Below are 144,179 nucleotides of genomic sequence, written 5' to 3' on the forward strand. Positions count from 1 at the left end.
TATTCTATTGTTAAAAAACATGACACCACTCTACAAACCAAAGTTTTTTAAGAGAAATGGAATTGCTTAGACACTGCTAAATTATGTCTCATGCAATCTCAGCAGGTATTCTACTTGCTTCCAAAGGATATACTATACACCATCCCCAGGATACTCACCAAAAAACAAGGCAAAAACCGTCTGAATTAGATAGAACAATAAAATAACAACATTAGGAAATCTACTAAAACAAAAAAATTAAATGTATTAATATAACAACAGACATCGGCAGTCCATAAAAGAAGATAATTATGGCCAAGCTAATCCTGATACCGTAACAGCATGAGCGTTTGTGCTATGTATATGCTGGGATCCACAAGTGTCAATCTAAAAATTGCATTCTCAGTTTAAAAGACTGTATCAAAACTTTGGGAGGAATTTCAATTATGTTGTTCATTTCTGTCTAGGCAGCTGAGTGCATAAGACAGCACAGGACAGACGTCTCCTCCTATCATTATATACAGCATCTTATAGAAATAGGTCGACTATAAGTAGATCTGCTGAAGAACTTCCATTCTTTTAGACACATTTAGATACAGCCATCCTTGCTATCACTTTCACAGCGAGACAATGATAGACAAAGAGGAATAGCTGAGGAAAATTTCAAGTTTGAGAGGAAGTCATATTCAACAACAAAATAAAAGAAATAAAATTATATATATTGTGCATAAATAAGTTCAAATTAATTTCCCCCATCCCCCCTTCAAATTTTGTTAATAACAACCAAATTGGAAATGTTCTAGGCTAAATTTTCCTGAAATGTAGAAAAAAAAGAATAATCTTAAAATAGGCTTCACTTTTATTATACAATATTTATTTTTGTTCCCCTCGGTCCATAAAATTTAAGATGGCTTTGTCTGCTGGATGAGTTCTTGACAAGTTTTGTTAGGCTCACCCAACTAGACTAGATAAGCTTATTAACTAGATTAGAGGTAGGAATGCACCGGTCATGATTTTTCATCGCAGATTCCAATTGATAGATTTTTTTTTTACAATCAAATGGGACGATTCTGATATCGGTTAGTGATTTTTTTTTTCTTTACGCAAATGTATTTGTTGTTTATTTGCTCTATTACAAAGCTAAACCATTTGAAATTAGAGGCAACCAAGCATTTTAATCACAAAGTGGATTGCATAATTTGAAGATTTAAAGCAAAAACAGAATGGTTTGACTTTAGCTTTGTGGAATTATGCTACATAAAACATACCTGCAGGCTGCACGTAACAAAAACAGAAAACGGGCTGAATGAAAATGTAAATTCATTCTCTGCCAGTAGGTGGCACTTATGGAACAGCAGTGACATAGCTTATCCTTAGTTAACGTTGTAAACAAAGCAGTGCTGTGCTTATAAACACTAAATTAATGGGCATTATATGGAGGTAACTTTTGTCAAAACTTTTCTGACAGTCAGTTCCCTTCAGAGACACATTCCTCTAAGCCTTCACCCTCAATTCAATATTCATATTTCCAATACTTCCAATATTTTGAACATCGCGAACAGTGAGCTTGCTGTGCCTGGTACAGTATTTTCTCTGCTTGCACGTCTGTGCTCTCTTCTCCTCTTTGTTCAGCGTGTCCCGTCTCTGGCCTGTGTTAATGCCATGTTTACAGACTTTGTAATATTTACACACAAATGACATAATGGGAAATTATTACAATGCAGTTTGTGTTCAAGTCTGGTACAAAGATCGGCCAAAATAACACATAATAAAACAAAATAAAATGATAAATACAGTAACTGATAAAAAAAAAATCAGAAACATCTGATATTTCTCCAACATCACAGACAACAAATTAAAAGTAATAAAGTAAATTAAAGCTTGTTGAATAATTTCTCAAAAGGTCCTTAAGGGTGAATGTGTCTGTCATATTAAAGTGTGGTGAATCTGATTTTTTTTGGCACTTGATGATCTTCAGACAGCCATGTATTAAAATTCCTCGGTAAACGGCCCTGACGAGTTTGGTACATCCTGCAAAGCTAGCATTCCAGACATGATCGGCATAACCTTTGTGTGTGACCGAGTGCACCTGGCATGCTTAAAAATCAGAAAGACGCTGAGGTCTGGGTCTAACAGTTTCTGATTTTAAGCTTTTAATAGGACAGTCCTTCCTCTGTAAGACATGCTTACCCGCTGAAATATGGCATGGTCGATATCACTGATATCACACTGATTTCATGCTTTCACACATCTCTGTTAATTTTCTGGACTGTTCTGAAAATAAAATTCACAACTCTTCAGGGTTGAAATTAAGTCTAAGATGTACTTGTATTGTGTTATACTTTTCTGAAATGGATCTGATACTAGTGACAGAACAAACTGTCCAAAAAATATGCCATAAACAACAGGACGTGCGGCCTTGACCAAAAGCTACACCACTGACACATGAGTGAGCAGTCTGATAACAGGAATCAGATGATACTCTCACTCACAAGCTCAGCCCCTTGAATCAGTAAATGCAATGGAAAAATCATTTTACTTTTACTAACTTTTAACCAACAGTGTTTGGTGTTTTTGGTTTACTGGAAACAAGTCAACATCAAATTAAATATGGTGTCCACATTTACTAAAGTTAATTAATAATGATAAACTGTTAATAAATGTAAAAAATTATAATAATAATGATAAATAAAAACATGCAGATGACTGTACAGGAGAAAATATCAACATCCAAACTTGAAAATGTTAAAAAAAATCCTGTGACCCCAAACTTTTGAATAATAGTGAATGTAAAATTTCTCTTGCACCTAAAATATTATATGAAATGAAAGCAACATTTCTGTTAAATCACTGACAGAGCTCAAAAACGACTGATACAGTCCACTTGCACTTATTAGGCACTAGTCTGCATTAAGACTACACAGATTAAAATCGGCGATTAATTGGCACCAATAACCGATGATACAATCAGTTACCAGGAAAAATCCATACCGATAGTTTTTCCGGGATGCGTCCGAAAAGCAAAAAAAAAAAAGGTCCATCGTCAATACAGTACCAAAATTACTGACGCCTTATGGAGTTTGTTTTGACTTGTGAGACTGTAAGCTGCACAGAGCGGGACACTTCAGATGCGGATTTAAAACATAGACAGCAAAACTGTATGTATAAAGTACACTACCATAAAGTACATGTTTTCACATCATTATAAATTAATTAATTTGTTGACTAGATGCTGCATTAGTAGAGTAAAAACAGCAGAGTTTTTTTGCCGTCGAGGCTGAGGATGCTAACATTAGTACCTCAAATGGTTAAAACAATGTGACAAAAATACACACAAGTCCAACCCAAATGTTTAATGTCACGATTGTTACAATGTATTTTGCATTTAGCTTATATCCACCTGGTCACTTTTATGCAGTCGTTAGGCAGCGAAGTTGCATATTTAAAGCTAGTGACGTGAGAAAGCAAACTGATATGTTCATGGAGCTGACAGACACATATAAACAAATCAGAAACACATTCGATTTTAGTTCTTTAAAATTCGAACACATTTTGTTGTGTACACACACACCGACGGCACCCAGCTACGACTCGCAGCTACGAGGCTGTTCAAAATCCTGTGCGCCACTCACATAGTTTTCTATTAAAGTGCTCCATTATGGTTTTTCAAATATCCCCTTTCATGCAGTGTGTAATATAGCCTAGCTTTTTGTGAATGTAAACGTTTTGCAAAGTTGTTAATTCAGTTGTTAAAGTGCACAATAAATAAAGTTATTGTCTCCCAAAAGAAAGAAGAAACTCAGAACCGCTTAAATGAGTCGTCTGTAATTCGAATACCACTGCACAATCACTAGATATGACATTTGCATAATGCCCACCTATGTTGTACGTTGTCCGCCCATGAACAACTTGACGCCTACAAACACATCATTTTTCTGACGACTGCTTCTCCAATCTCGGAGTTCAAACCGGGATTCGCAAAACACCTGCTCTAAAGTTGGGTCAGTAGGCCTACTCAGTTTATTTGGACCAGCTTGCACCTCAGAATCACAACCTATAAAAATGAATCATTATTGATGTATATATTTTCTACCAAGTAATTGAAATTACGTAGTTTTGTGTTTTATATTGTGTAAGTTTCTGGCTAACCCACTAACTCACGTTATTACGGTCTTACTGAAATAGTTTGGCAAATCAGCTGTGGGCCACTATTACTTAAAACTGTGTCTATTAATGTAGATTGTCTGTCATTCTTACTACTTTGAGTAAAGATAAAGGATGGAGCAAGATTTGTTTTGCAAACTATGATACATCAGTCATTCACATTAGTGCTTATGTATCCAGCTTAAATAACTAGTTCTTCCATTAATGTTCCACCATCGGACTCGCGCTCGGATTGATATGGTAAAATCAACGTCATCGTAACTGTCTTTACAGTGTGTACAATCGCTGAGCTTTAGGAAGCCTCCAGACGGAGCTTAAATTCAGTTATGGGAATGGGGGTTTAGCTTCCGGCGCACGCTGTAAGCAGTACACCAATCGAAAAACAGACTAGGCCGTCTGGCCAATCAGAGCAGAGAGGGCTCACGGATAACAGGGATTTAGAGAGACTGATTTATCCATTGAGTCGTTTGAGAATCATTGAGAAATGTGGTGATGTGCAATGTATATTCTGAGAAAATCAAAGTGTTTTTTGACCTTTGCATGTAATTCTGTAGTAAGAGACCTCCAAAACAAAATTAGGAACCTTTAAAATAGCATAATAGGGGCACTTTAAGTGACATAATTACATATTTCTCCCAAATCGTTGTTTAAGTGCATAATGACTTTGAGCATTTTTCAGTAAATCGTTTGTCTTTGTGTGGCTTTAATTAATATATGCTTCAAATAGAGATTAATATTTATATGGTTTAGTGCTGTTTTTTGTTGTTGTAACGATGTTCAGCACTATTTTATTTGGAGAGTAATGTTTGTTTTCATTCAGTATCCAATTTAAAAACTATCGGTTGATTAATTGGTTATTGGCCAGTGTGGTCCAACCTAGTTATCGTTATCAGTAAAATCCAGTCTCGGTCGACCTCTAATAAAGTTCAAAACATCAAGACAGGGTGCAATGGAATCTTGCTTCTTTTTTTTTAAACCAAAGTCAGCATCTTAAAAACATGTCTGTCATTGGCACAATTCACTGAAAAATACATGATTAAACATTATAAACAAAAAATAATGAAATCCACTAAATAGCCAAATTTACTGTGTTTTTAAGAACGTAATGTGAGTTCCTAAATGTATTGCTTAATTGGGGTGGTCTGGTTTAGTCACAAAGATTTTTGGAACCTAAGAAATAGATTGTGGTCCAAAAAAAAGAAGCTTGAACCCTATGCCTTTACAAGGGTGTGTTTGTAATCTCTCATCATATAGAGCCCATGACAATAATTGGAGTACATAGTATCTACACAAACTGTTGTCAAACCTTCCAAACAAACACACTCCGCATGAAACAAAAGCCATGTTCACCAACCCCCTTTTTACAAAAAAATACTTGCCCTCCCTTAACCGACATAATGAAAACACCAAGGGAAGCAAAATAGCACTGAGGGGCTTGCGCTCATGTGAATAACCTTTTGGCGCTGGCAACACGGCTTCCACTTTCCAGAATAATTGAATTTGGTGTGCTTTGTGACCACGTATAAAAGCTTCCCTTTGCCAAGCGGCAGGCCTGGCTGTGGCCATTGCATAACAGAGCCTGTAAAGAATAAAGGGAGAGCCGCTGGGGCCTGGGCATGGAGGGAGGGAAGACACGTGGGAACTGCTGCCTCCATTGGGCAGCTTTGTCTAGGGCCGATCACGGGCAGAGTCCCTCAGGCATTAGTGTAAGCATGCCTGACATTGCACTCATTCCACAGTCACAAGAGCCTCCCCACAGAAACTACGCTGGAGCAAGTGGACGAAAGAGAGCGGACTCTTAGGGAGTCACCTTAGGAAACCATGCAGCGGACAGTCTTTACGGCAAACGGACGCAGGCGATATACGCTGTTTACCCGACTATTGTCTTGCCGAGGTGAAGCGCCCTTCCTTCCGCAAAGCCCCTCTTGTAAACTAAAGCACTGAAGACAATACTGAAAATATTGTATAAAAAGACCTCTTTTATGTTATTGAGATTAAAGATATTAACATTCTCACTAAATTTCAGAGATGAATTCTAAAATGTACACAGCCAGCACTGCGAGGTTTGCTGCTCAAATTGCAGTCATGTGACAATTTCAAGCCATGACAGAAATGCAATACCACAGAATCATTTTTCACCTTTTTTCGATGGAAGTCATACCCAGCTAACAATGATTAAAACTTTACAGATACATCCTAAAGGACGCTTACAAGCAAACACCACAACACAGAGGCAAAAACGGGTTTGGGTATTGGGTATGCTTTTAGGATATCAATGAAAGTTTTCAATTTGTCCAAAAGAACTGGTAGCATGCAGTTAGGGAGTGAGGGGCAGGTGCTGGAAGATGGCCCTGTTTCACAGAGGAGCTCCAGTGGTTTCCCAGGTGACTGTGCAGTAAATTCACACGCTGATTCCAATTTTCACTACAAGCCGTCACTGGGCCTGAAAACCCGAAAACTCATGTTCACTGGTGCACAGTTGATGCTCAAACAAGGTGGTGGTGTAAAACATCATGCCCATGATCAACTTCATTTCCTCTGAATATATTTTTTTCAAATAATAATAATTAACAATTATTATATATTAACTACAATTATTTTATTTTTGAGGTAGGGTGAACTAGTGATTAGTGCTCTGAAGCAGTACCTCAGATCATCTCTGAAAATAATGGTAAAGAACTACAGTAAATGTCCATAAATGCAAGTTCAAAATAAAATCAAGGACAGGAAAGCTGGAATTTCAAAGATTATGGATCAGGCTTTTAGTTTTCAAAGTGAATTCTATTCTACTCTAATGCTCTATGGTCTTGTTTGTCCTTAGAGGTTCCCAGAAATGACTATATTTCATTAAAGGGAAACCAAAAAATATATTATTATTTTTTCATAATTTACTCACCCTAAAATTGTTCCAAACCTGTATGAATCTCTTGTATGACCACAAAAGGGTAACTGAATATAATATGGGTAATCAAACAGTTGATTGGTCCATTGACTTCCATAATATATATATTTTCCATTCTATGGAAGTCAGTAAGGCCCATCAACTGTTTGATTACCCATATTCTTCAAAATATCTTCTTTTGTGTTCAGCAGAAGAAATTCATTCAGGTTTGGCCTAAATGATGAGAGAAATTAAAAATATAATGAACTAGATGTCAATTAACTTTCCACAAATCTCATGCATTTGCATGTCAACTCAAAATCAATGCTTTACTGCCAAGTGTGCATGGGGCAATACTAAATATGACCAGCACTTGCACTTTTTGGTGAAATAAGATGATTGACCCCCAGACTAGACTAACCTGTTCTGAGAGAACATCAGTCAGTCTTAATAGATATGCAATCAATAAAGTCCACAATGGACAAGACTGTAATCAGATTGTAATGTAATGTAAAATACAGTTGTAAACCTACACATTTAGTTTAGGTACAGACAGGACAAATAAAAGCAGAATTATCAGAGGCTATCCAGTGCATTAGTAACTCTGATGCTTGATTCACAAGTTCCATTGTGGATGTTCTTCTTGTATTATTTTCAGCTATTTTGCATTGATACTGACTCAATGACAGAAAACACTGAGAAGAAGGGAGAGAGGAAAAGGGAGAGAATGTCATGAGACCAGCTTTAACTCATGTCGCCCACATGAGCGCCCCAGTTCAATGTGCTGTCCTCACATGTCCACCTCAACATCTGCTGGATAACTCCTTACCGCTCTCCTGACATGAAAATATGAGATTTCTCAGACTCTAATCAGCTTCACATTACAAAAGCATGTCACCTGACTTTGTCGAGGGGAGCCTTCAAGCAGATCAGGTTTTTCTTATCTTGATTAATTTCAAGCTACTCCATTCCTTCTCTTGAAAAGGAGAGGAAAAGTGGAAGAAGGCGTTAAAGATGCTTTAGAGTGAAAATGAAATATACACCACATAACACAAGAGCAATGAATGCAAAAGTGAAAGACTTTCAATTTGTGTGGGATGTTGCAGAGTCCATGCCTATGACAGCGGTGTGATGTTAATGACAACATCAAAAGTAGATTCACTCATTTGTGAGGCTATAATGATGTTTGCTTTTTGAACATTGTACTTAAAATACAGCAAAACGTATTTATTGTTATTATTATTACATTACGTAAACATTAGTGGTGAAAATGTAATCCAAATGATCTGTTCTCAGCCCAATGTGACCATCCAATTAAAGTCAAACAATGACAGAACTGCCTTTGAGGTGGTGGTCTGCTTGCTCATTGTTTTGACACGAGTGACCCTACAAATTAAGATGAAACCATGTTAACTACCCTCAAGGCAAAATCCTCTCTATTTAATTTACACAAGGCTTCAAGTGAACTTGTGTTTAAATGAGTTGGGCTGAAAGGCTGGTTTCTCTGCTGGTGAAAATACAGACCTCACAAAGCACATCCACACTGCTTTCCCAGCGGCCCAACTAGCATTCCATACATATTTGCACATGGAACTCTTGGAACTACAGTTCAATTCTCTCTTTCATTTGCACACTGTTTACATTATGTGACCATTTAAAAAAAAATAACGGAGGAAAAATATATGCTTTTAACAGATGAATTAAAATAGCAATAAAATACAGCATGTGATTTGCCTTTCTACTATTTCTTAGGAAAACTGAAGCAATGGTGCAAACTGTTTTCTGTTGATATTCTAAATTCAGAAATGTTCAAACTTACTGCAAAGAGACCACCACACATTCTATAACGATTTTTCAAAGACAAAAGTAAAAGAGAGAGCATTCTTTCCTGAGCCTATAGATCCATGTTACATGCCGTTACATCTAGATGTAGCCAAGATGACAAATGAGGGAAATGATGCGGGTGACAAGGGGCAAATGCCAATGTGTAGCCTATCTTTTATATTGACTGACAATTAGGAATAGCTAAATTGTTGACACTGATAATGGGGGATCTAAGTATAATCAAACCTAGGCCTATATCACACTTTTATTAAATTCTATTCTGAATTAAATTTATCGTAAATAGTCTTTGAAATGGTATTCACTGACTGATTATTTTGTGACAAGGGAACATTTTAGGATGCTAAAATGTCATCAGCTGGTTATAATTAGTGTTAATCATTTTATAAACATATATACAGTTAATATGCTATATGCTTTTTACATTATATTATATATTTCCTATATTTTAATAATCACAATATACACACACAATAGAAATATTATAACTCATATAAATCATTTATAGCTCTACACATATCTTCTTTAATCCTAATTTAGCAATAATCTTGGAGTTCTACTGTAAATTTAAGCACCAAATGCACTGTCAAGTATTACACTTGGGACTTGTTTAATACCATCAGACATTAGATGTAGGGACAACATCATCAAAAAGGTTGCCTCTTTCCTGATGCTGTTTCATACAAATCCAACCAAATAATAATAAGACAAGGAAGTTCATACAAACACCACTATATACAAGATTAAATAGCCATTTTACTGGACTTTTTCAGGTGAACAGACATTGAAAGACAACTCAGAAGCGTGTATTATTTGGACATAATGTGCCAGTAAATTGGCATGACAAGCACAAAGAAACAACCAGCCATATTACACTGTGTCAGCTCTGGCCTGTGGAATGAAAACACTTCCATTCCTAACTGTGCAACTTCCCTCGCTTCTTAATCATCACTTCAATCTGAGCCCCCGCCCTCTACAACCAAACAATCATCAAACTTCAGCCAATAAAGCATGCAGCACCTCTCACGGTCACTTTTACCTGTCTCTGGGGTCGATCCATGAAGTTTGTCGAGTGTTGTGGTCAATGTAAAAGACTCTGCCATCAAAATCCCTGGCTTCCTCCCAGCCCGGGGGCAGCGGCAGCTCCGAGCTCTCTCTCCGCTTACAGCTGCTCACCCACGGCATAGCGCTGCTGGGACCCCCTTCCTTTACTCCAACAACAAATATATCACAACTTTTTACTGCATTACAAAAGTTTAACTCCCATCAACTCTCGGAAACAGAAAACTTCACGACGAAGAAACAACCGCGGGTCAAATCGACACAGGCAGTCCTGCATCCACCTTTTCCAAAAAGTTTTGCAGCGCTCTCATGACTCTGTGTGTCGGTCCTCCATGTTTGACTCTATCTACCATCTTTCATTCCTCACTATCCATATTCGGGCAGGCGTATTTGCATAAGCACCGCCTCCGAATGCATACGTATATGAAAGTAAGCCAATAGTGGCGCTCGTATGATTTTGGGATTGTTGTTGATGGAAGTGGATGCGTTTTTTTTATACTGACCATGTGATGGGTGTGATTTTTGTGATTTGTTTTTTTTTTAAGAATTTTTAATAAATAGACCTAGATACTTTTTTTCAACGTTCCTCTTCAACGTTTATCTCATTGGGTCAATTTTATTTACATTTTATTAAATAAAGATTTAAGATAAAGTTAGAGCACTAGACGCGTAATTTGTCTATAAAAAAAAAGTTAAAAAAGTGGCCTATTCATAATTTCATACGTATTTCCTTTCGTGATTGCGTGGTAAACTGTTGTAATAGAATTTTGAACATTTTCCAGAAATACCGTTTACACCTTATCACAGAAACTCAAACGCTTCATAGTCACTTGATTTGGTTTCCATTAGTATAAGAGCGCCATCTAGTGATGACAGCCTATAGCTCTTTTTTCCTACATGAAGCAACAGTTGTAGATGTGTTGTTTTAGTAGCCTACATTTAACACATTTTTTACTCCAGTGAGTATCTATAATAAATTATAAACAAAGTATTTTATTTGTTCTGTTTTGTTGGTTATTGTTTGTCGCATGAACATATAACCTTCCCCATTTAATTTTTTCTCTCTTTCTGAGGCATATATTCAATCATGAGATAATGTACTGGCTTACCTTATACACATTTTAAACCTCTGCATATTTCTTAATATAAATAATTAAATTTGAGTATTGTAGTCCCCAGATTGTAATATCTTTTCAATCATCTAACATCTAGCCTTTAACCCATTTGTGCCCAAAATTTTTTTAATGGTTTCATGCATGTAGTCGTGTTGAATGTGCGGCAACTATGAGTAGGGTCTGCCTGCAGAGCCGGAGGCTGCATTTTCAGGACCCCACTTTTAGGACCGCATTTCTAGGACCCTAGGTTTTTAGTGACAGCGCCACCTACCGAATTAGAGGACCAGCGAAGATGGATGACAATCAGAGTGTGAGTATCAAATGCGAATAATTTTTTACAATTGCGATGCATTTAATTGGAAAGTTAACGTAGCAAACGTGATGGTGATTTGCTAAATAAATAGTCTTGAATGCATAGCCATAGTATTTAGCCTCTAATGCTTGAAAATGAATTGTTAGCACGTTCATTTAACGGAACTGTTGCGTGATAAGCCTGTGTTGACTTATTGACAGCACAATAAAACTGTAGCATGTTCGTTCTGAAAGCTTGTTAATTACTCATTGTTCTTCCATTTTAATTCAGTTAAAATAATCTTAATGTTTTCACTGTCACGTGCTCACAGTCAGCCTGTTTAACGTTACCCACAATACATGTTATGTGTAATATGCGTCTACATGCGTCTCTTCATTTTGACATGGTTTTATAATGTGTGCTTTAAATATTATATACATATGTAAATGTGTGTGTGTGTGTGTATATATATGTATATATGTATATATGTATATATGTATATATAATATAATATAATATAATATAATATAATATAATATAATATAATATATATATATATATATATATATATATATATATATATATATATATATATATATATGGTCAGAAAAAAAGTCGTGTCAATGTTATTTCTATTCAGATTTCTCAATTGAGATGGGCTTTATTGACATGAGTGTTTCTAGAACCTTTGTTCCCACAACATCAAAACCTTTTTTTTTTTTTTCAAATCTTTGAACAGTATGCAATAATAGTATTATGAACATTAATTGATATGTGTGCACTGTTTGGTAACTAAGAAAAAAAAATTAAAGAGTAGAACATGTTCAACTAAATGTTCCTTATTTAATTCACTTCTCTTTCTCTCTCTCTCTCTCTTAGGAGTCAGTGATGTTGTCCATGAAGTTCTGTTTGTGGTCCACATCATGAACAAATTTGTTTTTGTGTGTGTTCAAGTTCAGTTATTATATATTATTTTGTAAAATATTTTGTGTGTGCAAGTTCAGTTATTATATATTATTTTGTAAAATATTTTGTGTGCAAGTTCAGTTGTTATATATTATTTTGTACAATATTTGTGTGCAAGTTCAGTTGTTATATATTATTTTGTACAATATTTTGTGTGCAAGTTCAGTTGTTATATATTATTTTGTACAATATTTAGTGTGTTCAAGTTGAGGTGTGATATATTATTTTGTAAAATATACACAATCTACCCCCAGAGTCATCCTTGTCTTCCCTCTATACTTGAAAATGTGGTCAATCTAGTGACTGAAAAGACTATAACATGATTCCTTGTTTATTTTACTTGAGTTATTATATTATGCTAGACCCAATAATTTCTCAACATTCCTAGGAACCAGGTTTAATTGCAATAAATAAAGTAGTATTTGGGTGTAATAAAACTGTAAAACTCTAATGTAGTTAAAACTGGGTGGGTGGAAATACTGCCTGGCACAACTAGGGTCCTGGAAATGCGTTCCTGAGACTGCGGTTCTCCGAGTCGGTAGGTGGCGCTGTCACAAAAAACTAGGGTCCTAGAAGTGGGGTCCTGAAAATGCAGCCTCCGGCTCTGCAGGCAGATAATATTGGCAACTATAGTTGCCGAAGGGCAAATATGTTGCATGCACCCCCTTAATGTCAAATATGATTAGGAGGAGAACATTTGGCATCTATCTCAAAATAACTGCTTTCAACAGATCAATCTTTATTCATAAACAAATTTATTATGTATAAAAGTCGAAGAATATTTGATGTGAACCCAAAAAAGCTGCATATAACTTATAATCTCTTGAATATGAAAACACAACAAACATCAAATCCATTTGTCTTAACCCTTGTGCGCTGTTCGTGGTCTTTTTGATCCACATTTCTTTCATTCATGTGGATAACATGGATAATTTGACATGGTTTTTTAGTGTAAGATTTTTGCCCATCTTTTGGAAAATGCAGTTTTAAAAGTAATAAATTATCACTTTAACCAGTAGATGGCTGTAGAGCTCCACTATTTGCTATTTGACTAACTGAAAGACATCTTTTCACTAGTTTTTCCAGTTGTATTCATATCTACATATTATGAAATCACAATTATAACAATAAAAGTTACTTTTTGTCAAAGTTTAGGCATTTTTTGTCTTGAAAAAAAATCTGTTTTTCAACAATGTTATATTATGATTAGAATCAAATGAATTTTGTCAACGGATAAAATTCATCCTCAAAATCAGAAACAACACAGAACACACATAGACAGAAATTAAGTGGCACACTTTAAATTTGTAGAATTATATTAAAAACAGATGTTTTAAATAAATGATAAACTCTAAAGACTCCAGCTTTTCTCTTTGTAACATCCTGATCAGGATTGATTCTAATCATAATGTAACATTATTGAAAAACTGATTTATTTATTTTTTCAGTACAAAAACTGCTAAACTTTGACAAAAAGTAACTTTTATTGTTATAATTGTGATTTCATAATATGTAGATATGAATCTAACAAGAAAGACTTGTGAAAAGATGTCTTTTAGTTTTAAACTTTTAGTACTTTTAGAGCTCTGCAGCCATCTAATGGTTAAAGTGATATAGATATATTTCTTTTTGACTTTTAAAACTGCATTTTCCAAAATATGGGCAAAAAATCTTACACTAAACCATGTCAAATTATCCATGTTATCCCCATGAATGAAATTTAGAAATGTGGGTCTTTTATAAGGTGAATTTTACATAAACAACTTTTTTATTTATTTATTAAAACCTAATTAAAAAAACAACAACAATTTATTCATATACATTTCGAGAAGTAAAAATGTCTAAATGTGGAGTAAAAACATTAATAACCTGAATAAAATTACATTTGTTAAAAAAAAGAAAAGATTTTGTTATAAAATTACATTTTGTTGCCTGGCGTCTCTGAGATATGTACTTACAAGGCATTTGCCCACCGGCAACTATAGTTGCCATTTGGACTTTTGACTAAGTATACAAAAAACTCTTGTAAGATTTGTTTTGTTTGGATGATTCTAGAGAACCTTCATGATTATGTAGATATATATATATGCCAACAAAAAATACTTATTAGTAACATGAAAATGACCTTTCTTTGGGAGGGTTTGCCTTCACCATGCTTCCTGGAAGTAGGGGTAGAAAGTTGACAGCCTCATGTGACAGGAAGGAAGTCCTTCCTGTCAAAAAAACAGAAAATTCTTGAAAACCTTTATTTGGTTGTTTGCTTGCATGTCATTGAGACATAAAACATGGATAACATCTAGAAGAATACTTACAGAAGGAAAATTACAACTATACACTTGCTGGCATCATAGATGTAACGGTCACCAGCTGGAGTGCCCTTGAGAGCCACCAGAGGACTCTCACGTTCACTCACAGACTACATCTCCCATCATTCTCTGCCTGGACTCATCAGCACTCATTATCACATTCACCTGTATCTCATTATCTTGTTTAGTTCACCCCATATAAGCCTGGTTCACCCCTTCACTCATGGCAAAGTTTTGTTTAGTGTCACACTGCAACTCTGAGCGTTTTCCTGATTTTCTTGTTTCTTGGATTTTTTGCCTCTGACCCCTGCCTGTTTTGTTTTGTTTTTTGTTTTGTTTTGTTTTGTTTTGTTTGGACTGTCTACCTGTGTTTTGACCCATTGCCTGTTTATTGGATTATGTGTCTGGATTGCCCTTAATAAAGCTGCAATTGGATCTCACCTTCGAGTCTTGGAGCAGTTTTGTGACAATAGATCAAACCTCTGTGTATTTATTAGAAACGCCTTGCTCACTCCTTATCACACTATTTCCTGTAGGATAAAATAAATCTAAATTTTGTTTTTCCACTCCTCCTCATCTGTTTCCATTCCTCATCGCATTATTTCCATTTGAATACTTTAAAAAGGTAAGTAACAAACTGGTGCACTTGTATACTGTAGTTCAAACTAATTTAATGTCATTAAAAATATAAATTCATATTATGTGGAACAATATACAAAATATCAGGAAGAGAGAGAGAGAGAAAAGACACGAGGCCAATGAAATACATTTATTTCCAGAAGTGGCTTTAGAGCTCAATTTCTTTATTATAATAATTATATAGGCCCATAATAACCTCAACATCCCTTATCAACTTCTACAGGGATTTAAATGAATAGATCATATAAAAACAGCAATTTTGTCATAATTAATGTCCCTTGAATCATTCCACAAATGAAGTTTAGAAGAATGCTACTCTTTTCCATAAGTGAATAGTGACCATGTTCGATTCCAAAAATCATATTGGTTTGGAATGACATTAATGTGAGTAAATGATTTTTTGGCATTTGAGCAAAAGTTTTAATTTTTCATGCTGAACTTCTTAATGAAAGTATTTTTTGCACAACTAACTGTAATCAAAATCTTTTTCAGACAAGGTCTGAAATGTGTGTGTGTTAATTATGTGTTTGTTGAGAGCCAATTATGTGTTTGTGGAGAGCCACCGTTTCACGTCACAGATTTGTTCTTCAGCCACTGCCATACGTGGCATTCTGTAAGTGCAATGAACACTTCTATCTCAACTCTATTCCACATGCTGAAGAAGCCAGATCAAATGAGACAGCCTCACACCTCAGGTCACATTCTCATGTCCTTTTTTCTTTTTATGCACAGCAAAAAAAATACTTTGATGCACATGAGTATCAATGACAACGCTTTAAAACTAAATTGCACTTAAAAAAAATATTTTTGTTAGTAACCATGATGATCAATCTAATCAAAAACACGAAGGCTATATGTTTAATAGCTTAATATTTAACACAAACGGATGTTGCATTTGATATAGGAAGGCCATTGAAACTCAAAATATTTTCTTGCACCACAAAAATAAAATGTTTCATGTTTGTGTAACTCAACTGGTGAAGCATGACTCTAACAATGCCAAGGGGTTTCGATTCCGTTTCCCAGGCAATGGAAGTGGATTTGGATAAAAGTGTCTGCCAAATGCATAAATGTGAATGAATTATAAAAATGGAAAGATTCTGCACTATTTCTATTGGACATCAAATAGGTCAAGTGACACTGGTCTGTAAAAATGGTCAGACTAAATCACATGATGCTCTCATTCTCCAATCATGGGTAAATTAAACGAATCATCATGAGGAACATATATTACTTACAGTAAATACATTCTCACTCCAATTGTTCTGCATAGAATATGATTAGTCATGAAAAAATAAGGTAATACTTTATTTTGATGGTCCCCTTTAGACATTTTGTTGACGTATTGGACCTACATGTCAAATAACTCTCATTAGTGTATTAGTAGACTTTCTGCTTAATATCTGCTAACTCTTTATTATGATGGTCCTCCAACAGACATTCTACTGACTTTTCAGTATATGTCAACTTATTGTAACCTAACTCTAATTCTACCCGTAACAGTCTTATACTCTAATGAGAGTTAGTAGACATGTAGGTGTAACGTTAATTATAGGCTAGTCAAGAGAATGTCTAAAGTGTGACCAAAAATATATTTTAAAAAAACTAATTCTTTCAGACCCCACTGTATAAATCCAAAATTTGTATTTTTCCAATAAAAATTAAATAAATAAATAACCATGCAGAAGTTAAAGTCGGCAGGGATCAAAGATCCCTTGTTAGGTATACACTGCATATTTGCTGTGCAATTGCAGTGGGTCAAAGAATGGAGTGCCAGGCACTTAGCGGAGCTTATCTCTCACCCATTCGTTTCTTAAAAAACTCTATAAACAGTGAAAACTTTCCTCCCTCCATAAACCTTTCTCTTTTCCTCATGGCAACCCCCTACGGCAAAGTGCTGTTGCCGATAGCAGGGAAATCAAATGAAAAGATACAAACAAAATCTAATGGGGTAGTAAAATCAAAACAGTTTGTCCCTTAAAAATGACAACAATCCAGATTTTAATGGCATCCTGTCTAGAGTTTAATGGCATCCCGTGTGGCCTTTGGTCTCCTACTGCCAGATTGGGGTCTGAATAAAGAGATCTCTCCTTCCCTCCCTCTCTCTCTCTCTCTCCTCTCTCTCCTCTCTCTCTCTCTCTCTCTCTCTCTCTCGCTGAAAAGGATCCAAGAGGGCAGGGCCTAAAGTTTGAGTGCCCTCTCTCCCCATGTGTACACCTCCTCTACCTCCTGTGCTCAGATGATGAGTGCCTCTTACTGAAGACTGACGGACTGTGAAGAACCTGCCAGCAGAACTGTACAATATCAGGATCCAAGGTGCTTTTGTTCTTCTCACACTCTTCATCCCTCTCTCATTTCTCTCACCGAGAAGAGGTTCTTGAGGTTCCGAAGGCCGTTGGACCCCGAGAGGGACACGGTAGTCAGAGGTAACCATGACAAACCCTTGCAATGTGGCTATGGAAATTCTAGGGATGCTGATCGGGATGGGGGGCTGGTTTTGTTCCCTGGCGGCCACCATTATGCCTCAGTGGATGTCACTTTCTACTGAGCTTTTTTCCTTGGAGAGCCACGAACAAGGGCTTTGGGAGTCGTGCGTGTTCCACGAGGTGATTGGCACGGAGTGCCGCCCCTATGACACTCTCCTAGGCCTCGATCACATGTGGATGGTGGCCCGTGTTCTGATATGCCTGTCGGATGCCACATGTCTTCTCGGACTTCTCCTCGCCATCCCTGCCATGAGTCAGATCAATTGCTGCAAGAGCGAGGAGGGGCGACGGACCAAGCGAGGTTTGAAGATCACGGCTGCTGTGTTTTTATGCATGGCCGGAATGTTGGTGCTAGCTCCCGTTTCCTACGTCGCTCATGAAGTTGTCATGAAGTTCTTCGATGAGAGCACACCTCACGTGTTGCCCCGTTCAGAGTTTGGGGACGCGCTGTTCATCGGCTGGGCCGCAGCACTTCTCGACATTGTGGCAGGGATCCTGTTATTTACGTCTTGCACCGACTCAAGACACAGTGAAGCAAATCTGGTGTATCACCATCAAAGGCAGGAGATCAGAACTGTCAATGGTTCGAGAAAACGGACTGAGTATGTTTGAGATGATCCTCACTGTCCTGAAATGACTGTTAATGTTGATGGGACAGGAAAAAAACTTTTATACAGAAAAAAAAAAACGTTTGAATTGATCTTTAAATGTTGTTTTTTTTCCCTCTGGAAAATGTTTAAGTTTAATGTATAGATCAATCAAACCAATGAAACAGGTAAATATTACGTTGCGTATCTAAGTATACTGTTTAATTATGTCTTATCAGTGAAGTATTAATATTAAAAGGTTGCCAATATGTTTTCAGTTTAATAGAGATAGTGATTGGAAAAAAAAGTGCCAATAATAAAAAAATTCTTCCCATTTTTTGGAAATTTATTCACAAATATTGTCTTAGATTATTTTAAAAGTATGTCCTCAACCTATTTGTTTAGTTTCAACATTATGCATCTAGTAACGATAACACTTTGGTTCTTATTTCTGCTTGCATATGTACACGGTACATGTAGTACTTAATGTCACTTGCAAGTGATTTGTTTGGAGATCAAGTGAACATACCCTGGACACCAGCTGGTGCTAATCTCAAATATTGTCTGCTTTAGTAAGAAATACATAAGATTCTGATTGAACTCATATGTATATATATATGTGTATATATGTATATATGTATATGTGTGTATATATGTATATATATGTATATATATGTATAATATTGCTAGTTTAGAGTAGGCTTTGAGTTATGAATGAAAATATTTAAAAAAAAAAAACTTAAAATTGCCCCTTTTTCTCCCCTAGATTACATTTCTAAATAAATAAATAAGAATAAACAGCAATTGTTTTGGTCTTGAGCATTAGTTTCTAAGCAAGAGTATACAAAAAATATAAATGGAACAAAATTAGATTGGGTGTTCTGGTGTGTTCAGTCAGGTGAGCTAATGGCAGTAAATGCCTGCTTGAGTGTAATTGTCTGTGATGGTCTCTCTATCAGAATGGAGACTAAGCTGTGTTTAATGAAGGCTCTAATGAGCAGCATGTCCTCTTGAGGAATGCATGCAAACAGTGCCACCTCCTCCTCCTCTCCATCATTACTCTGATTTGAGCAGGTTAGGAGGAGACAGGGAGCTCCTTTCCACTGAATACTGCAACAGGTACGGCTCCACCCCGGAGAGAGCTTCAACCAAATAATCACATTTTTTAATGGAAATGTCCCCATCTGATGATACTTCATACTACAAGGGGTCAGTGATTTGAGAAATCATTGATTTATTACAAGGTACATAAATCCAAGCACAAACACAGGAAAAATGTTTCATTAAATATGTGACTTATTGCTTTAGACATAATAGAAATAATATGGTATATGGACAAAAAGTTCTCAGACGTGAAGGCGCCACATAGATTGTGCCCTCAACTTCCTCTGATGGATATTGATAGTGAAAATTAAAATGGGCGGTATGTTTACACTTAGACGTTTAGCTATTAACGCTCATTTCCAGCTTCTGGTCGGGAGGGGACCTACCCTGGGCTCCCAGAAAGGGGAAATGGTGCGTCTTCGACTCATTAGGAACAATGTCCTATGCAGTTCACTGCAAACAATTGAGAGCGAAAGACGCTGATAAACACATGAAACTAAATTGTAAACATCTGAATATTGTGGGATAAACACCATTCACAAACAAAGTATTTGTTTATATATTTGTATATTATGTGATTTCATCATTTTCCTTTTAACATCTCTTTCTTTAGAGAACAATAAGCTAAACGAAAACAAATGTGCTTGCAGGAAATGCCATCCAAGCAATGTCCGATTCTTTCAGTGATAAGTAACCACGTCACTCATTAAATAAATAAACATTTTTAAAAATACATCAGCATCATAAATCTTCTGTTAGTTATTTTTCCATTTATTTCTACAAGAGGATTTTTTTTTTGTGAAGTTGTCGAAACTGTTAAAATCATATTTTTATCTTTTTCAGTTAAAACCAATCAATCAATCAATCAATCAACAAATTAATCAAAAAATTCTAAACACCTTGTAATGTCATTCTAGGCTTGGAATTTTCTTTAAAATACTACATAAAAGTAGCCTGGCTCATTGAGACGTGGTCTGGGAACCACATGTTCATTTTCTCATATTTGAGGCGTGGTTTACGAATGCCCAGAGCCGTTTATTGGGCCCTACGAATGTCTATCAAATGCGCCTGTACGTAGCTCATAGCCAGTCGTTTCAATTATACCAGATGACGTATGTAGAGTGACAGAAATTCGACGAGGAAGAAGACGAAATAAACTTGCGTTCTAAACTACTTAGAACACTATCTAAGGCTGCATCGAAAGGTAACTTCGCGTCTGCTGCCATGTTGGATCCATAGATATAAACAAACTGCTTCGGTGTGTCGCATAGACGTCGTCATCGTCTTGCTGCTCCCTCCCCGTTCTGTGATTGGTTCCCTTTTTGAGGGGAAAATCTGGTCCGTGGTATCCAGGCTGCCTAGCAGCGTGAATAAAATCGCGCTGCGCGCAAGGCAGCATAAGGAAACCCAGGCTAACATAAAAGTGCAAAAAACAAAAACAAATCACCCTATCAAACTGGAAAAAGAACCAATTTCAAACAACACTTGTGTCAATCACCTGCACTGGTCAGTAAACATATTGCTATCAATATACATTCATGAACATCTTAACTTAGAGCACCAGCTCAGATAACCTGCTTTTTGTGCAAGCATACTGCATGAAAAGAAAATGTGAAGCAGGTTTAGTATACAGACTTGTAATGAATGTCCTCAAGTAAAATTATACCATCAAGTCCTTAATTATTGGTGTTACTCAACTGAGTTTATACCCTTTACTTAGTTGCTTAGCTATGCAAAACTGCAGATCAGAGCAGCAGAGGGTGAGATGACCTCTGTAGATGAGATACAAGCTGCAGCTCAAGGCCAGATACGACAAAGAAATTACAAGATGAAAGTCTGAAAACGCCAATGGTTTCTCACAGGTGGAAAAAAGAAAAAACACTCTGCACCAGCAGTGCTGATCCCGCAACACACCCAGTGTGATCACATGCACACCCACAATCACATAACACCCTGCAGTACACACCCACAATACAACAAAAACCGCATATTAATTTACCCTCCCCACCACAGCAACACAGAAATCATACTAATTATGTTTATTATGATAAACTGGTTAAGAGGCCTTTAGAAAGGTTTAAGACAGACAGACAGACACAATTGATGCCCACAAGCTAAATGGTGTTTCATCCGAAGCAAGGCCAGTGCCTACTCAAAAACTTGGTTTAGAAAATAATTCATATTACAAAATTACAGGTAAAGTTACAGCGGGAATCCGTGTCTCTCTTGCCTCCCCTGAGCCCATTGATTTTTGAGTCAGGTGAGAGGAGGCCACGCCTCCATCGCGCTATGATTGGATATAATTGGTTTATGCAATAAATCCCGCCTCTTGTTTTCGTGAGCACTTGCGACTTGGTCTGAATGAACAAAATGATGCTGTTAATGGGAAGACTAATTAAAAAGTAAGTAAACATCTGTAACATTTCCCATACAAAAATGTAATATATGGCCATATATGTACTTATATTTTAAATAGCATGACATATATCTATACATATATTTGACTTATCTGAGAACACAATATATGCCTGCAACATATATGAACATTTATGTGTCCAAACATGTGAAGAAAATATTTGAGTTCATCCATATATGATACCATATATCTTACAGTATAGTATTGGTTTCTCGCATATTGGACAACATTAAGTATAAATATGTGACATACATTGTTTTCCACATGTTTAATAAATGTATGTAAACATGCATGTGGTACTGATGCATTTTTAAAGCTGTGGCATATGGTTATGCTACTTTGTGGATGTATTTGTCAAATATGACAAAGAAAACACTACATTATTGTATTGAAAATACTATATTTGGTATTCACACTGTTAGGGGTTAACAGTTTAGGACCCAAGGACCAGATGTTTGAAAGAAGACCCGGAGTCAGAATTATAAAAAATTGAAGAAAAGTTTTACTGAAAATAGTTTGCAGTTTCATCAGCAGAAGTCAGCTTCAAGACTCACACAGGAGTTCGTAGGCCGCCCCACTTACAGTTACAAAGATCACAGCAGTTATACCATTTACAAGGTCTAAGCTACGTCATTGCTTACAGGCTGAATGATTCTGATTTGCTAAGAAATTGATAAACATAGTAATTTTCCACACATATACAGATAGACAGAAGCATATCTCCATAGATTATGCCGCTGACACTCGGACCCTGAAGTTAGGCACGTCATGACCTTCCAGGTCGCAGATTTGGGTTGCTGGGTGCCAGCATGTCTCGAACAACAACTCAGTCAATCTCCAACAATGCCAGTGGTTCCTTAACCTGGAAGCAAGAAGACTAACACACACACCGACACACATCTTTTCCAAGGTTGGATTTGGCCAGGCTCTAACTATAAACAGGAGTCTCGTCTCAAAACATCAAGATAAGTTCTTTCTCTCAGGATAGGACACTTTATTCTAAATGGAAAGTATATGCTTTAAATGACAAATGGTCCCTTAAACTATAGACTTTAATGACCCCTATGTGTTTTAACACATTTAAGACCTTTCTCAAACACAAAACAATTCCCTATTTAATTCCTGGAAGCAATGGGCAAGCAATGTAAATAGTAAATAGGCAAGCAATGTTACTACATTCAAATATCAAATACAGACATTAAAGAATACATGAAAAGAACATTTCAGTAATCACACTGGTAACTTCTATAACAAAGTAAAATCTCCAGAGAAGTCATTCAACTCATGTGATATTTAGATTGAAAAATATTGATTAATACCTTGATTATAATCACTCATCACATACATTGAAGCAGCAGTGGATTCCAATCCACTCCCTTCAGTCCCCCGTTTTAGACCAATGTGGGGTCCTAAACACCACATCTGGTCTTTCCATAAAGGCTGCTTCAAAATGTTTGGTTTCTGACCCATGCTCCTCTATTAGGGTCAATTTGTTTTTGTTTTTTTTAAAACAGACAATATATTTTTACTTCAAGGACTTAACATGAATATAATATCCCACATAGCACATATATATAATTGATCTCCAGAACCTTTGGACATAGCTGTCTTTACATGTCTTACATAGCTGTTATTCATCTTGCCGAATTTGGTATTATCATCCACTAACTGATACAAAACAAGTACATATTTATTCTCTGGAAGCCGGGCTAAATAAGCAAGCACTGTTGCTGTATTCCTAGCATGGGCTAGACACGCAGTCACTACTCAGATCCTAAATACAGACATGGTCTATAATCATAAATACCAGGATATGTTCATAAAACTATAATTTCCAATTCCTTTTATAATAAACTAAGAAAGATAGTTAATCCATTATTTTCACTACCCCCATTATAGACCCTTTAGGTTCAAAACACAATGGTTGTCAAACTGAAAATAAACGACAAAATAAAAACCTAATAATAATAAATAATAATTAAGACCCATAATAATCCATCTAAGTACTTTAAGTTTCTACTGAATTCATCCTTCAGTTTACAGTCACAGCATGTAACATCTTGTACTTTTTTTTTCAAAAATAGAAATAAAATAAAACAAACTCACATCATAATTTCAATCATTATTTTACCACTAAAATATAGAATTGTTCCCCATTCTGCTTAATAAAACTTTTGTTCATCTCTTATTGTTTTATCATGTTAATACCTGTTAATCATACTCAATGCCTTATTACTTTTTATCTGAAACTCACTTTTCATACCATTTCAACTTAATTTGACTGAACAGGCGTTCATAAATAGTTCCATAAATTCTATCAGAAATTTTAATTTCATAACATACATTTTTCTACTATATTTCTTCTCATCTTTCTCTATTTCCATACATGCCTCATCTAGCCAGTACATTATTGTTTTCATTATAACTACTTCTCACAATATTCCTCTATCAAATGGTTAGTCTGAAAATCCAAAAAATATTATCAGTATTGTCTCAGTCTCGCTTATATTTACTGTTTTTCACAAACCAAAATATTATGTTATTCGAATCTCAACCCTTAAGTCGAACAGACAGCCATATAGCTGCTTTCTCCTTCAACCTTTTATTACATACATTGTAGTTCACGCAGACATTTAATGTTATACATCCATTTAATGGATTAAGAAATAAAACTTTTTTTTTTTAGAAGTTATATCCACTCCTCCTCTGTTCGCCCACCGGCCTTTCATAAAAATGAGGGATCCCTCTCTGGATAATTTGGATAGTGACTTTGCCAATGTGTCACTTCGTCTCTCTGCCATCAAGTCTTAATTTTACGTTTACCATTATGATCCCACATAGGTGTCTCATTTAAATTTAGACCCTCTGTTGAATTTAGACAAGAGTTTTTACCCCATAATGGATGACAATCTTCAACTTCACAATTCCAATTTACATAAATAATAATCCAGAGAGTAATTCAGATCAACATCAGAAATGACAAAAGTAGTCATAATTACCAATAGCAGACAGAGCTGGAAAACCAATCCAATTAAAGCTCGTCCAATGTTCTGTATCGTCTTTTCATCAGACTGACTCAGAATTATCAGCTTCTTTAAAGTTTGTCGTTTCACTTAACCCATCTGTAATGATAAAACACTCATTGCAGAGGTTAATGACAAAATATTCACAAAATCAGGAAATAATAGTACCACAAACTAACACATACAAGACATGAAGTGCAGTCACCATCACACGCACTCATTCTAGACACACACATATGTTAAATGCTAATTTTCAATGTTCACTTTTTATATTAACTCTAAAAATATTTACTTCACATTTTTCTTTCGATTTTACCTAATTTTACATAGTCTCTTTGCCAGTTTCAAAGCAACTCTGTTCATTACTCACTTGATTTTAGAAAAGTCAGCTGGGTTGTTTTGGTTCATTATCATTATTTTGCTTCAGCTTGCTTTAGCAGGCCGATAACAGAAAGACAGACAGAGTACCGTCCCTGCCTCCATTCAGAGTCTCTTTCACTATACACAAATAATCTTTTCAGCAGCCCCCTAAGACTGTAACTTAGACAAAATGTAATAATAAATTAATTTTAATAACCTTTGACCATTCACCTTTGTTATCCAGGCTTTTTCTTGAATCTACAAAAGCTGTCTTCATCTTTAGCCACCACCATGTCTAATGACCTTCAGGAGTTACAACTATCTTATTGACATATTAGTTCAAAATCAACACTATCTCTGCATTTTCCTTGCCAACCAACAATACAACCAGCATCACGTTCCTGATATAAATTAAGTTTTGTTACTGTCTCCACAACAAATAATGACAATCACCTCACGGTCTCAGCTGACTCTTGAAGGCCCATTCCCATCAGCTCTTTATCTATAATCTTCATCAGGGTGTTGTCCCCTGGCATGGTTGCAAACACTTGTCATAATGAAAAACAAGCCATACAATGAATGCGGTTTCTTGCAAGTGGTATATAGAGGAACTCACATTTTCTGGGTCAGACTGCTGTAACTCCTTACAGCTCATCTCCCCTCTCAATGTTCTGCTGATGCTGCTGGCCTCACAGTCACCGCTCAACTCTAATACCTTTCTCACATAAAACACCTCCCTTCAGGAGATGGCCAGTGTCGGCGTGACCCCCTGCCTTAGGTTGACCTCTGGCCAAAGGTTCTTACCCGTCTTTGAGTAGTCACTTCGTGCACACTGGTAACCGCTCTTTCCCATCACAAAATCAGTTTTCTTCAATAGACTCAGTTGTTTTCTGGAGCTTAGGGAAGGCACTTCAAGAGTCACCAGAGCACTCTGGGCTGCCTAATAATGTTAACACAGGGAGACAGGTTACTAACAGCAGTATTTTATCACTAAAATCTTTTAAACATCTTCAAATCAGCAAAATCGCAATACTGAGCTTATACTCTGTGAATTTAGATCAACCGTCCATTCAGTGTACATCCACGTCTGTAGCCGGAGCCATCAGCCCATTTCATGGTGGAGACTAAAATGAGACAAAGAAGTTACTGGCCCTGAATTAAACTACTCAAAAACATCACTTCTATAATATTGTTTAAGACTTCTTGAAAGTCATTTAGTTTTACTTTTAAAACCTTTACAAATTTCCCTTTAAATGTATGAAATCTGAACTGCCTGTGGCATGATTTCTTTTAACATCTCCATGTCTATGGTTTTCCAACTGAAACACTGTGCTTCACTATAAATAGCTTATTATCACTTAAGACACAGGCTCAGATAACAGCTTCTAGCTGACATTGAATGAGAGAGAGACTCTAAGGCATTCAGGACTGGTACACTGCACTCTAATAAACTTCTAAAATCAAACTTTATCTACCATCTTTTAACTCTAGCCCAGCGTAAGGCATCTTTGCCAGAATTCACATGCATTTTCAAACAACCATATTTTATATTTGTCTTTTGCCTACATCAGGGAATTTAGACATTACATTACAAATGTCCACTCAGATTGTGTCTCTGTCGCGCTGGCCGTTTCAGACACAGCACACACCAGATTCAGATAAGCAAACTGTTTCAGCCAATCACACGCTTAACGTTTTAAAGCAAAACATCAGCTCTTAGTTCTTTCATGGTCAACCTCCACGTCTTTCTACACATTTTACATTTAGCAACTGTTAATCCAGTAATACTGCTTATTTGATGACATTTCATCTCAATTTTAGTTGTCAAGTTCTAATTACTTAAATGTTTTTTTTTCTAGGAGTTTATCAATCTGCAATTAGGATTCACACTAACTTTGCGGAGTAAAGCACTCTCCGCTTGTGATGCATTTTTTTTTAAGTTATCATTGTAAATCATTTATGAGACTAGTCTCTCAATGTAATCTAAACTTTTTCTAAAAGTGTTTCATTAACACACAATCATCCCTTTAGTTACTTTTATATATTTTGCAACTCATATTTTTAGTCATTATCTGTAATTTTACATCAACCTGTATTCATCAATTCACTTAAAAAAAAATATTATTATAGATCTTTGCTTCAAAAGGATTTCAAAGACTTCAATCTTTTGACCTTGTTTGACCTTATCTCTTATTCTTTCTTAGACGAAAACTTTGATATCGTCATTTAAACACTGATCTACTTTCAAACCCACATTAATACCAGAAATTTCTGTTACTTTTACATTTTATCACCTTCTGAGTGGCCATTTACAATTACGGGCTAACTGGCCCTGCTGACCATAATTAAAACCCTCTCTGTCATCTGGTGGGTTTGTGTATCAACCTCAGCTACAGCAACAGACACCTTGCCTATAGTTTGATCATTGAGCTTGCAAAGTGCTCCAACTTACTGCACACCCTTGAAGCAGTGTGTCCCAATCAGGAATGTAAACAGAGCCACTGATAAGCAGTTCTCTGTATTCTTCTACACCAGTGGCGGATTCAATCGCAATAGCCAAATCAAAATCTTCATCATTATCATTGGCAGCACATTAATTTTCATAAGCTGCACAGAAAATCACTCTTTTCTAAGAGGTTTTCACAATGTTTCTGTTTAACTTGAATCACATTTGTCCAAGGAAATTATCCCCAACCCATAATTACATTTACTTGCTTTTTGTAATCATCGGAAGCAATACAAACATTTTCAGTTTCTTTCTTTGTTTAGCCAGTCAAGTTGTTGTTTAAATTTCCAAACAGAATCAAAACCCTGACTACACATTTTCTTATTAATTTCACATTTCTTTGAATTCAGAGCTTCAGAGCACATCTGGTTACAGCGTTTGCTCTCTTCTGTCTCACTATTTGTTTCAGGACTGTTCAGGTTATTGATCAAGTTACTCAATTTGTCTGCCATATCTTAGTCACAGTTCAAACTCACCTGAAGTTATTGCAGAAATGGAGGCGGCGATCTTTGAACAACACAGCTTGGCTTCTGCATGATGAAACTGCAAAGTATACTCCAACATGACAGTTACATATACTGGTCCACACCAATTTGGGTCACAACTTTTTTATTTCTCTCGGGATCATTCCTGATGCATCCCTGGCAAACAAACCTATTTTTGTTAGTATCCCTAACTGTCTGATTCACTAAATTCGGGGATCCCCTATCTGAGATGGAAGAGATGGAGTAGGTTTGCGGTGCCCTGGACCTTCAATCCAGGGACGTACTCTGCTGGGGTGTTGCTACACCAACAATGCCCATCGGGGCCCCCCCAGAGCATGCGCTGTCTGCTCTTGTTAACTTTTAACCTTGAACAATGCTATCAGCGACTTCTTATACTTTTAACTTAGTATAATTAATCTTCACTCTCCTCATCGGAGTGAAGCTCTCCACTCGCCTCGTCGGAGTGAAGCTCTTCCGTTCCCCTTCACAATCTCTTCCATTCAGACAGCACTACCACATAATAAAATCTTTCTACCTTGTTTGCTGATTTGCCAGGGGTGTCACCAAGAATAATTGCCCGCCACATCCTCCACCATTACTGTTAGGGGTTAACAGTTTAGGACCCAAGGACCAGATGTTTGAAAGAAGACCCGGAGTCAGAATTATAAAAAATTGAAGAAAAGTTTTACTGAAAATAGTTTGCAGTTTCATCAGCAGAAGTCAGCTTCAAGACTCACACAGGAGTTCGTAGGCCGCCCCACTTACAGTTACAAAGATCACAGCAGTTATACCATTTACAAGGTCTAAGCTACGTCATTGCTTACAGGCTGAATGATTCTGATTGGCTAAGAAATTGATAAACATAGTAATTTTCCACACATATACAGATAGACAGAAGCATATCTCCATAGATTATGCCGCTGACACTCGGACCCTGAAGTTAGGCACGTCATGACCTTCCAGGTCGCAGATTTGGGTTGCTGGGTGCCAGCATGTCTCGAACAACAACTCAGTCAATCTCCAACAATGCCAGTGGTTCCTTAACCTGGAAGCAAGAAGACTAACACACACACCGACACACATCTTTTCCAAGGTTGGATTTGGCCAGGCTCTAACTATAAACAGGAGTCTCGTCTCAAAACATCAAGATAAGTTCTTTCTCTCAGGATAGGACACTTTATTCTAAATGGAAAGTATATGCTTTAAATGACAAATGGTCCCTTAAACTATAGACTTTAATGACCCCTATGTGTTTTAACACATTTAAGACCTTTCTCAAACACAAAACAATTCCCTATTTAATTCCTGGAAGCAATGGGCAAGCAATGTAAATAGTAAATAGGCAAGCAATGTTACTACATTCAAATATCAAATACAGACATTAAAGAATACATGAAAAGAACATTTCAGTAATCACACTGGTAACTTCTATAACAAAGTAAAATCTCCAGAGAAGTCATTCAACTCATGTGATATTTAGATTGAAAAATATTGATTAATACCTTGATTATAATCACTCATCACATACATTGAAGCAGCAGTGGATTCCAATCCACTCCCTTCAACACAATACAGACACAAAATCTCCAACTATAGGCATTTAATTACAAGGCTTTCAGATATAAGATTTGTATCCCTAATATAAGTGAAAGTATGTACTATGGAAATAAGTATATATATGCATGTATACGCGTCTTACATATATTTCACATTTATGTGTGCATATACAGGAAAATATATGGCACTTACATGAAAACGGCCATTTTTGCGAGATAGGTCTGACTGCAGAACCATACGTCATAGCAGTATGAGGACGACAGAGCCAGCCTAAAAGTGTGGTGCCGGAAGTGGATACCATACATATCCACCTTACATATACCATACCTAAACCTACCCATCTCCAGCCCCTGACCCCTAAACCCACCCCTAAACCTACCCATATCCACCCCCTGATCCCTAAAGCTACCCATCTCCACCCCTTAGATGCTTTTACCCCGCCCACTTCCGGCATCAGACTGTTAGGCTGGAGCTGTCATCCTCACACTGCTATGACCTATGATTCTGCGGCTCTGCAGTTGGTTAATATTGATTTTTGCTATATTTTGAAATATATGTTTCATATGTCAATGTGTTTACATATATGAAGTTTGCATATATTCTCATATAGGCAGCAGACATACATGGGCACTATATGTAATTTACATATATTGACTTATATATTAGTCCACTGGAGGCAAGCTTGGAGAACCCATGTGCAGTTTATTGCTAATCCAAAATAAGCAAATACAACTTGACATGACACTATAAACTTTAAACATGAACTGAAAAATCATCAACAGTGAGTTGCAACATCAATACTAAACAAAGACGCATGGCAAACAGGAGGGCTTAAATACACAGACTAGACAAGACACACCTGTGAACATAATCACAATTACCCAATGACAACATAGGACATGTCACAAGGGGAGCACATGGCAGGATCACATGACAAAGCCAGGAACAGGACAATGGGAAACCTTCAAGATAAAGGACATGAAACATGACCATGAAACAAAACTCAAAACTAGACGTGACAACAACTCACACACTTACATATCACCGCTTTATCTCATGTCAAAATCAAATGTGAAATGGCCCGAAAAACATGATGACTGTCTTTTTTAGTGAGCAATCAGTTTGGTGAAATTAAAGGTAAATCTTTGTGTCTGTGACCACTTTGGATGACTGATTATCTAAAATACGTTGACTATTTAAAAGAACAGCTGAACATCAGTTCACAAGTAAAATATATTGTTAAAGTTTTTACTGCCTTTAGTTATTGTTTTGTAATAAATATAAAAATGCTTAAAAACACTAACTTGATGAGATTTATACTTAAAGGGTTGGTTCACCCAAAAATGAAAATTCTGTCAGTAATTACTCACCATCATGTTGTTCTAGCACTTGTATCTTCAGAACACAAATTAAGATATTTTTGATGAAATCTGAGAGCTGGCTCACATGGCTAAGACATCGTTAAAATAGTCTAAGTCACAGTGACTCAACCTTAAGTATATCAAGCGACTAGAATGCTTTTTGTGTGCAAAAACAAACAAAAATAACGACTTTATTCAACTATTCAGAAGGTGCTTATCAATATCCCTCCTCGTCTCCTCTCTCCTCCGTCCTCCATCCTATGACCCGGAAACCGATTGAGCTCAGCCATATTGAAGGACATCTCTAATTGCACCGTGAGGAGGCGAGGAACGAGGAGCGAGGAGGCTTCCTGAGGAGTTATGAGTGAGGATGCACAGGTGTATCCTTTGCGGAAGTGTTTTATCGACTAAACGTGACGCACGTATAAATTCTCCTGCCCCTTCACATCGATCACAATCATTTTACCTTTGCAGTTTATATAAACCACACATCTCACATATTTCAACAGGGTATCTTGCTTTATTATTATTTATTATGAATTTCTTAAATAACCAAACTAATACAACATAAGGGCAGATCCTTTGAGCGCAGCTGATGACGCTGTGGAGTGACGCCCGAGTGATCAAGAATTCCAATGTGTAAAAAAGCTTTCATTCGATTCCTCCGTCCTCATTTTCTTTTCTTTCCATTTTCTTATGTGTGGGCCTCTGAATGAGTTCACAAGAGCGCCACGACTCACGCGTGAGAACTGAGAAGATGACGCAGATGGGTCTCGATGTAGTGTTTAAAATGGTTCTCAAGTGTGCATTTCCTGGATATCCGAATCGTGAGAAACCAACGAGAAAACGTAAAAGTGCCTTACCAATGCCGCAAAATGAATGGCTTACCTTTCCCACTTTCCCATTAAATGATTGTGAGCTTCATCTTCTCAGTTCTCGCGCATGAGTCGTGGCGCTCTTGTGAACTCACTCAGACGCCCACACAGAAGAAAATGAATAGTTGAATAAAGTCGTTATCTTTGTTTGTTTTTGCGCACAAAAAGTATTCTAGTCGCTTGATAAACTTAAGGTTAAGCCACTGTGACTTGGACTATTTTAAAGCTACACTGTGTAGGATTTTCTCCTATCTAGCGGTGAAATTGTTTATGACAACCAACTGAATATTACTTTCTAGCCCCTCCCATTCCGAGGGCGTTGCGGCGAACAATCGAGTCCGGTTGAAGAGATGAGTCCGAGCAATCCGATTGGTTCAAAGAACGTTTTATGGGTAATCGCTTTAGTGCCTGGTTACAAATAATACAAAACCACTTTATTGTAGAAGAAGTTTGTACTACGTTATAACGAGTCATTAATGTATTTTAACTTATATGTTTCATATACTAGTATTTAACCGAAGCTATAGATTGTGAAATTAAACATTTCTCATTGTTAGTGTGTTTTTTATAATAAATAAACAACATATTTGAGCTTCAAACAACTACATTCTAAACTGAGAAACTCTTAAAACTACATTTCGTGACACAATAACAGTCGTATTTTTAAATATCGCGTTTTTTCTCCTCTGCTATTGACACAGCTCAGACTCATCTCTTCAACCAGACTCGATTGTTCACCGCACCGGCAGTCTCGAGTAATCTCCCCCTCGCATTTGTGACTGTGCCACTGAGTGTAAAAACGTGAAAGGTGAAGCTTGAATTTCCAGGTATGTCCCTCTTTGGCTAATGTATTTTCAAGATGGAGGCACAACATGACTGCCGCCATTCGAGCGACTTGCTCGTATGTATTCTAAATGGCAGATTCTACGCTTACGAGAATACTTGACTAGGAGAAATTACACATTAATGAGCACATATCATTTTGAAAGAACAAAGTGTTTTTTGCTAAGAATCAACTTAAAAATTACACAGTGTAGCTTTAAAGATGTCTTTACTAACTTTTCTGGGCTGGCAGATTAAATTACCTTGCAGCTTATGAAGGAGCGAGTCAGCTCTTGGATTTAGTCAAAAATATCTTAATTTGTGTTCCAAAGATGAACGAAAGTCTTACAAGGTTGGAACAACATGAGGGGGAGTAATTACTGACAGAATATACATTTTTGGGTGAACAAACCCTTTAAAACTATACACTAGCTATACTAATTACACTGTCAATGTAAAAATACAAAATATAATTGTTTTAAGTGTACAATACATTAAGTGTAACTGGGACATAAACATGGAAAAAACTGCGAGGACTTTCTTCATTTCAGAACACACTGCTGTGCAGAGAAAAATCTAATCTTTATCTTTGGGTTTGAACATATTCATATATATTTTAAATCTTCAATCAGTAATTTATTTATAAATACATTTATGAAGCATGTTTCCAAACAAATCAATGCAGTTCAAAGTGCTTTACACGAAAGAACAAATGACTGACACTAGGTTTAAAATGAATAATAAATACTTCTCCCATATACTGTTTCATCTTTCATGATTATGCTGAACTCTGATATGAGAATGTCGACATATTCATTGGCCTTCACTTTTGGCTTTACTTTCTTATCACAGTGTGTGTGATAAATGCTAAGTGTTAATGTCACACGTCTCATATGCTGCACAATCAAAACAGGGTTTCCTTTCTTCCATCCTTTTGGGGCACAGGCCAAAATACTAACAAACTGTTTTTAAGGAGGTTTTATAGTAAGGTCCAAGAAAGTTTGTTTAACTCCACCAATATTATGCCCCCCTCTTGGTCACATGAGAGCAGAAATGTGTTTGTGTTATTAACCCTCTTTAAGACAATGAGTTCGTCTCTGTATGGGGTCTTGGCTCTTCTCTGTCAGGATGTTTCTCTCACTTCTTCCTCAGAACAATGCACGTCAAATTGCCAATGGCGCTGGGAGTTCATCCTGGAAGACAAATTCTCCGCTGTTTCTAAACCACAATTCTTAACACATATTTTTGTGTATACATCATGAGATAAATCATCAAAACACCTAAAGATACCTCGACAGACTACTGAACCAAGGTTATTTTAGGTTTGCATTTTTAAAATAGTTTTTATTTTAATATAATTTTCAAATTTCCTATAAATTTCAGTTTAGTTTTAGTTAGTTTCATTAATGGTTTTGCTAGTTGTAGTTTAGTTTTTTATATATTTAGTTTCAGTGTTAGTTTTAGTAATTATAGTTAAGCAGAGTTAACAGAACACTTCAAGTTAAAGACATTTAATTTCAGCAAAGTTTAATGTTTGCAACATATTTAATATAATTGAAATATTAATGTTTATTATGGTAATAAAATGTTATATAAAAAATAAGTAGCTCAGTGGAATGGAAAAACTTGATTTTCCGATACAGAATGAGAGAAAATTAATTACGAAAACAATTATTATTTTATTTCAGTTAGTTTTTTAGTAACTGTTGTTAGTTTCGGTTAGTTTTAGTTTTTCATTTATGTTAACATTTTTTTTTTATTTCAGTTTACGACAATGTTTTTTTTTTTTACCAATAGTTTTAGTCTTAGTTTCAGTTTTCGTTTACGAAAATAACCTTAGAACCAACACACACAAAAACAAAACAAAAGCAACTTTAATTGGCAATAATTAAATAATTAATTTCCCTTTGTAAAGTTATTAGGGGGATTATGTTGTTTTATAACAGAATAAAATCATGTGGGATTTGTCAAAATTAATGTTCAATTTTAACAAGATTAAATGTTGGCAAGTAACAAACTCAAAGCCCATGGGGGGTGTAGAAAAACACAGTAATAAGGGCAAGTATCAAGCTGGGAAATAACAGTAAAGTTCATTCCACTCATGGCAGGGGTTATTTCCTCTGAAATCACCTTGTCCCCTCTCAAAGATCCACTCTAGTCAGCTGAATCATATCTAAAATCTAATTCAATATATTATGCGTTAACAGCTTTAATAGTGGCAGCCTGGTGATTATAGGTAAGCACTGTCTGAAAAACAATGGAAAATATTTTGTGCATGCACTGTTAAAAATTAAATGATCAATAAGTTACAGTATGACACCGAATGTTTTTACATTCTTTTAACGCATCAAAATAAGTTAAGCAATTTTCAACTTTTTTATGTTATATAAGATTCAGCTCATTTTAAAAGTCAGTTGAATGTAATTTAAGTTGAAAGGACTCAAACATCCAAGTTGATTGTACTTAAAATTTTTTAAATGATCGTATTGGGGCCAGTGCTCATTACTTTCACTCTAAAACACTGAGAGGAATAAATAAGCATTTTACATACATTATCTTCATACACTATAGGCCCTACACACACAATTCAAAAGTTTATACTCAATAATTAAAGATACATTTCAAACACTGTTCATCAAAGAACCCTGAAAAAATGTGCTTACAAAAAGCAGTATACCACTATAATAATAAGAAATGTTTATTTAACATCAAATCAGCATATTAGAATGATTTGACACTGAAGACTGGAGTAATGATGCTGAGAATTCAGCTTTGTTATCACATGAATAAATTACATTTTAAAATATATTCAAACAGAAAACATTTTTAAATAACATTTCACAATATTACTGTTTTTTACCAATTTTTCATCAAATGTGCAGTTTTGTTGTGCATAAGATACTTCTTTTAAAAACGTTAAGAAATCTTTCTGACCCCAAATTGGTAAATATATACATACATATACATTTAACATAAAGTATATAGTTTACATTACAGACATTTAGGTGATAATTTTGTTGCACAGACAGATCTCAGATATAGCATTGTGTGTCCTGCATATTATGTAACAAGATTATACGAAAAACTTTAAAATTCCAGTGTTATAGGATCTCTCAAATTAACAATTTGTGTTGCCTTTATTTCTGTTCACTTTAGTAATTATGATATTTGATATACTCAGATATACAAATTTACCTCGAATAGTCAAAATTCTTGAGAAATTGTATGTAGAGCCTTCAATGTCCTTCCATAGAAGAATGCATTTTATTATTAATGATTATCCGATTCATATGCTGGGTTGATATTCCCTTCATCCACACTCTCTTTAATTACACCAAGAAAGCCTTCATCCCTTAGACTTTTGTCAAAATGTCCAGTTTCTCCACTCGTAGGCATCTTGGTTTTGGGATACCTGTAGCACAATAGTAGTAGTCCACTTACAATGAGTAGGCAAGCTGAGCCGATCCCAAACCCAATCCCTGGACCCACTTCCTGTTTTACTGGAGCAGAAGGCATGTAGAAGTCAGCTGGGAAGTCTATAGTGAGATTCGCCAGCACAGAACTCATATTCCAAATGACAGGGACCAGAGTACACACTGCAGTTATCCAGTACAAGGAACCCGCCATCAAAAAGGCCAACCTGACACGCCCGCCATCAACCCCAAGAGTTGCGTTTCTCACCGCATATCCTGCCACCAGGTTTGCGACTACCCCCACACCAATAGCGGTCATGCAAAGTACCTGAGCGGCTGCAATCTCTGGAGGAGTGAAGGAGTCTGTAAGGCCGATGCTGTTGCAGATCTCAGCCGAGTCCAAAATGTGGCTGTTGAAACAGGCCCTCCACACGCCCACCCAGGCCAGTCCTCCAGTGATGACCGTCCGATTGTCCACGTACCATATCCTCCAGTCGTTCACCCCAGAAATAGAGGCCATCATTATCCATCCTACAAACCCAAACACCAGACCCACAAACTGCCGATGGACTGACTGGGCTAGGTAAGCCATTGCTAAAACTGCTGAGACCCGACACCAGGTGGTTATGTATATTTCCTCCTCAGGTTTGCCAAGTGTTCTTCAGGGCCATGGCTATATTGCAATCACACAACTTCTGTCAGATAAAAGAAAGAAAGAAGTGATGGGGAGAACTGAAAGACATTCTTATTTGTCCAATGATGCCAGGGACCCAAAATATGAGGATTCCATTTTTGAAGGACCCCTTCCTAAAATATGAAATCAGCTATAGCCTACACTACCATTCCAAATTTTGGGGTCAGTTTTTGTTAATTTTTTTTTTTTTTTTTACATTAATGATTAGACTGCATGGTCAAAAGTAACAGTAAAGACATTTATACTGTTACAAAAAAAATTCTATCAGAAAAAGAATTATCATGGTGTCCACAAAAACATTAAGCAAAAACCGTTTTCAGCCAGTTGATGATAAGAAATGTTTCTTAAGCACCAAATCAACATATTAGAATAATTTCTGAAGGATCATGAGACACTGAAGACTGGAGTAATTGAGTGAGTATAAGAGACATCTTTCAAAACATTAAATTACCAACCCCAAACTTCTGAACAGTAGTGCATTCTTTTATGTATTGATACTGCACGTGTGAGTAAGCATGATATTATTTAGAAAGTACAACTAAAAGGCTAAAAGATCAAATATTATCTGGAAAATATTTAATGTGTTTCAAGAAAAGTAATGTAATAATAATAATAATATCATAAGACATTAGAACGCCGACATAAATGGTAATCATTTTTAAAATAAATGTCTTATTGTTTGCTGAAATTTTCCGTGGACCCCAAACACTCCATTGGGACCTTTTAATTCTTTTGGCTTTTGTTCTTTTAATGATATGGCAGTAGAGAGAAGACAGGAAAACACATGGAGATTGCAGGGGCAAAGAGGTTGGGACATGACGCAGGCTTTAGATTAAAGTGTTTGGAATATACAAAGTGCTTCCTTTGGAAACAAACAACCATTTTAGACTGAGGAAAATGTTTTTCACATTTAGTGTTTAAAAAAATTGTGGTGAAGAGTGATGTTTCCAGAGGGAGGAAAAGGACACTGCATTGAGGGTCAAGCAAAAGATTACGCATTTGAGACCAAGCAGAGGAAAAGGAGGAAGAGAGAGAGAGAGAGAGAGAGAGAGAGAGAGAGAGAGAGAGAGAGAGAGAGAGAGAGAGAGAGAGAGAGAGAGAGAGAGAGAGAGAGAGAGAGAGAGAGAGAGAGAGAGAGAGAGAGAGAGAGAGAGAGAGAGAGAGAGAGAGAGAGAGAGAGAGAGAGACTAATATTTCCTGCCTGGCTCCCTGCACACCTGGGGTTGCGGAATGTTCCGGGATAAGCTGAAAGGTCATTTACAATAATCTGTTTCTTCACGCACAGGAATCAGAGATGGGGACAATTATTAGAGCTTTGGTGAAGTGATTTCCTTAACACTTTGCCAACAACCCCCCAATAACTCCATGTTATCCATGTTAATAATATTATGTTGCTAAGTCTATTGAACCTATACAGGCCTATTTCTATTTATGTGTATTTTTGTTTATACTCTTAAAATGAAGGTCTTAGTTACAATGTTGTTATTCATTTTAGTACTGAGTATCAATGAACAACATTAATTTAGGGTTAGGGTTTAGTTTATGGTTAGCTGAATTTCTATGCATAATTTAGCTACTGTTATTACTATGGTAAGTTAAGTACATGTAAAATGTAACAAAGACAATTGTAACTTTTCAGTCAAGGTTGTGTAAAATTGACTGAGCATGTTCATACATCATTCGTAATGACAACATGTAGCCTACTCACTATCGCACAGAGCACAACAAACTCATCCTTACCTGTGAAACGTTTTGAGCTCCTTCGAAGCTGTCAATCAGTCCATCCAAAATACAGGATGTCTCATACGAAACTAGCGGAAAAGACAACTTTCCAAACTGACGCGTAGCCTACAAGTCAAACACAACTGTGGTTAATGATTAATAGCATATCCAATAAATGGATTAGTGGGAGGGGAGGATCAGTGCAAAACAATAAAGTTACTGCGTGAACTGGATCGCTGCGGCTGATCACATTACTGATAACAACTTGTTCCTTAGGGCCTATACAGAATGGTCAGTTCAACTTGACCTAGGCTAATTGTTTTAAGGAGTAATTGTTGATAACGTCTCTGCTGGTGCCAGTGTGTGCATGCACATGATAATGTAACGTGTTATTTGCATATTTTTATCTGTAAACACAAGCGACTGTCACATTCTCTTTTATTCATAAAACATCTTGGTATGCAATATACCTCGCTTATACTTGAACAAGCTCAAATTCTTCCATAGAGTTTTGTCAGGATTATGTTTCAATATATTTTAAATTATCGAAATAAAAAATCGAATTTTAAAAAAGATATTCTATTCTTTAGCTCAAATCATGCTGAAGACCTGTTTTTTTTCTGCTCCAGCTAATGCGCATGCGTATTCCAGAGTAAACAATCAAAACGTCGATTGTTTCTTTTTTCATTACTGTTTTTAGATTTTAAAATAGGTTTATGATTTCGAGTAGAAATAAACTTGAATAAATATTTCAGCAGAAATATACACATATGCCACAGTATTATTTACACAGCTGTGAGTATACCATTATTTTGTTCTACCCACTATCGCTTTTTACAGACGTCAAAGTCTCTTTCCTGACTGGCCAAGACACTGAGACTATATCTGAAGTTAAATATTACTGAAAACGAAGATGATCAGAGCTATTCAGATAAAAAAAAAGAATGACTGCTTCAGGAAACAAAAAAACATTGAATTACGTAATATTAAACTGCATAATTACTGATACACATAAAATGTTGTAGGAACATAGGCCTACCTCTAAAATTTAACTAAAATGTCATTCCTTTGATCTCATTATGGAAAAAGAAATTAATGTTTAGTATCTAAAAGAATAATAGGATACTTTTGGCAAATACGTTTAAAACGGTACACATTTACATGAGATGCGGATTCATAGTGGCCAACATGATGACATATTACCAGTCGACTTCTACTTTATCTCTAAACCTTCCCATTTATCAGACACTTTTGTTTGTAAAAAAAAATAAATAAGAAAAAAGAAATAAATCTTGGGTGACATATACGGATGATATTTCTACAGTGTATCGGAAAACTAAGAACATTGTATCATACTGCATTCATGCCAATATTGTCAGTATAAAGCAATAGTGGCCATCCAGGCATGACAGACAACGTTCAATGAATGCCTCAATTTCACTGTTAAAGCATGCTGTTATATGTAAACGAAATATTTGTGATTTATATGCAGCTTGCAAAAAAAAAAAAAAAAAAAAATGCTGCTTTTGATGCTTTTCGCTACAGAATGCTGTGGTTTCAACATCTACCAGCAGGTGAAAACTGATTGATCACAACCAAATCACATATTTGTGGAATGTGAACCAATTATATTTTGGCAATACGTTCAACTCAATGATCTTGTAATACGTGTCTTTTATGAAAAATGATTTGTGCATGTAATAATTAAGAGGAGCAATGTTAAATGCAATACACTCATGACACTGCTTTTCATTAGCTATCTGTGGAAATAAGGCCACAATGAAAAGCGGAATTGTAACTACTAAATTTCTGTGTAAATGTACACAGACTAGAACATGATGCTTTTTTTCATTTTGCTCCTTTCAAAGCCATTCTGACCTCATAAAATATCAAACACAAAAATCTTACAGATGAAGTTATAAATGACTCAGACACATGACTTGGAGCAAAAGGCAGCTGGTATTTTATAGACAAGCACTGAATCCTTTGTGAAATGATATTATATGGTTTAGGCAAGTCTCTTAGATTCTTTAAACAACAGAATACTTACAGTCAATCCTAATTCTGGTGTTACAATGCATTTTATGGTGATATACAGCTAAAAAAGCATGCAGACTAAAGTGGTAGTTTGCTTGGCTAAAATAAAGTGAAAGAGTACAATACTAGCCTATTCTAGTTATATACAAAGATTCAAAAGGCTAAAATAAATTACTACAAATATCACTGAATTATTTTTTAACATAATCAGGATAGTGACACGTCATTTGAAATAATGCACCCGCAAAAAGTCAGTTTTGGGAGTTAATTACAGCCTCCTGATGAAAATAGCAAACCAGCTTACATGTGCAACGCGTGGGTGAAGAATTTATGCCAGGATTTGAGTGCATGTCTGAATCACAAGTGTTTGTATTGGGCTTCAGGCACATTCACTTTAAGGTGTCTTTCATCGCCCTCTAGTGGTTAAAAAGATACAGCACACTGAGTGACCATGGCATGTTTTCACTGAGTGTCAAGTGTTGAGAACACATAGGAGCAAAAAGGGGCAAGGTCTATTTAAACAGTTGTGGGGGGAAAATTAAAGTGTCTTTAAAAAATATTATTATTTCACCATATTATTCTATGGGTCGTATAACATTGAAAGATCATGAAAGCATAAGATCAGCTGACACTAAAAATGGTAACAACCACAGTGTGCTCTGTAAAATCAGGTTGGGTCAAATCATGATCTGAAAGTGCCCAGCACTTCCAGGGTCTTCATGAGTCTTGCCAAAATGCTCTCTGCTGGGTCAGACAAAGAGCACTCAATATATGACCAGAACGCAATTCTATTGGCAGTAAATGGACATTAAGTACTAGCACCCTGTTATTTAGGGTGACGTCAAGCGAGTTGCTCTGGATTACTGCATGAATCACTCCAAGTCCTCAGTTGGTTGTCCTGTGGTCCATTGGGAGACTGTCCATCAGACCCTTGAGCTGCTCCTCCCCCAGTTTAATCTTGTCCTCGAGCTTGCGTTGCTCAATAATAAGGGCAGATTTCATTTTCACAAAGTGCTCATAATCAGCCATACTCTCCTCCGGCAGGTAGCTGGCCAAGATGTCATAGACCACACGCTCTCTCCTGTCAAGGTTCTCCTTCAGCTCCTTGGCATCCTCATGTTGACGGATCAGCAGTTTGCGTTTCTCTGTCAGAGTACGCTGTAGAAGAAAGATGAACATTTCACATTTTAACATTTTCACGTTATACACGTTTACTTAGCTAATCTAAATGGGGGCATTCCATAGACGTAATGGTTTTTATACTGTACAGACTGTATATTCTATGCCCCTACTACACTAACACTACCCCTAAACCTACCCATCACAGAAAACTTTCTGCATTTTTAAAAAAAACTTTAATTGCTTTATTTTTATACCAGTTTTACAAATGAGGACATCCCTAACGGGAGGTTTTTGGAGATTTTGGTCGCTTCTGGGTACATATTTGTCCCCAAAATATAGTTAAGTAGACACACACACACACACAAACACACATATACCATTAACAACAATTGAGCACCAAATCCGCATAATAGAATTAGAATGATCTCTGAAGGATCATGTGACACTGAAGACTGGAGTAATGGCTGATGAATATTCATTCAGCTTTACTTTCACAGGAATAGATTACATTTTAAAATAGAAAACAGTTTTTTTAAATTGTAAAATATACTACACTGGCAAAAAGTGTCCCAATCAACCAGGCTGAAGATAATAACTGTAATCATTTGTTTCTCTAAAGGCGAATAAAACAAAGCTATATGAAAGTAAGTGAAATGTAATTATCTGGATTAGTCCAATTAAACCTGTATAAATGGTATAGTACTAGAATAGAACTGTAATGTATACCATGGCACTCAGTTATAACCATTTTCCAAAGTATCAATATAAGGATAAAGATAGGAAACAGAAAAGGTTAGGGGGGAAAAAACAGGATCTGGAAGTGAGCTGGACACAAAGCTGTGTCGCCTGTATCAGCCTAACGTGGTACTTTTATGTTAGCATAGTTTTACATCCTTAATTCTGTTCTCTTAAACAAACTATTTTCTTGTGCTTTTTGAAATGTACAAATCTGGAAGTCATTCCTCCACAACATTAATCCTGCTTTCCCAAATCCCTCAGTTTCATTCTCACCCTCTCGTCCTGTGAAGCATCTTCCTCCAGGCTGTTCAGGGCATTCTCTACTCTGGCCAATCGTCCAGACAGAGACAGCAGAAGGTTGACCACTTTATCGAGATCACCGACGAACATGCGGAACTTGTCGAGTTCATTGGGCTTGCAGACACCTTGTACGATGGCCTCCACATCTTCCCCAAGAGCGTTGTTGTCCTGCACGTCCTCCTGTAGACTCTCCTGAGCTTCCCTCAGCACCTGCAACTTCTTGCTGAGGCTGTCAATCAGCTCATGCTGCAAAGAGAGGAACGTCATTTGATCAAATAAATTGGTAAGTAGCGCGTTACTGTATTTGGTTGCGTTGTGAGTATTTGCAGCTCGTGTGTTATCAAACTGATGAAGATTTTAATTTGTTGGTGTTTTTTCAATATGCATGTGTTTTCTTCCGTTGCAGTGCATTGAGCTCTCTTGGCCACTGTATAAAAACTAAAAAAGTACGTTTAACAGAGGACTAAAGGCCCGTGCACACCGGGACGATTATGGCGTGCACTTTTCGCTGACGTTTAACGCCTTGTGACTAAACAAAGGTCGCCAATGAGAGTATACAAACCGACGTGCAAAACGGCAGATGTAAAAGCGTAATTTTTTTTAAAAAGCACCTCTGGTTAGTTTTTTGTTTTGACGTGCCGCTTTAAAAAACTGGCTGACCAATGAGATTGGTGCTTTTGTTCACGTGCCTGGAGCCGCTGAAGTTGCACTAGATGGCGCTCAAGCACAAAATGGTCTTGCCGAACACACATTGACAGAAGACAAAGAGGAAGTAATTAGATGAAGAAGCAGATGCAACGAGGCAAGATGAATGTAGAGCTGCTGGTCTCTGGTGTCTGAACACAAACTTTATGACAAATGCCACAGCGACTACAAAAATCTTTTAGCAAAAAGTGTGTGAATTGTTTTGGCAAGCACATAAATACTGGCTCTCTTTTTCTGTGTGACAAGCAAATGTCAGAAGCGTAAAGTTGCGCAGCGCCACCTTGTGTACCGGGGTTTTCTGGTTTTCAATAAGCGGCATCTACTTTCAGGGAGTGAATTTGCATGTTCACTCGGCGCATCGCCAGTGAAAATCGATTGGGTATGAACACAAAGACACGTCAAGAAACACTGGCGATAAGCGCGCGATAATCGCCCCGGTGTGCACAGGGCTTAAGACTAAATTTTAAAAAAGCTAACAAAATTAACATTAATGGTAAGAAAACATATTTTTGTACAATACAATTTGTTTGTACCTTCTTGTTGGCAAGATCACTTTCATTGTCTTCCTCCAACTCCTCTTCTGAATCGTGTTCCTCACTCTGTTCCTGCATGTCCTTCATCTTAATCAGCAGCTCTGCTTTGGGTGCAGATGTACTGTAGTAGGTTGAATTAGTCACTAAAGCAGTAGCCACTACCAGGCTGTCTTCTTCTTTCCTGAGAACCCAGAGAGAAACACAAGCCAACTGATTCAAACACTACAGAATTACTTGTGACAGGATAAAACAATTGCGTGGCATGAGTTTGGGGCGGAAGATGCTGAGCTATCCGTTTGAGCAAGATGAGTCCTAGATTTCTAACAAGAAACATAAACCATGCTTATGAATCATAACTTGAATGAGCAAAGAGAACTGGGCCAGCTACAATTTTCATGAAATTCCATTCTTAGAAATCTTTTTTTTATGAGAACCACATGGGTAGGGCTCAAAACAACCCTGACTTCCTGATTTAAAAAAATCATAAACAGAACATCAGAAACACGTTCAATCCGTCTTCCTTCTTAAGGGTATTAAGGGTAAATTCCTGGAATAAATAATGAAATACAAACTTGGCAAAATGAGTTGGGGCCTTAATGAGGTAAGAAATTGGAAAATAGTAGGTTCACAAGTAAGAAATACTAACTTCTCCACAGAGTTACGAGGGGAGAGTTGTTTAGGTGCAGCTTTCCTGCGCTGTTGGGCCTCCTCCAGTAGCAACTCTCCCTGAGGGAAAATACCCTCCATCAGATCCATAGTGGTCTTCATCTTACTCTGGTCTAAAATGTCCACTAGGGACTTGTCCTTGACCATTATGTCTCTAGCCAGCTCCTTTCTTTTTTCATCGTCCTCTGACTGCAAGGGATGTGAAGACAATCCGTTGTTGCTTTGATCTAATGAAGGGCTTGTCTGCTCATAGAATAGCGGGTTCACATTGGTTTGTGGCCCCTGGTCTTTCAGAAGGCCCATATCTGCGTCTCTTGTTTCTGGCCCCTGGTCCTTTTGCCTGGTGTAGGTACAGAACAGAGAGTATGACTGATCCGGGTTCCCCAAGCTCTGAAGAGGAGTTACTCCAGGTTCTTGCGAGCTGACGGGGGTCTCGCTGGGCAGGTCGAGATATTGTCGACTTTCTTTTTCGGTGTTACTTTCTGAGTGGACAATCTTAATGGGCACTTTCTTCACCGATGTGATCTCATCTTTAACTCTATCCATCCTGGTAAACAACAATGGTGAAAATAGAAATGTGTTATTCTGGTGAACACAAGAAATGCAACATAAGGTAACTAGGCAAAAGCATAAGCACAACAAGGGCAGTACAATCTATTTTCATGAGTCTAATCTTTGTGAAAACACATGAAATTCTTTTACTTCAGGCTAGAAGGCTTTGCAGACAGGAAAACAAGGAGGAAACTATCTTTGTCAGTTCATGTGACCAAATCCATATATATATATATATATATATATATATATATATATATATCATACTGTACGTCACTGAAACCCTTTTGCCCCGCTCAAAACCTTTGCCTTCTCCAGACTTTTAAAGAGGCGTCTACCGTAAGACTACTACAGATCCCATTCGTTTCCAAAAACAGCAAAAATAAAGCCTCTGAAATTATATTTTTCAACAATCTTCAGTTGAGGCTATGTGGTATTCCTCTTATGACTGATCTGAAGAACTGCAGTACACATGGACAATCTGCAGTACGGGCACATATGAATAAGCCCCTTGTATGTGCATGAATACAATAAAGAGACAGTCAGAGAAGCACTGTCATTAAATTACTGGGCTGTAGGGAGAGTTTCCAGTGATGGTTTTAAGATTGCAGCTGAGAGGAGCCCAGCTGTGGTTTGCCAGTGGAAATCTCCCCGAATTCCAACACAGACCTGAAAGATTTCCTGAACGGCAGAATTTAACTCTAAATATAGAAAGTCTTACCTTCCAGCAGCTTCATCCTGTATGGAGACAGGGACGGGAGGCTTGTCAGTCAGCCTCTGGGGAGCAAACTGGGGCGAGGGCGAACGCTGCCCCTCCATGGTGGGCTGGGTAGGGCCAGCGGTTTGTTGGGTGGGCAGGACAGCGGGAGGGGGAGGAGGTGGAAAGGGAGGAGGCACAAGCTCTTGTTGTAGCTCCTCCTCCCCAATTGGCCCTTTGCTATGCTCCAACCCTTTCCAGGGAACGGGGGCTGAAACTGAGGCGGAGCTTTGATTGTTGACAGGAGAGAGTGAGGCCAAGACTCCTCCTTGTGATCCAGGCTGGACCTCCTGAAAATTGCTAAGAGGAGGAGGTATACCCTCAGGGCATTTGTACTTCTCCAGATGGGGCAAGAGAACAGAGCTCTTGTTTTTGGAGAGGGCTGACGGTTCACTCTGAGTGCTATGGTCAGAGAAATGCAGTGCAAGTTTGTGATGACTGAATGGAGGATCTAAAGTCTTTTTCTCCAGGTCTTCAGTCAAAGCTGAAGGAGGTGCTTCTGGTTTCTCTTTGCATAAGAGTTCACTGTATCCTTTTTCATTAAACCTAAGAAAACAAAAGAGAAATACTTTGAAGTAAAATTCTCAATACACCAATACAAACTAAAGATGATTTATCAAAGGCCCAGACTCTAAATGTATTTGTCCTTTTCGGTCCACAAAGCCTCACTGTGTTCAGAGTAAATCGATAGGCAGGCAGACATTTCTCCCACATTTCACCATCTCTCCATGGTAACTCCCAGGCTGGCTGTCATACCCAGCATATTTCTGTTCCCACAAGCCTGTCATGCTGTGGAGAAAGAATGATCTTTCCCCTGCAGCAATTGGCAAAGAGAACGCTTTTCCCTTCTTAATCCTGATTGTTTTCGTTTATGTTTTTACTCTCTTCCTTGTCTACTCAGATTTATAGAGGGCAAGGAGAGATAAAAGGGCTCTTGTTTGAATATCTTAAATACAATTGCTTGGGAAAGAGAAAACTCACTAATATAACAACACTAGGAAAGTAACTTAAAAATATTAAATTATTTACAGGGTTAGCAAGACACCTATTCTCTATTAGGAATGTCTGATCTGATGCTATATATTTATCCCATGCAACATTAGAAAGGTGTCAAGTGATTGAGATTCTACTATATGATTTATAACGATTTCAGTGATACCACCCACTCCTACAGTTGATGTTTGCAAATGAATTATACCAATTTAAAAATCTAACTGCACAGAAAGACACCCACAATTTCTACTCACACATACTTTATAGTATATTGAATTACCTGATGGGTGTATAGAACCAGTGGCTGTGCTCCAATGAAAAAGAAAGAAAGACATTTTGACTGAAAAAGTAAGGAAAAGCAAAGAAGTATCGAGTAGTAGTAGAGTGGTTAGAGACATACACTACTGTTCAAAAGTTTGGGGACGTAATATTTTTTTTAACGTTTTTGAAGGTCTCTTATGCTGCCCTAGGCTTAATTTATTTGATCAAAAATAAAGCAAAAACAGTAAAATTGTTTTTTGAAAATATTAAAATTAGTTAATTAGTTTGATACATTTAAAATGTAATTTATTCCTCTGATGCCAAAGGTGATTTTTCAGCAGCTATAAATGCTGATTTGGTGCATATTATGCATTTCTTATTATCAATGTCGAAAACTGTTTAACAGCTGCTTATGTTTTTTCTGGATTCTTTGATGAATAGAAATATTAAAAACAGCATTTATTTGAAATATATTTGTGTAACAATGTAGTCACTATTAAACAACTAAATGCAACCTTACTGAACAAAAAGTATCAATTTTAAAAGTAAACAATCTTACTGACCTCAACCTTTTGAACATTAGTATAAAAACAAAGTAAAGCAAAGTGCAGAAAAAAGGATTAAGAAAATGTAAGATGCAGAAATATAGAGTATGTGCTTTAAGAGTCATTCATTTTATCTAATACATACTTTCTTTGCAGATGTCATTAGTACAGCATGCATGCATTGGTAACATTCAAGTGGGATGCAGTCTTTCTGATACTATACAGTGTCTAACACGTGCATTTGATCTCAGCATGAACTGGCATGCAGAAAGTCTCAGCTGTAATACCATGTAAGCTTTTGTCCACAGCACCCCACCTTTAATCAAATACAGTCTCTTGCTAACTTCCCTTGTTTGATAAAGTGTGTAAGACAAACATGTTCTACCAGTACCAGAAACGTTTTCCTTGTTTACTGTGCATTTTACTTAAAAAATTTGACCTGGATTTACTTATCGAGTGAAAACGCAATGAAGCAATCATTTAACTGAGGACTCAAAACTGAGAAAACATCAACACCACTTAAAATTAATCTTACAGACCCAGAAGGACTCAAACTTCAGAAAATCTTTAAGCAGAACAGTCCATAATCTAAGTACTACTGCTGCTGGCCATATACAACTTTAAAGTTGCTATAAAATGGCTAAATACAAATCCTTGCATTAAATATGAAACTTGACTGTATGAGAAGCAACGCTCACCTCTGATGACTGAGTTCTCATCTCAGCGACAGGTGCTTCCTGTAGCCCTGAACATATGTAATCTCATCTGGGTGGGGCTAAAATGCTTGTAGCTCAATTGAATTGTTTCCAAATGAATTTATTCCACTCTAGATATACTCATAAATAGACAGTAGTACTAACAGTAGCAAAAGGTTTCTAACATTAGAAGTCTGTCAATATCACTTACTAAAGTGAAGAATCCTTCTAGATAGGACTTTTCAGCTAGAACTTTAGCTTTTTATAACTGAGTCATGCGTGTCTGCACATAAATGAAATCATTGGGTGGGAGACAGGAAGTTTGACATTTAAACAATGATTTCTAAGAAAACTCATAGGGCTATGAAGTGAAGATGCAGGTCTATGGTATAATTCATAGTTTGCTCTCCACAGCACCTTAATTAAAAGCAAGAATCGCGACAAAACCTTTCATAGGGGGCAATTTACAAGGCTTTGGATGATGGATGTTTGTCGGTAACTAGCTTATTCAAGTTTGCCACTCCTTATGTCTACACAGAAGTCTAAGATAATGACCTGGAGAAACCAGTGGTTGAGATGTGGAAATATATATATATATATATATATATATATATATATATATATATATATATATATATATATATATATATATATATATATATATATATATATATATATATATATATAAAAATAAAAATAAATAAATAAATAAATATATAAATAAATATATAAATAAATATATATATATATATATATATATAAAGAGGAGAAGGATAGTTTGTAAGATAGGTAAAAATAAATAATAGGTAGATCATCTCTTTCACACCTCACTGGAAGCTGTTTGTGACATTAGAAATGTATATTTGTTGCTTTGGTAGAAAGAGTCAAACTAAAACTTCAGAATGCATCTAATTTACATCTGAAACATTGAGAGTAAATATCTAATTTGACCTCACACTACTAGAGCCCCACCTAAAAAGTTTGCATGCAAACGGGATAACATCCCAGCCAGCTATCAATTATACTTAAGCTGGATCTTCAAAGGACACATTTGCTTTCATATTGTGTTTTATAAACTATAAAGTAAGTGAGAGATTGCAGGATCAACTTAACATGTTTCAGAGGCTAGACAAGAAAATATATGATTTCAAAACTGGCTAAGGTAACTGGAGGTCATTTTATGCGCAGCAATCCATACTATCGCAGCTGGTGATGCTACTTCCTTTCTGTGCCAATTTAATACATTATTCAAAAGCAAAATATACATACAAGCCCTCTATTCTTCATCCAGATGGTTTCAAAATTCTGAACTTTCAGCATTATGAATTGGATCAAGTTTCTTCTTAGCAGAGTACAGAGCTACCATTCATGATCCTTTCAGGGTAAAGTGCAATACCTACTATAATGTACATGCAGAGTAAATTTTATTTTTAAATAGTCTTATCTTTGCACAGTATAAAAAAGACTGAAATAGGGCAAAATATCTGTAAAAAAACACTTTGAAGAAATAGGAAGAGCAAAAATGACATTTAAGATGCTATTTTACTCTTTGGCCTTATTATGAATGGACTGATTGGACACTTCCTATGTCATACTCACATGCCTACACCTCAAAACCATCTCCTTGTAACACAAAGCCCAGTCAGAGAGGATAGCAGTGCTGTCACATCTGGGCTAAATCCCAAGACTGTGAGGATCATAAAGAGTCTACTGTTTATCTTTGACCCAGCGAGGGTTGACTGATGGCCCAACTGTGGATTTCTGTTCGCAACAAGGCCAAGATCAGAGCCATTAGCACTGGAATAGTTTCACTGACACACTGACACAATCTCAGCCAAGACTGTTGGAATCTGTATAATTTCCATTACAAAGAGATAACTTGTCTGGTTTAGTTTCAAACGTGCCCAGGAGAATCATGAACATTATGCCAAACAAAAGTACTTTGATAATCAGCATCTTTTTACCCTTTAAACTACTAACAAAGCAATGGACAAATAACATTACAGCACCCACCTTGTACTATTCTTATCCTGTTCGGAGAGAATTTTCTCAGGTTTGGAATAGTCAGCTGACTTTTCTTGAACTGCAAGTTTCTGGGAGGAATAGAACACACATAAAACTCAATCTCCTTGTTCAGGTATTAATATATCTCTACTGTAAACTTTTTAAGACTTGTCTATCCTAATTATTGGCTTGGTCGGTTGACATATGCGATCTTACTTGCAACTGTCTTGCAACTGGTCTGAGGGTGTGACTTTTTGTACTTAGTTTAATGTTTGACTAAGTTCCAACCTTTATATTGCTATCATTCATTGGAGCTATATGTTAGACACAAGTAACTTTTGCTTTATGATAGTTTCTAAATAAAAACAAACCCTGACAGTACGTTTTAACAAATAGATTACACCAATTGGATATAACCACAGAATTAAACTGAAAAATGGAGGGCTTCATTAAATATGAAATAACTAACCTGTCCATAGAAGTCAGCAGAAGGGGAGGATCTAGATCTTTCATGCACACGGGTGGGCTTACTTTGTCCCTCATTTCCTGTATCAAGGATGTTATCAGCAGAGTGGTATCGTCCAGAGACCCTGGGTTCGGTCGCCTTCCTCTGGGTGTTCCATTTGGCTTCATACTCTGCAAAGGTACCAAGTCGCTGTTGTTCTAGCATGGTTTGGTGTTTCACTGAGAGAGGGCCATCCTGACCTTCAATAAGGTGGTGTTCAATGGGGGTTGAGCTTTCACTATTACTCCGCCCTGCCGTGTCACTCTTTGCAGAATAGTGCATGCCTCCAGGTTTAGACAGTCTGTTGTCTTCGGATATCTGCAGGTTTTGCTTTGGCATAGGTTTAGAGAAAGCTGCTTTTAATGTTGCTTCAAATAATCTGTGCCGATTTTCTAAGGGTATAGCATTGTCAGGCATAGGGGAGTGCTCATCAGCACCTACTTCATGAATTTTATCTGGCTCAGAAAAAGACCGAACTTTCTTTTCAGCAGAAAACCGCTTGCGGCTACCAATGCGAAGCACCTGATTACTCCCTGAGGTGGGTTTGCTAGGTGGGATCTCAGAGACACTTGGAAGTGGAGGTGTGTCCTTCCAAGTAGAACCCTCAGTGCCTGGATGCTCAAACAATACTGGCTCTAGGTCTTTTCGCCTAAAAGATGTAGCCTGGAGGACTCTGGCCTGGGCTTCTTTCAGATGGTCTTTATAAGAGCTAGAAAAGCCACCATCTGAGGAAGGAGTAGTAGTCTTCCAGACAGCAGCCTCTTCTACAGCTTCAACCGGACTTCCTAAAGTGGCTGCGCTTCGACTCTTTTGAAGCTGGGACCTTCTCATCTGGATCTCGTTGCGCAAGGTGGTGGCAAAACGGTCACTCCGCCTTGCCTGTTTGCCGCTCTGACTATCAAGGGCTTCCTGTTGTGCACTTTCACTGATCTCATCTTGACAGTCATCCATTTCATTGCGCTCATGGGCCAGAGAATACAGCATAGGTGTTTTCTGGGGACATATCTTTGACTCGCTTTTAGTAGGAAGAGGTTGTTGTGAGTATTCTTTAAGATGGAGATGGCCAGCATTTCTCCTGTGCTCAGGTTGCTTACTATGGGGGTAACTACCAGAATGCTCATCTGAGCTAGACATATAGTGTTGCTTTTGGCTCCCCCTCAGCTCAGGAGGTTTTGTTGAATCAGGCATATTCAAGGGATTACATGGTGCAGAGAAAATGCGATTGTGGTTGTCACTTTGTTTGAAGGAGGCATTATTGTCCTTATGATCTATATCATGGTGCTGTGACTGAGGAGGGAAATAGCGGTCTTTAGTTCCTCCTTGAGAACCTATGGACATCCGGTCCCGTCCACTGTGTGACATTTCTGAGACTACAGAAGCTTTAGAGTCATCAACTCTCACTAAAGAAACCTGTGTCATACCCTGAGTGACATGGTGGGAGGGAACTCCAAAAAGACCGCAAAGTGGTGCAGCTGGCCTTCTAGCTTGATTCTGGCCGTTGAGTTGCATGTGGTTGTTTGTGGGCAGCTCCTGCATACTGCTAAAGTAGCCACTGAATGGAGGATTCAGTGCTGGCACTGTCCTAGTTTGAGCGTGGAAAGTGCCCTCGTCGCTGTACTGACGTGGATGGTGTACATGGGCATAAGATGGATGTCTATCTCTGACATCTGTGGTTGATAGGGAGTATGTCTTGTCTGACGACATACGGTTGGGATACTGATGATAGACATTGGATGAAATGCAAGGATTTGAAGAATCATTTTTGGATGGCAAGTTAAAATTGTGTTGACCCTCAAGAACGGTCTCGATGACTTGGTGAGACCTTTGTGCGCTTTCATAGGTTTCTCCAGCCTTTTGTAATGCTTTCACCTGAGGCTTTAACTGGGCATGAACACCAAGGCCCTCAGAGGTGCCTGTGATCAGACCCTTCTCATGAACCTTGGTGGCTGCAAAACTATCACTGCGTGTCGGTGGAGTGGGAGGTGGTGTAGAGGATACCATGTTTTTCTTCATATCTGGGACATGCCAGACAGGTCCAATACTAACTCTTCCAGAGCTTGAATGCCGAGTGCCTGGCTGTTCTTCGGGTCTTGGGATCTCATGGCAACCTGTACTTGAGAGATGCTGCAAGTATCCGAGCCTCTCATCTTGTCGTACTCCTTCGTTTATGTTTTGGCTATGCCTGCCATTGCTGTGTCTGCCACTTGAGTCCCACTGATTAATTTTGTACAGCATGTTTTCAGTGGATGCAGCGTTACTTTTAGACAGTGTGTAATCTGGGGTTCCTGAGCTTGTAGAAAAGGAGCTGTATGCAGAGTCTCGTTTACCACCACCCAAATGTTCAATGCTGTTATTGTTGGATTTGCTTGGAGAAAGACCGCCAGGTGGATAAGGATGAGAGCTATGTTCTAGGCTGTCCATACTCCCCAAAGAGCTGAACTGATCAGATACTCTCTGTAGATTTGTTTGCTCCCAGTCGGTTGAGAGTTCAGAGGAGAATGAGCTAAGAAAAACAAACATGTGTAAAGAGTGCTTAGGCTGTATAAACTAGCAAATGCAACTACAGTAAACAATTTGAAGAATTTGTGCAATTCAATGTATATTTAAAAAGGAAAATAGAGGCTTAACTAATTATTTACTAAAAGAAGCAATATGGACAGAAACAAATTCTTTTCTGTCTCTTCAATTACCTTGCATCATATCTTGTTTGCCAGCCTGGTGAGGGTGTGGACTGGGTTTTGGCTTCTGAGTGGCTCTCGTTGAACTTGGTGGCATGCCAGGAGTGAGGTCTGCTCAAGGGTTCATTTCTCCTGTGGGCAGCAAATGGGAAATAAAGAAGGACAGAGAAATGGGTAGAGCAGAAAAGGAAAATTAGAAAACAAGGCAATAAAATGTTTCTTGTGAACAGCTGTAAAACGAATGGCAAACACAGATCACCAAGCACCACTACAACTATTTTGAAGGACAGAAGAGTGTCAAAACATGGTAGATGATTATGGGAGTAGTATAATGATCATGGCAAGAGACAGAAAAGTTGCCTGGCTGGTAGCATGCCGATGTTACAGTCATTCACCATCAACACAAAGTTTTTCGATAGTCAACCACAAATAAAAGAGTAACAAACAACTGCAAACACCAAATTAAATTGCTGTAAACCACAAGTCCACTCTCTCAACACTCATACCACATTAACATACCCTTTAAATCGGTTCTTTCTGAGATGCATGAAGTAAAATAGACAAATATATAATTGTTATTGAACTGTTATTTACCCACCACAACAATTAAACAGAGGATCTTTTAACAAAGTCAAATACATTGTCCTTATGACACTAACTGTTTAGTGCATACATTTTTAGGCCCCGTCCACACTACTGCGTTTTCGTTTAAAAACGGAGACCTTTTGCTACGTTTGCACCTCCCGTCCACACTAAAACGGCAAAAAAGGAGACCCAAAACGGAGAAGTTTAGAAACGCGGCCGACCCGTTTTTCGTTTTGAATCTCCGGAGGGCGTTTTAGTGTGGACGGGTCAAAACGGAGGACTTTAGAAACGATGACGTAGTAGAGGCTCACGCTGGGCTCTATGATTGGGCGTCATCAGTCGTATCAGGCGTATATCTTTGCTAGCAGCTGTTGTGCAAGTAAATTCCGCATTTTACAGTGCTATAACTGCCTACATGCGCCGGAGGCAAGCTATTATTCGAGCGATCTGTGACAATTCCCGTGTGCAGCGGCGGTATCGACCGTACATGGAGCGTCGGTTTTGGGTTAACCCGGGAAGAACCAGCGCATGGTGGGATAATTTTATCAATGAAGTTGTGTTTACACCGGCCCGCGCATGCCTAGTGTTGGTGAATGGTCACGTGATCCGCGCTTTCAGTCGTTTTAATGTGCATATCAATTCTAATACGCAGCTAAAACGCTGGTGTGGACGGAGATCGTATTCGTTTTAATTCTCTGTTTCTAAATGAAAACGCAGTAGTGTGGACGGGGCCTTAAACTGATGCAGATGAAACTCAAAAAAATAGCAAGAACTAATGAACAGGATTCCCACACCTTTGACCAATAATACCAACTGGATAAGGATTTAAAAAAAAATACTTTATTTAGATTACACTCATAAAGAGCAGATTCTAACAAATAAATATTTTTTTATTATTTTCAGTTCATTTAGGAGAGTTCACCAATTCTTATGAATTTCCGGGCCTGGAAATCACAATTTTAAAATCCAATGATATTTCCAAGCTTCATGATCGTGGGAACCCTGAATGAAGAATGAAGAGCGTATACATGGTTGAAAACTAATGGATGGAAATTTGAACTTTTGATGGATGATATCACAAGGCCATGGAAGGAATATGATTGTAGATCATCATTACTAGACTGGGTGGTACAGGAAAGGAAGTGGGTTTTCTTGTGGAGAACATTGATACGATACCTCATGGAACTTCGTAAAATCTTCGTGAGAAAGTTCCGGGCCATATGCACGTCGCTCTCTGATGGCATTTTCTGTGCTACAATATCCACCATTTTCATTTTCCTGAAGGGAGTTAAAAGGGGGAGGGACACATATAGTCTGAATCTCCGAGTTCAGAAAAGTTTGACAGGGACTCTAGAGTGCTGAATTCCAAATGGAGACATAAAAAAAACGCCATCTCTGTGATGGGAAAAATATAGACATACTAGCATGGGCCACAACACTGTCTGTAATTAGTCAATCATTTTATGCAAGAACACAAACACAAATATAGCCCTGCATAAAAAACATAACCAATTCAGACAAAACAACCACAAAATGTTATAATTAAGTTGTTATACTGCAAGAAAATACACTGGCAAAACAGACAATCCACATAAATGAAGACATAAGGTCATTCAGAAAAACACCAGTGCCAGCACTGAGAGAGTTTAAAAGACAAAATCTTAGGGAAAAACAAAACAGATTAGTTTCCCTCTCATCATGCCCATACTGTAACATACTGACCATAGGCCGGTTGCATGAAGATAGCAGAAAAAACTGAGTTTTAGAGTAGGTTTAGAGTAGACAAATCCATCTAAATCCAACCTGGTTTAGATCAGGTTCAACGGGCTCACAACGCTCGGTATAAACGTTATCTGTTAACTCAGGTTTAATCCAGAGTTTGCGATTAATTCTGAGGCATGTGTGCACCTGAAAGTTTGACACTTGTGGCAAACAGCCAATCACACGGAACATGGAGAGCGTCTGTTTGATTCACTTTTTGCAAGTGAGCCACGCAATTTACTTCGCTTCTAAAGATTAAGAGATCATATTTATGAAAAAATATCATGAAATTAAATGCATTTACATGGCAGGAATAAACACTGTTGGCGCTGCAGCGAAAGTTTGAGAAGGCAGCTGAAAGAAAAAATCTGACTATATCAATGCAAGTGAATCAAACAAATAGGCCTTATAATTTATATAGTTTCACAAAGAGCTCAAGAATACACGTAAACTTAATGTTTAAAAGGTCTCATAAATATTAAAGCTTGAATTTATATATAAATATTTATATTCATTTTAAAGCAAAGTTTATTATTAATTGTAAATTAATATAATAATTATATGAATATATTGTATGAATTATACATAATTACAATTCATATATATATATAATAATGAGCAGCAAAAGATGGGCAAGAGTTTGTCTCAAATTCTTTCACTCTAAACGGCTTTAATTTGGAGCAGTTACAGAGATACAGGGGGAGTGGCTTTATTGCATCAGACACGTCACTTAACTCGCAGCTGATTGGTCCAGTTTAGGTCTCCGATCTCTGACAATAAAACCTGCTCCAGAGAAAGTTAGCCATGTAGAGGAAGTTCCTATACGATGAAACCCACTAAAAACCAATCCACCTTCTTGAGCCCGAAAAAAACCCAGAGTTTGCTCAAACTAATCTCAAACGTACCCGAGTAGCTACTGAAACTGGATTCATGCAACAGGCCACATAGATCTGCAACTTGCATACAAACAAACATTCACTTGGTGTGAATAGTGGACATAGGGAGACATCTTGTGGTTAATGTTTAACACTACCATTCCAAGTGACAAGGTATTCCATAAAATAAACGGGTAAAAGTGAGAAAAAGATTTAAGAAAAAGGATTAAGTAAAAGATTAATTAATAAAATATCGCAACCTCTTTCCAGGATCTGTGAATGAGATGTTCAAAACCTTCATCCCACATGCTTTGCATCACTGAGTTTAGCATGAAACATTCCTCAGTATCTCCCCAAACTAAAGAGTCCACCCACACCTGACCTGTAACCTTTAAGTTTTGAAAGTCAAAACATTCCTGTCGTTTCTGAAATTCAGTTGTTCAGTTTAGTGATAGGATTGTAAAAACAGAAATCCATCTTCGAGATTTTCCAACAGTCTAAAACCCAAGCCTGTGAGACTCCATTAGACCGGAGGGGTTAGAAAAACAGTCAATCAAAGACATGCATTGCTACTCCATTAGACCATGAGGTCAAGTGCCAGTCACCTTCTAGCCAGTAAACATTAAGAGACATTCTTTGAATATAAAAACTACTATGCTATTGCTAACCCAAATATCCTTGACCCCAAAACATATGTTTAAACCACATTTGGCTAACCAAGCTGATATTGTCTAAAACAAAGATGTCCATGTACGTCCATGTCACAGGTTTAAAAGATAACAGAACAGATTAGGCCTAAACAGCAAATTATGAGCAGAGTGGCCAAAAGACACCCTCTGCTCTCTCTCAATGATGCTGTCTGTTCCCGTGTAAAAGTTTCAAGTGTGTATGTGCTCGCCACACATGGTGCTGGCTATTCAGATGCTAATGACACTCTCTTTATTAGATGTATTGTCAGGGCTACAGCTGGTCTAGCACAGATATGCCAGTGCTCTGAATCAGCGGCGCCCAGGCGGAATGGAGGCCAAGGAGGGGGTTCGGAGGGGAAAGTCCCCCACCAATGTTTTCAGAACAAGGCATGTTCAAAAACAAACAAATCACTTCTGAAAAGACAACAACCAATCAAAAGCTCCGATGCAAATCAGCTTGGGTAAAGAGTTAACATTCAAATCTTATTCACAGGCCAAACCAACATGAAAAAAATCTTAAAAAGCCACATACATGAAAGATTAGCAAGCTTTTGAAAGTGAAAAAAGCTATTGTTTACTAATATATATAGGGTCTGATAGTGTTTGAAAACCATCAAAGGTTGATTTTGGTTTGGAAAGATAAATGCAACAGGTTTCACGAGGTCGAGTTTTAACATACCATCTAATCGTTTACACATGGCCCAAGTCATCTGAGGTGCACAAGCTGCACCAAAGCTTAGATTTTACAAACAGTAAAATAAGACAAGACTAAACAGATGCTAAGATAAACAGAAGAAAAGGAACAACAACAGGTGTGAGACACAGACAGCAGACGAAAACAGACAGCAAGATGTAAACTTCTAAACTCACCAAACAATCCCTCAAGCAAGCAAGTTTGCCAAACAGACTTGAGACGCTTTGATGGATGAAATGGTACTGAGAGTCCGGGTTTGCTCCAGTGGACTCCCCAGGCAGTGCATTCCACATTCACATCAAAGACAGGCCAGGACAAAGGGCCCTCCATAGACGGCCGGACCCAGACCGCAGTGTGAGTCTTTTCAACCATCCACGTCTTCCATATGAAAGAGTACAGAAAAAGGTATCCTTGAGGAACCCCATGTAGAGATCTGATCATACGAGCCTTAGCACATACACTCTCATATCTACTTCCAATGCCTGTGTGACTGTTGCAGTCAGGGCAGATCTCAACAGGGATTATGGTGATTTTACCCCGGGAAGTAAGGGGGGAGGGAATGAGGAGGGGGCTGTTGTCATAGCCAGTCTCCTTGAAGCAATCTAACAGCTTCTGTCTCCTTATTGGCTCAGGGATAGTATGCTAATGAGCAACCGAGAGGGCCAAATGCTCTCGTTGAAGCCCTCTTGTGCAGCGGTCCTCTGTTTCTTCTATTACTATGGCAACAGGTTGATTTTTGTAAAGTCTTAAGTGCACTGGTTTGTCAAGTGGAGTGAAACCAAAGAAAGACAAAGAACAACAGAATTACACTTTAAAAGAAAAAGGGTTTTATTGAATTATGAAAAGATCAGAAAAGTATTTATTCCTATAATCCGATTGGTCCAGCACTGAATATTAAGTAGTGGCTCTGGACTACACAACACCAGAGTTTTCCGATTCCCACTCACTGAAGGCACTAGACGTCACCATGACCGTTGAACTCAAGCCATAAACCCTCCCAACCCCCGAAACTGATCATGTGACTGGTAGATCACTCCAGTTCTGACAAAGGACAACTGATTAAAGCAAGGTTAGAGATCTCAAATAATCAACCTGTTAGTTTTGCAAATCGCACACTCTCAAGAGTGAAGCTCGACTGTGATTAGAGCTTGACCTACAAAGTTTTGAGCTTGATTAAAACTTTTCTTGGCATCAAAACAAGTGGTCTGGTGACAGGCAAGAAGATTACAGAAGAATTGTTTTGGCTTATGCCTGATGGGCGGGCTTTTACGAAATCTTTCACAATGATCTATTGTAAGGCGTCTTCTCATCCCTGCATTCCAGACAGGAGTCCATTCCTAGGCATTAACGTTCCCATAAAGGTTGCATTTTTCTCGCTGCCTCAGAAAGGTAAGGCAGGCAAAAAGATTTGTACATTTTAAAAGATCTTATTCCAGAGTGAGAAACCATTCTAAAACCATCTAGCCATTTGTTTGTTTTTCAAGGAGACAAGAATAAGTGTTTAAGGAGAGATGTTAAGCGCTAAGTTCAACAAGATCTTATCTGATACATCTGTTTTTGTTCCCTCTAATGGAAACTGCACTTCGTTCAATGTAATATTGGACACAAAGAGAAAGTTTTGGCTGCTTGGGAGTCAGTTATTCGGTTGGCTGTTGAGTGTCTACACAAAGGTCTTCTTTACAACGCATCTCAATCAGCCGCTAATACAGGGCTAGGAGAGGCCAACCGTGAGGTGCCTGTAATGACAGGCACATTCCTGGGCTGCATGTCATACCAGCCAAAGAACCAATAGCCGTCTAGCCCCCCGCTGGGTTCACAGCCATCCATGTCTCTTTTGTTTGGGTGAACAGTACTAAGATATATCAGCATAAAGCATTCCTTAAACTTACACATACTATATGTTACTATTAGGGCTGAACAAGAAATGAATGGCTTGCTTACACCAGGTTTCCTGCATGTTGATGTGATTAAGGATGCCCTTGATCTAACCTCAGCTAACAGTGTAAGTAGTAAGAAAGGTGCACAGTAATCAGACTTAGAGGGTGAGCAAAGGACTCTCAATTCGGTGCTCCATGCCAACATTTCTTGGAAACAATCAGCACAGGAGACTGAATCCTTCTGTCACAAGTTCTGTGCACAAAGTTTTACATTCCAAGAGACTTAATATGACCTGTAGATCGACATCTGATCACAGACCTAGACTAAATGTCTAATAAACAACTATCATTACATTCATAGAAGAAAAAACCCAGTATTTACATAATTTTGGAAAAAAAGATATATTCATTTAAAAAGAAAAACATACAAAGCACATTACAACCTCTCTTAGTTTAAAGCAGGGCTATGCAGTTTCGGGAATTTCTTCGCTGTATTCTCGCAGGTTTCTCTATAGAGCTCCCCCTACAGCTTCGGAATAGATATTTGACAACACTGTCAAAAAACTCGTTGGCGACTCTCAGATACCAGAGGCTATAGATCAACGACATCAAAGCAGATGGAACCTTCTTTAAAACGACTTCTTCATTCAGGTTCGAACAGCGTGAGGGAGCGCAATAATGACAGAATTTTAGCAGATTTTTTTTGCCGTAAAGCAATTCGTTACATCGAGAGACCCGATATCACGCGATACTTCCTGGCGCTGCGGCCGGCGGCCCGCCGGCTCAAAGTTGCAAGGGAGGTTTTTCTGCTCACAGGCGATAGGGGGGTGAGAGGCGACCACCATTCAACCCGAAAAAAGTCAAATAACTATTCCAATGACTCCGAAGCTGTTCGGTTAAGGTAAAAAACCTGCATAGTTCACCTTTAACTACTTGCTTTATTTACTTTACTTTCTCTTTTTATTACTCTTTTGTAATTCCTTCCTATTGAACTTTGGTTTGATAGTTGGATGTAGAAGTGTTCGTATGTTCCTATTTCTTGTGTTGAATTTACAATAAAAAAGTCCTCCTCTTGTCTTGAGTATAAAAAAGCACATCAAATATCACATCTAGTGCCTAAACCTGTTGCATATAGGGAATATCTACAAGAACTAATAATTCTTATTTGCAATTATTAAGCAACACTGAAGACTTTACATAAACTATTTTGATTAGCCCTGATATTCTTACATTTTAAATCACCAGACTTGAAAAATTCAGAAAAAGTTGCACTCAATGTCAATTTTGATTTCATTATGCATCAGAAAATGTATCATGAATTTGATGAATGGATCAACCAAGAATTGTTTATGAAAAAAAAAAAATCACAATGCATAAATGAATCACATTTTTCATCAGCAATTTTACACTGGCACATATTTGTAGTAGAAAGATGTAGCTACTTTGTGTTGAGACTGGGACCAAAACGAACTTCTTGTTACACTAAAAGTGTTAAAACCATACCCAGTTCCCCTACCGACTGAGCCAGGATCAGGCAGATAAATCCCTCAGCACCACCTTTCCCATGTACCTTTCACTTTCACAGGCTGGTGATGTAACAGGTGTCATAGCAACCAAAATAAAGGAACAGAGATTCAGAGGGATCTCATCACCATAGCACTGTAGGAGCTTGTCCAAACAACTGTTTGATGCTGCTTCCTGTAAAGCCAAGCCACCTGCAGTTAAAATATGACTTCATGTCCACAAAAAGCTTTTATTTTTTCTTTAAAATAAATAAATAAATAAAATCACTGAAAAAAAAATCTGTAAGGTTTCTCAAGTATTTGTTTCAATCTTAGCTTGTGCATTAAAATAGGAAAATATTGTACTTCGTCATTCACTAAATCATGAAATCTAGACATTGATAACTGCAAAACTGGAAAAGTAAGATAACATTTCAACACTTTACATACCTCAATAACACCTGTATATCAAAAGGTCTGAGCCCACTATGGCATCTGGTTCGATTCAGTCATGATATCATATGCTTCGCTTTAAAGACCAGTTCCCATCACTGTGGTTATCCGTGTTAGATTATATTTCCTTAAAGTACTTGTGAAAACAGCAGCTCTTCCTCTAATGCTAATGAAATGTGTCTAACCCACGGGTGTCAACTCACCTTGCCAATGGACCGTTCCACAAAACATTTTAGAAAAGGGTGAATCAACAATTAGCACCACATGAAATTGCAAATTAAAAACCACTTTGGTATTTAGGTGCCGCTAATCCAAATGTTGCGTTGTGAAATTAAGAAAGCAAGAAAGCAGTTATACTGGATCACTGAGCACCTCTATAAATCATATGCAGATGTCTTGGCTACACCCCTGCTGTGGTGATCAAGTTCAAGTCATCCTCTTTTAGTTAATGCCATAGGAGAGATTTACCAGTTATAATTGGATTCTGAAGCCAGAGTGACACAGCTCGTCACTATAGCCACACAGCTACTTTACTCTATTGGGCAGAGGCATAGACACATAATTTTTGGCATGGCAATACACTGGAATACACATCCTAGGTGGGCCTATTACATAATGCATCACTTTAACATTTAAACTACATTCTGTATCTGAAATACTTAGTCCTTTAGATGTAATTCAATAGCTGTATACCTACTAAAAGAGGGACAGGTTAATGTCCTATTTTCGGCAGCCTTGCAACCAAAGTCTGTATTAAAGCCCAATGGAAGAATGGAACCCATTCCAGCTGCATCCTGGGAAATCATTAATATCATCAATTAATACTGACAGTTGGCCTATTTCAAGAGGGATAAGGATTCTTACAGAAACATATCTTCCTTCAACAGAAGGCTTAAAGGAAGTGTGACATATAAAACATTGGGGGGAAAAATTCAAGGAATGGGGGAACCCCAGTTTTGATCACCTCAGGATTATTCCGTCTACAATTCCAATGTATAACACTGACACTTTTGTTCACCAGCCAAATATATAAAATATAATATATAGAATGCCTCGCTACACATATACACTACTGTTCAAACATTTGAGGTCGGTAAGATTTTTTAAATGTTTTTTAAAGTCTCATCACGGCTGCATTTATTTGATAAAAATTAAAGTACAACAGTAATATAGTGAAATATTATTATAATGTGAAACAACAGTGTTCTACTTTAATATATTTTAAAATGCAATTTATTTCTGTGGTGGCAAAACTGAATTTTCAGCAGTTATTACTCCAGTCCTCAGTAACATGATGTTCCTTCAGAAATTATTCTAACATGCTGATTTGTTACACGGCTTCTGTGAAACTCTCTCTCACACACGCATGCGCATACACTTCAATTTAGAAGTTTATGCATTTAAAGGGATATGTCCACTAAAAACAAAACTTTGATTTATCTTTGCATTGTCCTTTTTTACTCGCCCCAGTGCCACTGAAGGTTGATTTTTTTTCATCATAGAACACAAAAGGGATTATCTAGCAAAATATCCAGAGTCCAGACTTTTCTACACAATGAAAGTGGACTGGGACAAGAGGTTGTCGAAAAGCTCCAAAAAGAGTACTATAAAGTCCAAATGATTCTACAGCCTGAACGTTTTTTTAGACAACCCATTTGTGCTATCATATCCAATCCATTATTGTGTTATGGCTCTCGGCCACTAGGTGGCTGTAGTCGTACTGTGTGAGGAGTTGTCTGTAGAAGAAGGACTGGCTTCTGGATTTGATCTGTTTATTATAAAAGGTCCCTTGGGTCAATAATGTCAATGGGGCATTCAAACTAATGACAGTCAAAAAACAACAGCCAAAAACACATAGTTTTTGTCAATAAACTATAATGAATTAAACTTGCACTCCTGAGGTCTTTTTCCAACAAAATTTCTGAGAATAGTAAATGTACAATCAAATCTTTACAGAATAAACATGTAGAGATCATTCATAAGAATGACTGAATCTGAATCACAGCAATACACATTCTCTTTGATAGTTTCACAAGAGAATTCAAGGTTATGATGACAAGCCAGTTGGCAGACGTTCCAAAAACAAAAATATTTCTCTGAATCAGTCACAAGTGAGTAACTCTAAACATCACTCCAGACACACCTCTGTCACATGACTGTACACTGTAAAAAAATTCTAATCTCCCCAACTCAAAATTTTCTAGTGACTGGTCACATCTAAATTTCTCAATTGGCCCAAGTGAAATTCTGTAAATTATAGAATTAAATTTACAGAATTTCACTTGGGCCAATTGAAAAATGTAGATGTGACCAGTCACTAGAAAAGTTTTAGTTGGGGAGGTTAGAATTTTTTACAGTGTATGTCACTGTTAAAATTGTAAAGGATTCTATGTAAAGTCACTGTTGGAATTCCAAATCATAACCACACTATTCATGCGTACCATGGGAAAATAATCTCCACAGCAGCAAATCACAACATGTACACTATTGTTCAAAAGTTTGGAATCACTATGAGATTGTGCTTTCAGTAAAGGTTGTATTAAATTGATCAATTACTACAGTAAAACCATTGAATATTAAGTGCTATATTATTTCAGGTATTATACATTCAAGAAGCCAGATTATTATATCATACCTAAAGTTCATCTCAAACTTTCTGCAGCACTTCTGTATTATTGGATTGTAGGGCTCTTCTAACAGACAATCCATGCTCTTTTTTGAATTTATAGTTAAAAAGGTCCTCTTGCCCATTTGTATCTCCTCTTCTATTTCACCAGTTCCAGGTGTGTCTACTTCTTTGAAACTCAGCACAAATGCTTGGCATCCCACAATTTTCTCTTCACTGTTGCAGATGAAACTGCTGCTTGGCATGTACTTTTCAATAAAGCTGCCATCTGAGAACATTTGATGCATCATTTTTTATCAAAAAACACACTTAAATGTATTTGTTCTCAATTGTGCACCTGGACCATCTCTGTCTGGGTTAAATCCAGTTTGCTTCTTTTGTTCAAAACATCAGTACACGCTCACTCATACTGTAGAATAGCCTTCAAATAACAGATTGTGTGTTTATAGAGAAATGTGTTTATTTCTGAAACCAAAATCAAACTTTAGAAAAAAACTAATTAATTTAGAAACTGGTTGTTGACTTAAGACAGATCTTGCATTACAATTTCCACACTTCACAAGTAACAGTATAGAATCATTTAGCTCCTATTGTCGCACCAGACAAGACAGTCTGTAAAAGTGTGGATGAATTATCTAATCCTGAAGCAGCAGACTCCAAATCCCATTTTAATCACACTGACCATAATCCCAATATCACTGCAGTTAGATTACCTACTCCGTGGGGAATCTGGACACACTGGCATCCACAGAAACACTCAATGCTGTGTGATGCATGGGCGATAATATTTAGTGTGTCATGGGATGAATTTCAATCACCTAAAGTTTGATAATCATGTTCATCGAATGAATCACTGTGACATTTATCATATTTATTACTATGACTAATTACTATCGCAAAAACAGAATGTGTAAAAAAAACTTTTAATGTAGTTCATCTGTATTACTCAATACAAAAGTATGTTTAATTAAAAGTGAACTCACCAGTAAATTGGTGTGAAAACTATCACGCAAAAGCAATTAAAAAGGTTTTCAGTTACCAATGGCTTTGTAGAAATTCATAGTCAATCATGATTCATTTATTACACAAGCAAACGTGTCCATTAACACGTGGCAACAAAGACAAAGTCAGTAGGACTGGGCTGGTTATGTGATCTCAAATAAGCTCTTTCACACAGAGATTCGGGAAAATACATGGATAAAGTGACCCGGGTTCGTTTGATTTTGGTTCATTCACACTGCCAGTGAGTGCGTTCACACACAAGCCGTAAAAATCCCGTAAAGACACGTGACATCGGCGTGACGTAATGTCTCAGCAGCGTCTTAAGTTTGCTTATGAGCTGCGATTTCTCTCTCGAGGAACCACGCTTGTACATTTTTTTTCTCTGATTCGATCATAAACTAGCGTATTACATACCGCTGACGAACGATCCCGGCTTCAGCGTCATCATTACGACACGGCATTGATGACGGCTTTTGTTCACACAGCATGCGTTCCAGGACTGAACACGGCAATGTTACTAGGTCCCCAACCCGGCATTGATGCCGGCACAGAAGGCGTTTCGGCAATTTCCTGGCAATTCCTGGTGTGAAAGGGCTAATAAAGGCCCCATGAGGGCACTGCTTATTCTAAAATAAAACCACTTTCATTAGGATACTGATACGACACTTAACTATTAAAATGTATTTGCATTATTGAACTAAACCTGAGTTCCCTGGGAACTATTTGAAAATAAGTTTAAGTACAAGTTTAAGTGCATATTAAAAATATCCTGGCTAGCTTTATAATGGGAGTGAATAGAGCCTGAGTTTTTGAAGCTCCAAAAAGCACATCCATCCATCATAAAAGTAATCCATACGGCTCCAGAGGATTAATAAAGCCCTTCTGAAGCAAATAGATGCGTTTTTGTAAGAAAAATATCCACATCTAGAACTTTGTAAACTATAATCACTGGCTTCCGGTAACGACCGTATGCAAGTCTAGTTCGGGCAGAAGAGTACGGTATATTGTTGGTGCTCCTAACTTTTTGTGCTACCAAGTGCTACCAAGTAAAAAGGCTAATTTCGAGCCCTGATGAATGATTATGTTTCGATTTAAGTCACTACTGGGAAATAAACAGATTTATCAATAAAGTCTTGTAAACATGGTTTACTTGCATTGCTAGGTTATTAGTTTGCCACAAACTGGGACAACGGGTTATTTCAATAAGCTGATTTTTGTGGGTTATCAGCGTATTGGTGTGCATGGAAACGTGCTCACTGAATAACAAGAGTCTTCATCTCATGAGTGTGTACATCATTTTAAAGGGTTAGTTCACCCAAAAATGAAAATTCTGTCATTGATTACTCACCCTCATGTAGTTCCAAACCCTTAAGACCTTCATTCATCTTCGGAACACAGATTAAGATATTTTTGATGAAATCCCACACAGCAATGCCATTACCACTTTTAAGGGCCAGAAAGGTAGTGACTGTGACTACAGTGTTCAATTTTATGAAGCAACGAGAATACTTTTTTTGCGCCAAAAAACTAAACAAAATAACAACTTTAATCAACTATTTATTTTTAGAAAGCTCTCAGATTTCATCAAAAATACCTTAATTTGTTTGTCTTAATCTTTCATTTGTGTTCTGAAGATGAACGAAGATCCTACGGGTTTGGAACGACATGAGAGTGAGTAATTAATGACAGAATTTTCATTTTTGGGTGAACTATACCTTTAAGCATTTTTCAAAAGTACTGTTCATTTCTTTGGGAAAAGTATTAATAAAAACTACTGTGGGCTACTTAAGTATTAAAGTATACAGATGGCCTTGTTCCACTGTAAATCCAACTTTCTATGTTTGTCCAGTGCCTTGGTCATGCCAAACTAAACATTCTATTCCAGCTCATACCATGATCTCATAGTTTCAAATGAAGTCAGCATATGCAAAACAGGCACCACCCACAAACTCAACAACTTCCTATTTCCTCATTTCACAGTCAAACTCCTATTTTGCTTTGGTCTTACACAGGCATGCAATCCCTTTCAAAAAGTACACCGTTAAAAGCCACGTCACCCTCTGCTCAGTCGTAATGGTACAGATCGAGGTACATGATTCGCCAGGGTCAGGGTCGTTTTGTTCACACAACCCAGTCATCTGCCTTAGGCTGACAAAACATGTCAAATTTGTCACACAAATTTGAAGGATTATGACAATTACACCCACCTCAACAGGTTTTTAAAACAACATTAGGGTGAGGGTGGAGTGATGTAACGGCATGCTATTTGTTGGCTATAAATATGTTGGGTTTTTGGGGACAAAACCGAACCAATCCAACCAGGCTTTGTTGGTACCATGATGCTGATCATCAACTTTCTCTGTCAACTCAGGCTTTGATCCTGAGTTTAGTTTAGTTTAGTTTAGATGTGACATCAGTGGCGAACAGCCAATCACATGCTGAGAAAGAATGAAAACTGCAATTCATTTCTCGCGAGAGAAGCAGCGCGATTCACTTCTCTTTTCTGCAGAATATTACGAGATTGAAAAATATTAAGAATTTAAACAAATTTACACAGCAAGAAGAAAATAGCTGTCTATGAGAGAGGACAACTAAAAGAAAAAGTTTTGCTATATCAGTGCAAGTAAAAATTGTGAAGTTATTTTATACAGTTGACAAAGGTATTGAGAGAATTGAACTTTTAAGCTCATATGTAGTCATTTTATAGCTTAATCTGTTGATTCTCAAGCGTATTTATATTACCTTTATATGTTTATTCCTTTAAACTGTGCATAAAAATAATTGATAAACTAAAATTGTATGTGTGATCGATTGATAATTACATAAATAATATCTAAATCATACAAAATTATTATTCTAAATAAGTGTTACTAAAAGCCAGGCGATTTTGTCTTTAAAAATCATTTGCTATGTAGTGACCAGGGCTGAGCATCTCCGCAAACTAATAGAAAATAACCAAAACAATCCTAGGTTCTTATTTAACACCGTGGCTAGACTAACAAATAAACAAGCGTCACCTGAACAAAATATTCCGTTACAGTTTAGTAGTAATGATTTCATGAATTTTTTCACTGAGAAAATAGAAAACATCAGATCCACAATTGTAAACGTTCAATCTTCAATCGCGCCTTATAATTCAGCCTCGATTATCACCCCGCAAGAACAATTACAGTGCTTTACAACTATAGAACAAAAAGAGTTAAATAAATTTATCATTTCCTCTAAAACAACAACATGTTTATTAGATCCCATACCAACTAAACTATTGAAAGAAGTGTTACCTATAGTGGAAGAGCCTCTCCTCAATATTATTAACTTGTCTTTATCTTTAGGTCATGTTCCAAGAACATTTAAATTGGCAGTTATAAAACCACTAATTAAGAAACCACAATTAGACCCAAATAACCTAGCAAATTATAGACCCATTTCAAATCTTCCTTTTATGTCCAAAATATTAGAAAAAGTTGTGTCTGCCCAACTGGGCTCTTTCTTGCAAGAAAATGACACCTATGAAAAGTTTCAGTCTGGGTTCAGGCCGCATCATAGCACTGAAACTGCGCTCGTTAAAATCACAAATGATTTACTCTTAGCTTCTGACCAAGGCTGTATCTCAATACTAGTTTTACTTGATCTTAGTGCTGCGTTCGATACTATAGATCACACAATACTCTTAGATCGGCTACAAAACTATACCGGTGTTCAAGGACAAGCATTAAGCTGGTTCAGATCATACCTATCTGACCGCTACCATTTTGTCTATTTAAACGGAGAAAAATCGATCATAACTCCAGTAAACTATGGAGTGCCGCAAGGATCTGTGTTAGGCCCTCTATTATTCTCAATATATATGCTGCCACTTGGAAATATTATAAGGAAACATGGAATTAGTTTCCATTGTTATGCTGATGACACTCAACTATATATTTCATCACGGCCGGATGAAAACGCTAAATTATCCAAATTGACAGAGTGTGTTAAAGATATAAAAGATTGGATGACGCACAATTTTCTTTTATTAAATCCAGATAAGACAGAGGTAATACTTATCGGTTCAAAAAACCGCCCACAAAACCTCCTTCAATACAACTTTAACATAGTAGGGTGTCCTGTTACTTTATCCTCTACAGTAAAAGACCTGGGTGTTATATTAGATTGTAACTTGTCTTTTGAAAATCATATTTCATATGTTACAAAAACAGCCTTTTTTCACCTTAGAAATATTGCTAAATTACGTAACATGCTATCTGTCTCTGATGCAGAAAAGCTAGTTCATGCATTCATGACCTCGAGACTAGATTACTGTAATGCTTTATTAGCTGGTTGTCCTGCATCCTCAATAAACAAGCTACAGTTAGTCCAAAATGCCGCCGCTAGAGTTCTTACTAGATCAAGAAAGTTTGACCATATAACACCAATTTTATCATCACTACATTGGTTACCTATAAAGTTCCGTATTAATTACAAGGTATTGCTACTGACTTATAAAGCCCTAAACGGCTTAGCTCCAGTTTATTTAACGGATCTTCTATCGCCCTATAATCCATCGCGCTCTTTAAGATCACTAAATTCGAGGCTTCTGGTCATACCTAGGATATCCAGATCCACCAAAGGAGGGAGAGCATTTTCACATTTAGCACCAAAACTCTGGAATAGCCTTCCTGATACTGTTCGTTGCTCAGATTCGCTCTCCCAGTTTAAAACTAGATTAAAGACGCATCTCTTCAGCCAGGCATTCATATAATATTTTAATCTTACAGTTAAATCCGGTCTCTACTTCATAAACGCCAGAGGAGAACTGGCCCCCGACTGAGCCTGGGTTCTCCCAAGGTTTTTTTTTCTCCATTAGGTCACCTAATGGAGTTTTTCGGTTCCTTGCCACTGTTGCCTTTGGCTTGCTCAGTTGGGGATACTTAATTTGATTAATCGATTCAACAGTGCTATTGATCTGCATTACCAAACGTGGATGTTTTACACCAGAAACATACACTGATGTACTATTTTATTTAATACTGTGAAGCTGCTTTGATACAATCTGTATTGTGAAAAGCGCTATATAAATAAAGTTGACTTGACTTGACTTGACCTTTAATTTGGAGTAGAAACAGGTGGAGTGACATTATCCTTTGCTCACAGCTGATAGGTCCAATTTTGGTTTGAGATCTCTTACCTGGAACATAACCTGCCCCGGACCAGGTTAGCCGTGGAGCGTAAGTTACTATGGCAATGAACACTGCTAAAAGCCAAACCACTTTCATCGTGCCTAAAACCCAGGGTTGGCGCAAACTAAACTGAAACATATCTGGCTAGCCACCTAAACCGGCTTCATGGTATAGGCCCCTGTACTTTCTTAGGTGCGTACAGTGTAAGTATACGTAAGTGCATGTACTGTAAAATAAAGAGCAACCCGATTTTTTCAGCGTTTTTGAAAGAACTCTATTATACTCACCAAAACTGCATTGTGAAATATAACAATTTATAAGAACTGTTTTCTATTTTAATATATTTCAACATGTAATTTAATTTTCAGCAGACATTAGTTCAGTGTCACATTAAATCATTCTGATTTGGTGCTTAAGAAACATTCTTATAACAGTTTTTTTTTTTTTGTAGAGACCATGGTCCTTTTTTCAGGATTCTTTGACTAGTCTTTAAAGGTCTTTACTGTCACTTTTAATCAATTTAATGTACTTGCGGAATACAAAAAACAAAAAAAAAACACTTACCAATACTTACTTACTCAGACTTTTGAATGGTATAGAAGCTTATACAATCAGGCTATCCTTAATGAAAGCCATTCTGGATGAGATTCTCACACCTCTTGTGAAACATCAGTCGGCAGATTGCCCAAACATGCCACACCTTCCACTGTGGTCCAGTAATGACTTGTTATCTGCTTTGTGTTTTCTAATTCTGACTCAGTCATGTCTTGTTGCCCACTGAAATGATCTGCTACAGGCACAGGAAAATACAGGGAAATGTGTGCACAACAAAAATCGCAGCTACAAATGATAAAACTTTTTTTTTTTTTTTTTCAAATGAGGGTTTAGGTTCTCTTGATTTAAACATTCAAATGCATGCATCACGAAATGTCCCTGAAATCCTTTGTGATTACTCAATTGGAATGCATCAATCTAACTGAATAAACTGTGAGTTGTTACGTGTCTGTTTAACAATGTCAACCACTTATCCCTGATTGCCTACTCGGTCCACATTCGTTTCACTGTTGGAGATATGAAACTGAGACAATCCTTTTGATGTCACCAAACACAACCCCCATCTACAAAACATTACTCCGATAAATGGAGACAAAAAAAACCCAAAACACTCAGGCCAAAGTTAACATCATTAATCTCGTTTAATCTAAGCTTTGATCCGAATTTAACTTTAAATGGATAACTTTGCCTAATTTCCATGAATTAAAAAGTCAACTACAGTGAATCTTCAACAGATGTTCAAGTCACCTTAACGTAGAGTTCGAGTCACCTTCTGTGCTGCTGCAAACCCGCAGTAATGGCTCTGTGCAATAGATGAACAGAGGCAGTTTTTCTCCCTGGATGACATTGTTTGTTTAGCAGTTATCCTGTAATGCGACCAAACATACTTAGTGTTGCCCAGATATGCCAAACTGAGACAAAGAGGACAGTGTTTGGCACACAAAGAAGTGGACTGACCAGCTTGCTCCTCTTCAGCTGCAATGGGCCAATGAAAATGGGCCAGTGAAAAATATTATGGCTTTCATAATGCACATTTTTCTATAAGGACAAGATAATAATGTAAAAAATAAATAAATTAGGCCTTTATAGCTTAATGACGACTTAAAATCAAACCTGAAACTGTTCTGCATCCATTTATTTCATTTCTAACAGAGAGACCACATTGTTGTAAGTGTTGCTGTAAACATATGCATACACAGCTTTCAAGGTGAGAAAATCTCACCCTTGTGTGAAAAGTTGGAAAAGAGCAGAAGTTGTGAAAAAACCTGATAACAATCAGACCACGTGAATCAGGACCAAATCACTTAATTTGCATCACATATTCGACACACGCTCTCTACCCGCAGTGTCCACTGGCTGAGAACACTTTCAGCCTGCATGCAAATCTACTGCATCAGATAGAAACTTCAGAGAGGGTTGTTAGTGAAAACATAGTGGCAGCTCACTCTAATGTCAGCCTTTGACTATGTCAGTAGAAATAGGAAGGGTGGCGGAGTACAGGAAATGCACATTTTGATGTTTCAATTAGAAAAATAATCATGTTACTGGAGCTAAAATAACTTATGATGATCACTGACATACAGACAGGACTGAATCCCTTAGCACTTTCACTCTTCACACACAGTACCATGTTCTTAATACTGTATCTTAACAAAAAGAATGATTAGCAATTACACTGTTCACAAGAATGTAAAAAAGTCATATAGGTAAATGTCCACCAACAGAACAGAATAAATTGAATAATGTTTTTTTTTATTAGTTGGGAACTAAAATCTGTAAATTAAAAAGAATATCTAAACAAAAATCTAAAATATACAAAAAAGTTATGCCGTAAAATGAAGCATAAATATTTAAGATTCTAAATCCCTAATCAATCAATTTATCACTGTGCACTAATTTGTGACAATAATGAAAAATATACTGAAAATGTTGTAAATTTCTCATTTAAACTTGTAAGTGCCAGAAAGCAATCTGGCAGAACTGGACTGTCAGGAATTCAACGGCTCCCTCAGCATCAGCTGAACTAGTGATGCAAACTCCACCAATCCCCAACAGCTACACTCACTACCCACCTGTAACGTACATTGATTCACTGGTGTTTCTACCTAATGGAGCAATACAATATTGATGGGAATGCAAATAATCCTGCTCAAAATATTTAGTGCATCTTTTATATGAAGCAAGAGTAAGTCAACAACCACAAATAGGCCTATCTTTTCACTAAGAGGAGAAAATGTCAAAGACCATGTTCACACCTGATATTAACATCTGTTTCTGCCAATCAGACAATCAGTCATTGAGCTAAAACAATTATTCTAATTTCTAAACCTTACAAACGATGACTTTAAGAAGTTGATGATAGGCGCTTTACTAAAATTACTAAAATAAAATAAAAAGTCTCATCTGCAATGAGATTAAAATTTGAAAGTATATTTGGAAACAACAGCCTGTTGACTTTCCGTGCTTGTTTATTAACGTGCAAGTAAACACTGACACAGTGAGTTATGCATGAATGATGATGTTCATACCCTCGAAATTTGTATTTGTGAGGCATGTTAGGTGAAAACAGCTTGACTGCTTGTGATCAGATCCCCTGAGATCTTATAATCAGGTGTAAACAGGGACCAAAAATAATAGTGAGGTTGTGGATAAATTACCTTTTCACCACCAAGCTGAGAGTTTTGTGGGAGCCCTTGACTAGACAGATGGCCTCTTGTCTGAAGCCGGTGAGAGAAATGTTGTTGATACTGATGAGTTCATCTCCAGCCTGCAGTCTTGCGGTTGCGGCCTTACTGCCCTCTTCCACCTGTGACAGACACAATACACTCAGGCTGAATAAAAACTGTCCGTTTCATGACCATGCATCACCTACAAATGAATAGATCTATACTAAGAGCACTCTCTTTGTTGTGTGGCTGAAATCGAACAATGACAATATACGGACAAGCATTCACCTTTTGTAAATGACTAGCCTGTCAGGTAGTGCAGTGCGGTTAGGCTTTCTTCAGATAGGGAGCAAAAATCTGATTGTTTGGCATCTAAAAATCAGTTAAGTGAAATCTGATTTTTACATCCAATCCAAATGTTTCAGTGTGAATGGTCACATTCAATTGTTTTAGTCATCTGGGACAATGCATATGTTACGTCATACTCAATGTGCAGTAGTCTGTCACAACTTTTTACTCTAAAAACTATATTGCTCGTGCTCTGTAGTGAATAATGAAACACAGTATATGTGTTTCATTAATTCCGTAACGAAACGACTGTGTGTTACTCTGCGTAAGCAACGGTTCTGCTCCGGCTTTGTTTGGAACCATTTCTGTTGCTGTATTCTAAAAGGCTACATGATGCAGTAAATGCATGGACTCTCAGGAAGTGTTTTTTACTATAGTAACCAATGTAGATAGGGCTGGGCGATATGACGGTATATATCGTGACAATGAAATAAAGTATCTATTGTTAGAGATTTTACTGTATTGTTTATTTTGCGGAATGTAAATATATCAAGTCACATATTTTGTGTGGACATGGTAACAATAAATCTATGAAAGTATACTTTGAGAGTGCGGTTTTTCATCTTTATTTTTAATATATCCGGGTAGCACATTACTAAAAGACATATACACGTAAGAGTGCTAAAGAAACATGCATTAATGAGAAAATAAAGAGTGGGACGTGTTTGATGTTGAGCGCAATAGGCTGTGAAAAAGAACTCAATGCGGTTGGTGATCGCGCTGACTGACAGACAGCTGAAGCGCGCACAGAAAGCCACCTCTCTTAGACAGCATGGAACCACGAATTCGGAATGTGTATGATGTTAAACGAAGTTATGAAGTGCAATAAGCTGTGAAAAAGAACTCCATGTGTTCGCGCTGACAAACACACAGCTGAAGCAAGTTCACAGAAAGCCGCCTCTCTCAGACAACATGCGAACGCGAATTCAGTTCTTTTTCATATCTTATTGTGTTTGAATGGACAGATAGACGCACAATAAAGTCAAAATACACGTTGTGTGGAGTATTCATGTAAATAGTTGGTTATGTCTTACATTAACGTAAATAGTTGGGTGAAAATCGGATGCGTGTCAGTAAATTGGATCAGTGCATTTAGTTTTAAAGGGACAGCAGCTTAATAAACTGTCTGTCTCAATGTTAAAGCTACAATATGTAATTTTTTACACCTCTAGGGGGCGCTAACCTCTTACAATAACAAAAGGCGTAGGTTGATGACGCATAAGCGGAATTATGGAACTTGTTGTCATGCCGAAGGATCTAATAATGTTTATGGATGAGTGAATACATTGATGTTTTCAACATGACTGTGGTATGAAGCAGGGTGCAATTGCTAATGAGAGATAGATATCAGCGCCACACACGAATCCCGCTGATATAAAGGAAAAAGGACATTTCATCGAAATACCCACAAGTGCTGAATTAATACTCACACAGGTCAGTTTATTAGACGAATGAAACTTGTGAGGTAGCCTAACACAGCGCTGTTTCACTTGGTCTATATCACACTAAACTGCATTTGAGTGTGTTGAAAGTTATAATGTTGTTCTATGTGTTAGTTTGTTGTCTGTATGAGACTAGCAGTAAGCTAGATCAACATTAGAATAACATACTGATCATATTCTAACATTTCATCATGTTGAGCTATATAACATTGATTAGTATTATGTACATTTGCGTCTCTGTCAAGTCGAAGTTTGTCACGGACGTGGAGCTCTCGGCATCTCGAAAACGCCACGCTGATATTGATCCTCGTTTTATTTCTCATTTTGTCCCAAAGTCTACTTTTGGGATATTGTAAGTACACAACTGCAGGAAATATATCACACTGTCCAAGTGTTTTTTTGATATTTTATTACAAAATTCTTTAATCAAACAACAAAAGAAAAAGAGAAAATCACTTACTGCTCTTGAATTAATCACTTTTGTATCTTTAATAAGTATCAGTTCATATTGGATTCATACAGTGAAGACTATGCAATGTTTTAGTAATACACTTGATTATTCAATTTCTGTAGTTTTTCTTATTATGTTATATAAACCTACTGTAGCTGAAAAAAAAGTTTATTTAATTTGTATCTTTGCTCTATTTCATTTGTCCTACTGTTTGCAATTTGCTTCTTTGTTCTTATTTTTAATAATAATAATAATAAAAAAAAAAAAAAAAGCTATCTCGAGATATAAATCGTTATCGTGAAATAAAACTTCTCATACCATGAAATAAGATTTTGGTCATATCACCCAACTTAAGAGTACGTAAACTGGATATGGACTGTTTGAACAAACAGATCTTATTTTAATCACATTCAAAATGACAGTCTTAAAGATTCAATTTGAAAAACTGATCAGGTGTGTGAACAAAGTCTTAGAGCATTTCCTAAACAACTGCACGCACTCTAGTGCCAAATATATTATTATTGCTGTAGGTGTATTAACCTTAAATGACCAAATGAGAAAGGCATGTTCACCTTTCTAAATCAGCACAGGGGGGCAAGTCATAAGCTTTCCACATTAGCACTTTACCTCCACAGCCGAGCTAGAAGCGAGTTAATCATACATATTCTGTCATAAAGAGAGGATTTCAGGGAACATGTAGCCAAATAGGGGGTTTGGTCTAAAGTAAAGTAAATTCCTGGCATGATATGTAATGCTGCTCTATCTTCCAGTAAGCCAGTTATCTGCTATTTGAGCCTTTACCCCAAAGTTGATCATGACTGTTCATTATTTACTTTGCAGGTCTACTACTCATCAAACTTGATCCTTTCTGGGGAGATAATTTTCATACACACAGGCATGCACTTTTTTACACCATTACATGGTGCTATTAGCAAAAGGTTAACATATTTTTAGAAGGTCAACTTTAAGCTCTGGAGTAATAATTCATGCAAGCTTTATCACCAGCTGTGGTTAGATTCAAGTGCCAATCGGCCATATAGCCTAATAAACCATCTTAGTGAGTATACGTGCTTGGTCAAGAATGCACAAATGTGGCTATTCCTTTGGTCTTCCCTGCGTTTATTATTTTAACAGCAGCAGGACTCTGTGACATCCAAACTCAAGAGCCCCCCTCAGAGTTTATAAAACAAGGAAAACTTTAAGGAGGCCAAAATAAGAAGTACTTAGAATAACCTCAAACGTTAATGTTAAACAGGCTCGCTATTGGGTGCCCCCCTCTGGCATTCCGCACCATACTGAGAGAATAAATGACTTAGAACAATGGAAATGCTCACAAGAGAGGTATCAGACCAACATAAACATAGCAAACACTGTTGGATCATCAGGAATGAGGGTGGGGTGTTATTTAATGGGAATGTGAGGTAAAAGCAGAGGTGAGACTGAAAAAAAGAAAAATATTTTCTTCTCAGTATCATGAATTTGCATGACAAAACATATCTGCAGATTTCGTGACAAGAGCAAGAACATGAAAATATTGTCTTGGAGTTGAGTCAGGTCTCAAGCACTAGGGCCTACAACACTCACTACCAAATTCACATGTGTCATTTGCATGGTACTTCAAGGTTTGTCAAAGAATACTGTGTATTACCACGCAAAGAAAATACTTCACTCCAAGAAAAACATCAAGGGCACACTAAAATTCTGTTGGAAGTACAAGAATTGGACAGCAGAGGATTTGTTGCTTTTCATCCAAGGGAGTGGGATCTCTCATAATTCTGTCCCAAAACACATAAAGAATGGAATCAAAACTTCCTGCAAGAGCAACTTCTACCAACAATCAAGGAGCAATTTGGTGATGACCCAGGCATTTTTCGAGCATGATGGAGGCACCGTGTCACAAGGCAAGAGTGATAATGAAGTGGCTCAGAGGTCATTACATTTAAATTTTGGATCTGTGGCTAGGTAACTCCCTGGATCTTAATCCCATAGAGAACCTAGGGTCAATTCCTCAAAAGGCAAATGAACAAGCAGAAGTCCACAAATTGTGATCAACTCCGAACACTAATCAGTCAGGATTTGGCCCAGAAGCTGATAGCATGCCAGAGCAAATTGCAGAGAAGACGGGTCAACACTGTAAATATGAACTCTTTGCATATATTAAAATCTTATGATACCATTGTTTTCCAGTCTACCATAGAAACATGTAAAAAAAAATAACCTACAAATTCTGAAGCAGCAAACTTTGTAAAACACAATATTTATGTCACTACTAATATTTTGCCCACAGCTATATACTGTATAAATTAAAACATGGATGAAAGATATCTTAGGATATTACTTAATAATAATTATAATAGTAATTACAATAGTAATAGACATAATTTCCTCAAGTTACTTTTATTTTGGTGGATTGTATTAAAGAAGGCTGATGCCTATCCAGGCATCTCGGGCAGCTGGTGGGAAAACAAGCTGGACTGTGGGCTAGTCCATTGCAGGGCTCACACAGGACACACTCGCATACACACTCTCACTCATACCTACAGGCAGTTTTTCTGTCTCTCCAATTCACCCATCATGCATGTCTTTGGACTATGGAGGAAACCAGAGTACCTGGCGGAAACCCAAGCTGAAACAGGTTGAACCTACAAACTCCATTTTCTGACATGTATCATCATAGTATTCTTTGCAATATCTAAGTACTATCTAAATACCATGGTATTGGCACCATGTAATAACCACACCACTAGAGCTCCAACAACCAGGTGGTATTTCTAAGGAATTTTTCAAGGGCTTGAAACAAGCTCCATGACCTGGCAGTCTCTGCAAGGGGTCTGGAGCACGGGATGGGGTGAGGGAAGGATGTGGCTCAGAAGAATGAGGGAGTTCTGCTGACTAGTGTCCTGTGCTCTATGCTGACAGAGCACTGAGTTTTACAGCTACTGACTATCCTGCTGCGCCCAACACACACGCACACAACACACACATATAGACAATGATTTTTACACTGTACAAACTGTATAGTTAATCCCCTGACCCTAACCATACCCCTAAATCTACCCATCACAGAACACTTTCTGCATTTCTACATTTTCAAAAAAAAACTTAATTTCGTATGATTTATAAGCCGTTTTCCTCATGGGGATAAAAAAAAAAGTCTGTTCTATCTGGTATTACCATCCTTGAGTGGATATTTAGTCCCTATATTGTAAGGCATACCAGGTAAACACACACACACACACACACACACACACACACACACACACACACAATTTTCAAAGAACAAGTGTTCATTTGAGAGACATCACCTCTCCACAATGGTGCCATTGTCAATCTTGACAATAAGAGTACGTAGAATACCATATAACAGGACTCTGCCTATACAGAACAACAATATGACTAATGTCTTTTGTTGTTGTTTCTGCTGAACTTGATCGTACACTAAAGAATTTGAGGCAACTCCAGATACAACATTAAGCTCTTTTGAATGAACATTGTATCCTAGCAAAACCAAAAGAGCATGAGCTCCTTGTGGCTTAGCATTAGGAATGCTAAATTCTTTCCCCTCCAGGCAATAAAATAAAAAAATATAATCAAAAAGATTTCAAAAAAAGTTTTCTGCAATCACATTCCATGTATCGAGAGGCCTACGATAGCCAACATCCACACTCCTAAAGAGCGTTAATGAGTGCGATTCAAGAGTATGGACAACCCCTTGTGTGTTTAAAGTATCATAAGATTCATACACTTCAAACATTTTTTTTTAATTATTTTAGTTTTAGTGTTGTGTTTAATTTATTTAAACAAAATAGTATTGAATTTTGATATCAGCCATTTATCGTTTTTTAGATATAACATGACAAGAATTATCGGCTTATCAGTATTAAACAGAATTTTTATATTGGTACTCCACTAAAGCAAAATTAAAATACCATGATTTGTTTTAAAACACAGTGTAGGGTAACGGATGTAAAAAAAAAAAAAAAAAAAAAACAGTTTCATGTATACACTTATCAAGGAAGATACTATGAGCTCTGAGGTTGTTAATAAATAGCTTATACTTCTGTAGAACATAATGTGACTTTTTTATTTATTAAATTCTCTGTGAAGGACTACCTTACCCATAATACTGTAGAAAGATCCACTAATCAGATAAACTTCAATTATTGTAAAAACAGGAAATCACAGCAAAAGCGTTCCGCAGTGACCGCACTCTCCCATAAACAACTGTGAATTTCGAGTCTCCTTACGACCTTAAACAACTTTATTTATATATTATATTATATATAAATATATATATATATATATATATATATATATATATATATATATATATATACACCAGTGTTGTAATGTAACGGAGTACAAATACTTCGTTACTGTACTTAAGTAGAAATTTCACGTATCTGTACTTTACTTCGTTATTTACATTTATGTCAACTTTCACTTTTACTCCACTACATTTCCTAGATAAAATGTATACTTTTACTCCGCTATATTTCCACTAAGCATCTTCGTTACTCGTTACTACAAAATAAAATCAGAAGAAATGTGTGCGACTACAATAAGGGAGGTTTGGCGAATCACTGCTCCTAGACTGCAGTACGCACGGCGCGCGCTCTATTTCAGCGTAATGCTTGTTTGTTGCCATGCCAAAGGAGGGGGAAGCACAACTGAAACCGCCATGGAAGCACGAGAACCTGCCGGAGGACCTGGGGCACGTTTAACTTACAGAGCTGCCAACTCTCACGCATTCACCGTGAGACACACGCAATTGACTTTTTCCACGCGCTCTCACGCCTCACATCAATTTTCTCACGCACAGAAAAATCGCGAAGCAAAGAGGACGACCGACAGACTAGACAGAGCAGGTTACATTATGATATAAAACATTTTTTTTTTTAACTCAGATTATGTCAATTTTATTACGAAATTCAAAAAATAAATACTGTTTTGGCGCTTGTAAATGTTACGTGACAGTCTGATGACAGATCCCTAGCTCAAGTGAACCGATCATCTGTACTAGCTAATAGTAAAAAAAAACATGAATACTGTTGAAAGATACAGTAGGCCTATAACTTACCGAAATGTTCCTTATACATAATATCGATCAATAAGTGTTTTTCATCAGCGTGAAGAGGTCAATAACATAGCTGGAGGACAATTATGTCACATTTACCTCAGGAAAGCCATTTAATAATAGGCTATATAGCACAGTTGGCAAGACAAATAAATAGCTATAGAGAGTATTTTGCTAAATATGTGTTCTATATTACATATTTATTATATTTTACTTATATCATTAAAGTTTTTATTATAATAAAAAAAACGCATTCTATTTAATTATTTTTAACCTTAAATAATAGCCTACTACAAGCTAGGGCTCCCTGTATGTTTACAGCATTAGGGGATTTTTTTTAATTTTTTATTTTTAGAAAAATTAACGCAGATCTTGAGTAGCCTACCTAATATTTATACAAATGAGTCAATATTAAATCAAATCACAATTGAATTGAATTGAAATAATAAAAAAGCGTAGCTTACCAGAAATTATAAACATTGTAACATGTCACTAAACCTAATAAAATTCAGTTTAATTACAAAAATGTTAGTGACAATCACAATACACTTATTGTGATGCAATTTTTTTTTTACAGCTAAAGGTACATGCAGTGGGAGATAAACGATAACACAAGTAGCCTACAGTGCAGGCTACACAGTCCCTCCAGTTTTTCGCGTTCCGTGATCGCTGAATTCAACGCATAATCAAAAAAAAAAAAAACTTTTACTTTTACTTCAATTACTTAAGTACATTAAATATCAGAAAATTACTTTTGATACTTAAGTACAGTATATATCAGATACTTTAAGACTTTTACTTAAGTAATATTCTAAAAGGTAACTTTCACTTCTACCAAAGTCTTTTTCTAGTACAATACTTGTACTTCTACTCAAGTATTGCTTTCTAGTACTTTATACAACACTGATATACACACACACACACACACATACATATATGGTTGAATAAATTGCAGTGTTTCCCCTAGGTTTACAGCCTTGGGGGGGGGGGGTTGCATGTGAGTGTGCGCACTCATTGGGATAATTGTAAATGCGCAAACAGACAGAAAAGACATGCCATCGTGGAAATAAGATAAATAACATATTACTTAAGGGCTATTTAGTTTGTTTAATAAAATAACAAATTGTTATCTGGCGCTATAAAGAAAAGAAAATCAAATTTACTTGACCTTCGGATGGGCAAGCCGTTGGGGGGGGGGGTATCTACCTTATATAATGGTAGGGGAAACACTGAATTGCAATAAACTTAAAAAATATTGATATATTTTAGACTTACAACTGTCACAATACTAAAATTTAAGTCAGAACCAATACCAGTGAAATTTTGCAGTTCTCAGTAGGGCGGGATGATAAAACGATAACGATAATTATCGCAATATAGTTTTTCTCAATATAAAACAAAAGTTTGATAAGTGTTCAATGTAATGTTTGTGCCCTATATTAATAATGCTGCGCACTCATGTAGCAGACCATTACACTGATGCAACTGTTGCGTATTAAACGGCAAACATGCTAAAAGCTGCTTGTTTGAACACACAGAACATTTATCAGCTCAGCTCGAAAAAACACACCACAGTGTAAGCTTAGAGCAAATGCATTTACTCGCTGATCATCTCGATCACGCGACAACTAAACAGCGATGTGACATTCTCAGCGCTGACATTCTCAACAACAACGCAGAAAACAGGAGAAACTTTGAACCACAAAGATACAGTTAGAAGGCTTTTCGATCCACAAGTCGGCAATATTTAGCTACCATGATTTACTATAGTAATACTAATTGAAACCATGGGATTGTGGCAGAAATGTGGGATATTCATATAGAATTTGATTATATTATTATTGTAGAGCTTAAATGTATTAACGGAGTAATGGGATTAGAATTACAGTATTTTTTGTTATTAAACTATAGCAGTTTTTTTGAATTTGTATTATACTCAAGCTATTGTCAAATGAGCATTTCTAAGCGAGAATACATGTAATAATAATTTGTGAAATGTCTGCCTGTTTGGCAAGTGTTTGTCATTTTCTGATGTTAAAATCACAGTTAACCATCTGGTTTCTGAAACTTTCACTCAAGAGGAAAAACATGCCTTAAGGGGTGGTTGATCATGATTTCCCTTTTCTGACTTTAGTTGTAGTGTGTAATGTTGCTGTTTGAGCATAAACAACATCTGCAAAATTATAACGCTCAAAGTTCAAAGAAAAGAAAGATCTTTTCTTTTAAAGATATTGCTTTTTAAGGACTACAACAAATTCTCCAGGGTTAGTGACATCACTAACCCTAAAATTTACATAAACCCCGGAACACGATTTATAGATTATCAAGACAAAATATGCTAATCAAAGACTAGAAGATAACTACACATAAGCTAGGCTACATAAATTCATCAACTAACCATTCAGAATAGTTGTCACTTCTTGAGTCTCTCCATCTTTCTGACTCCGGTTTGTACATAAAAGGCTAAAAGTTTTTGAAATTTTCAGTGCATGTCTGTGTGAGTGCAAGCTGTTGTAGATCCACCCTCTGTGCCGGGAGCAGCAGCTCATTTGCATTTAAAGGAACACACACGAAAACTGTGTGTTTTTGCTCACCCTCAAAAAGTGACAATTTTAACATGCTATATAAAAATATCTGTGGGGTATTTTGAGCTACAACTTCACATACACACTCTGGGGACATCAAAGACTTATTTTACATCTTTTGAAAAGGGCATTATACCACCCCTTTAAAACCTGAAAGAAATAAAGATTTGACATTTATGGTTATAATTATCGATATCAACTGATATGATTTTGGCCAAATTTCAAATTTCAGTACCAGAGCAAAAACTGTTGAATTAAGTACTTTATGGACACATTTTGTCCCGTTTTGTCTCGTCAATCATCAGTTTCTGATTCAATTGTGTATATAAATGTGGCTGTCAATCAACTTTAGTGTACTTAACAGCATGAAAAACTAAACTTGTATTCAGACTATGAATGGGTAATAAACAAAGCAAGAGAAGAGCACTCCCTTTATAATCACTAAGGCTGTCAATCTCTAAAGTAGAGGTCGACCGATAGTGGATTTTACCGATAACGATAGCTAGGTTGGGCCATACTTGCCGATAACCGATTAATCAACCGATAGTTTTTAAAATTGATACTGGATAAAAACAAATTGCACCTTGATCATTCATGTTAGTTTGATAGTGCATTAACTATGGTTAACAAATAAAAACCTTAATTTAAAAATGTATTAGTACATGTTAATTAACAAACAAACAATGAACAATCCTTATACAGCAGTTATTAACCTTAGTTAATGTTACATATGTAATTTTATTGTAAGTGTTATCATTTCATATTAAACCCAAACAGTCATGCTTAAAGATGGCCAACTTTAAATATCTAAAACGCCAGAGAATTGAAATGACAAAAATATTACATGTATAGTCTCATACTTTTGCTTCTATTTTATAAACACTTGATGATTATCTAGGCTAATCAAAATAACAAAATATGTATTAAAGTGATGATGAAAAGATAACCGAAATCGAATGCTTTTCTGATTTGTTTATATGTTTCTTTCAGCTGTATGAAGATATGAGTTTGCTATCTTGCGTCTCTAGCTTTAAATATGCAACTTCTCTGCATATTTAACGCATAAAAGTGACCAGCTGGATATAATCTAATGCAAATATATGGTAACAATTGTGACATTAAACATTCGGGTCGGACTTCCGTTTATTTTTGTCAGTGTTTTAACCGCTTGAGGTACTACTAATATTAGGGTCTTCTCAGCAGCCTCGAAGGCAAACAAACATATCGTTGTGCTGTTCTTTCTCTACTAATGCAGCGTTTAGTCAACAAATTAATCACTTTATAATGATATGACAAAATGTACTGTATACAGACCTTTTAGCTGTCGGTGCTTTAAACGCGCGTCTGATATCAGCGCTCTCCACGCAGCGTGTGCTCTCAGTGCAGCACGCAGCATCACGTGTGGAAATAAACAACACGAGGCATCAGTGATAGTTTTTATTACACCTCTAGAGGCCGCTAGCTCTTGTACTGCATGATGCCAGCAGAGCCTTCTCCGCTCTCTCTTACTGTGTATTGAATGACAGCGCGCGCTCCTCAGCCGCTCCAGCAACGGACGCAACCAGGAAAAACTATCGGTATGTATTTTTGCCGATAACGATAGTTCTACCAATCAACAATCGGTGCCGATTAATCGGCAAAACCGATGAATCGGTCGACCTCTACTCTAAAGTGCAAGCTCACTGAATTCTGCACTCTTGCGAATACTCCTGTTATATTAAAAAAGCTGTCTTAAATGTATGAATATCTTATTTAAATTGTGCTTGCATGGGAATGGGAAAATGCTTCCAGATTCAAGGCTGCTTATAAAGTGTGACAACTGTTGTGCTCTTCCCTTCAGACCACAAATGGCTGTCGACTCCATATCTAAGGACAGCCTACACAAAGTGGTGTGTTTCTTTAAACAAACACCATTATTTCCACAGCAGCCTTTGGCAGTTTGGAGCCCTCTAAACAATGGATGCGTGCGCATGTGTGTGTTTGTTTTGAGCAAGTGTTCAGAAAAGATAAGAGGAAAGGTCATGAAATACTTCAAAACATGTAAAGTGAGGCTAAATACTCTTTCCTGATACTTCTTACTCTGAACATGAACAGACATGTATTGCCGAGTTAAAAGTCAAGCTCTTTTGAAATAAATACTGATGAAAGCTTGTCTAAATTCGACTCGTTCCTGCCACTCCTCAAGTGAAGTAATTACTGTAAAAAAACAAAACAAAAAGACTATCATTAACAGACTTTTTTCCTTATGGCTTTCAGTATGCAAGGTGACACAACGGGTCGGTGTTGAATCCTGAACTGATTGAACTGATGAATCCTATTGTCGGCAAATAGGTTTACCAGCGTTCATTAAATGGCAGCCCTTTTAGGGTCTGTGTGCATTGCAAGAATGCATAAATGAAAAACAAACACGGGCGGTGTGTGAAACGCAACACAGAGAATGCATGCAGTGTAAAACAGGATTATTAGAGTTTATTGAAAGTGAGGATTTAAAATAAATGCGATGAAGACCTTTGGCAAATAAGCAGTATGAGAGGAATGAGGGGAATTTTAATTCGTCCCATTTTTCTGTATAAATACTTGGTTTAAATAAAGCTGCTTCCTGCAGCCGTCTTTCACCTTATGGATGGACAAATATGGTTTATAAGAGTTTGCAATCAATAAAACAGGCAAAAAGAGGAATTTTTTGCACTTTCTTGACCCTAACAACTGCATGACAATGGACTAAAAACTACTTAACACCTTAGCAACTTCAAAGCAACAGTCTGGCAATTATCCACAACACACTAGCATTAATCAGAAAAAATATATATGAATAATATATATATGTCAATATCAAATGTAGCAGTCAGTATATGGTGTGGCACCAGCTGCTTTAAAGGCAGGGTAGGCGATTTGTTCTTTTGTAATGCTGGTTGAAAGTCTCTTCACATCCTGATAGCAATCACTAAGTTAAGTGGTCTAAATGTATTTTTATGTACTGACTGTAGGCGTAGGACCATAAAATATTCGTCCAATTTGGAACGGATGCAATGATACGATGTCCTACCTGCCTGTCAACTATTTTCATACCTCCACGCACCCGCGCAGAAATCACACGTCATTATGACGTTTAATGTCTGTCACCGAGCATCGCAACCGACACAGCAGCCACCTTTTACAGTTGGCTGTTACAGTTACTTTAACCAAAACAACCAGCTTGTGCATTCACGCCAGAACTACTAGGGCTGAACGATTAATTGCATTTGCGATAATATCGCAATATGATATAATTAGATGTTTTAACCGCAAAGGCTGTGATTACAGTCTGGTCACGTGACACACGAGAGTAAAGCAGTCTGCAGAAGAAGCATCAACTTGGCACGTTACAAATACAGGCCTGGCCTACAGGAAAGAACGGTTTCCCCTAGTTTCACAGACAAGGCTTAAGATAATCCTAGACTAAAATGCATGTTTGAGCTGTTTTAACTGAAAGCAACTTGCACTGACATATCTTAAAATATGTCACTCCCATTGTTTTGTCTCAAGATGCACAACAGTAATGTTTTTTTTTTCTAAGGACATTTCATAAAAGCTACTTGAATGTCCTAATTGAACTAAGGCCTAATCCTAGCTTAATCTAAACCCTGTCTGTGAAACCGGGCCTTTATGTTTAATCTAATATTGTGTTGGTCAAACTAGGGGGGTGGGTGAAAAGATTCTCTTTCCAACGATTCTGGATCGATTCTGAACATAGCTTTTAACCTCAGGTGCACGATGACGCTGCGTGTGTTTTAGAAACACCCGTATTCTGCTTGCTTGCTTCCCATTCCAACTCGCTCACACACACACCACTCAAACCGTAAAATAATCTTTCATAAAGTTCAGAAAGGTTGAAGCGAATTACAAGGACATTCGCAAACTTCATTGCACAGGATATGCGCTGTAAAAAACGCATGCTTTGCTTGATGTTACGCTTTAAGTGTGCAGAATAATCCAACAACAGTAAAGATGAAAAAAAAAATCACTCACAGCTCTTGAATGGGAAACGTTCAGCCATATTCTTAAACACTAAAAAGCACTCATTTTTTACTTGTAATATGTTTGGGTTTTTTCGTTATTATTTCAGGCTTTTATGTTTTAAAGCTATATTAGTTTATATATTAAAAATTCTTAACATGCAATCATTTTAAATTTTTATTTTTTAAATATCTAATTATTTTAAAAAGTACTTATAATTACATAATTAAATAAAAAAATGTTAAAGTTTTATTAATAAGATTAATAAGAAAAATAAGTAGATCAAGAATAGTTTTGGAATCAGATCAGATCTTGAGGTGCTATAAAGATTCTCACCACTACTATACAATGATTTATTGCTTGTTTTTGTTAAATAATACAGAAGATAAAGAGCTTGGTTAAAAAATACATATATATTGTTCAGCCCTAGTTTATACATATACACATACAGACAGACAGACTCACAAATATACAGATAGCCTGTCGCCAAACAGGTTACAATGACCTCACTTTGTGCGGAAGAATTATTTTAGGAATTTAGTAAGACCATAATGCTCTCATCCTTCACAAAGCAGCCCAGGTTCCTATAATCCTATCTAAATTCATCCCAGATGCTGTATCATGCAAGTCCAACAGGCTTCAGGCTGTCAAAGATAATTCAGTACATTTGGATAATCAAGCAAAGCTTCAACATTCCAGTGCTGTTCCTGGCACTGCCAGTTTGCCTTAGGAATCTCAGAGAAAAGTAGTGAGACAATCCACTGAAAAACAGAGTGAGCAAAGAAAATCAAGTGAATTAAACACTGTAAATACTGCTACTTAACCTGCAGTCTATTACCGCTTCTTATTTTATCTTCTGTAGCAGTCCCTTGTTTGCAATCTTTATGTTTTGCTTTTTCCCTTTCGAGGCGTAATGCATTTCTCATAAAACATGTCTTCTTTCTTAACACTTCTCAACAAATAATTTTCTCATTATTTACTGTCACTTAATGTATGCCTAAATTAAATCCAGACCATGACAACTAAATGTCTAATTTCAAAAGACCAGTACAATAAGAAACAATATCTCTGAAATGTACAGTAGATGGCAATCAGAAATCTCAATTTGCATACCTAAATAGTATATGAAAACTGAACATTCAAAATAGTAAGCCAACCGTTTTTTTTTTTTTATTCAATAGCTAGTAGTAACCACAACCTCTTGCACCATAAAAGATGAGATTTATAAAAGATAAAGATGCTTAAGAAAGCAAGCTATGAGCTTAGGTAGCAAAGAATGTCTCTCAATGCTAACCAAGACAATTTTATGGCCATATGATGTGTCTCAATACAGGTGCTGTCTTCATTCTCAAAGTATACATACATACTCAAAGTATGTACTTTTCCATCACAAGTGGGAGAACAGCAAGGTCAAAAACACCAATATGCCAAGAATAAAAATGAACTCACTACAAATGTTGCAATATGATGACAGTCAAGCTTTGGAAACCAACAGAATAAATGGATACAGGTGAGTGGTTTGCCAACTAATGGTTCTGGGTTGTCTTCATCTTTAGATATGACGTTTCCTGTATCAACAGAATAATGGCTCTATCTATCTATATATCTGTAAGAAACACACCTTGACTATAATGTCATGAATCAACGAAAAGAAACCTTGATGAAAACAAAGACAACCAAGCCTTAATCTAAAAAAAAAAACAGGTGCAAAGGTTAATTTATGGCAAGATTTGCCATCTTACGATCCAGTAAAAACAACAAGACTTTAAGAGCATCAATGAGGGGGGTAAAAAGCTTCAGTACATTATTAACCGCTCTTACCAATTTCTGAAGTGTGACGGGGTCTGCAGGGCTCACAGAAATGTTTCTTGATGAATAAATGTCCAGAGATGTGAAAAACCACAGATCCACTCAATCTTTAAACCATCTTCTGAAAGACTGTGCTAACAAATCAAAGGCTTCCACGAACTGACCTAACTTAAAGTTTTAGCTCCTTAAAGACCCCAGCAATGGCAGGAATTTACTTCTGAAAGTCACATGCACATCAAAACTATTGAATGTAGGGTGGTCACCAGAGTTTTAGAAACTGTCACATTCTCCCTTATTTAACACCTAATCTGTGAGCTAAAATTGGCTAAAAATAAAAATGAAAGACAAGCACTTAATGGAGAACATACGCATGCAATAAACGCTGAAAGTAAGAGAAACCAGTATTCTTTCCAATTTTATCTGCAAGGTCCTTCAGAGTTGATAAGTAACCAGAAAAGCACACAAAAAAAAGTTTCGGTCACTGTTCAAAATGAGTTTTTACAAAAACCACACCAAGAGACCAAAGTGCCATTTCCACAGCCATAGCTATGTATGGAACGTTTAAACTACAAAATACACACATTAATAGAAGCTACATTCTAAAATGCAATTGTTGTTGAACAATGGAGACCCTTTCAAGGAATCACAATATAGAAAACTGTGTTTTTGCAAATATGCTGCTTCAGTATTAGTAGATTATTTATACTGGAAAACCATGATATGCATTTTATATGTTTTCATACACTCTCAGAAAAAAAGTTACAAAAGCTGTCACTGTAGCGGGACTTTTTCAAAAGGTACACCTTTGTACCTAAAGAGTGCATATTAGTCCCTCAAAGGTACATATTGGTACCAAAAGTGTACATATTAGTACCTAATGGCTCGTTTCCACTGAGCAGTACGGTACGGTACGGGACAGTACGGTACGGTTCAGGTCTGTTAACCATGATCTGGCTAGCGTTTCCACTGCCAACAGTACCCTTACTTGATAGGCGTGGTGTTTCGATCGACGTCATTTTCGCGCAAAGAAGAACATAGTAAACTACAATGGATGACATACAGCAGATCTTGTTCTTGCTCCTCGACATGTTTGTCACAAGAAGACAAGCGCCGACATTAGGCTTTCTCAATATCAAGTGCGTAAAGTTTGTACTTGCCACGTGCGACTCCTACATGCAAATGTTACAGCGCGTTCTTAAAAGCGTCACTCAGCTCGCTCTGCTACTCCGGTTATCTCTGTTGCTCTGTATGTACATTTTAAGCAACAATAAAACGAAATATGTTATAAAACACCACTCTGCCTCTTTTCGTTTTCATTTAAATAAATTAAACATTATAGGGACACAAATGAGGTTCATGCGCAACGCATATTGATTATTCACTGCACGTTATTCGTTATTCTATTTATAACAAAACGAAATTTAAAACACAACCCTAACGTTACCTCTTTTCGTTTAAATAAAAAAAAAATGTAACATATTTCAGGCAATATATGCATTTGTACAAATGTTTCAATAAACATCAGTGATAATCTTGTAATAAAAAAATGACAAGAAACCATATTTCTTTTTGTAAAATTTCAGTTTTATCAATAATAGCCAATATAAAAGTTTAAGTAAAAGGTACAAGAAGCTATACAATAAGACAAAGCAAACAATTCAGTCAAATATCCAAAAGCAGCGCTAGTCTAACATTACAATAGTAAAGTTAAATACAAATAGCCTATAATATGAAACTAAACTTAGCCCTCAGCCAAAACGATTGACAGGGGACGAATTATACATTCACGAGACCAAAGATCGCCCGTTAGGTCTACACAAGACGAATTATATCTCATGTTTAACCACTACCGTCAGCGGCGAACGTCAGAAGAACTAGCCGAGGAAAGGCTCATCCAGCCGGGAAACATGAGCGCCGAGCGCCCGCTGATCGCATGGATCTCACAACCGGGGGGAAAAAATCATCTTTATAAATAAACCACAGATTTGAGCTTTAAACAACTACATTCTCGCCTGAAAAACTCTTAAAATTACATTTCGTGACACAGTAACAGTAGTATTATATTAAACTGTATATTAAAAAAATGGCGCTTCTTATGTTGTCATTCCCCTTGTAGCACGCGCAAGTGACGATTCCCTGTCAACCAATCAACGTCCAGCAGTGAGTCTAGCTCCACCTTTTAGTACCGTTCCACTGTGCTAGGTACCCCAATGGAAGGGTACCTAAAAAGTGGTACGGTACAGTTCGGCATTTTGGTACCATTCACAACTTTTGATAGTGGAAACGCAAATAAATGCGTACCGTTCCATACCGTACCGTACCGCTCAGTGGAAACGAGCCATAATGGTACATATTAGAACCCTTTTGAAGGGTACTGTCCCTGTGACAGCTTTTGTACCTTTTTTTCTGAGAGTGTAGCTTTTATTGGCAAAAACATTGAATATGCGCAAAAAGTCCATATTTACAGTGTTGACCCTTCTTCATAACCTCTGCAAACCTCTCTATTATTTATCCACGGCCGTGTTTCCGGGCATAATTGTGAGAGAGCTCACTCCCTTGGATAAAAAGCAACCTTTTTGACCACATGAATAGTCTTAGGATGATTCACGGCATGACACAGCACTCAAGGTAGCATTGACCTTTATTCTCTGGACAACTGATTTTCTAGAGCCTGGTTTCACAGACAGGGCTTAAATTAAGCAAGGAATATTATATGCTTTAGTTCAATTAGGACATTTATGTATATATATATATATATAAAAAAAACCCTACTGGTGTGCAATTATAAGACTAGGTCTTCCTCATGCTCCTATTCAGCATTGAATGTTATTATTTTGTTGATGTGATTATTATTGTGTCTGTAATAACATCATGACTGAATAAAGAACTTGAATTGAAATTGAATTGAAAATCTTGAGACAAAACAATGGCAGTGACATTTTAAGATATGTCAGTTCAAGTTGCGTTCAGTTAAAACAGCTCAGCTCATGCTTTTTAGTCTGGGACTAGTCTTAAGCCTGGTTTGTGAAACCAGGGGTAGATGTACCAAACAGACTCTTCATCAGAGAAACTAGCTTTTGCACTAGTCTTCTACAGTCCAATTGTACTTCCTGCAGAATTTCAGTCTGTCCTTGATGTTTTTCTTAGAGTGAAGTGTCTTCTTTGCTGCCCTTCTCGACACCAGGCCGCTCAGGCCATTTTGACACGACTCCTCAGGAGGAGACGGCCATGCAACTTGCTGGACACTCTGGGCCGTCCTGAAGCAGCTGAACCTCTCTCTTTGAAGTTCTTGATGATCTAGTAAATGGTTCTTTTCAAGTGCAATATTCTTTGTATCAATTTCCTTGCATGTGAGGCCATTTTGATGAGAAGCGATGATGGCTGCCCGTCTTTCTTTGGAGGTAACCATTGCTAACACAAGAACACACTTCTTCCCTCCAATTATAGCAATCAGTCTTATAATCCAATCAGAATGATAGTGTGATTTCACTTGACTAGTACTAGTTCACACTTTCCCATGTGCTGATGATATGATTAGTGAAATTATGTTAGCTGGTCATCTTGTGCCAGTGCCAAAAAACAGTGAAATTTGGGTTTTTGTTATAAAGGTGTTGGCCAATGAAGCTTTTTGCAATTATATAAAATACATCTAATCAGTCTGTGCAATAACCAAGAAACAACTCGAATCAACACCACAAAAACTGAAGCATCAAACTTCACAAAATGTCACTGCCAAAACTTTTGGCCATGTCTATACAGCATTTAGCCTACGCTCTCAAATGTGACAGTAAAGACTTTCACGTTGTAAAATTATATTTCAAATAAATGCTGTTTTTAATGCTTTTTAATTTTGTATTCAAAGAGAAAAATTGAGCAGTTTCCACAAAAATATTAAGCAGAATAACTGTTCTCAACATTAATATAATAAGAAATGCTTCTTGAGAACCTAATCAGCATATTGGAATGATTTCTGAAGGATCATGTGACACTGAAGACTGGCATAATGGCTGCTAAAAATTAAACTTTGCCATCACATTACATCATCAATACATTTTAAAATATATAAAAATATATAAATTATTTAAGAGTAAATTGTAACATTTCACAATATTGTGGTTATATAACAGTATTTTTGATCAAATAAATGCAGCTTTGACTTTGAAAGATGGAGACTATGTGGTACATGGATGATCTAATTTGACCAAACATGATCAGTTTGGAAAACCTCTGCAACTCAATTTGCATATGGGTTCGGTTTTGGTTTTCCTTTAAATTCTGACAACATAAAGCTCAAAATATTTGTCCAAACAAGTGCACTCTTTTTACTTTAAATAGCACTTTCTATGAGGTCTCATGATGTCTCATGACATAAACTCTGGTACTGTCAAATAACAAAGAACAGATTTATAGACTAATTAGGTGTACAAACCCTAAGGGTCCACGGTTGAAGACCAGATTAAGATACACTGTTCTGGTGCCCTGTGATAAATCAATTTAAAAATTGTCTGTTTCTCTACAAAGTGACTGCATTTTGATGGTTCCGACGATTTGAGACTGAAAGGTTAGACATTATATTATGCATGTGTATATCTGCTGACATGCTGTCGTATTGCCTGGACAAAGGAAGGAATTGCTTAGCCCATATTTTAAAAAATGAACTTCTTTATTTGCATGTTGCTTTCTTGTGAGAACTGTATGACTCCAAGAGAGTAAAACTTCCAGAAGAAAAGGATTCTTGCGTTGGCCGGGAATCGAACCCGGGTCAACTGCTTGGAAGGCAGCTATGCTAACCACTATACCACCAACGCTCGGCGAAAATCGGGGAACTATTCAAGCTCACCAGACTCATAACCGATGAGACCCTATATAGATAGATAGATAGATAGATAGATAGATTACAGGAGGAATATGAATATTAGAAATACAGTTTAACTACCTACTTTCATTGAACCAAATATAATAAGTTAAAATATTAGCCTATATTTAATTTATATATAGGCTAACTATTATTATATATAATTTATATAGCTTTACAACTATTTTCTCAGGTAACTAATGCTTTTTTGACACTACGTGAAAGTTACAGAGGTCTCTCTCTCTCTCTCTCAAACAACAATAATGCCAAATTTAGATCAACAGTCCTAAGGTCACTGTAGACGACGGATGACTTACCTTGGTTATAAGAAGAGGTTCTCTGTGCTCCAATCCACCTCTAAGGGTAAAACCCCATGGCGCTCCCCCAGAGAGTGTCACATCCACCACTTTCCATCCCTCACCATTACCGTGATGTTCATCAAAACTCCCAGATCTTTCTGAACTGTAAAATATCCTGTGGTCTCCTTCAGGAAAGCCGGAGTATTGGTTGATCGTGTCCATTTCATACGCAACCTGTCTCTCAACCAACAGAATATGGCAGTCTTTTGTAGGCTACTTAAATGCAAATGTGGATGTATCAATCCCCAAAGTCAAAATCCCACAGTCTTCCACATCAACAGCAGCTGTTAATGTTAATCCACAAGAACATCACATGGACGTCTCTGGATACTTTGTTGCGTTGTTTCCTCCTCTAGTCAAGACATCATTTAAGAGCGTTATTTAATTAGGTGTAGCCTAGTGTAAATTCACAAAACAAACTTCCAAACTAATACAAATTAGTTTTGTTTAAATTCCTTAAACGAAGCGCGAAGTTAACAGAAATGTTAAGTCTTGTTTGTTTATGGTTTATCTGACCTCTCTCTTTATGTTAGCATTAGCCAAATGATTCAGTTTAAGTTTGTATCGCCATCAAAATCAAGTAACGTTAACGTTATTTCCTAAAATAATAATACAAAAATCCTCACTGACTGTCGATAACGCAACCGTCCGGATTCAAGTCGTTAACCAGAAATACTGATTAGTCATACGGGTTTCGCTGTTCATAGTGAAGGTTGTGTTCTTCCAGTCCTGTGGTGAGTGTGTGTGTGTGCCGGTGGAGCTAGTCAGCTAACCGCGAGTCATTCAATCAACAAGTGGATGAACACCGTACTTTAGGCTACATCTCTTCCCTGAGCCACATTATAAGTTTTCCAACTGTTATACGAACCGAAACATATAGATTTCTCTCTTAGTTTTTATCCTAGCGCATAACGTACTCGGATATGAGACACAAAGGCTGCAATGCCTGTGGCAGAAGGCTGATCTGTGTTGGGTTAGTGTGGATTACGCTAACGAGACTCAATCTACCTGTGCGCTCGTCACCAACTCTGATAAGAGAGCAGCAGCGACCTCTACTGTTCACTGTGTGTGGCCGCACTAATTTGTAAGCGCTTGCAAACAAAATCATTGAAAAACAAAGGCTAATTTATTTAAACTTTTTATTTTTTATAATGAATGTACTGTTTTTGATTTGGGACTCAGGGTCAAAAGAGATGGGCAATAGGCTAGGTTGAAACTGCGAACTCTCTGTGGCCAGTTTCAACTCCATGTAAAGTCACTGATTCTAAGCCAAATGTTAGGCTTTTGTGTCGATTTAAAGTTATCTGTGACTCTCTTTGTTCATCATTTAACAAGAAAGATGCAAAAACAGCTCTGTTGATTAAAAAAAAAATGGTTTCATTATAAGAGTTACCAACTGATTTCCTGAAGGTGACTATTTTTAAGTTTCATATTATTTCTATTTATTTGTATTAATTTGTTGTCTTTAATTTCTATTGCTTTAGATGTTTGTGAATTACTTTTTTTAGTAGACTATCTCTGTTTACAAAAAAAACCTACCTCAAGTTTCTTATTAATGTTCAATAGTTTAAAAAAGAATTATTTATTTATCAAAATAGTAAAATATTGGTAGTGACTTTAATCGAACAATGTTCAAAAGTGCTTATAATTTGAGGAAGATTATGTGGGCTATTTTCAAAATATGGTGACAAATATGTCCCTTGATATGTCATTCATGAAAATTAATATTCAAGAAAGTCCAAACAAAAGGCATCATAATCTTACATTTTATTTCAGAATAGGATTTTGTGTGCCTCTTTATTTTGGTTATTATCAGGTATTGTAAATCTACTTATAAATATACATGTGTGGTTTTACATTGTTTAATGTTTGAGTAAATAAAACAATCTTAGAAAATGAATATTTTATGAGAACTTGTCACTTGTTAAAATAATAAAAAATTATTGACCAAAATAGGCAAAAACTGATCAAGAGAGCAAATAAAGTATGAATGTGGTAAATAAAGCATTCTCACCAATATTTCTTATATATATCATACATCAATAATGCATGCAACGTGACATCTCTTCCCAGAGAGGGCACTCACTGGTAGCTTTCCATTGATTCCACTGTCCAGTTCATGATTTAAAGTTCTATGAAAACAAGTTCCCAGTTGACATAACAAATCAGTGCATTAGATTCACTCTGTTTCACTAACCCAATTCTGAAAACATGCTATGTCTCAGAAGTATTATGATACTGTAGGCATGTGGAGTGAACTGCCCACATTCTTGGTTAAAAAAATGAAAAAAAATATAAAAAAATCATCTTTGTGCTTGCTAAGGCACACCTAATTTGGATTAATGCAGGGAAAAATAATCAGCTTTGTTGCTTGCAAAGCAATCCTGGAGTAAGACAGTCCTCTGTGCTTGCCAGAGAGAATCATATTTGCAGAACACACACACACTCTCTCTGTGTAGGCCTTCTATTGTGCCTACATTTTAAACCTAATATAGTCTCTCAATAAAAGTCCATTGGCAGCTCAACCTACCAGTTAAAAGTACACTCTGATGCCACTGTATGCACAGGTCGCAGTCATCCATGATTAATTTATTAATAACAATAACAAGGTCGTTATCATAAAGCATTTACATTTTAAGTTAATTTCATAGCATCTTTATTTTAGATTACACTACATTTAAACTCAATTAAAGCTCAGCATGAGTTTATTGATTTTAAAACTAATAATAAAAAGTATGAAAATATATAGAGTTGCCACATGAGTAAAGCGAGCGATGAAGATTACTAATACCACCAATTATGACTCACCCATTTATTTATTTTTTGAAGATTATTAGGGATGATTCCTTAATAAGCTTTTCATGGGGTGACATCTGTGGTTAAATTAGCATGAATATTGCACTGCAAAGTAAGGCCAGAGATTATTACTGAACACCATAAGAAACTATCAAGGAAACTTGATTTATGTCATATCTCAGAAGATTTTATTGGATCATCCATCATAGAAAGGTACAGCAGAACCTCCGTCTTTTATAGCACTGAGTGAGAAAAGCAAACAAGCAAGCAAGACTATCCACTGAAGTTTCATTGTCACTGACAGCCAAAAAGCAAAAGAGCATTTACACATTCAGCAACAGGTCATTAAAGACCTCTAAACCAGTAGTTCTTCTCATCAGCTCTCCCCATGCTAGCATAAAAAGAAATAGTTCTGCAAATTACCCAGTTGCCACACGAATTACCACACGAATAATGAGGTATTATTATACATTAGGATTAGAAACTAGTATTTCTGTCAAAGTAAATAAAGTCAGGTCCCACAAGCACATTGGTAGTTACAATATGTTGAATGTAATGTAAATTTCTTCAGATAAGTGTCTGCCAAATAGAAATGTATAAGTGATATCTGCCAATAAATGAGACAGAATTTGAGATGGTGGAAGACTTGATAAATATTATATGTATGCGATTCTACATGTGCAGTCACCATGAAATCAAAAGTGACCTTTCTCATTTGTTTATGGAGTATTGCAGTATTTATTATAAATTGCATTTTTTTTTATTAATGTGCCCTCAAAATCTTAAATCAAAATAACTTCCCCTCCCACTTGTAGAAACACTTTGTTTCTTCTTTAATGACATGTTTACTGTCATGTACATGATCAACCAGTCACTCACATGAGATCGACCAATAGCAAACCCCAATGATCCAAACAATCCCGATGGACAAAATAATGTCCAGTTGTTCAAGAAGCCGTTTCATACAGATATTCATCCCAATATAGGGAAGAAAAGACTATTGCAACTTCTGTTTCATGCCGACTTTAAAGGGTTAGTTCACCCAAAAATGAAAATTCTGTCAGTAATTACTCACCCTCATGTTGTTCCAACCGCGTAAGACCTTCGTTCATCTTCGGAACATAATTAAGATATTTTTGATTAAATCTGAGAGTTGTCTCACTCCTCCATAGGCTTTCAGAGGGACCGAAACTTGCTGGCCCAGAAAAGTTATTAAAGAGATCGTTAATATAGTCCAAGTGACTCCAGTGGCTCAATCTTAAGTTTATCAAGCGACGAGAATACTTTTTGTGCGCAAAAACAAACAAAAATAACGACTTTATTCCACTATTCATTTCCTTCTCTCTGGGCCTCTAGTTGGTTCACGTAGTGTTTTTGCGTAGCGCGTCTGTGTTACACGTCACCACGTAGGCTCACAATTGGCCGAAGCGGGTCATGTGTGTGATGCGTGATTACGTGCAACACAGACGCACAGCACAAAAACACTACGAGGCCCAGAGAGAAGGAAATGAATAGTGGAATAAAGTCGTTATTTTTGTTTGTTTTTGCGCACAAAAAGTATTCTCGTCGCTTGATATACTTAGGATTAAGCCACTGTAGTCACTTGGACTATATTAACGATCTCTTTAATAACTTTTCTGGGCCAGCAAGTTTCGGTCCCTCTGAAAGCCTATGGAGGAGTGAGACAACTCTCAGATTTAACTTAATCAAAAATATCTTAATTATGTTCCGAAGATGAACGAAGGTCTTACGCGATTGGAACAACATGAGGGTGAGTAATTACTGACAGAATTTTCATTTTTGGGTGAACTAACCCTTTAAAGAGTTTTCACATTTTTATTATGCTTACATTATGGTGTCCATGTAAATGTTTGGCATGCACACTACTTTTTATGAACAATATGACAACAGCTTTGGTATATGGATCACATGCAGTTCACTACTTGATTCTCATATCAGTGTCAAAAGTGTAAAGATGTTCTCCTGATCTCATCTTGGTATAGCCTACAGAAAGAAGAACACACACATACATTTAGCAGAAGCTCTAGAAATGAAGCGTTGAGACAATGGCAGAGTTAGAGGTGTGAGCATGAGTGCTGCATGCTGTCCTTGGTGTACTGCCATGGAAACACCACAATCAGACTTACTTTTGAACATTTTTAATTTATTTATTTATTGGTTGTTTCTTCAACCAGAAACAATGTTTTCAATCAGTCTAAAAGGGTTAGTTCAACCAAAAATTAAAATAATTACTCCCCCTCATGACGTTCAAAACCCTTAAGACTTTCGTTCATCTTCGGAACACAAATTAAGATATTTTTAATGAAGTCCGAGAGCTGTCTGTCCCTCCGTTGAGAGTTACCCAACTACTACTTTGACGCTTCAAAAAATTCATAAAGAGATCGTAAAACTAATCCATATGAATTGAGCAGTTTAGTCCAAATTGAGCTATTTCTGAAGAGACTCGATCACTTTACATGATGAACAGATTGAATTAAGGCCTATATTCACATAAACATTCATAAACTCACACATCAGTTGTGGTAGACGGACGCTCAAGCATGTTGGCTTGACATGCGGGAACCAGTGAGGTTCATTTCTCGTGTGTTACCCAGCACGTTTGAGCTTCTGCAATGAGGTTTGTTCTCGCGCGTCAAGCAGGTTCAGTTGAGCTTCCGTTTATGTTCTCTGATCAATGTTTATATGTGAATAAAACCTAAATTAAATTTGTTCATTATGCAAAGCGATCGAGTCTCTTCAGAAAATTTGGACTAAAGCATTCAATTCATATGGATTAGTTTTACAATCTCTTTATGAACTTTTTGAAGCATCCGAGTGGTAGTTGCGTAGCTGTCAACGGAGGGACAGAAAACTCTCAGATTTCATCAAAAAGATCTTCATTTGTGTTCCGAAGATGAACAAAAGTCTTACGTGTTTGGAACGACATGAGGGTGAGTAATTAATGACGGAATTTTCATTTTTGTGTGAACTATTCCTTTAAAGAAGTTGAGTTGTAAGCAATTTCAAAATCATTCTGACTGCAATAAATGGAAATGTTTACCTCCAACACCCATTACTAAGAGAAATGCATTATGGGGAAGAGGGAACATAAAGGTCTTGCATTCGTTACTATTTAAAATGAATCACAGCAAGAATTGTCTATGAAATATAAAATTCGAGCTGGTATAGTCAAGGACAAAATACAGAATAAGCATGAGCATTTTTAAGAGTTTTTAGATTCATTCCTTCTGCACTGCACTTTTCAGAGATCAGGCTGTTGCTAAGCAACTGTAAAATAAAGCAGAATCCTCTTAAGTCAGATAACCTCCTAACAATTGCTGTACAGTATACATCAATGTTCAATGTGTATTTCTCTTAGCTGATGGCCTGTTGTTACTGTAATATGGAAAAAGTGAATGTAACTGAAGTCTAGATATTCAAGGAACAGCACACCATTCAAACTCTTAAATATAAGACAACAGTTTTTGCCCTGTGGATAAAATCCAACAATGGCTTGAAATATTATATGTGAGAAAACAGGAAGCGTCAAAATCAGGTCTGTTGTTCACTCTTTTTGCTCATTTTTTATTGCAGTGTGCAAGTTTAACTCTATCATTTGAGTGTAAGTTGGCTATATTTGAATGAATGCTGGTGTCTGTTTATTTAAGCTGTTTATGACATTGTAAAGTCTATTAAAAACTACTAAGGCTTATTTATGACACATTGTAGACTATTGAGCAAATTAACCAGTTTAGATAATATTGAAAATGAAAATGGCCAGTTACGTTTATTTCCTTAAAAAGTGTAATTACTGCTGTCATTTTATGTAATGCAAAGCACCTTCAAATAGCTCAGTATACGTAATCTATAAAACATTGTAGGCTATTCTGAGTTTCTGTGATGCAAAAGAGATACCAAATGTTGCTCAGTGAAAGTGGCTCACTGGTGTATTTTGTGCATGATCTATAGTTGCCATGGTAATGATGGCTGAGTACAGTAATGAATATCATAGAGCTGTAGGCCTATAGTCTAATGTTCTCACAGCACAACATTTCTTATTTTCACACACAAATGAGACAATTCTCTTATTTAATAAAAAATACAGTAAAACAGTAATAGTGTGAAATATTATTATAAATTAAAATAAGTTTTCTATTTGAATATATTTTAAAATGTAATGTAAACTTTTTACAGGTACTGTATGTGTGCTTATATATGAACACAAAGTTCTGACATGAAACTCTAGATGGCGCAGGATGATAGGTCCTTAACTCAATCTGCTTGCACTCACATCATTCTCTATAGAGCACAGTTGATTGGTTCCTGCTGTAACAGTAACCAATAAGCTCGCTGCTCAACTTTTTAACATTGGTCAGCATTTGCTGTAGCAGTGCAGCACGCTTTCATAAACCCTCCACTTCCCCAGCTCCACCTGTATAGATCTGCTATGGGTAGTTCATGTATGCTATTTTGTACAGCAGCAGCATGTCTTACTTGCTTACAGCAGCTTGTCATGTTTGTATTGGCAGAAGCACTACTTTAGTCCCATACTTGCTCTGCAGCAGCATAAATAATCAACAGCAACAACAATAACAGCAGCAGCGTAGCAGATCTATTCAGCCAAGACCAAATATCAACATAGTCATATCCATTACCATGACAAACACTCAGAGAGTTGTCATGACAGATGTATGTATATGCAACTTTTAATGCCTTTTGCAGGCTCAAAATGATTCAACCCCCTGAATCCCTCACAACAGCACAAATCTGCAAAACAGGTGTTGTCTCAAGCACACCTGATGCAACTAAACAAGAGCTTCATTAGTTGCACCAGGTGTGCTTGAGCTAGAACACATGAAATATCTGAACTGGCTGGGTTTGTTGAGTGTCAGGTTTGACTGCATGTTAGAAATATGGCTAAGTCAAAATAATGGTCCAAAAAGTTAAGAAAATATAGCATCACCCTTCACAAACAAGGAACAGGATACAAAAAGATAGCGAAGGCACTAAATGTTCCTAGAGCACAGTTTGCAAGTTCAAATGTAAAGGAGGGCAGAAAAAAGGAAGCTATCAATGGCTACAACCAGATTTCTGAGAAGGCAGGTTCAGAAAAACCCTCAAGTGACTGCAAAAGACCTGCAGGAAGACTTGGTGGCAACTCAAGACGTACACTACTGACTCAAAAGCACAAGAAAAGTGCTCAAAAAATATTAATAAGCCACAGAAGTTTTGGGATTCTGTTCTGTGGAGCGATGAAACAAAACTGGAACTCTTCTGTGCTATGGATCAGCAGTACGTCTTGAGGATGAAGAATATGTATGCTGAAAAGAACACTGTCTACAGTTAAGCATGGTGGTGCTTGGTGATGCTCTGGGGCTGCTTTGCATCCTCTAGCACTGGAAACCTGCAGCGTGTGGAAGGCAAGATTGATTCACTGAAGTATCAGTAAATAGGAGAAAATGGCATGCCGTCAATGAGGAAGCTGAAGCATGGGCATCTTTGGACCTTCCAACTGGACCCTAAGCATACCTCAGATTCCACCAAGAATGGTTGTAGAAGAAGTCCTGGAATATTCTACAGTGGCCATCACAGTCACCTGACTTGAATGCCATAGAAAAACTCTGGTGGGAGTTGCAGTACGCAAACCCAAGAATATTACTGAACTAAATGCCATTGCTCATGAGGAATGAACAAAGATTCCTTAGAAACGCTGCCAGAAGCTTGTGTCTGTTTATACATCTCATTTGCAGCAGGTCATAACAGCAAAAGGTGTTCTAAGTACTAACGATGCTTGCCATGAAGGGGTTTTGAGACTGTCAAAATCATTAAAAGTTGCATTTTCCTTTGAATTTGTGGAAACCACTTGAAACATTTGTTGTCTTGAGGTATTTAAATTTTGTTTGATTTGTTCATTGCAAACAGCGGAAAGTCTGTAAATTATATATAATTGGTGATTCATTTGAGGAGTGTTGGATTCCAGACCAGGGTGTGACAGTTTAGACAAGCTTCTCTCACGATTACACTGTGCATTTGGTTTATTAAAGCAAATGACAGATAGTCATGGGAATTTAACCAGTAGGCATACATGCATTACCTGGGAAATCAAACCCACAACGCTGCATTGTTTGAGCAACTCTGACGTTTGTGATTAATTGAAACATTGCTGAAAAGTCATGTAAGATTATGAGGGATGGAAATATATTATTTGAAAAAATCTAACTTTTTGTTTTGATTTCCTTTTGGGCTCTCCAGCATTCTTTGGAAATCATACATTTTGTGTTTTCTCTCAACGCTTGCAGCGGGTTTCTCTCACTAATGCTGAAATAAAAACCCGGAATAGAGAAAGAGCTGGAGCCAGTGATCAGAACTCTGAGCGGGGAAAATAAATATCTGTGACTCCGCTCTATGCCAGACCGGCTTTTAATCTGTGCGTTGATTGCAGATGCTTAATGAACTAATTTTTAAAGAAGAAATATACGAGCTAATTGGCCGATTTTTGTCTGAATTGTGTTTTTTATTATTTATAGTTATTTATTTCTGTTAAAGAAAATGCCGCAATCGTAGGTTACTTAATATAATTGCTTACACTCGAATCACATCACGATTGTGCTTCAACAATAATAATGCTTAAACTAACACATAAACCAAATAGCCCATTATGCTCAGCTGTTTGTTAGTCTGGCTACTAGAAAATAAAGGTGCCTGAGACGCTCAAATTGATAAGCTCGCTAAACTCACGTGGCCTGTAAACATGCGCGAGCAGGAGGTGCTAAATGAATAATATGGCGGAGAGAATAATTTAAGACATAATGCAACTTCATAACCAATCCTCGCACTCAGGAGTGAAGCGTAGGTGAACTTGTTTGATTGACGTCGTGGGAGTCCGTCCGCAGACCACTGTATGCACGCGCGCAGCCATTGCACTGAACCGCACCGACGATGCAGAGGGGATGGACACGGTCTACAAGGAGGCACGATGGTTAATAACATAGAGAATTGTGTCGTTTTTGATTAAAAACGAGACCCGCTGTTATTTCCACTGGATTTTTGGAAGGGAAGGGAGCCGAATTCCGTTTTTGGAAAACGTCTTTTTCGAACCTTACGCTCATTCAGTCCCAGAATGAACAAACTGCTCCAAACGGTACGTAGGAATTGAGTGCATGTTTTACATGTTTCTTTTGCTCTTTAAAGAACGTGTTTTACAGTGGCAGTGCTTGAATGTTCACGCATCTGCTGCACTGAGTCGCAGCTGGCTGAAATGAAAGAACGCCTACTCGAAGTCAGAGCTTTGCGCATGTTGCGGGTGTCATGTCTCAAATGTTCAGATCCACCTCTGATTTAGTGTTGACCCCTCTGTCTGACCCCAAGGAGTTCAGGTGTTAAGGGGTTTTTGCTAGGTAGTACAAGTTAACATTGTTGGTCGCGATCTCCCTTGTAATTTCTAGCATCAAAGTCATGATGCGTTTACTCAAAAACGCAGTGTAGGCATGTTAATCCAAGTTCAGTTTGGCACTGTTGCTTATTATGATTACCTAAATTAATTTGCCCCTTTAAATGAGTATGCTTGTGTTTTATTACAACAAAAAAGAGGAAGTTGATCAACTTTTCAGAAAAAAATAAATAAATAAATAATAATAATTTGTCATTTGTCTGTTTTTAAAATATTATCCAAAATGGCTGCATTAATGTCAACCCATTTTAGTTAATGATTTATTTATTTTAAATATTCACTCTAGTTAACATAATGGTATTTGCATTATAGAGAATGTTTTGGGGACTGAAATGTTTAGTGTTCTTGGGACAGAATATGAATCACCTTCAGAAATAGGTGACATGTAATGCGTTTAGAGGTTTGAAACGTAGTCTTGTCAGAAATAACAGCCTCCTTATTTTATTGAGAAATCATTTAGGAAACTCAGTGGGGGGAGCAGTTTCATAGTTTTATCATGTTAAATGTTGAAGCGGACACATTTAGCCCACCTTATAATTAGCTAAATAAATAAAAGCAACATAGTTTAAGCTGGGAGATTATTAAACGTGTTCCCAAAGTTCTATGAAAGGGCAAACTCTGAGAGTGGGTGAATGATATGAAGTTAACAGTAATCACGACTTTGAATTTTAGTGCAAAAGTTTACTGCAAATCGATTACCTGTATATAGATTGCTGATTGTTTCTAATTTTTGTTGCATGTAGGTCAGACAAATAAGCATTTAGATTGATACACAATGAATTTAGCCTATAGAGTAGACTATTTGGTCACAGAACAAATTTAGCTTGATAGAGCTCAATTTATAGGGCACATTTAGTATGCACTTGCTTTTTTATGTAACTAGAATTTCTTAAAATGTCCATTATATGATAATATAACGTCCTAATTGTCCATATACATCGTTTGTAATGCTACAAATGTGGTTTGAAAGACTTGAAATCAGTGCCTTAGAGGGACTCATCACTCCCTCACAAGGTCACCAAATCCTTGGAATGTTTTCCTCTAGAAATCCATCTGAAACCATCTTGACTGGGAAGCAGGCCAACAAGAGTCAGCTAAATTATCTGGGTCTCATGTTAGAAAGAGCAGAAAGTATCCGAAAAAACGTCCCTGTTGTTTCCGAAATCAAGAAAACCTCTTTTTAACGTTTAATAGTCAGTTGAGTCACTATTATTAATTGCCATGCATCATCAAAACGTATTCATTTGAATGATTCATTTATGATGATGATTTCAGAACTAATGATACATAAACAGACCTGGTTTGAAGGAAGCAACAGTGCAGGGACTGGATCGCCTTGATCAAGCCAATCAGATTAAAGTAGGTCTTCTGTCAACTAGGTCACCCCGACCTACATACGCTTGTCCCATGGAAAATACTCAGCTGTTTAATCATTTAATGTATATTATGATAGAGCACGGAACTGCGTTTATTAAATTCACAACATACTAAATAATTAAAGAGGTGTGGATTATCAGTACAGATCTATCCGTTCAACTCGCACTGGTTTGGTAAAAGACAGATGTTTTAGGGAATGTAACCCATGTCTTTATCGATAAAGTGTGTATACACTATATATATATATATATATATATATATATATATATATATATATATATATATATATATATATATATATATATATATATATATATATATATATATATATATATATACACATACATACATACATACATACATACATACATACATACATACATACATACATACATACATACATACATACATACATACATACATACATTACATACATACATACATACATACATACATACATACATACATACATACATACATACATACATACAACAACATACTAAATAATTAAAGAGGTGTGGATTATCAGTACAGATCTATCCGTTCAACTCGCACTGGTTTGGTAAAAGACAGATGTTTTAGGGAATGTAACCCATGTCTTTATCAATAAAGTGTATTATATATATATATATATATATATATATATATATATATATATATATATATATATATATATATATATATATATATATATATACACACTATATATATATATATATATGTATATATATATATACATGCATGCATGCATGCATGCATGCATGCATACATTGAGTGCTTAGACATTATGATATGTCCAAACTGTTTGATGGTAACAAACAAATGCCATTTTATAGTTGATCTTTAAGTTATTACTGGACTTTTGGAGCGTTTGTTCCGAGTTTATTCAGTTTAATACTACTACTCTTCAAGCATTTTTATGTGGATTCACATTTACTTTCAGGATTTCTACTGAAGTTGCTTGATTACATCATGCCATGCTCTTTTAAGTCTTTACTCCCTATCTCTCTCACACACACACACACACACACACACACACACACACACACACTAGTGGTGTGGAGAATGGAGGCAGCCAGAGCTGGCACTTTAATTCCATGGTGCTTTTTCCTCTTCATATCTGTCAGCGGGTCGCTGCATAATTAGCTGCAGATATCTGCACAGGTTTCCATGGTGCAGCATCATCTCTGTGTGAAAGGCCTGCCTACACATAAACACTTTCTCTCTCACACACACATACACAGCAGAATGCTGGAGGTTTAGCACTTTATTATAATTATCGCCTATTATTGCAGATCTGGAACACCCTTACTCACTATGTGACTTCACAACTAGGAGCAAAGCAATGCATCTGCTGTCTTCTCAGTGGACATAACGGTTCTTTGTTGAAGTGTTTGCTGAAGTGTTACTTTCCCATCTGTTGTGTGTTGTGCTGTGGTTTGCCAGTCATGAAAACACCCACAAGCTTTCACCTTTTGAATCATCACTGTAGGTAAGAATGTCGGCGTGATGCATAATTTTCAGTGTTCCTCGATGACTTGCGATCTACATCCTACTTAGGTTTACCTCATGAGCGCTACGTTGAGGTTACGAAGAAGCGATATTTGCGCTTTCTGATTTTCTGTCTGTCAGTCTGTCATGATTTTCCGTACACTGGCAGAAAAGAGAGTTTTTCGGCTTTTCAGCCTACAGACAAGGTTTGATTTCAGTGTTGTGTGGGCGTCTGCAGTGTAAGAGCTTACTCTGCGGAGAGAGAGGCAGAGAGTGGGGGCTTCCAGTTGTGCTCCTCTGCAATGGCAGGCTGAGAGCGGCCCCTGCTGTGTGTGAGAAGGGTGACTGATAGCTGAGGGAGATTTCTGAGGAGCTGAGTAAAAGTTATTCAGCATGCTTATCCACTCAATCTGTCATTCACTTTCCACATGCAGCAAAGGCATTAGCTGCTGTATGGTACGGGACCAGTGGGGAGGCAAAGTCCCAGTATGAATTCATGTTCCCGTTCCATTTGATGTTTAAAGTTTAGTGCGTTTAGCATATGGAACTTTAATTTATCTTTAATGACAACCTACCAATACTATTTATATTTTTATACAAATAAATTATATTTATTTATAGAAATATACACTTATACAAATGTTTGTTTTAAGTCTCTAATGCTCAACAAATCTGCACAGTAAAAACAGTAATATTGTGAAGTATTTTTTTATTATATTATTTAACATAACTGTTTTCTATTTAATATAATTTAAATTGTCATTTCTTCCTGTGATGGCAAAGCTGAATTTCACTCCAGTCTTCAGTGCCATCATGTGATCATTCAGAAATCGTTTTAATATGCTAATTTGCTGCTCAAGAAACATTGCTTGCTCTTGAAAACAGTTGTGCTGTTTAATGTTTGTGGAAACTGTGATCATTTTATTTTAAGGATTCTTTATTTTATTCTTTATTCTTTATTTGGATCCCCATTAGCTTCCATAGAGTTGTTGATAATCTTCCTGAGGTCGACAAAACAATAAAAGGACAAAAAGCTATACAAATAAATACAATTACTCAGATTAAGTCACCAAACTGTATTTCTTCCACATTATAGTGTTTTGGTGTTTCCGTTAATCTGAGTAATTAACAGCACTTTACAAAAATGTAACAAAGAAATAATTCAGTCATTTAAAGTAGCACACACATACAACATGCATATTTGTAAGCATATCTTTAAATGGTCATCTAAAAGCATATGCACTTTTTTTATATTAATAGAAACCAAGCAGCAGCTTGGCCTTGTCCTTTTCAACGCCATCTCATGACCAATTCGTAAGAATTTATACGAGTGGCTAATTCGTACAAATTCGTACGATTTGTCTAAACCCCAGTTACGGGTAGGTTTAGGGGTGGGGTCAGGGGTAGGCCATTTGTACGAATTCATACGAATTGGGCAACTCGTAAAATATGTACGATTTAGCAAAAATCATACGAGTGAGGTCATATGAATTCGTACGAATTAGCCACCTCGTAAAATTCGTAGGAATTGCCATGAGATCGGATTGGTCTTTTTCATCAAATTTGTTTGTGGACATGCTTAAAAGAGTTGAGCCTTACTCACTTGACACATTTTACAGTCATGTCTAAACCTCACATTTTCACGCTTTTTAAAGAAGAAACTTTGATAAATATAAAATTCAAAAGCAGACATTTATTTGAAGTAGACATTTTCAAATAAATAAATAAATAAATGTATTTACTGTGACTTTTGATAAATTTAATGGGGCATTGCTGAATAAAAAGAATTAAACAATAAAAAAAAATCTTACTGACCCCTGCGAGTACTATTTATTATAACCAAGTCTCATAAAATTCTCATCAAGTTTATGCATTTTTCATTATAATAATTCTAATTCATTGTAATGTGTAAAATTAGTTTTACAGCTCGAGGACCTTTCCACATCCAATTTTCTACTTCACTTCCGTTTGTTAATCTGTACTGTCCTATCTCAAAAAAAAAAGAAAAAAGAAAATAATTTTTCTAAATTGTACATTTTTTCTAAAAAATTTTTGTGAGTTAAGTTTTTGTGAGTAACTTTTTTAATTAGTCTGTCTGTTTCCACCTCTTTGACCAATTTGTTAGGATTTGTGGACCAGTTGCAGACATGATGAATTGTATTGACAGGGTAATCAGCCAATCACAGTGCTGCCAACTTTCACATGACTTTTTCCTGTATTTGCTCTTGATATGTACTTATGTTCTTCATTGTGTCTGTGACCTTCAAGAGACCATAGGATCTTTTTGTCATTTTACATTTCAGAAGTGTGTTCGTGAGTTCCACCTATGTGGTATGCCCACACTGGTGTGAATTTCAGGATTTTTCCCAACAGCCCATACAGCAAAGTTTGACTAAATGACCGGCCTTTGAGAATGGAATATGAGGTTTTATCCACTGGAGCAAAAGTGTTTTAGGAACATTTGTGGTTTACCAAAACTTTTTGATCTCTTATTTCATTAAATTAATTTTACTTTATTTCTTTACAGTCATGTGAATTGCCACACAGACAAAGGCATCTAAACAATGTTTTGCACTATGCTTTCCTCTTGAGTGTGTGGAAATAATAACGTATTCATATAAATTGCATAGAGAACAGTGGCATTGAAGCGTTATTCATAGTAGTTGTGATCTCACCGAAGATGAAACTATTGGACAAACAGGGACTGATTGTGGATTTGCATCAAGCTTGAATAGACCACATCATGGCAAAGGAACCCACCATCTTCTAATTCACTTCTCCTTATTAAAACAGTCTGGAGGCAGGATGACTATGGGAGGTGATGAGGGGTAATGTGATTTGGAATACACAGTGATTCCTGATCACCCCCCCCCTTATTTCTCTGTCACTTTATCTTTATTCGTCATTTGTATTCCAACTGAAATCCACGTTCTCAGACATTTGCTGACACAACATGAAGATTCACACATCAGCAGGACAGATAACATGTTACTCAAATATTCATAGATCTTCACACTTTGAGGGGGCTTAGCTTTTTAGACACACAAGTGAAGGTCACAAGACTGTAAATCCACATCGAGTGTGGCATTTAGGATTGCATCACTGTCCTCAAATAATTATGTTTAATGAAAATAATTAGCTTGAATAAAATTGGATAAGATTTCAATAAGATTTTTTTATTTTTTTTGAAAGATAAGACAGGTCTGATGACTGTTCTATATGATTCTTCTCGGCTCACATGCAGGGGATAGAATAAAAACAGATGCAATTCCATGGAAAACCATGCTCATTGAAAATCGTTTATAATTTGATATGCAATGCATTGCTGCAGTTTATATGCAAATATCGTTGTAGTGTGCAAGCAATCAGATTCCTTGTCAAAATACAATGACATATTCTTTTTCCATGCAATACATATCATTTGTGAACATATTTTCAAAAGCTATGGCTTTTGAAATGCTGTGAAAATGCATGTATTTAATTATAATTTAATGTTAAATTAGTTTTTTTGCAAGGAAAAAAAATATGAATTACCATTTAATTTAGTCTGAAAAGAGTATAACGTCCCAGAACTCCCAGAAGTCCCTATCTTATGTAAATTAGGGTTTTATGGTACATTGTTTATTCCATTATTTTAGTTTGATGTGAGTTACCCTGATAGAATGACCCTGTGCTCTGTCCATATACGAGTATGGGCCATGTTTTATGGATAGGCCATTTACGATGAACCATCATTGTGGCATATCAGTAGCCTACATTTGAAGGAACAAAGCAGATTTTGGTAGTTCAAGTAAATTGGTATATTATTAACATTAAATAATTTAATAAAGTATACAGTTAAAGTTATAAATATATATAGGTAGGTACTAATGTCCTATATGGTAATGCCCGAAACATTTTATATATATATATATAACAGGATTTTATTTATATACTATTATTATTATTTTTACAGTGTAGAAAGAAAGTCATGTGATTTTAAAAGGACATAAGAGTGAGTAAATTATGAGATGATTTTAACTTTTGGGTAAAACTATTAAATAATGAGAGATGGGAATGTGTGAGAACTGTGAATGGATTTGGCAGTATCCTGCCCTTGGTTGAGCATGTACTTTGTGTCCTTGAGTTGTTTTGCTTTTTCCTGCTGTTTTTCCCACTGATAGTCTGGTCATTGGTGAAGGTTGATAGGAGTTGGTTACAATGCAGATAGAGTGAGAGAATGTTTGCAGTATATCATTTTATACTGATAAACAAGTGGTTTGACAGATGTGTTACTGTGGAGACTGGTGTAGTTTGGAAAAGATGACGGATGCTGTCTTTTGTGTTTGGTTTAGAATCTGAATGTTCCTTTAAATGCCATTTTATAATATGCCCTGAAACATATAATAGATGATAGATAATAGATAAGACGTATAATAGATGCTACTTTATTTCCCCCCTTTTTTGTTCTTAGAGCTTTAAGATCTTGAAAATCTTCTAAACAAGCTAGCATTTGATTGATCCTTATTCTGCTACAAGGCATTATTGCTGAACGTAAAATGTTCAAATGAGCTGAACATCAGGCGAATGAGAAACTAGGGCAAAACATAACGTACTGGACCCATAAACTAAGTGATCTCTTGCTACAGTATCTATTTTGAGCAGATAGACAATGAGCAGATTTGCTTCATTTTAATCACAAATTACATGGAAGAAGCATTTCTTGAAATTATTTTGCTTTAAGAGGATATTCACTTAAAAAATATATAGGAACATGGAGGAATGTAGGACTGGAGTCATGAAGTGTATTGATCGGTCTCTGTGCACCAGATGGAGCCATGGCTGCATTTTGAAGCGTTTCAATCAGATATGTGAAATTGCTATTTAAAAACCAAAAGCAAGCTATTTATATAATATAAATCTGTCATTCCAATCCTGTATGACTTTCTTTCATATGTGGAAAACAATAAAAGATATGCCTCAATTAACATTTTTGTTTTGGACCCCATTGCCTCCCATTGTATGATCAAGGTTCTTCAAAATATATTCTTTTGAGGTTCTCAGAAGAAAGAAAGTCTTACATTAATAATGACAGAATTTTCATTTTTGAATGAACTTTCCCTTAATGGAATGTTTTGTAGGGATTTAAAAAAAAACCCATTATATTCCATCTCTGGCTGAGATATATTCCAGCTCTGGCTCTTACATGTAGGGCAGTGCTTATCTCATCATCTTCGAGTATGGAAATAGAAAATGGTTGATGGATTGAAGTCTAAAGTAATCCACACTAAAGAAATGCTTGTACAGTACACTGACATTACTGATGGTGGCTTATGAAGTACGGCTAATTTTCTTATCAAAGTCTTAACTAGAAGATTAGTGAGCAGTAAGTATGTTTGCTTTGGTGTCTCGTTACCATTTCCACGACGCACACGCTGTAGTCAACAGTAGATGATAAAATGACAGAACTTAATTCATATCCTCTGTCTTGCACTTTCTCCTCCGTAGCCTGCAGTTTCCATGGCAACTCTGTGTAGCATGAGCGCTTGTCAGCCCACTCAGGCAGGCTTCGCTGTGTGAAGTCACAAATAAAACATTCTCTCTCTTCATCTCACCATCCCTACTGCAGTACAAACCCAAGCACTTCCTCCTGACTATACCAGTTCCATCGATTCACACAAGAATCATACCAGTCCACTCAGTTTGTCCTCCTTTGTGGAATAGTAAAGAATAGCAAATCACGATATTGCCAATCCTGGTAGAGCTTTTTAGTTATTGGCAGGGTAATGTTTCATTTTAAGCATTGATTGTACTGTACAATAGCTTTTATGTTATGAAGATATAGTTTTAAAGCTTAAAGGTCAAGCTTGGATTATGGCTAAGGACATCAGTTGACAATGTCAAGCTCAGTTTTGATCTTGAACTGTAACAAAGTGTTTTAGAGAATAAGAATTTTTCTTTTCTGTTGTCAGAAGGTTCTGTCTTATATTTCATATGCAGGAACTTCATAATTTCTGTTCCAGGAATCGTTCCATTATCTGGAAAAATTTGTAGCTATTTACTGTTTAATTCACATCGCGGTACAATTTAAGGTCTTGGTTTAGGGGAAAAAACCTAGAAAAAAAATCAGTATGTTGTATATTTAAAATATTGAGTGTATTATTTGAAGGATAGTTCATAAAAAAATGAAAATTCTGTAATTTACTCACCCTCATCTAAACCTGTATGACTTTCTTTCTTCTGTGGAAGATAAAATATATTTTGAAGAATCTTGACGCTGATTAAATGATTAAAAAAGGGAACATAAGAGGGATCTATGACTACATTTGGCACTATATTCGAAGTCTTCTAAAGACATACTGTATGCTAGATTTATCTGAAGAACAACCCAAATTTAAAGGGCCCCTATTATGGATTTTTGAAAATTACCTTTCATGTAGTGTGTAACATAGCTCTAAGTGAATGAAAACATCCTGCAAAGTTTTAAATTTGAAAGTGCACATAAAGACAAGTGCGTATATAAAGTTATTCTTTAAAAAGTATGAGTCGACTCTGAGTCAATTAAATGAATCGTTTTTAAAAACGAGTCATAAGCCGTTTCGTTGTGACGTCAAGACGAAACATTAGCATATTGCCCGCCCACTTATTGCACGCGCAGACACCAGGGAAAACTTGAACCTCAAACCGGCAGCTAATTCCTGTGGATGGATAGCATCATGTCGAGAAGACGCTGTGCTCTACAATGTGAAGGTAAAGCCAGTTTTTTCTCACTGCCCAAGGACGAGCATGTGAAGAATCAGTGGTTAAAATTCATCTTTACCATGATATCACAGCAGTATAATCCTAAACTTTTGCTGTGTTCCCTTTATTTTACTGATGATTGCTTCTCAAATCTTGCAGTTCAATGCAGGATTCGCGAACCGCTTGCTCTTAAAAGATGGTGTTCAAAATACTTAGTTTTGAGTTTTATATTGTGTAGGTCTCCTGCTAACTGGTTTACTTACTTACACATTACTACTGTCTTACTGAAATTCTTCTGCTAATCAGTTGTGGGCCACTATTACCGATAACTGTGTCTATTAATGCAGATCATCTGTCGTTCTCAGATTACGCATTGAGCAAGATCTGTTTTACCAACGTTTATGTTACATCAGTCATTCAAGCTAGAGCTCGGCTAATGTATACAACATTGCATACATGCACTGTTATTGATACAGTTTCCACATGTTCACCGCAATATATTAGAAAAATACTCTGTAAATAAATTATTACAAGTAAAATAATCGGTTTGTTGATGGACATGCACTTGTTCATGCTGATGGTGAGGAATTACAGTTGCAACATCTCATAATGTACCTCAAACTGAGTAGTGTATCACTGAGAAGCATCCTGCTCGAGTCGTCCTTGTGATGGAGGTTCGGGTTCAATAACTAGTCCTTCCAATGTTTCATCATCGGACTCGCTCTCGGATTGATATGCTAAAATCAACGTCATTGTTCATTAGTGTGTTTAGTTTACGGTGTAGGAAGCCTCAGGACACGCATACCTGACGTTGTTATGGCAATGGACGTTTTTATTTTTTCGACGTAAACCAATCACAACAGACTGAGCTGTCTGGCCAACTAGAGCAGAGTAGCTCGCGGAAAGGCGGGATTTAGAGAGATTGATTCATCTCACAAGTCGTTTGACGATTATTGAAAATGTGGTGATGTGCAAACGCATGTAAACCTGTTGTAGGAGACTCCAAAACAACATTAGGAAACTTTAAAATAGCATAATAGGGGCACTTTAAGTCATTATGCATTGATAATATTGCCCTTTAGATAGCTGATAACTTTAAAACTGTTGAAAATGGATCATTGAGTCGGTAAGTTAAAAATGATTCATGAATGAATCTGTCCAATTCCATTTAATGAATGATTCTGAATAGTGAATTAATCACTTGGTATGATTTGTGAACCTAATCCACAAGTTCATTGAAAAGAACCAGCTCAAAATTCTGATTTACTGTTCAGTTTATGTACAGTATATATAATTGAAGAAATTAACTTTAATTTTTGGGTGAACTGTACCTTTAACAAGTGGAAGCTTAAGACATTTAAGGACAAATATTATACTGTCTGGCTCAGTGGGTTTGCTGCTTTTTGGGTGAATGACTACATGGTGACTGATGGTACCTGCTTGGTCATTTCCCAATAGGGAGGATGTGATTTGTAGTTATAGTGGTTCATTCCAGCTGACGTTCATTTTGTCCTCTGCACCTGAACCTAAAAAACATAAGAAACATGAACAACGATCAGTTAAAGAAATTGCTTTGTTTTTTCATTACTTTTATTTCAAGTTCAGCTTGAATGTTTAAACAGGTCTTTCCTTAATTCAGAGTACAATTCTTCACCATGCTGACAAAATGCAGAGGCACCAGAAATAACAAAGTAGGCCAGTGCAAGGTATTCTGGGATGCCTAGACACCCTTTGGGTGCCATCAAGAGACTTTAGTCTAATATTTTTACTCTCTTGCATGGGTGCCTGTTTAGCTTCTCAAGAAGTCTTGTGACATTAGATGGTTTACAGCATCTAATTTGATCTTATCTTGAACTAATGGGCTGTTTATTTTATGTTTAGTTACTTATTCAATCTTCATGTGGAATATTCAGCTATAGGTCATAGCTGAAAATAAAACTTAAAAAGTCTCATGTGGCTATAGTGGCTCTTATGAAGAAGGCAAGCAACTTGACAATGAAAACATGAAAGAATTCTAGGATAATTAATGTTGAGGATGCACTGAAAATCAGAGCCACTTATTTTTGTGCACTATGAAACCATAGGTTATAAAATGCATAACATATCAGTTCCATTTAAAACAGACCTCTTCTTAAAACACAAAAATGCTACAGGCAGGTATAGGGGATGAAACTTGCTCTCTGAGAGGCCATATGGGCTGTGTTAGTGCCTGGAGGTGCTCCCGTTCAAGTGACTCAGTGATCTCGTCTCCTCACGTGGCAACTCCGCTTATCCTCAACACTCCGCCGCGGGCCGTCAACATTAGAGGCAGGAATGATTGTGTGTGGCCTGCTGTGCTTCATAATAAACATGCATGATATGTTTTAGCATTTGTACTACCTCGCTAATGTGTAGCAATGTTGATGGTACGTCCCAGAAACAGAGGACCTTGGGGACGATTGCTCCATTTTCCACTTCCTTCTGTTTATTAATTTATCTGTTTTATTTGTGCCATGCCTGACCTGAGGACAGCGCCTTTAAATGAGTGCAAGGTGCTCATGAACATTTGCTTTTGAAGGACGAATTTGCATTTGAAAGATTTCAAGACCCTTTCACTCTGTTCATATCATGTCAGGTGGTGTTTCTTCAAGGCACTTTTGTCCCTGTGGACTGTGAATTTCCTTAAAAATCAGTTTATTTAATTTACTAACAGTAAACTAAAACATTGAATGTGCATGCATTATTGGAGAATTCTGTCATTTATTTCTCCTAAAGTTTCATGAACAAATGTCTTTTCCACCCAGGCATATTACAGTTAAATTCAAAAAATTAAATTCAAATTTATATAAATAAACAAAGATATTTTTGTTGCTTGAAATAAAATAAACATTAATTTATTTTATGTTGGCCAAGGAAAGTTTTACATGATATACTGATATAACTAATATATATATATATATATATATATATATATATATATATATATATATATATATATATATATATATATATATATATATATATATATATATATATATATATATATATATGTGTATATGTATATATATGTTATATATTCTATATTATTTATATATATAGAGAGAGAGAGAGAGAGAGAGAGAGAGAGAGAGAGAGAGAGAGAGAGAGAGAGAGAGAGAGAGAGAGAGAGAGAGAGAGAGAGAGAGAGAGAGAGAGAGAGAGAGAGAGAGAGAGAGAGAGAGAGAGAGAGAGAGAGAGAGAGAGAGAGAGAGATTTAATTTAATTTTATAACACCTTTATTCTACAAAACTATTACAAAAACATCATTAAATTATCCCATAGTCTCGGTAAAAAACAACCCATCGTTTTCAACCCAACACAGCAATTTTTCAACACTCCAAATGTCTTCAAACTTTTCCACATTCTTCATAAATAGATAAAAAACAAAATCATGCCTTACTCTTGCTTTTATAAGCCTTTTAAAACACAATTCAACTACACAATTTGAATCATAAAGAATCTTGTATCTTCTACTAGCATATATAGCCATTTTTGCTTGTCCTAAAATGAAGTTTAACAACTGTCCTTTCTTCTTCTTATTTTTACAATATTCAAAGCCAAAAATAAACACAGACATTGTAAACTTCTCATTGACCGCAGAAAATAAAGTTTCCAATAAAACAAAAAGAGATTTCAGTCTCTCACAATGCATAAAACAGTGAAAAATAGTTTCCCTGTTATTACAAAAAGGGCATTTATCTTGCACATTTGGGTTCAAGATTGAAATAAAAGCATTGACTGCAATAATGCCATGTAATACTCGCCACTGCAGATCTCCAACTTTTTTAGTCAATGGTGGCTTGTAAAATGAACCCCAAGAAGGCTTAAAACCATCCTCAACATTTAAATGGCTTCTCCATGGCGTATCAACCCGTTGTAATTTGTCTTTATTCATCACTCTTACACATACTTGATATAAACTCTTGCCCGCCATAGTATCAAAGACAATATCTCCTGAACTCTTTAAGGTGACTGAAGAATTCTCCATTTCCAAAACAGTCTTAGGTATAACCATGCTTGGAAAGCGATCCATTTCATTTGGGAAAGTTCGTGATGATAAAAAAGTCCAGTCCTCTTTACTCCGTGTCTCTCTAAATTTTCTCAACAGAAGATAAATTGTCCTTGTTGATCTTATGCCCAGTTTCTGTGCAAACGCACTAGTATTGTCCAGAGTCTTACCAGCCACTTCCACCAGGCTCTTCATTTTCACAACCTTAGCATTTGTCAAAACTTGCTTTAACCAAGGTGTTATATTATCACATATATCCAAACGTGCACCATTAATCAGAGGTTCTTCTAAAAACCATTGTAAAGACTTGTAGGGCAAAAATCTTTTGATTTGTACCACACACCAAGCTTTTCTCACACTTTCATAAAAAGGAGAAATAAACCCAAAATCTAATTTATTACAATCCGTCCAAAAAAGATTTTTTCCAAAACCCCACCCACCAACCTTACCTAAAAGGCAAGAAGTTAATCCAGTCCACAATACATTTGATTTATATAAGAATTTTTGAACAAATTGTAGCCTAAATGTTGCTTTTCTACTCTTGAGGTCTACAATACCTTGACCACCTTCTTCCTTCGGTAGATATAACACAGCCCTAGGTACCCAGTGCAATTTATCCCAGAAAAAACGTATCATCCTAACTTGTATTTTCTCAAGAATCCCAACAGGAGGCTCTAAAACAGATAATTTATGCCATAACGAGGAGGCTACCAGACTGTTAATAACCAGAGCCCTTCCCCTAAAAGACATTTTAGGCAATATCCATTTCCACCTTTCTAATCTTCCTTCAACATTTTCACACATATTCTCCCAATTTTTCTTATTGGTTTCTTTATCGCCTAGGAAGATTCCAAGGTATTTTAAGCCACACTGTGACCAGCTCATTCCACCTGGCAAAAACATTTTTTCCTCCTTCCATTCTCCAACTAAATATGCTGCACTCTTGGCCCAATTCACTTTTGCAGAAGAAAATTTTTCATAGCTATTAACAATATCAAGTAACTTATTAATATCATTCTGCCCACTTATTAAAACCATTATATCATCAGCATACGCTGACAGTTTTATCGATGGAAAACAATTTTCACATTTAAAACCATCTAATTCTACTCTGATTTTATTTAACATTGGTTCTAAAGCTATTGAATACAGCATACCTGATAGGGCACAACCTTGTCTTATACCTCTTTGAATTTTAAAAGGACTACATAAGCCACCATTGACTTTCAATATACTTTCAATGTCACTATAGAGCACTTTAATCATAGCAACAAACTCAGGTGGGAAACCAAATGCCTCAAGAGTATGCCATAAAAACTGATGTTCCACCCGGTCAAAAGCCTTTTCTTGGTCCAGAGAGATCAGCCCAACCTTTTGATCAAAGAGTCTAGAGACTTCCAAAACATCTCTAATTAACGATATGTTGTCCACTATTGATCTGTTCGGTACACAATAAGACTGATCTATATGGATGACCTGCCCCAATACCTCCCTCAATCTGTTGGCCAAAGTTTTCGACAAGATCTTGTAGTCGGTGCATAACAAAGACACTGGTCTCCAGTTCTTGACCTCTTTGAGGTCCCCTTTCTTTGGGAGCAGAGTTAAAACTGCTCTCCTGCAGCTTATTGGCAATCGCCCTTCAGACAAACTGCTACTTAGCACTGCAAACAAGTCTTCTCCCAGGAAGTGCCAGTATGCCTTATAAAATTCCACAGGCAGGCCATCTAAACCTGGTGCTCTGCCATTTTTCATGCTTTGCAGTGCCTTAAAAAGTTCATCTGATGTCAAAGGATGCACCAGACCAGCACACGACTCCTCAGTCATCTGTGGAAGATCTGAAAGGAAATGATTTACTGACTGATCCGCTCCACATTCACAGGCATACAGCTCCCTATAGAAGCTAACAGCCCTCTTCCGAATGTCAGAGTCCCTAGTCAGATCTTTCCCCTCCACAGACCGTAAACATTGAATACTCTTTTTTTGGCCATTTTTCTTTTCTAGATTAAAGAAAAATCGGGACGGGGCATCCATTTCAGAAATATTTTGAAATCTGGACCTAACTAACGCTCCTTGAGCTCTAGTGTCCAACAGATCAGCTAGTGCAACTTTTTTCTCCTTAAGAGTCTGAATTTGATCTGGATCTCCATGAGTTCCACACAGCCCCTGTAGCTCCACAATATCCATCTCTAAAGTCCTAATATTTTTAAGAGTGTCCCCAGTGACATTAGAAGTATACTGATTACATAGTTTTTGTATATTTAACTTCCCAATATCCCACCATTGCTGTATTGAGGCGAAATTAGGCTTTTGACTTCTCCATCCCATCCAAAAAAAAAGTAAACATTTTCCAAAAACAGCATCCTCAAGCAAAGCATTGTTAAAATGCCAATATGCACTCTTTTGCTTAACAGATTCAATGAACACACAAGCTTCAACCATTGAATGGTCAGAAAAACCAACAGGACAAATAGAACAAGACTTAAAATACTGTACTTGATGTTTAAGACAATAAAAATAATCCAATCTTGCCAACGAAACAGAATTTTCTTTCACATGAGCCCAAGTGTATTGCCTATCTTTAAAATGAAAGTTCCTCCAAACATCACAAAGTTGGTAGGTTTTTAAGATGTTTAACAATTTACGTCTTGAAACCATATGTGGTTCAATATGATTTCTGTCAATATCATAACATGTACAATTAAAGTCACCAGCAAGTATAAAAATGTTTTCCATGTCATACTGTTTAAGATTCTCACTCAATGTTTCCAAAAACAACATTCTTTCAATAGGTTTAACAGGCGCATAGATATTGATCAATTCCATTGTGACATTTTCAAACCTTGCTATTAGCTTGAGAACTCTACCTTCTATTATTTCAAAACGATCACAAGACATTGGCATAAAATGCTTTGGAAACAAAACTGCTACCCCAGAACTAAGAGAGGTCTTATGACTAAAAAAGATATTTCCCTCCCAATCCTTCAGCCATTCTACTTCATTTTCTTTTGTACTATGAGTCTCTTGTAAAAACATAATATCTATTTTTTTTATTTTGATTAAGTCATAAAGCTGCATCCGTTTTTTAGCATCCCTCATCCCATTAACATTTAGGGAGGCGATTTTAAAAGTGCTCATTATGAGGGAAGAGAGCAGCAATACAAGCATACAAAATATTGCATTATTCTTGTGACTCATTCTGCATTGTCTGGGTGCGTGCTTTTTGCACAATTTTCTTTAATCTATACACCTCTGGATTCGACAAACACTCATCACCCTTTTGTTTCATTAGATTTTTTGCTGAGTCAATAAACAGAGAGAGATCCGGAAAAAAATTTATCACCTCAACATTTCTCATTCCTTTTGTACTCTGTAAGAAATTCTTCATCTGTTCTAAACTGTAGCCACTACAATCTTGGCTCCCATTATCTTCCAACGATGCCTCAGAACCCTCTTGCTCACTTCCTGAATCAGATACATCAGACATTTGCTTATTTTTCTCATCCTGCATCTTTTTCTTAGATTTATCAGCAACTTCACACGGATTTAACTTTCTTTTTACTGCTGGTACTTTAAAAATGTTCTCTTCTTCATTAAAGATTTCATTCTCCACCTCATCAATCTCAATATCCATTATCTCATCACTTCTCAGGTTTCCCTTACTTCCACTATCCTCTTTCTCCACATGTAAACCTACTACATTCGTTTCTGCCCTTTCATCAGCTTGCCTTTCTGTAGTATCCTGGGCACTCATACAAGGAAGACGGACAGCGAGGTAGCGTTTAGCAAAGAGCTTTACTTCACACTGGCATGAGCAAACACAGAGCATAACAGGCTGACAGACTCTCCTTCAGCTAGCTGTACACATCCCCTTTTGACTGCTGAGCTCCCATCGCCACCTAGGGGACAATTCTAATATAACAGAGAAAACCTTCCCCATATACCACATTCTTCCCCCCTTAAGCTCTTACAACATACACTTCTTGTGAAAAACATTATTTTTTTTTTATTTTTTTTTTTTTAACACACATAGTCCTTTAAATAACGGGGCTTTGATACAGGTCTCAACGACCTTCGTACCACGGCAGTCGAAGGTTGTGACTGCATTTGAGTACCTGGAGGTTGAATGTCCAGCCCTGATGTTTCGGCCTGTTCTAAAACAGGCCTTGCCACACCCGGCCTTGCCACACCTGCTTCTGGAGCTGAACAGCTGTCGACCTGAATGGAACTCTCTGGCGCCGTAAAAGCTGCAGCTGCCGATTCAGACAACGGCTGGTTCCATGGTTCCATAGGTCCCATGATCTCGGGTTCTGCCAAGTCCTTGTCTTCTGAACTTGCCAATATCTGGTCGACGTGCCTGCGCACAATATTACCATCTCCCAGCATGACCTTGTAGGAGACAGGACCTGTGATCTTGGCAATGAACCCAGGGATCCACTTAGGTCCATGACTAAAATTCCTTGTGATCACGGCATCTCCCTCCTGGAACCTCCTCCCTAAACCTTGCTTGTCATGATGTTTCTTTTGAATGCACTGCTTCCGTTCCACATTCCTTTTTCGATCCGGATGAATTAGGTCTAAGGTTGATCTCAACTTCCTGCCTTGTAACATTTCAGCAGGCGACAGCCCAGTAGTGGACTGGGGTGTAATGCGGTAACTAAACAATACTCTTGAAACTCTAGTGGTCAGGCTTCCTGCACCCGCCTTCTTCATCATTGACTTGAATGTCTGGACTGCGCGCTCAGCACAACCATTGGAGGAAGCATGGTAAGGAGCAGAAGTAATGTGTTCGATTCCATTCTTCTGCATGAACTCTTTGAATTCAGCACTCACAAAACATGAGCCGTTATCGGACACAATGGTTTCTGGAATTCCTTGATTGCTAAAACTCTTCCGGAGACACTCAATCGTAATGGCTGAAGTTGAGGTTGTTACAGGGTAAACATCCATCCATTTGGAATGAGCGTCCATCAGGATCAAAAACAGGTGCCCCATGAATGGTCCCGCATAGTCAATGTGTAACCTTTGCCATGGTTTGCTCGGCCACTCCCAGGGATGAAGTGGTGCTGGAGCTGGCGAATTACGATGTTCTTGGCATGTAACACATCTTTTAACTACAGCTTCGATGTCGGCATCTAACTTTGGCCACCAGAAATAGCTTCGCGCTAATGCCTTCATTCTAGTGATGCCAATGTGACCGTGATGGAGTTGCTGTATCAAGGCATCCCGCCCTGGTGGCGGCACTACTACGCGTGAGCCCCACAGTACACATCCATCTTGCACACTTAACTCGGTTTGCCTAACAGCATACGGTTGGAAAGCTGGGTCCCGGTCTTGAGGCGGCCAACCATGTTGGACGAACTGCGCCACTCTGGACAGCACAGGATCTCGGCCGGTCCATTTGTTCATCGCAGCTGCCGAGACGAGGGTCACATTCTCCATCATCAGCACCCGTTCCTCCTGTCCTTCCTTGCCAGCCTGTTGAGGTAGAGGGAGTCGACTCAACGCATCAGCATTGCTATGATGTTTCCCCGGCTTATAAACCATTTCGTACTCATACGCTCTCAAGGTTACTGCCCACCTCTGTATTCGAGGGGAAGCCATTTGAGGCACAGCCTTCATCTCATTGAAGAGAGACAGTAACGGTCTATGATCAGTGCAAATGACAAACCTTCTGCCATATAAATATTTATGGAAACGCTGAATGCCAAATATCACTGCCAGACCTTCTTTGTCCAGTTGGGAGTAATTCGCTTCAGCTGACGTTAGTGTCCTTGACATAAAACTGATCGGTCTCTCCTGGCCATTTGGCATGCGATGCGACAACACCACGCCCACTCCATAAGGAGAAGCATCGCAGGACAGGATCAGATCTTTTTGGCGGTCATAATGCACTAACACATCCGATGACTGCATGAGCCGCTTAGACTCCTCAAAAGCTCTCTCTTGCTCTACCGCCCATTTCCAGGTGGTTTCCTTCCTTAACAGTTCATGTAAAGGTGCCAACAACGTTGACAAGTGTGGCAGGAACCTGTTGTAATAGTTCAGCAGACCCAGGTACGCTCTCAATTCTGTGACATTGGTCGGTGCTGGGGCTTCTTGTATGGCCCGGACTTTATGTGGCAAAGGATGAAGTCCAGAAGCATCCACCTTATAACCCAGGAACTCTGCTTCTTGTTCCAGGAACACACATTTGTTACGCTTTAGGCGAAGACCAGCTTCCTGCAGCCGCGTTAACACCTGGTTCAGCGTTGTAAGGTGATCTCGGTCACTCTGACCCGTCAGCAAAATATCGTCCAAATAGACAGCCACGTTCGGAATGCCGCCCAGCAGACTCTCCATCAGTCGTTGGAATATGGCTGGACTGGAGGAAACCCCAAAGGGCAGACGATTCACCTGGAACAAACCCTGGTGTGTATTAATAGTGACATATGGCTTGGATGTCTCATCAAGTATTACTTGCTGATACGCATGGCTCAGGTCCAGTTTACTGAACTTTTCACCGCTTGACATCTTCTCTAACAAGTCCTCCAATTTCGGTATTGGATACTGCTCAAGCTTCGACACCTGGTTGACAGTGAGTTTGTAGTCTCCACAAATGCGCACAGAATTATCAGCTTTTAACACCGGCACAATTGGGGCTGCCCACTCTGAGAATTTCACTGGTTCAATAATTCCCTGGTTCATGAGTCTCTCTAACTCCATTTCCACCTTCTTCCTCATCGCATAAGGCACTGGCCTGGGTTTATAAAACTTAGGAGCCACGCCTTCTTTAACGTAAATTTTCGCTGGTGGGCCTCTCCAGGTGCCCAATTCCTCCTTGAAAACCTCTTCATGCTGCCTTAGCACATACTGCAATGTCAATCCTGGCTGCTCCATCTTATTGATACGAACACAGTTCAATCCCAGCTCCTTTATCCATGCCCGGCCTAACAGATTTGGTCCTGGGCCCGCTACAACCACTACTGGTAACTGTTTGACTTGGCCGTTGTACTTTACTATAACATCTGCCACTCTTAATGTTGGTACTTTTTCACCCGTATAGGTTTTCAAAGTCATTGAGCAGTCCTGCAACTCTCGTGCACCCCCTGCGGTCCATAACTTGGCATACTCAGCCTTTGACAAAATCGTCACACTACAACCAGTATCCACTTCGAACTCCACAATGTTCTTATTTATGTGAAGTTGTGCAGTAATGGGGTCTACTTTCGTTAACTTTGGCTCTGTTAGATTGTACATAGTAAATACATCTTCATCACTAGTGACATTCTCTGGAAATTCCCTTATGTGATGCGCCCACTGCTTTTTATCATTTTTGAAATTCCCTACAGACTGCTTGTTTTTTCCTCCCCCCTTAAAACTCTGGTCTGCAAAAGGCGAAGATCTGCACACTCTCTTCAAATGTCCCTTTTTACCACAGCCATGGCACTTTTCATTGATAAAACGACAATCTCTTGCCATATGTTCACCCCCACACCTGTAACAGGTCAACAGTGTTGCCTTCCCTGGCCCTCTCTGGTTTGACTCCACATTATGCACTAACACTTGGGATGCAGTTGTACTCATGGTGCCCTCCATTGTTTTCAGTTGCAAATCACGCACATCCCTATTTGCTGTCTCCATGGCCAGCGCCACTTTCAAGGCTTTTTCAAATGTGAGCTCCGGCTCCGCCAACAATCTCCTCTGCATGCGATCATCCGCTATGCCACACACGAGCCTGTCGCGTAACATTTCCTTCAATTTATCACCATAGTTACAATGTTGCGCGAGCTCCCGTAGCACTGCCACATACTCCGTCACAGTTTCATTCGCTGCTCTAGTCCTTGAATTGAACTTAAATCTTTGGACTATTTCACTGGGCTTCGGGTTATAATGTGACTGCAGCAGGTCAGTCAAATCCTTATATGACTTTTCACCAGGCTTATTCGGGCTCAATAAGTTTCTCATTAAACTGTATGTCCGACTGCCCACAGAACTTAACAATACTGCCCTCTTTTTTTCCTCATCCACAATCCCATTGGCAACGAAAAAATGTCCCAACACTTCGACATATTCCTCCCATGTTTGGGTCTGACTGTCAAAAGCAGTAAGTGTTCCTACCATTGCCATAGCCATCTCGACGTCTTGATTACCGTTAGCTTCCTCGTCATCCGACATCCGTCGAGTTTCAGCGTACTTGTACTCTCCAGCTTCTTATTGTTCTTTCTCTTTCGAGCTCACCAGCATCCTCGTCGCCAAATGTAGTATCCTGGGCACTCATACAAGGAAGACGGACAGCGAGGTAGCGTTTAGCAAAGAGCTTTACTTCACACTGGCATGAGCAAACACAGAGCATAACAGGCTGACAGACTCTCCTTCAGCTAGCTGTACACATCCCCTTTTGACTGCTGAGCTCCCATCGCCACCTAGGGGACAATTCTAATATAACAGAGAAAACCTTCCCCATATACCACACTTTCCCTTTCCACATTAATTCCTTGGTCTACATTTTGACTTTGAGGTCCATTCTCATCTGCAGCATTTACTAAACGGCCTTTTTCAGGGCAAGCTCGTGCTAAATGCCCTTCTTTTCCACATCCAAAGCACTTCATGTTTTCCGTTGTAGCAAAAATAACATAATCAAAGCCATCAACTTTGAACTTGAAAGCAGCATTTATTTCCTCAATATCCGTTCTCAATATCATGTACACAAAACGTCGGAAAGAAACCACATGTTTTAACAGGGGAGATTTGCAACCCATCGGAATTTTTTTTATTGCTGACGCGAACTGTCCGTATCTAGACAGTTCACGTTGCAATGTTTCATCACTAATGAACGGGGGTACATTTGACAACAAGACTTTCCTTGCTGGATTAACCAGAGGAAAAATCTTAACGAAACGCTCATTGAGAACTATGCCACTTTCTACAATGTCGTTAACTTTTTCAACTTTGTCCAAAAACAAAACAACCGCTCCGTTCATCCTAGACGCTGATCGAATACTATCATGACCCACTATCTCTCCCACTGCTAGAACAGTCTCCTCGACCGAGCACTCAGCGCCGACCGGGACCTTCAGCCCGTGCCGTCGAGTGAGCTGGGCAAAACTAACGTTAACCTTCTCCGCCATCGTCTTAGTCGCAGCTAAAAGCTGTCCGACACGACCCACTAAATTACAAGTTCTACTTTCAGTGCTTTGTAACTGTACACAGAGATAAAAAAGTGAAATCCGTGAAGAAGAAAAAAAAACATTTAAACCAGACAGACCTTCAGATGAAAGGAAAAACCGCAACCACTCTTCGAGTCAGTCACTCACACTCCACTCACTCAACAAACGCTCACGCACACGCACGCGCAGAGAGAGAGAGAGAGAGAGAGAGAGAGAGAGAGAGAGAGAGAGAGAGAGAGAGAGAGAGAGAGAGAGAGAGAGAGAGAGAGAGAGAGAGAGAGAGAGAGAGAGAGAGAGAGAGAGAGAGAGAGAGAGAGAGAGAGAGAGAGAGAGAGAGAGAGAGAGAGAGAGAGAGAGAGAGAGAGAGAGAGAGAGAGAGAGAGAGAGAGAGAGAGAGAGAGAGAGAGAGAGAGAGAGAGAGAGAGAGAGAGAGAGAGAGAGAGAGAGAGAGAGAGAGAGAGAGAGAGAGAGACTTGACTTTAAGATCTCTTTATTTACAAAAAAATTAAAGATATAACATTTTTAGTAATTTTTTTTTTTTTTTTTTTTTCTTTTCTTTTTATATAACCAACTATAAATGAGAGCATTTAAAAAAAAAAAAAAAAAAAAAAAAAAAAAAAAACCAACCACAGAGTCTCAAGACTTTAACAATCAATACTCACTCATACATAAATTTGGAGACAACCATCAATGTCAACATCACAAATAACATTCTTTATGCCCCATTTACCTCTGAAAACATCCAAGTCATTAACCAACTTGTAATAGCTAAACTCTATATTTATACGGGATTGTATTAACCCCTGTAACACTGCAACCACATCAGTTAATCCACCATTATTCAATTTTCTCTTTCGTGACAACCAAATTGACATTTTTGCTTGCCCAAATAAAAAATTTAATAAAACATGAACTTCTTTGTTTTTCCTGCTGTACTTGGGCCCATAAATAAAGAACATAGGCATAAAAACTTCCCCCAGGGTCTGACACCACTCTTCTAATTTGTTAAATAATGGCTTTAATCTAAAACAGTCAAAAAACAGATGAAAAACTGTTTCCTGCATCCCACAGAACAGACAGCCCTCCCCTACCTGTGGATCAAGGTGTGCTCTGTGTCTGTTTGTGGCTATTATCCCATGCACAATTCTCCACTGAAGGTCTCCAGACCTTTTCTCTATAGGAGTCTTGTACAGGGACCTCCAGCAGCCTTTAGGGGAAGCGCCTGGCCCAAAAACCTCCTGCCACTTGGACTCTCTTACACTCTCAAGCGAGTGCAGATGTGACACTTTCACACACAGTACATAAAAAGCTTTTTTCCCTGTGTTGCTAAAAAGCTCCAATTGGGGGGTCTTAAAAGAAAGCAGGCCTCCCTCAGCCTCTTGCCATTCTCCAGTGTCTGCTGAAAAAGCCAGTTCTGGGAAAGTAGAGGTTTCCTCCTCTCCACCAGACGACTCTAAAACCAGTCTATAGTCCTGGGGCAAAAACTCACGTATTTGAGTCAGCATTCTCTCCACCACTCGAACTGATCTAATGTCCAGCTTTTGAGCCAAAATTTCAGCAGATATCCACCCATTGTCAGAAATCAGAAGTCCAACTTTAGTAATTTTTGCAGTCCATAAAGCTCTTCTGAGGGAGACTGAATTAAAAATGTTCAAAGCCAGTGCTGGGTTCAAGAGCAGAGGTTCTTCCCTCATCCACAGGTCCAGCACACCATTTGGCTCCCGAGATATTTTTAAAAGTGTCCATGCTCTCAGTACTGACCTGTAGAAGGGTGTCAGTCCTGTTAAGTCCAGCTTGTCGATGTTCATGAGAAACAGGTGTCGGTCTAACCCCATGTTGCCTGCTCTCCTCAGAAGGGCACAGGCCACCTCGGCCCAACTCACGTGATCCCCGTAGAGTAGTCTCCGAGCCGCCTGGAGTCTGAAGGCTTTGATTCTGGAACTGATGTCGACTAGCCCCTGTCCTCCTTCCTGAATAGGCAGATACAGCACTGGCGCCCTCAGCCAGTGCTGTCCCGACCAGAAGAAGTCCACCAGGTTTTTCTGGATTCCTCTTACTAGCTCTTCTGGAGGCTCTAGAATCATCATCCTGTGCCATAACGATGAAGCCACGAGATTATTGCAGACCAGGACCCTCCCCCTGTAGGACAGCCGAGGCAGCAACCATTTCCAGTGAGACAACCGAGCACACACTTTCTCCACTAGGCCCTCCCAGTTTTTCCTTTTAAATTCATCTACTCCTAAAAACACCCCAAGATATTTAAAGCCTGTTCTCCCCCACTGTAATCCACCAGGAAGTGATGGACTATTCAGACCAGGACCACACCAAAGAGCCTCACTTTTACCCCAGTTAACTTTAGCCGAAGATGCCCTCCCGTAACATGCTAGAGCTCCTTTTAAAGAATCAACCTCACTCTGACAACTAATTAACACTGTAATGTCATCTGCATATGCAGAGAGTTTAGTAGGTTCCTTAAAAACCAGTGTACTAACATTTAAGCCCGTGAGCTGCTGTCTTAATCTACATAACAGTGGCTCAATAGCTATGCTGTATAGCTGACCCGAGAGAGGACACCCTTGCCGAATACCTCTGTGGATCTTCACCGGAGTACTGAGGCCACCAGCCATTTTAACCATACACGTAGCCTCAGTGTACAACAGTTTAATCTTAGAGATAAAAACATCCCCAAATCCAAAAGCCTTTAACGTATTAAAAAGAAAATTGTGGTCTACTCTGTCAAAAGCTTTTTCCTGATCTAATGACAGAAACCCAATATTAATATTGTTTTGAAAAGCAAAATCAAGCATGTCCCGTACCAAATGTAAATTATCTGTGATGGATCGATCTTTTATACAGTAAGACTGGTCTTTGTGTATGATTTCAGACAATACAGTATTTAGCCTGTTTGCCAGACATTTAGAAAAGATTTTGTATTCTGAGCATAAAATTGCTACAGGCCTCCAGTTCTTTAATAACGTTAAATCTCCCTTTTTTGGGAGTAGTGTTAAAACAGCCCGCCGACAGCTTGTGGGAAGGATTTTTTCTGTAATGCAGTTTTGCAAAACCTCAAAGTAGTCATTTCCTAAAACAGTCCAAAAGTTCTTATAAAACTCTGCAGGTAATCCATCCAAGCCAGGTGCACGTCCTGAAGAGAGACCCATAACTGCAGCGGTAACCTCCTCAAAGGTGAGCTCAGTCTCTAACAAGTGTTTGTGCTCTGGAGTTAAAACAGGAAGGTCCTGAAGCAGTTCATTTGTGCACTGTTCATCCGAGGTTTCAGCAGTAAATAAATCAGAATAAAAATCCACAGCGATTTTACGCATTGTGACTGGGTCAGAGGTTTCTTTTCCATTGTTTTCTTTTAAACAGTACATCTGTTTTTCCTGTCCAGCTTTTCTCTCCAAATTAAAAAAATAAGATGTAGGACCATCCATGTCCCTTATTGTTAAAAAACGACTCCTTACAAGGGCTCCTTTAACTTTTTCATTTAGAATGAAGCTCAGCTGGTTTTTCTTTTCTGTCCACAGTTCTTGTAAATCTGCAGTATCATTAACAGTCATTGTCTTTTCAATATCAATGATCTCCTTTTCTAGCAACTCTAGTGTCTTTTTTAAAACCAAAGAAGAATGGGTTGCATATTGCTGACAGAACCCTTTTATATGAACTTTACTGATTTCCCACCACTGAATTATATTTTCATATAAAACTTTTTCTTTTTTACAGGTTTCCCAAAAAACTCTAAAGTTGTCACAGAAATGCTTATCATCCAGAAGTTTAATGTTAAAATGCCAGTAGTAACTCTTCTGAGCTCTATTCACCAACGAACACTCTATTGTGATGAGTTTGTGATCAGAAAAAGATGTAGGAGTGATAGCTGTATGTTTTACTCTATTCCTCATATTATGTGATGTGTAGAACCTGTCCAATCGTGCCCCAGAAATTCTACCATTGCTAAAATGTACCCATGTATATTGTTGTGCTGCTAGATTGTGTTCCCTCCATACATCTGATAAAATTAATTTTTTTATCACATTTGCTAAAAATGCAGCTGACTGTGCGTGAGGTTCTTCTCCATTCCTGTCTTTTGTGAAATCTAAAGTGCAGTTCCAATCTCCTCCTAAAATTATTAAATCCCCATCCTGCTGTTGGCTTAAAACTTTTTCCAGTTTGGAAAAAAACTGCAACCTGTCAGATCCTAAATTAGGAGCATAAATGTTTATGAACACAAAAAAAAGATTTCTAATTTCAGCCCTAATAAGTAATAGTCTCCCTGGTTCTATCTCATTTTTAAATAAAATTTTTGCTTGAAGACTAGGGGAAAAAAGCACAGCCACTCCAGCACTAAGATTAGTCCCATGACTTAGAACCTTCTCTCCTTCCCACCACAAACCCCAGTCAACCTCATTTCTTTGGTCACTATGGGTCTCTTGCAAAAAAACAACGCTGAGATCTTTCAAGCGTATAGTTTCTGAAAGTAACCAATTTTTCTTCCCATCCCTCATCCCATTTACATTTAGGGATCCCACCCGTAAGGTCTCCATAAGGAAGAGAGAGAGAAAGAGAAAAAAACAGAGAAAAGAGAAGTCAACAGCCATCATATTTACTTAGTTTTTCCCCTCGCTTTTCCTGCTTTCTTACCTAATCTTATTGCAGTTATATGTTTCTTTAAACGAAACCTCTTTTGTTGTGTAAGCTCTTCATAGTTGCTCCTTTTTCTAGCCCATATTACCGAAGATAATAAACTTTTCCACATCCGGGAAATAGTCACTTATTTCAACACCTGATTTTCCTTTTGTTTTGTCAAGAAAAGAGTTGATTTGTTCGACAGTATACATATCTTTTTCAACCTCTGACCACTGCTCATCATCTCTCATTCCATCATTACTATACTGAGATAAAACCTCCATCTCATCAGTCATGTTTTCCATTTCACCTTCTACCTGTACTGTATCATTACTCTGACACACATCCTCAACATTACCTTGCGTCTCACTCTTATCAACATCAGACAATTCACACACTGATTTTTCAGGAACATAACTGCAGCCAGGTTGTTCCTTACTTACAATATTTACATTATTTTCACTCACCTCCTGCTGTCCCTGCTCTTCCTCAGTAGTTACTGTATCATGCTCCTCAGCATTCCGTGTTTCTATGTTATTTGATGATTTAGCGGTGTTGTTTCCGTCAGATGTGGACGCGCGCAGTTCGTCTCTGTGTGGACACGCGAAGCGCTTATGTCCCAGATCTCCACAATCAAAACAGCGTAGACTGTCAGTAGTAGCATAAACCATGAAAGAATTCCCACCTTGAATGACACGGAAGGAAACTTCCAAGGTTCGCTCCGGTGAATTTAAAAACATATACACCTGACGTCTAAAAGAAAGGACGTGCTTTAAAGCGGTGTTTTTACACCCTAAGGGAATCAATCGGACGAGACCCGCGATCTTACCAAAACGTTGCAACTCTTTTGTGATAACATCATTAGATACAAAAGGCGGAACATTTGAAATGGTAACTTTTGTTGCTGGAGCGGATAGCGGGGTTACCGGGACATACGTTTCCTTTACCCATATACCACTGACAGTCAACTGATTGACTAACGCCTCAGACTTTAAAAACACAACAACTGCTTTATTCATTCGAGAGGCCGAGACGACATTCTCAAAGTCCACCTGTTCTCCTATCACCAGTAGCAGGTCCTCCACTGTCACTCCGGGCTCTGGCACACACCTGCACCCGTTCCGCAGTGACAGTGTTGGCGTTCCTGGCGTGGGAACAGACGCCATACTGGCGTCTCAAAACGCACACACACTGAAGGAAAAAAAAAACTTCCTCTACTCTGTGTAAAAATAAAAATAAAAAATCAATAAATAAAGAAAAACACGAGGGGAAAAGAAACGTAAAAGGAAAAAATAGGGAAAATAAAGTTTCCACAAATGCTCTCAGCAAACACTCAGCTCCCACACACACTCCCAACATGCACTCCGAGAGAGAGAGAGAGAGAGAGAGAGAGAGAGAGAGAGAGAGAGAGATTTAACACACATTTATTAACTACACAACCTCAAACAAACAAAACCATAAAACACTAGGCTACATTGACAAGAAATCACATTGAGTTAGGCCTACTCAAATTCTTCAACAAAGTGCAAGGTGTCATTTTCAATCCAGCACAACATTCTTTGCACGCTCCAAACCTCTTCAAAGTTTTCCATTTTTCTCATATGAGAATAAAAAATAAAATCATGTTTTATTCTTGCTTTTATGAGCCCCTTAAACAACAATTCAACATTTTTACTACTACCAGCAATTTCATATTTCCTACTAATATAAACTGCCATTTTGGCTTGACCCAAGATAAAATTTAACAACCGTCCTTTCTTCATTTTTCCTTTACAATATTTAAAACCAAAAATAAACACAATCATTGTAAACATTTCATTAACATTAGTAAATAAAACCTCCAATAAACCAAATAAAGGTCTTAGTCTCTCACAATGCATAAAACAATGAAATATGGTTTCTCTTTCACCACAAAACGGACAACTATCTTGCACATTTGGATTCAACAATGAGATAAAAGCATTTATAGCAACAATTCCATGTAAAATTCTCCATTGAAGATCACCCACATTTTTAGTCAATGGTGGTTTGTAACAAGAGCCCCAACAAGGTTTGACATCAAAATCAACACTTAAATGATCTCTCCATGGGGTATCCATACGTTTTTTAATTTCCCTTGATTTATCACCTTCACACAAACTTTATACAAACTCTTTCCCCCAATTGTATCAAACATTATGTCTCTCAACTTCTCTGGGGTCATTACAACATTTTCATTTTCTATTACACTTTTAGATATCACCATACAAGGAAAATTATCCGTTTTATGAGGAAGAGCTTGACTTGACAAAAAGTTCCAGTCTTCTTCACTCAAATTTTCTCGGCACTTCTTTAATAAGAAATAGACTGTCCTTGTTGATTTCATTTCAAGTCTCTGTGCGAGTGCATCAGCATTGTCCAACGCGATACCAGCAACTCCTATTAAGTCTTTCATTTTAACAATTTTGGCTTTTGTTAAAATTGGCATCAACCACAAAGTTGTATTTCCACATAAATCGAGTCGAGCACCATTAATCAATGGCTCTTCCAAAAACCAATACAGAGACTGATATGACAATGATCTTTTGACCTGTACCATACACCATGCTTTTCTTAAGCTTTCATAAAAGGAAGAAATAAACTTCAGATTAAAACTCCTACAATCTGTCCAAAAGATATTTCTTCTAAAACCCCACCCTCCAACCTTACTTAAAAGGCAACAGGCTGGTCCAAACCATGAGACACTAGGACTGTATAAAAACTTTTGAACAAACTGTAGCCTAAAGGCTACTTTCCTGCTTACAAGGTCAACAACCCCTTGACCACCTTCTTCCTTTGGAAGGTACAGAACATTCCGTGGTAACCAATGTAATCTATCCCAAAAGAAATTGATCATCTTGACCTGTATTTTTCCAAGAACCTAGGCTCTAAAACTGTTAATCTGTGCCATAATGAGGAGGCTACTAAATTATTAATAATCAATGCTCTCCCCTTAAAGGACATTTTAGGTAAAAGCCATTTCCACCTTTCAAATCTTCCATCTACATTTTCAAGAATATTTTCCCAGTTTCTTTGCATTATTATTTCATCACCCAAAAATATTCCAAGATATTTCAGACCTCTTTGTGACCAAACCATTTCACCTGGTAAAAGCAGTTCTCCTTCATTCCATTTTCCAACTCTATACGCTGAACTTTTGGTCCAATTTACTTTTGCAGATGAGATTTTTGCATACATGTTAACAATATCAACCAGCTTGTCAATATCATCCTGTCCACTGGTTAAAACTAAAACATCATCTGCATATGCTGATAGCTTTATAGGTGGAAAGGTACTCTCATATGTAAAACCATCTAAATGAGTCCTAATTTGATTTAACATAGGTTCTATTGCTATTGAGTAAAGCATACCTGACAAGGCGCAACCTTGTCTAATCCCCCTTTGTATTTTAAAAGGGCAACTCAAACCACCATTGATTTTCAGTACTCTTTCAATATTTTCATAAAGCACTTTAATCAAGGCAGTGAAAGCAGGTGGAAAACCAAAGGTTTCTAACGTGTACCATAAAAACTGATGATCCACCCGATCAAACGCCTTCTCTTGATCTAGGGAAATTAGGCCACATTTTTTCCCGAACAGTCTAGAGACTTCCAAAACATCTCGAATTAGAGATATATTATCCACAATTGATCTATTAGGTACACAATAGGATTGGTCTAAATGTATAACCTGTCCAATTACTTTCTTCAGTCTATTTGCCAAAACTTTTGATAAAATCTTATAATCAGTGCATAACAAAGAAACTGGCCTCCAGTTTTTTATCTCTTTGAGATCACCTTTCTTAGGGAGCAACGTTAAAACAGCTCTTCTGCAGCTTAGTGGCAGTTGTCCCTTATCCAGACTATCACTTAACACTGCAAGTAGATCATCTCCCAACAAATGCCAATATGCCTTATAAAAGTCAATAGGCAACCCATCCAATCCTGGTGCTTTACCATTCTTCATACACTGCAAAGCTTTAAACAGTTCGTCTACTGTTAAGGGACATATCAGCTCTGCATAAGAATCTTCATTTATTTTTGGTAGATTGGACACAAATTCAGCCATCAACTGACCATCCACATCACTGGTAGAATACAGTTCCTTATAAAAACCGACAGCCATTTTTCGAATATCAGAATCCTCAGTCAGAACTTTTCCATCTTCTGCCCGTAAACACTGAATACTTTTTCTTTGGCCATTTTTCCTTTCTAGACTGAAGAAGAATTTGGACGGGGCATCCATTTCAGAAAGACTCTGAAACCTGGATCTAACCAACGCCCCCTGAGACCTTGTACCTAATAGATCTGCTAAGGCTACTTTTTTTCCTTTAAGCGCCCGCAATTGGTTTTGATTTACAGAGGCTTCATTTAGAGCCTGGAGTTCAACAATATCCATCTCTAAACTTCTCATGGATTGAACCATGTCTCTAGTAACGTTAAAAGTGTACTGATTACAAAGTTTTTGTACTTGCACTTTCCCAATCTCCCACCACTGTTGTATTGATGAAAAAGAAGACTTTTTAGATTTCCACCCCAACCAAAAATAAGAAAAACATTTACAAAAATGAGCATCTTTAAGTAAAGCACTATTAAAATGCCAGTAGGCACTCTTATGTTTAACAGATTTAATAAAAACACATGCTACTACCATTGAGTGATCAGAGAAACCAACAGGACAAATATCACAAGATTTAAAATATTGTTTCTGATGTTTAAAACAATAAAAAAGATCCAATCTTGCTAAAGAAATGCAATTTTCTTTCACATGAGCCCATGTATACTGTCTTTCATCAGAATGAAAAATTCTCCACACATCACAGAGTTGACAAGTTTTAATCACATTTACTAATTTATTTCTTGAAGCCATATGAGGCTCAATGTGATTTCGGTCTAAATCATTACTTGTGCAATTAAAATCTCCACCCAGTACTAAAAAACTGTCTGTATTACATTGTTTTAGACTATCACATAAAGTTTCAAGAAACAACATTCTTTCAATTGGCTTTACAGGCGCATAGACATTTACAAATTCCATACTAACGTTTTCAAACTTTGCTATTATCTTAATTAATCTACCTTGTATTACTTCTGTAACATCATACGATAGTGGTAGACAAGTTTTTGAAAACAAAACAGCCACCCCAGCACTGAGAGCAGTCTTATGACTCAAAACAATGTTTCCTTCCCACTCTTTCATCCATTCAACTTCATTTTCCTTTGTACTGTGAGTTTCTTGCAAAAACATGACATCTATATTTTTTAATTTCATTAACTCATAAATCTGCGCTCTTTTGTTTGCATCCCTCGCCCCATTTACGTTCAGGGAAGATATTTTAAAATTACTCATTATGAGGGATGAAAAAAACACAAAAAGCCAGGCCCATATCACGCCGTTATTCTTGTGACATATCATTATTCAATGCTTGAGGACGAACTTTTTGTACAATCTTTTTTAGACGATACACCTCAGGATTTGACAGACATCCTTCACCTTTTTGTTTCATTATACTTTTTACTGAGTCAACAAATAAGGAAAGATCAGGAAAATAATCTATAACCTCAACATTCCTCATTCCCTTTGTTCGCTGGAGAAAATTTTTCATTCTTTCCAAACTGTAACCACTATAGTCTTGTCTCACCTCTTCCTCAACCTGAACTTCAGACAATTCTTGCTCACTTTCTGAACCAGACAAATCACTTGCATTCAACACCACCCTAGAACTTTTAGTAATGGTCTCATCTTGTGCTTTTTTCTTTAATGGAGTTACAATCTCTCCACGATTAGACTTCCTTTTCACTGATGGCACTTTAAATACTGCTTCGTCCTCTTTGAGTAATTCACCCACGATCTCATCAAGCTCAATATCCATTATCTCATCATCATTTTGAATTCGTTTCTCCCTACTCTTCACTCTACTACATCCTGGTTCTTCATTGTCCACACTCAACTCCGAGACCTCACCAACTTCACTTTCTTCTTCCACCCTCTGATTTTCATTATGACTTTGAGACCCACTTTCATCTCCTGTACCATTTGACACATCTTTGTCTGGACAAGCGCGTACCAAGTGCCCCACTTTCCCGCATCCAAAGCATTTCATACTCTCAGTTGTTGCAAAAAACTACATAATCAAAGCTATCAACTTTGAATTTAAAAGCAATATTCAATTCATCAATATCACTCCTCAAAATCACACTAACACACATTCTTCGACTGAGCACTCAACTCCAACCGGCACTTTTATTCCATGCTGCCGGGTGAGTTGCTCATAACTCGCCGTCTCTGCGTTCGCCATGGTAGCCAGTTTAAAAACTGGCTAACCCAACCTCCCCGTTCTCACCACAATATCCCCAGTGCTTTGTGACCATACACAGTAAAAACAGTGAGAGAAACAACACTTAAGTAAACAGACCTTTGAAAATGAAGAAAAGGACTCCAGAGTCGCGCTCCGATTCACACTCCGCACTCACTCCGCACTCACTCAGCAAACGCCCACGCATGCGCACGAGAGAGAGAGAGAGAGAGAGAGAGAGAGAGAGAGAGAGAAATATATGTTTTATTGTAATCAGTCCGAGACACATGTATTTTAATTACAAAAACTGTATTTACAATGCAACTGTAACAAATGGATTTAAATGAATTGAGTGTTTCCAGTCCACGCATATTTTCTATGTGGAGAATAACCTTCTGATTGAATGGAGGTTGGATTCCACTTGGTATTCTGCCTCAGTTAGAGGGTCCAGTTAAGCTATACATCATCATTTGTAGGATGGAGACTGGGCCCCATCTCCCAATGCCTCACTGGGACAATGACCTTAAACGTTTCGCTTCCATTAAATATGGTGATTGAACCTGAGCTTGGCATGTTTAAATGCCGCTGTTTGCCATACTGTGCAAGTTACAATTCTTTTCCCCAGCATTGATCTCTGGCTATGCATGGGCTCCCCTCTGGAGATGTGGTTTAATTACACCCCATCCTCTCTCTTGGTTAAGCCTGTTTCATCAGAATGCTCCCACGTGCCATGGGAATCCGTAAGCATGAGGTCACTGGCTTTACTTCCTGCTGAGCAGATCTGGACCTCAGGTGTCGGAAGCTAGTTGGCATTTGGCAAACAGCACCAAGTGTACTCCTGGAACACTGATTTTGCTGTTACGATGACCATGTGATCGGCATTCTCGTTCAGTGTATTCTCAACCGTCATTTAATTATTTATTTTGCCTTGGAGTTCTTAAAGGAATAGTTCACTTAAAAATGTAAAGTTCAATGTTTAATATTAATTACCCACCCGTATGATATTCTTCAACTGTATGCTGTTTTTTTTATTTAACATAAAGGAGATTTTCTGAAGAATCTTCACATTGCTCTTTCCATACAACATCAATTCATACTGGTTAAGTTCCAAAAATGACAAAAAAGATAACAAAAAACACACCAATAAAGCACCATAAAAGTCATCCATATGACTCATGCACTATATTCCAAGTCTTCTGAAGCCTTAAGTCATAATAATACACTGATACAGTGTACTCTCCAGGCAGTGAGCTGTTAACTCGAGAACTGTTGCGACTGGATCATAGAGTCTCGAGAACCAGATTGGCAAATGAAAAAACTCTTTTGTGCTGGATCAGGTTCACAAATCATACTGAGTGGTTTGTTGATGAATTACTACTCATTCGTTCAATCGAATCAGATTGATTTGTTCACGAATCAAGTTCACCTCACTGACAGATTTCAAGTTGTCAGGTCACTGGATATGGTAGGATTGTCAGTACATAATGACTTGAATTTGGTTTGTTCCTCATATAAATATAGCATATGGCTTTAAAAGACTTAGGGCATTTTCACACCTGGCTTGTTTGGAGCAGTTGTTTTGGAAGCTGGTGCGGTTCTCCGTAGTTCGGTTCATTTAGGCATATATAAACACGGCAATTGCACTTGGATCCACACCAAAACAATCGAATCAAGTGCAGGAAATTCTGATTCTGAAAGCAGCTTTTCTGTAGCTCAAACGGTAGAACGTTTTGCGACGCCAAGGTCATGGGTTCGATTCCCAGGGAAAGCAAGAACTGATAAGAATGTAAAAATGTGTACCTTGAAATGCAATCTAAGTCGATTTGGATAAAAGCGTCTGCCAAATGCATAAATGTAAATGTGAAATGTGTTATAAAAGCAGCAGTGCCTGATTCTGAGAGTTTTTGTAGTTGAAATTCAAAGAGCCCCTCTTCTTTTTTTTGTCTTGCATAAAAAAGAAGAAAAAATAGCAAACGCATGAGGGTGAGTAATAAAATTGTCATATTTGGGTGAATTACCTCTTTTAAATAGTACTACAGTCATTCTATGATAGTACTACGGTACATGCTTCTAAATTTAACATCTACTCAGTTACACCAAAAATAAATAGAACACACTTTTGTGTTTTGTTTGTCTTTTTTTTTTTTGAGGGCATCTTTATAAATAGTTGCACCACCATGGCAGGGTGTTGTTGGCATCACTCACATAATCCCCCTTTATCTTTGTGCTGAGGTTGGCAACGTTTTTCCGCAACTCCATCTCTAATGCCTGTGAGTCATGCATCCTCATTTTGAATGTATGCTTAGATCCATTGACTAGTTTATGTTGAGAAATGCTCAAGCCTACTTTTCCTGTTGTAACTTGTATCCATAGTTGTTGTTGTTTTTTAGCTGTAACCCAAGGCACTTGACTTGAGGAAGGATGTTCTAGAGTTCCAGAGGGAATTTGTAATGTCTTGGAGTTATGTGAAATTTGACTGGTGTTAACAATTACATGTACTCCAAAAAGAACATGAATCACTGAGGAGAATTCCGATCGGTTTGTTCTCTGGCACCCAGTGAGTCATTTCTGTTTAACACAACACCCCCTCTGCTTTCTGCTTCCTGATTATATAGACGATGCTTTGATTGGCTGCAGTAGAAATCATGTGTACTGAAGAGACATAAGTGGATTGTGAAATTCAAAGCAAACATATTGTGATATACAGTTATATTTTACAGCAATTCTAAACTAAAGGTACATGTCCTTAAGAAAGTTCCAGGGACAGATTTTGATTGTGCTTTTGATTAATCTTGTAAAACAGAAATTATGACTTAAAAACATTAAGGCCCTGTTTCACAGGCTGGGCTTAGATTAAAGAGGTGGTTGATTATGATTTAACTTTTCTAACTTTAGTTAGTGTGTAATGTTGCTGTTTGAGCATAAACAACATCTGCAAAGTTACAGCGCTCAAAGTTCAAAGCAAAGAGAGATATTTGCTTTTAAAGAAATTGTTTTTAAGGACTTAAACATAAAAGTTTAAAAATAAAAGGCAGAACAATTTCTGACATTTTAGTGCTTGTCTGCATGAGGTAATACCCACACAAACACACACGCACACGCACACGCACACGCACACGCACACGCACACACACACACACAGGAGCTGTTGAAGCTCCGCCCTCTGTGCCAGGAGCAGCAGTTCATTTGCATTTAAAGGGACACACACAAAACAACGCATTTTTACCTACTTATAGGGACCTACGCATAGGGACTACTTTAACATGCTGTACAAAATTATCTGTGGGGTATTTTGAGCTAAAACTTCACATCCACACTCTGGGGACAACAGAGACTTATTTTACATATTGTAAAAAGAGGCATTATACCACCCCTTTAAGCTAGGATGCAGGCCTTACTAGCTTTTATAAATGTGCCCTAGAAAAAAATATTACTGGTGGTGTGCATCTTGAGACAAAACAATGGCACTAACATATTTTAAGATATGTCAGTGCAAGTTGTTTTCAGTTAAAACAGTTAAAACATGCATTTTAGTCTAGGACTAGTTTAAGCCTTGTCTGTGAAACCGGGGTTATGGCTATAATATATATTTTAAGACCAAATATAAGGAGTATTAAATAACCTACTGTGGTTAATTTCTTGTTAATTTGTGGATAGATTCTTTTTTTAAAGAAAGAAAAAGGTATTTGAAAAAAAAATTGCATAGCAAAATATACACTACTGGGCAAAAGTTTAGGGTTAGTATTTAAAAAAAAAAAGAAATTAAAACTTATATTTAGCAAGGATGCATTACATTTATTTTAAGGGATTTTAAGACTTTTAGAAATTAAAAAAAAAAAAAATGGATCGCAGTTACCACAAAAATATTAAGCAGCACATTCAACATTGATCATAATGAGAATTTTGAGAATTTAATGAGAATTCTTTTCTTGAGCACAAAATCATCATATTAGAATGATCTACAACAAAAGAGTGCAAGCTTTGTTGATAACTAAGCAAATATTTAATGACTACAATAGTAATTTCTCACTAGAAATTACATCAAAAGTGGATAACGTTGATCAAAAACTTGCATTTACACACAAACTGACCGCCAATTGTAAGTTTTAGATGTGGTCTTTATTTTTTAGCTCAACTGTCACAGAATGGAAAGCAAAAATCGATCAGATGAAGGGGTGCTTCTCATTTCTTATTTGTGAATCCTCGTTTTCTTTCCTCTCGTCTTAGCTCCACCCCCTTAGGATGCGAGGGAAGGATACACTTATGTACCCTCGCTCATGACTCCTCATGAAGCTCCTCATTCCTCGCCTCCTCGTGGTGCAGTTAGAGAATTGAGATGTCCTTCAAGATGGCTTGATCAAGTTGGATTGGTTCATGGGCTTGATGGCGCAGGAGTGAGGAAACGAGGAAGGATCAATTTAAGTATTGAGAAGCACCCAAGGTATTTTAGGAGACAGGAAATAAAGCTAACATTAGATTTGGACATGGTTTGATGCCGTAGTACCTTTGAATGCAGCCTCCAAAGGCAGCATTTTTAAGCTTTCGGATGCAGCCACGGTATCACCAGGCTCCTCCGTCATGGGCTGCGTTGTGCGTTCCTGTCCAAAATTGTCATGCCCTTCACTCGCTAACTTCCCTCCGTCTCGTTCACTCGGATGTACGTCATTGCCCACTACTGGCGGAAACTGCAATGGACTGAATTGGAACGTCCTAAGCCCTTGGTCACTTGGAATCAGCTATAGAGTTGATTTATTATTTACATTTTTTTCCCTTTAAGAATTTGTTTAATGCAGCATCCAAATGTATATAGGTGTGTTTGGGTTGTTTTAAATGAAAAAAATATCATGGTGGTGATTAGGCAAGATCTGTGGTGACGTCACAATCATACTGCATTGTGGGAAATATAGGTGCCTGAAGTGTACATATGAAGTAGACTCGCTCCCTCTGTCAAAATCGAGGGAACAAGGGTCTGTCCATATTAACTTTCCTCGTCCACTTCACGAAGTGGAACGCACTTCAAAATGGCGGCAGGGATTCCCCGAGGGGAAGTGCTTAGGGAAGTTCGCAAGTGCGTGTCTAAAAGTGGACTGGAACGCAGCCTTGCCCACACAATGCTCTCACT

The 144,179-nt window shown here is 37.4% G+C and overlaps 3 protein-coding genes across 3 annotated transcripts; 1 reads left to right on the forward strand and 2 right to left on the reverse strand.

Moving 5' to 3' along the window:
• Positions 1 to 17,527: 17,527 nt before the first annotated feature.
• Positions 17,528 to 18,514, forward strand: cldn33b (claudin 33b). Its single transcript, XM_081381034.1, has one exon. It carries the CDS (start codon positions 17,679 to 17,681, stop codon positions 18,342 to 18,344), a length of 666 nt encoding a protein of 221 aa, XP_081237160.1. The 5' UTR covers positions 17,528 to 17,678; the 3' UTR covers positions 18,345 to 18,514.
• Positions 18,515 to 36,098: 17,584 nt separating this feature from the next.
• cldn34a (claudin 34a) lies at positions 36,099 to 36,836 on the reverse strand (the record flags this gene model as incomplete). The annotated part of the gene is made up of 1 exon (XM_081380499.1): positions 36,099 to 36,836. The coding sequence occupies exon 1, from the start codon at positions 36,831 to 36,833 to the stop codon at positions 36,099 to 36,101; it is 735 nt and encodes a 244-aa protein (XP_081236625.1). The 5' UTR covers positions 36,834 to 36,836.
• A 3,763-nt stretch (positions 36,837 to 40,599) lies between these two features.
• Positions 40,600 to 96,115, reverse strand: shroom2a (shroom family member 2a). The gene is made up of 10 exons (XM_081379833.1): positions 95,073 to 96,115; positions 74,184 to 74,332; positions 53,761 to 53,880; positions 51,035 to 53,573; positions 50,575 to 50,654; positions 46,032 to 46,613; positions 44,739 to 45,305; positions 44,093 to 44,273; positions 42,828 to 43,100; positions 40,600 to 41,852 (listed from the first exon to the last, which is right to left on the reverse strand). Exons 1-10 carry the CDS (start codon positions 95,274 to 95,276, stop codon positions 41,580 to 41,582), a joined length of 4,968 nt encoding a protein of 1,655 aa, XP_081235959.1. The 5' UTR covers positions 95,277 to 96,115; the 3' UTR covers positions 40,600 to 41,579.
• Positions 96,116 to 144,179: the final 48,064 nt, after the last annotated feature.

This window comes from Scardinius erythrophthalmus (genome assembly GCF_964197995.2).
Source record: "Scardinius erythrophthalmus genome assembly, chromosome: 12".
In the NCBI taxonomy this organism is placed as follows: domain Eukaryota; kingdom Metazoa; phylum Chordata; class Actinopteri; order Cypriniformes; family Leuciscidae; genus Scardinius; species Scardinius erythrophthalmus.

Excerpts from the sequence above, each read along its gene's own strand:
- cldn33b (XM_081381034.1), top strand. The coding sequence starts at position 17,679 with ATGACAAACCCTTGCAATGTGGCTATGGAAATTCTAGGGATGCTGATC.
- shroom2a (XM_081379833.1), bottom strand. The coding sequence starts at position 95,276 with ATGGACACGATCAACCAATACTCCGGCTTTCCTGAAGGAGACCACAGG. Across the intron at positions 53,574-53,760 it reads CAAACAAGATATGATGCAAG|CTCATTCTCCTCTGAACTCT; the intron begins GTAATTGAAGAG and ends TGTTTTTCTTAG. Across the intron at positions 50,655-51,034 it reads CTGCTGACTTCTATGGACAG|AAACTTGCAGTTCAAGAAAA; the intron begins GTTAGTTATTTC and ends TATTCCTCCCAG.